Source organism: Chaetodon trifascialis, chromosome 22 (genome assembly GCF_039877785.1).
Source record: "Chaetodon trifascialis isolate fChaTrf1 chromosome 22, fChaTrf1.hap1, whole genome shotgun sequence".
In the NCBI taxonomy this organism is placed as follows: domain Eukaryota; kingdom Metazoa; phylum Chordata; class Actinopteri; order Chaetodontiformes; family Chaetodontidae; genus Chaetodon; species Chaetodon trifascialis.
In genome coordinates this window covers 20,718,526-20,819,912 of record NC_092077.1, presented here as the reverse complement: position 1 = coordinate 20,819,912, position 101,387 = coordinate 20,718,526, and the positions used below count along the sequence as shown (strand labels likewise).

At 48.7% G+C, this 101,387-nt stretch overlaps 6 protein-coding genes and 2 non-coding genes across 11 annotated transcripts; 5 read left to right on the top strand and 3 right to left on the bottom strand.

The window, feature by feature from the left end:
• The first annotated feature begins 3,552 nt into the window (after nt 1-3,552).
• On the top strand, nt 3,553-10,693 carry nup50 (nucleoporin 50). The gene is given in 9 exon segments (XM_070992404.1): nt 3,553-3,693; nt 4,482-4,560; nt 4,664-4,747; nt 4,847-5,048; nt 6,537-6,873; nt 6,875-7,188; nt 7,895-7,979; nt 8,061-8,179; nt 8,893-10,693. Coding segments are annotated over 8 exon segments (1,410 nt in total). The 5' UTR covers nt 3,553-3,693; nt 4,482-4,491; the 3' UTR covers nt 9,093-10,693.
• On the bottom strand, nt 10,060-23,323 carry kiaa0930. Its single transcript, XM_070992405.1, has 10 exons — nt 22,908-23,323; nt 17,275-17,423; nt 15,669-15,773; nt 15,244-15,321; nt 15,051-15,152; nt 14,429-14,569; nt 13,678-13,866; nt 13,146-13,305; nt 12,875-13,030; nt 10,060-12,349 (listed from the first exon to the last, which is right to left on the bottom strand). The coding sequence occupies exons 1-10, from the start codon at nt 23,050-23,052 to the stop codon at nt 12,309-12,311; spliced, it is 1,266 nt and encodes a 421-aa protein (XP_070848506.1). The 5' UTR covers nt 23,053-23,323; the 3' UTR covers nt 10,060-12,308.
• A 1,621-nt stretch (nt 23,324-24,944) lies between these two features.
• On the bottom strand, nt 24,945-32,595 carry fbxo7 (F-box protein 7). 3 transcript variants are annotated; one of them, XM_070992400.1, is made up of 10 exons: nt 32,462-32,595; nt 31,257-31,379; nt 30,491-30,737; nt 29,355-29,591; nt 28,301-28,445; nt 27,990-28,073; nt 27,807-27,902; nt 26,426-26,611; nt 26,290-26,330; nt 24,945-26,116 (listed from the first exon to the last, which is right to left on the bottom strand). In XM_070992400.1, exons 2-10 carry the CDS (start codon nt 31,376-31,378, stop codon nt 25,817-25,819), a joined length of 1,458 nt encoding a protein of 485 aa, XP_070848501.1. In that variant the 5' UTR covers nt 31,379; nt 32,462-32,595; the 3' UTR covers nt 24,945-25,816. The 3 variants fall into 3 exon arrangements, with proteins under 3 accessions (XP_070848501.1, XP_070848503.1, XP_070848502.1); XM_070992402.1 differs by having other exon boundaries at nt 26,435-26,611; XM_070992401.1 differs by lacking the exon at nt 32,462-32,595 and having other exon boundaries at nt 24,946-26,116; nt 31,257-31,448.
• A 515-nt stretch (nt 32,596-33,110) lies between these two features.
• Nucleotides 33,111-36,727, top strand: rtcb (RNA 2',3'-cyclic phosphate and 5'-OH ligase). Its single transcript, XM_070991957.1, has 12 exons — nt 33,111-33,292; nt 33,864-33,942; nt 34,017-34,084; nt 34,184-34,283; nt 34,386-34,542; nt 34,637-34,793; nt 34,972-35,131; nt 35,277-35,452; nt 35,549-35,737; nt 35,827-35,937; nt 36,149-36,268; nt 36,390-36,727. Exons 1-12 carry the CDS (start codon nt 33,200-33,202, stop codon nt 36,495-36,497), a joined length of 1,518 nt encoding a protein of 505 aa, XP_070848058.1. The 5' UTR covers nt 33,111-33,199; the 3' UTR covers nt 36,498-36,727.
• A 156-nt stretch (nt 36,728-36,883) lies between these two features.
• Nucleotides 36,884-47,985, bottom strand: xpot (exportin, tRNA (nuclear export receptor for tRNAs)). 2 transcript variants are annotated; one of them, XM_070992489.1, is made up of 25 exons: nt 47,841-47,985; nt 46,108-46,261; nt 45,926-46,008; nt 45,774-45,830; nt 45,621-45,690; nt 45,173-45,391; nt 44,858-45,042; nt 44,474-44,642; nt 43,928-44,164; nt 43,773-43,811; nt 43,624-43,686; nt 43,424-43,548; nt 43,098-43,242; nt 42,891-43,010; nt 42,714-42,808; nt 42,419-42,488; nt 42,095-42,333; nt 41,716-42,001; nt 41,418-41,607; nt 40,954-41,070; nt 40,728-40,843; nt 40,604-40,651; nt 40,446-40,517; nt 40,261-40,317; nt 36,884-40,176 (listed from the first exon to the last, which is right to left on the bottom strand). In XM_070992489.1, the coding sequence occupies exons 2-25, from the start codon at nt 46,192-46,194 to the stop codon at nt 40,150-40,152; spliced, it is 2,916 nt and encodes a 971-aa protein (XP_070848590.1). In that variant the 5' UTR covers nt 46,195-46,261; nt 47,841-47,985; the 3' UTR covers nt 36,884-40,149. The 2 variants fall into 2 exon arrangements, with proteins under 2 accessions (XP_070848590.1, XP_070848591.1); XM_070992490.1 differs by having other exon boundaries at nt 46,108-46,281; nt 47,841-47,928.
• Nucleotides 47,986-49,233: 1,248 nt separating this feature from the next.
• rpl18a (ribosomal protein L18a) lies at nt 49,234-52,914 on the top strand. The gene is made up of 5 exons (XM_070992124.1): nt 49,234-49,297; nt 50,701-50,880; nt 51,774-51,903; nt 52,394-52,503; nt 52,775-52,914. The coding sequence occupies exons 1-5, from the start codon at nt 49,280-49,282 to the stop codon at nt 52,865-52,867; spliced, it is 531 nt and encodes a 176-aa protein (XP_070848225.1). The 5' UTR covers nt 49,234-49,279; the 3' UTR covers nt 52,868-52,914.
• On the top strand, nt 50,498-50,626 carry LOC139350977 (small nucleolar RNA SNORA68). Its single transcript, XR_011603555.1, has one exon. It is a non-coding gene; the product is annotated as a small nucleolar RNA SNORA68 (small nucleolar RNA).
• Nucleotides 50,974-51,102, top strand: LOC139350978 (small nucleolar RNA SNORA68). Its single transcript, XR_011603556.1, has one exon. It is a non-coding gene; the product is annotated as a small nucleolar RNA SNORA68 (small nucleolar RNA).
• Nucleotides 52,915-101,387: the final 48,473 nt, after the last annotated feature.

Genomic DNA, 101,387 nt, shown 5'->3' with positions numbered 1-101,387 from the left:
GCATTTTGGATCATTAAGAGCATCAGCTCTCTTCCTTTAATTTGTCACTGCGCTAATTGCTGTCCACACAGCCAGTCAATTAATTCAACCTCATTAAAGCTTCATTTGCTGAAGACTAATTGACACATAGATCTGTCTGCTGAGCGGCTAATTAGAGACGAGATGGATGAAACATTGCATGCTTGAAATAAAGTGATGGCAGGATGTTAACGATTTCATCAAATCAAATAATTAATCAAAGGCAGGAATGTGAAGGCAGTGCAGGATGAGAGGATGAGGCTCAGGTTCACTCAACAAACACTCAAACGCACCAAAGTCCATTCAGAAAACAAGAGATTTTAGCAAACAGCAGAAACAGCGTCTGAGGAGATGAACACATGAAACTTTCATTCACTCGTGTTTGTTTAATAACTGGATGAGAGGATGAATTGAAAGCTGCATGGACTGATGAATGAATGAGACATGAATGAATGGATGAATACATTAACTAACATGTAAAAGTAAGTGATTGATTTGGTCGATGAGTAGATGAACAAATGAACGTATGAATAAATATGAATGAATAATAAATGAATTGACCAATAAAAAAAACTAATGGCCGAATGAATAAGTGAATAAATAAGGGCTGAGTGAGTGAATGTCATGAGTGAATGAATGTTTGTAATGAATGAGTGAATGTAATGAGCTGATGGCTGAACGTGTAGACGCAGTGAAGCTCTGTGTCTCACTGTGCAGATGTCCTCGTCCCTGGGCTCTGATTGGGTCCCAGAGTCTTTCTGTGTGTCTCTGTGCGTCTCTGCCTGTCTCTGTGTCTTTCTGTCTGTCTCTGCATGTTTCTTTCTGTCTCTGTGTGTCTCTGTGTGTTTCTTTCTGTCTCTGTGTCTCTCTGTCTCTGTGTGTCTCTGTCTGTCCCTGTCTGTCTCTGCGTCTCTGTCTTCGTCTCACCTCGTTTGCAGTGATCGTTGATGTTCAACATCCCCTCATGGCTGCTGATCAATAACTTATCAGCTGTCTCTGTGGAGACGCCAGCTTTGATTATGCTCACGGCTCTGAAGTTTGGTCCCGTACGTCTCGACCCCGCTGAGCTCCGAGGACCCGGACAGACTCGCTCCCGGCCCCGCTGGCTGCTCCGGGCTTCGGCGGACCCCCGCAGAGAGGGGCCCCATACTGAGCTGAGGGGCCCTCCATCTCATCAACACAGAGTGATTCAGAGTGCACAGCAGGACGGAGCGCCTCCATCAAACCAGAAGACTCTGAAGACGAAGGTCCAAACGCTCGACGTGATGAAGAGAAAACCTGCACATCATACAAAGATCTGTTGTCGGGGATCCGTTCATATTTCTGCTCGCAGGTTTACAGAAACTGTAATTATTAAAGGCTATTAAAGGCATTTACCCAGAGGACGACGAGACGTCCTCAGACAGCGAAGACGTTCAGTTTACTGTGAAGGACAACGTCAGAGACAATCGTCAGAGCAGAACTACGAGACACACACTGAGGATTGAGTTTGAGGATCTTTGTCTGTTTGGTCTGTGACATTCAGGAGTCCCGTCTTCAACGTCCTCCTTTAAAACCAGTCCAGGTTCTGACGTTTACACCAGCTCATGATCGATGTCTGACGGCAGCGTCAACGTGTGCTGTGACGGGACGTTTTTAACGACGACTGGACGTTATTAACCTTGACTGGCCTTCGTTAGCCTGAACAACGTGCTGCCTGTCGGTGTGTTTGCAGTAAACACCTGCAGACGCTGAGGAAGCTGAGGATTTTAAATGCTGGCATTGGACGAATAAGAAAAAGACATTTCTGAGGGATAGCCCTGCAGAATGAAAGTCTGGTCTTAGGTGATCAGATCGCAGGTGGAAACCTGTAAAAGAAGTGTGGACAAGTGTCAGGCTAGCTGTTTCCCTCTGCTTCCAGTCTTTATGCTAAGCTAAGCTAACTGTCGTGACTCCAGAGAGAAACAAACTTTTTCCCTGAACTTCCTGAAGGATGCTGGGAATCTTCCATCGAGCTTCTTTTGGTACTTTGCTCAGAATGAACTCTTTCCTTCACGTCGATATCGCTGCTTCTTCGGTCATATATCAGGAAATAAAACGCTGGATTTGACGGCGGCCTTTAAAGAAAGCTCCCATCAGCCCGTGCGATGTGTTCAAGAACCCCTGCGTCTCTCTGCCTCACATGCTGGCTGGCCTGCTTCTACATTATACAGGTTTTCTCTTTTTTCTCCTGCCAAGTCTTTCCATTTTCTCCTCGCCAGCTGGTCAAGGGTCTCCTGCTGCCGCTAGGGCCCACAGCTCACTTCCTACTTTCTCCAGCACCTGTTCCTATTTGGCAAAGCCGACCAGGATCCTGAAAGCTTGGAGACGAGCCATCTGCTGCCCAGCTCTGCACCATTTTACCCCCGATCCCTCGAGTCTCTGCATGCATCCTGATTTTCTGTCTTTTGCGGCTCTGAATCACGCAGCTCTGCTCGAAGACGGCGCGAGAGCCGAAATGGATTGGCTGCTAAATCCCAGAATCACCGTTTAGCTGAAGGGAAAGGCTGTGCAGGTTAAATCAAAGCAGGACTCGCGTAGCAGAGCTCGTTTACCTCACGCAGGTGGAGTGACTGATAACTGTCGTCTCTCAGCTCAGATCCTGAACCTCATTCTCGCCCTCACACGGCAGCAAAAGCTCATTTCTAGTGTTTCCAAGCTCCTGAGGCTGAGCGACGAGTCGGAGTTCAGGCATCACGCTCCACTTCAAAGACCACACCGTTTGTTCTTGTCTAACATGTTGGTTTGGTGGCACCATGATGAAATCCTGCATCTTTAAAGTGTAACACGCACCTGAAAGCAAACACATCGCCCAAATCTATCACATTTAAAAACACATTTGGAGTAAACTGCATAAAATAAGCCTTTTTGTCATCGTCAGTATCAAAGTAACTTTATTGTTGGCTGAATAAATAACTTCACAGTCTATGTTTTCATGTCCAGAGTATAAATAAAGCATGTTTTTGAGGTTAAATGCATTAAGAGGCCAGCTGATCGCAGGAAGAAGTACTTATGCAAAAGTAGTAGTTCTGTACTTAGTGTTATTTAAAAGGACAAAAGTAAGACAATCAAAATATACATGAAGTATTACACATTAAAGTACTTTGCAGAATGGCCCATTTTAGAAAAATATCAAATTCTACATTTTAGATAAATATTACATTATTGAATTGTAATTATCAATACATTAATATGTGCATTACCTGAATGTTCGAGCTGGTGAAGGTGGAGCTATTACTTGCTATACTGCTGCTTAGAATAATCTATAATAATACATTAGATTTTATGTTTTGTTGATAATAATTAGTGTTAATAATCAATAAAGTAAATTGTCAGTACAATTATCAGTGTTTTACATGGTTGAATATATCCCTCTATCCATCTACGTGTATGAGTGTATAATATATAGAAACGTTTTGTATGTTATGGACTACAGCTCCCATGATGAGGAGCGCTGTCTGCCGCGCATGCGCAAAAAGGTAGTGCGCCCATGCGGATATACCGCTATGTAAAATGGCGGCGTGAGAAAGGCTTGTTCAAAACACAGCGGTCTTACCTGGAAAGGTGGTGAGCTAACGCCTCTGAAACGGTCTGTGTTACGCGGAGCTGTCTGAGAATCATTTAGAGGTAGAGGTTGGAATTTACATTCCAGAAAAGGTACGTAACATGTAACATTAAACTCAGTGTGTATGCGGAGCTAATGTTAGCTTTCAGGCTGTGTTTAACATGACGTTAGCTGTTAGCTGCTACATGTGGGCCCGGCCGGGTTCGCCTTAATGCTGCGAACCTTCGATTAGCTCATCGGCTAACAGCCTGAGGACGGACGCTAGTTACATGAATGAACATATTGGTAGTTTTTTCATTGCCGGCACAGTTAAGAGTTAACTGTCTTACCCGATGAAGTGTTTGATGAAACCTCAGTTATCCCCCGAGCAGAGGAACTGATGTCTGTTAGCCCGGAAAGAAGCGCTAACTAAGTTAAGCTAGGTAGCCGTTACCTAACTGGAATCCCACGCGACAGTTTTGTGTCTCTGAGGGTTTGACTGAGGACAAATCTGAAGCTCATCACCTGAAAAGGTGTTTTAATAAGGTGGATTAATGTTTACACCAATGCTAGCCCTCCAGAATATTCTGACAACACACCGGCGCTGAAGTCAACTGATGCGTTCACAGACGGGAGGTTACCGTCATTTCCATTAATGAGATATTCATTATCTCCATTACCGATCAGTCTGTTATTGATCAGTGTCGACAGGCGTCCTGTGGTCCAAATCTTGAGTTCTGTCTCACAGACCTCAGTGTTATATGATATTTGATTTATTATTTATGGCTTTTCATTGTGTGCTGTGGCTAACCTTCCTGCCTGGTTTGTGATTTATGTAAATTGTCTGTTCTGTCTGTTTTCACTCGTGTTTGTTAACTGTGCCTCTGCTCATTTGTTACAGAGCAGGTGGGATGGCGAAGAGGATCGCGGACAAAGAGCTAACGGACAGGAACTGGGATCAGGAGGAGGAGGGCGAGGAGGTGAGTGACCGATGAACACACCGATGAGACAAACTGAAGATGTGCAGCGTGTCACATTTTGGGTGGTGCTGATGTTTAACCCGCTCGCGCTGTCCTCCATCAGGCCGGGACCTTTTCAGTTGCAAGTGAAGATGTCTTGAAGAACCGGGCGATAAAAAAGGCCAAACGCAGGAACACTGGAGCCGAGGTAAGGCCGCAGATAAATGGCCGCCCCGTGTGTGTGAACGTGGACTGAGAGTGATTCCTGAGGACGTGTGAAGCCTCACGTGTTTGCTCGTTGTTTCAGGGTGAGAGCAGCGGTGCCTTCAAAGGCTTTAAAGGCTTCTCTCTGAGCGCCTCGGCGGCGTCCGCAGGCTCCTCTCCAGGACCGTTCTCTGGATTTGGGAACGGAGGCGGCTTTAAAGGCGTCGGCGGTCTGACCAACGGGAACAGCATCAGTCCATCGTTCGGAGGTTTCTCATCTGCCGCGACGTCCACCGTGACGCCAGGTGAGGACGAGCTGTCGGGCTTCAGCGTGACCACTGAGGACTCAGCATGGACAGAGAGGGACGTGGTCCTGTCTGTGAGAGGTGTCTGTTTGTTAGTCAGCAGGGACAGACAGGCAGACAGACAGAACAGCCACAGACTGAACAGCCACAGACAGACAGACAGAACAGCCACAGACAGAACAGCCACAGACAGAACAGCCACTGACAGAACAGCCACTGACAGAACAGCCACAGACAGAACAGCCACAGACAGACAGACAGACAGAACAGCCACAGACAGACAGAACAGCCACAGACAGAACAGCCACAGACAGACAGACAGACAGAACAGCCACAGACAGACAGAACAGCCACAGACAGACAGAACGACAGACAGACAGACTGACTGACTGTGCTCGTTCATGATGCTGAGATGAAACATGAAGAGATGGAGGAGAAGGTTTCCTCTCAGCCTGGAGGCGTCTGTTGTCTCGTGGTTGTTCATGGAGAGCTTTGGTTGGTCTGTCTGTGGGGATCAGCTGGATCAGCTGTCGTAGCTGCTGCTGGTTGCAGAGTAACAGCGATCTGTGTTTTCTCCTCTCTGGTTCTTTAATGATGGTCTGCTGAGCTGAGGAGCAGCAGGAGGCTCAGACCGATCGGTGCAGTCGAAGTGCTGCAGTCAGTCTGTTTCCTGCTGCGCTTTAGTGGAGGACACCGAACTCTAAGAACGTACTGAGAGGACAATGAGTCCTAATTAACGACGTAAGACAAAGCGTGCTGCGTTCAGGTGTGAACGAAGCCTCCTGACACTGTTTTAGAGTCTCGAACAGAAAATGTTTTGATGGAGCAAAGATTTCTCTTGAAAAAGAGCCTGAGTGTGTTTTGAAGCTGAACTCTGTTTCTGCTGCTGATGCTGAAGATGTTTAATGTCAGGGCTGAAAGCAGAAAGCAGCCGTGTGTCAAGCTTGACGTTCAGGTGCTTTGTTGCCCCCTCCCTCACTGAAGCCCCCCTGTGTCCGTCTGCACTGGACATTTGAACGAGTTGGACTGAAGCTTCGTCTCAGTTGTCCTCAGACGGGGTTGTGGGGACCGTAGCTGTCGTTTTGTCACGTGGCGTCTGATTGGTGCTGCGCCTCCTCCGTCAGCGTGTGGCTGCTGTTAAAGACGAGCGCTCGCAGTGAGCGGCTCCGTCCTCCTCCTCCTCCTCCTCCTCCTCCTCCTCCTCCTCCTCCTCCTCCTCCTCCTCCTCCTCCTCCTCCTCCTCGCCGCTCGCTCGGTGGACTGTTGGTGTGTAATGGAGTTGAAAAGCTGCTCCTTTGTGCGGCTCCTGCTCTGCTGTTGGAGTGTAATGGAGCTGAATTGGGGGGGGGGGGGTGTCTGTGTTTGTCTGCTGCTCTTTCATTCGGTGTTGCTGCAGGGAGGGGGAGGGGCTCCCGCACTCCTCCTCTCAGCTCCTCCGAGCCTCATCTGGCTGCTGTCGCACTAACCTTTCCTCCTTCGTCGTCTCAGGTCTGACGTTCAACGGCCCCGCCTCCGCCAAGCCCCCCGCCGACGTCACGGCCAAGCAGACCAACGGCTCGTCCCCGAGCCCGGCTCAGAGCTCCTGCAGCAGCGGCGGCGTGGGCAGCAAGGAGTACAGCCGGCAGCTCACCGCCCTCAACTGCTCCGTGCGGGACTGGATCACCAAGCACGTGAACGACAACCCGCTGTGCGACCTCAACCCCATCTTCAGGGACTACGAGCGGCACCTGGCCAGCATCGAGCGCCAATACGGCGCCGGGTCTGCCGACGGGGGCTCCGAGGAGAAGAAGCAGGGAGGGCTGCTGCCGACCGCGGCCGCCCCCCCCCCCCCCTGCGTCGTCTTCCTCCTCTGGCAGCAGGAGCGGCTCGGCGGCTCCGGCCGCCACTTTGTTCTCCTTCGGCAAAAATCCCACAGAAGACTCGGGCAAAAGCTCCGCCGCCGCTCCCGTCGGCGTCACGTTTAACTTCGGCAAGAAGGTGGACAGCTCGGTCCTCGGCTCTTTGGGGTCCAAGACGACTCCCCCCAGCTTCTCCTTCTCCTCCAGCGCATCCTCCAGCCAGACCTCCCTGTTTGGAGCTCCCGGGTCTGCTGCGCCACTGTCCTTCAGCGGGACGAAGAGCGAGGACGCCCGGCCCGCAGGTACAGAACGTCACGCCGTCCTAGAGGCGTTATTTCAGATCCGTGTTCCTCAGTGTGAGTCAGAAAGATCTAAAACGACCTCTTCATCAGTGAAGCTCAGTGATGAATCCAGTCAGGTGAGAAGAAGAGTGAACGCGATCCCGGACGAGTCGAAGTGAAGCGTCTAAAGACGTCACTTTGAGCTCGGACTGTTTCACTGCTTCTGAAGCAGAAGAGCAGCGGCTGCTAATGAAAGGCAGCGTTTTTAAACAAACATCTGTCTGCAGAACAGCTGCTGATTCAACTGACCTCAGATCTGTTTGAAGCCGTCACGCTGAGGCTCTGTGATCCTCGGAGGATCCAGGATGTGATCAGGAACATTTGCTCAGAAAGACGGACAAGAACCGTTTTTATTCAGTTTACTGTCGTAGAAGAAAACGTTCACACGGACAGACTTTTGGTGTTTTATCATAAAAAATAACTCAAACGGTTCAATAATCAGAAGTGTCGCAGATCAATGTGTCAATCAGCTGCATCACTGCGCTTAAAGTCTCTGCTTTGGTGTAACTGTTCATTAACGAAGCGTCACTCGTCTTAAATCAGCTGATCTGACCTGCAGCTCATCTGCTCACGCTCATTAACTTCCTGTCTGTCCACCAATCGTCTCGTCACGTGACTCCTGACGGTTCGTCTCGTTTCCTGTTTAAACCTGTTTTTCTTCCTGTAGACGAGAACGGAGACGAGGAGTCGGAGGAGCCGCCCAAACCGGAGGTGAAGGAGGTGAAGGAGGACGACGCCTTCTACTCCAAGAAGTACGTCTGTGCAGCCGGCTCGAGCTGACCTGTGATCAGTTTTATTGACCAGGTGAATCTGAGTGTCTGTCTGTGTCTCAGGTGTAAACTGTTCTACAAGAAGGAGTCGGAGTTCAAGGAGAAAGGAGTCGGAACGCTGCACCTCAAACAGATGGAGGAGGGCAAGACCCAGATGATCATTCGCGCCGACACCAACCTGGGTAACGCGGGGGGGGGGGTGTCAATGAAAACATGTGTTCTGACTCCAGATGCAGCGACAGCAGCTGAGCTCGACAAAATCTACACTGAATATATTTTAGATTTTAATTATGATGTTTAATTTGGATTTGTAACGAGCAGAGAAACAGAGAAGAAGAAGAGGAACCTTCTTTTTCTTCTTCTTCTGCTCAGAGAGCAAACCTGAAGCTCATGAACCATCGAAACACTCGTAAATAGGCAGAGGCAGCAGCTGTCTCCATGTTTGCTCAGACTGAAGGAGGCCGCTGAGCTGTGGTCGCGCGGCGCCGCCTGCTGGTCGCACGGCGCCGCCTGCTGGTCGCTTGCTGCTTCCTGTTTCTCAGAGAGCTCAGTGAACTGATTGTTGGTGTTTCTATGGTTTAAAGCTGTAAAACATTTGAGAAAAAAAATTAAAGAAGCTGAAGTGACAGGAAGTGCCGGCGAGGTCAGGTTTAGAGGCTGTCACTCAAACTGAACTTCCTGTCTCACCTGAGTCTCTCGTGAGGCTCTGAGGAGACAATCAGCTGGTCCGACAGACTCGTCCTGACGATCAGTTCGATGTTTAAAGACATTCTGTGAGTTCATCAGTGAATCGATTAGCAGGGATCAGATCGTTTGATGAAGATGAAGGTGAAGGTTAGCTGTAACTGAGCGAGCTGATGAAGTGTTGACTGACGGCGCCGTCTCTCCTCCACAGGAAACATCCTCCTGAATATCGCCGTGCAGCCGTCCATGCCGTGCTCTCGGGTGGGGAAGAACAACGTGATGGTGGTCTGCGTCCCCAACCCGCCCGTGGACGACAAGAACCCCGGTGGCCCCGTCCCCCTGCTGATCCGGGTCAAGACCGCCGAGGACGCCGACGAGCTCCACAAGACGCTGGAGGAGAGGAAGGGCTGAGGGCGGGGCTTTGAGCGGACTGCGCCCGGCGACGTCACGGCGCCGGGTTTCTCCACACACACACACACTCACCTGAACACACCTGTTCTTAATCCAATCACGTCTCCCTCAGTCTGTCACACGATTGGTCGTCATACTGTGAAATGTTTGTTGATTCTGAATCACATCGTCGTCATCGTCGCTCCTCGCCCGGCTACATTCCTCCGGCTCGACGCCGCTGCTGCTGCTGTTTTCTTAGAAGCTGAGCGACGTTTCGTCGGCGTCACTGTTTGATTTACTGTTTTAATTTGGAAAGCGTGAATCCTGCAGCCGCGGCGCGGACGGCGAGCGCTGCTGACCGGAGTCTATTTATTGTGTGTGCGGGATTCGGACCCTCGACCGGGTGTGAACGTTCCCCTGAAGAGCGGCGTGAAGCAGACCGCGTCCTTCTGTCTGTAAACATGGACTCTGTGGTTTTAAGTGTCCTTTGTGTGGCCTCGGGCTGAGCCTCCAGAGGAGGCGCGTCACCGTCTGACAGCGTTTGTTAAGACTTTAATTGGAGAATAAAAGGAAACAAACCCTCGTCTGTTCTGCTGCGTCTGTTCTGTGTTTGTCTGTCTTTAGACTGTGTCACACAGGTCAAAGGTCAGGACCGGAGATGCTGACGGAGACTCGCAGTACAATCTGAAAACAGGACGAAATGTCCACAAACATTTGATTGACGCGTTCACGTTCGGCTCAGGATGAACTGATGAGCCGCCGTCAGCTCGTCCATGTCTGATCAGAAAGACGTCCCATGAGCCTCGGCTGAGCTCGCCGTTCTTACTGCAGCACAGGTTAACAGGGACACTTTGTCCTCATGGTAGCGCCAGAGGAAAGACGTCCTGAAGGTGGCGCCGGTGGACGGACGAGTCATTTCACAGGAAGCGAAGCCTGAAAAGAGACGAGCTTCGGTTCGATCAGAAAAGAGGAAGAAGCACAGCAGCGTCACTTTTCTGTTAACGTGTATTTCAATAAATAAAAGAAAGCGACAGACGGAAACATGCTGAGTACAAAAAGCTTTACAGAGCAAACTGTCCAAAGGTCAAAGGTCAGCGTGGATACATTCAGCCGGAGATCTACCAACCACATCATCATCATCACCTTCATCGCCGTCTGCACTGAGGAGACAGACGGAGACACTGCGGAGCGACTTCGATCGAGGACGCTTCATCTGAGTGCAAATCGATCACCGATAACGATCAATAACAGCTGACTGTCAGATCTCACATCATGAAGACACGAAACAAACTCAGATCTGTTTTCAGTCGATCTGATTGATCAGCTTCATCTCATCACTTTGGATCAATGACGTGTCTCACAGCTGATCGATCAGAATGATCAATAGGAAACAATAATTAGCTGCAGCTCACTTTGATCCATGAAATAAAGAAATTCAACATCAACGTGACTGTGATCAGTTTGAGTTCAAATCAATAATCGATCCATCTGAGTTTGACTCGTTTTCACGTTTTCTTTCTTCAAAAACAAAGTTGAGAGAAAAAGTCAAATTGTTTCATTCGCTGCTCAAATCTGATTTCTCACGTTCAGAAATCACAACTTTATTCTAAAATCCACATTTTTTTCCCAAAAAACAAAAACAAAACTTCACCAATAAATTCAGAATTTGTTCAGAAGTTTGAAGTTTGTTTGATTCTCTGAGGCCAACAAACAAACAAACCTTCTGTGTTAAACGGAGACTGACGGTCGTCTCTGACGGTCGTCTCTGACGGTCGTCTCTCTGTGGACGCTGTGGCGGCCGTCTGTCGGTCTCCAGACGTCCAGACGTCGGTCCGTGCTGCCGCTGTGGTTCTGATCAGATGACGTGAGCGCTGATCCTCGGCGGCGGGTCTTGGACGGACCGAACGTTTCTCGGTCAGGTTTAAGGCTTCAGGAGCTCACACAGAAACCTGAACATCCAATCAGATCGCTTCCCTCATTTTCAAGTCACTTTCAGTTTGAGTCGCAGTTTTAAAGAAAAGCCGTAAAAAGTCAAAGCTGGATTATTGATTTTCTGTGGTGAGAAGTCGACTCGAGTCCTTCAGACTAAAACCAGGACCTGAACCTCCGACAGGTCCCACTGAACTCACGGTCCGGCAGGCTGGACCTGGACCTGGACCTGGACCTGGACCTGGACCTGGACCTGGACCTGGACTCAGACTGTGGAGACGCTGAACATTTTAAAGCTGTTTTTAGACGAACTCTGTTTTTAACGTTTGTCCTTCAGGCATTCAGCTCGAGTCCTCTGAACCTGGTCTGTGGACAAACTGCAGGTTTGGAGCGTTTCATTAAAGTCAAAGGTGGTCCCTGCGGGGCGGGTGGAAACGTGATGTGAACAAATCAAAGCAAGAATCAGCTGCGTGACCTCTGACCTTTACAACACGTCACGTTTAGACTGACGCTGATAAAGAGGCTGCCAGTCAGCTGATCATCAGTCAGCTGATCACCAGTCAGCTGATCATCAGCTGGGCGACAGGACAGAATCGATTCATCGTTTGACGACAGCGACAGTTTGAATATTTGGAGTTTCAGCAGGTTCAACTTGTTAAATGTTATTTGTTGAAGAAATGAAAGTTGGTTAAAGTAATTAAAGTTTTGGGGTTTAGTGATTCAGAGACTCTGAGGTGATCGATTAATGATTAATAATGATCAATAATCAGTCAATAATGTCTCCATGTGAAACATTTTTCCTCGTTGGTTACCTGTTTCTGTGTCTGGGTAAAGTCGCCGTGAGCTGGTCTGAGTGACGCCGTCTGTGTCCCGCCTCCTCCGGTCAGGTGGTAACAGTGAAAAAGAAAAAGATGGCGGCGAGTCGAACGGGACGTGTGGTTAAAGCAGAAGCTTCGAGGCGTCTCTGTGAGGAAAGCAGCAGATATTTACAAGAAAACGCACATTCTTCACTTCCTCCTTCCCGGTCAGAGTTCAGCCAATGCCTTTTCACACCGAGGTCATGTGATCCCGACGCCGGGCCTGTGTCCGTGGAGACGAGCTCGGACTCAGCGGGAACTGAAAAGAAGAAGAGGCACTTCTCGATTGGCTGGTTTGTCGCTCGCCGCTCTCTGACTCGTCTCCGGCTGAAGCGGGTGTTCGGTTGTGGTCTCGCCGTGGACGGCGGGGGGCGCCGCTGTCGTCTCAGTGGCCTGATGCAGGAGGCACTTGGTAGTGATGCTCTGAGGGGGTTCGCCGCCGCCACCGCAGCTATGTCATCAGGATGGGCTTCTGCCGCACCTCCAGGATGTCTGACAGACACACGAAGAAGAGCCACAGTGACGATGACTGTGTGTGTGTGTGTGTGTGTGTGTGTGTGTGTGTGTGTGTGTGTGTGTGTGTGACCTCTGACCTGTGGTTATGCTGTGTGTGTGACCTCTGACCTGTAGTGATGCGGTGCGTGTGTGTGACCTCTGACCTGTGGTGATGCAGTGCGTGTGTGTGACCTCTGACCTGTGGTGATACTGTGTGTGTGTGTGTGTGTGTGTGACCTCTGACCTGTGGTGATACTGTGTGTGTGTGACCTTTGACCTGTGGTGATGCGGTGCGTGTGTGTGACCTCTGACCTGTGGTGATGCGGTGCGTGTGTGTGACCTCTGACCTGTGGTGATGTGGTGCGTGTGTGACCTCTGACCTGTGGTGATGTGGTGCGTGTGTGTGACCTCTGACCTGTGATGATGCGGTGCGTGCGTGTGACCTCTGACCTGTGGTGATGTGGTGCGTGCGTGTGACCTCTGACCTGTGGTGATGCTGTGTGTGTGCGTGCGACCTCTGACCTGTGGTGATGCGGTGCAGCGGCAGGGTGACGTAGGTCAGGTGGGAGTAGAGCAGGAAGTAGTCTTCGGCTCGGTTGAGTTTGAGCCAGGAGCCGACGAGCGAGCGTCCGGTGCCCGACAGAGAGCGAGAGCGCAGGTTGGAGGTGGAGTGGAGGTCTGAAACAGGTGAGCACACGCTGACGTCACACCTGACTCACCTGGACCTGCAGGCCGCCATGTTCGCTACATCACACCCCCCCCCCCACACCAAAGCAGTGAGACCGGCTCGTACCTTCATCCTCTTCCTCCCTGAAGAACTCCTCGCTGTCGTTGGCCGAGTGAGACTTCTTCATCTCTGCGATTCGGTTTCGAGGAACTTTCCGTCTCAGACTCGGAGAGAAGAAGGAGGGACGGTTCCTCTCGGGAGTGGGGGGGGTGCTGAAGGACGTCACCTGTGAAAAGCACGTATCTCCAGATGTGAGGCTGAACACACACGTGATGTCACAGATCATGATGATCAGCTGTTTTTCTGACTGACACACGGTGAGTCTTTGGTAAACGTGAAGTTTGTTTGTTCCTGCCATGAACGAACGACGGCGGCGTTTCTTTGACTGTGAGGATTCGTCACGACAAACATCTGCAGGCTGATGTTTAAAAGCTGCATCATCCTGAGCTGCTCATCCATTATTGATCCTGACCTGATTTCAGCTCGGAGGCGTTCGCTGGCGGCTCGGAGCTGAACGTTTTATACTAGGACTCCATGAACGCTTTCAGTTATTGTGTATTCAGGTTACAGGGCGTTGGTGTGTGTTTGTTGTCCTCACCCTCTCGTGCATTGGGGACACCTGGTCCTCCTCGGTGCCACAGGGGGAGGTGTCGCCCGTCGGCACCCTGCTGACGGCCATCTCGGCGTGACCTTTGCCCTGCGGACCCTTCATCCTCACAAACTCCATGTTGTTGTATTTGTAGAAGCCGAAAGACATCCGCTGGGCCATCTTAGCAGCCACGCTCACCTGCAGCACACACACACACACACGACGGACGTGCAGTCAAACACACTCTGCGTGCAGCCAGGACAGGTAACAGGAAGTCCTGCATGACATTAGCTTCATGCTAACATTAATAAGACTATATGGTAACAGTATGCTCATGTGTCAAGTGTTACTCTACTAATATATGTATGCTAACATGCTAGTGTTAGCATATGTATGTGAAATAATAAAAATATTTCAGCACAAACTGAAAAGAACTGTAAACAAAAGGAAGCTAACAAACAAACGAAAATGTTTTTTGACCTCCAGGTACCATAATATAAACAGCAGCAGTGTGAAGCTATTGTTAGCATTTCAGCATGGTGCAGTTAACATGTTGACATGCTAATATTTAGCACGTTAGCTTGCCACATAATAACAGATGTAATGAAAAGACACGAATATAATGTCAGATTTAGCTTTAGCTTTAGCAGGATGCTAAACATTATCTGCTAAACATCAGCGTGTTAATCTTCGTGTTAGCATGCTGCTGTTAACATTTAGCTCAAAGCCCTGCCGCGGCGCGCAGGCTGCAGCTGCTCACCCGGTTGTCGTAGACCTTCTTGAGGGCCTCGTAGCGGATGGAGCCCTGGAAGATGACGCCCTGGAAGGTGTTGCTCTTGTCGCTCGCCACCAGCTCCACACACACCATCTCGCCCTCGCCCACCGTCATGTCACTGAACACCTACACGAAGACAACAGCGACATTCACGTGCAAAGACCTTCGCTGTCAAAGCGGCAAAGTGTCCTCGTCTCTGCACGTCTGTGAAGACGGCACTGACTTCTCTGTCTGAGCGGCTGTTTGTCCCTCCAGTCGACCAATAACACGAGGTGTGAATGCAGCTCGTTTTAAAAAAGCATCCAGCTGCACTTTGTTACACCAGCAGCAGCTGATTGGTCCCGGTCGGCGAGCAGACCGGGACCAATCAGCTGCTGACAGGACGCCGTGTTCCCACCAGATCCCCCTCAATGATCACGTTCGATCCCTCCACTGTTTTCACACACTGACGGCAGACATTTCTATCCTCACAGGAAAAACCAGCAGAGGAAGAAGTATTCACATCTTTCACTGAAGTAAAACTTCTGCAGGGTAGAAGTACAAGTGCAGTAAAAGTGCAAAGTAAAAGCACAGAAGTACCACAGTTAAAGTGTGAGCTGTGAGTCACCTCCTCAAAGTTGTCGATCATGAAGAAGATGTTGGGGTAGCTCATCTTGGACTCCTCTCCTTTGCTGTCCATGGCGTGTTTGCTGGGGGACGCGAACACTTCCTGTCAATCAGCGCAGGATGAATGAGTGAGGATCGACGAGCCTGAGAGCGAAGGTGAGCCGCTGACAGGTGACAGGTGTGCGCTGGCCTACCTGACACTTCTTCTTGTGGATGTGGATGTCTCCTGCGTCTGAGCGCGTGCAGACGGCGCACGTCACCACGTAGTCCAGCTGAGGACAGCAGAGTTTCAGGTCAAACAGACGTGTCCTCATCGTGTTTTTGACTGAAGTACTACAGAGAATGAAGTACTTTGCCTTCTCACTACTTTGTTTCTTTACCCAGCAGAACGGCTTCATGCTGAGTCTGACTCTCCGATTCTGCACATCAGACTGCTGATCTAATTATTCTCACTGGAGGTTTGAGATGAAACGTCCTGTAGCGCCACCATGAGGTCATCACATTCATAACGAATCACACTGAGGCTCTGCAGAGGAAGAGGCTCGAGCACGCCGGGCCGATCGTGCACAGTCAGACAGTACCTGTTCATGAGGTGTTGGTGGCTTTGAGAGCGGCTCACCTTCTGCAGGATGAGGTTCAGGTAGACGCTCTCCTCCCAGTCGATGTCCGGGTCTCCGAGGCCGGGCAGCTTCTTGGAGTCTCTCCTGTAAACCTCCACCTCCACCTGAAACACAGCACACACGCTCCATCAGAGGCAGCGACAGGACGGGACCCCGGAGACTTCCTGTCACGTCGGTTTGACCTCAGAGACGTGGAGGACGAGCTGCTGAAGTCGATCCAGAGACAGCAGCTCAGCTCTCCCGCCAACCAAACTCCATTCAATTTAGGCCTAATTTAAAGGACAAACAGTAGTACCACCATCAGTTCTTTGTACAAATATTCAAATATTAGTAATATTTGTTTACTGACGTGTGTTCATCGCACAGCGTCAGACTGACCTCCATGTTTTCAGCAGCTTCACTTCCGCCATGTTTCTGCTCACTTCCTGTTTCGTGGAGCTGGAGGATCTGACTTCCTCTGGACGCGACGCGTTTAAGACGCTCTGTTACTTTACTGCCGTGTGTTGACTCGTCACCCCCCCATGAGGGGTGTTTCCCACTCGCAGTGTAACCATGGCAACCATTCCCATGCTCTAAATGGTTTGTGAGTGATATGAAAGCTGGCGCGCGGAGACCTCGTATCTCCCTGCAGACCGAACTGTCGTCAGGCCTGTTTAAATAAAGATGTGGAGGACTGAACGCGCGGTCGCTGACAGTCGGAGACGAAGCGTCCCATCTGACCAACAGACAACGGAGGACAAAAAGAACCACAGAAGAAGAAGAAGACGCAGCCTGACGTGAATGGATGAAGGAGTGACGATGAAGCTGAGGGTCTGCTGTTTGTTCAACAGGCTTTTTAAAGACTTTGTTCAGCTGCAGACGGAGGAGAAGAAGAAGAAGACGGAGGAGAAGAAGAAGAAGACGGAGGAGAAGAAGTACTCTGAATGTGTACTTTAACACGGACGTGGAGCGGTGACTGTTTGCTTTTACTAGAAAGAGACGTTTTAATGAAGGTTTTCAGTTCCTGTTTCACTTCATCTGTTGGAACACACGTACACACACACGCACACACACACATGCACACACACACACACACACACGCACACTCTCCAGTCTTTGTAACGCAGGCCGTCTGTGACAGAGGACGTAGGACAGACTGCAGGAGGCAGACGGTCCGTCCCTCACAACATGAAATCAGTCAGAGAAGAAGAGCTTCACCTGCTCGTCAGCTCAGCTTTATCAGGTTTCTACACGTTTAGTGACTTTTTAGATTTCAGACTGAAACATTTGAAGGTTTTAATGGTCAGAAAACGATTAAAAACTGAAATCTGAAGCATAAATTTTAACCCGTAGTGGAAAAAAATGATTCCAGGTAACAACAGGAAGTTAAATAAAGACGTTTCCTGGTTTCTGTTTTTCATGTTTTCACTGGTTTTCATTAACGACCTCTTTCTTTTCACCTCTTTATTGATCCTGAGATGTTTGCTCACATGCTGGAGCAGGTCGATGTGCACCGAAGGATCTGAGCCGTGGTGTCAATCTGCTGATCACCTGATCGCTCGCTCGATCGATCGATCACCTGATCGCTGCAGCTGTACCTGTAGAAGGTTAACATGTGCTCGTCACCTTTTTGCCCTCCGTGTTGTCGGCGCTGACGTAGGCGAGCTTCCTGCGGACGTAGAACAGCATGTCGTCCTGACGCGGCGCCCACTTCTCCATGAAGTACGTGGAGAACATCCAGGTCCAGAACACGATGCGGTCATCTTTAAAACAGCCTGCACACGCACGCACACACACACACACACACACACACACACACACACACACACACACACACACACACACACACACACACACACACACACACACACACACACACACACACACAGAAAGGAAAATAAGATGTGAATGGCTGAGGGACAGGAGGAGGAGTTAAAAAGTTAACATGAATCAGCCTCTCGTGAGCTCGTCAGATGGAAACAGGAAGTGAAGCTTCTCTGAAGACGTCACGTGACGCTGTGGTCAGACGGCTTCATCACACAGTAATCTGTCTTCACGGCCGGTAAAACACCTGATCAATGATTCACACACTGCTGGATTATTACATTCACATGCTTTTATTTTGAAAAGCGATCACCAGCACGCTGACGGCGAGTGTTTTGGACGTCGGCGCCCTTCGTCACCTCAGAGGATGACAAAGCCCTCAGCTCATAAAAATAAAGACAAACGGCGACTTCAGGATGTGTGACGAACCTGATCGAAGACAAATTCAACAAAAATCACTGCTGATCCATCGTCTGATTGGCTGCCTGCAGCCTTGATCCTGGCTGTGATTGGTTTGTTTGGACACTCCAATCAGCATCAAGCTGGCCACTTTGAACCTCCTATAAGAAGACGTGTCTTTTCTGTCAGACCTTCATCACCCTCATCACAAAGCAAAGGCAGCCTGAGACTTCCTGCAGCTCTTCACAATAAAAGCCTTCACTCTTCCTGTTCCTCATCATCCCGCTGAGCTTCATCCTGACTGACCGCTGAGCGCTCACATCCTCACGCTGATGGCCTTCATCAGGGTCAGCTGCAGCCTTTCAGCTGAGCGCTGACGAGCTTCAAACGTCTCTGCATTTCTGCTCTGGTTCACCTTCGCTGCGGCTGGACAGACGTTAGGTTGGACGTGACGAGGTGAGTGAAGGACGCGAGCGCTGTGATGGACACAAGAACAGAAACATCTGGTTGATCTCAGGCAGAAATGACATCAGGTTAGTTTAATTTGGAGGATTCGTCTTGTTTGCTTTGACTCTGATCTCTCTGAAACACCTGAGCGGGGACAGAAGGCGTCCTCTCGTCCAGCCTTCACTCAGACCCTGAGACACAGTGACGGTGAGTCCAGAGATCTTTGTGCTTCAATATTTGCTGGTTGTTTCTGTCTCCGCAGGCTAACGGCGCCGCTCGTCGCTCGCTGCTCTCGTCCTGCTCATTCTGTCCTCGCGGTGGTTCACGTGGTCTGACGGCGTCCTTTGAAGACGTCTGGCAGCTCTGCAGCCTCCGACACGTCCATGAAAGTCTGCTCTATTTCTAGCTGCGAGTCGCATTTTAAAAATACATCAGTGTGTCATGAAGACGGCGTGCCATCGCTCGTCATCTGATCAAAGGGAGCTGAATCACCCACAATCCATCTCTGCTGGCACGGACGAGAGAACATCAGCAGCCGCGTCGGCCTGCTGTATTTTTCATGACTTATATAAGAGCTGGTGGAGCTCGCTGACGCTGTCGGAGCTCCAGTGACCTGGATGAAAGGATGAAGTGAAGGAGGGTGGATGGACGGCTGATGGAGGGATGAGCAGACGAGCCGTAAAGGTCTGAGACTCCAACACGAGCTCGATCTGTAACTTTGACCTGCTGAACTAAAACTACTGAGAACCACCAGAGCTCCTCAGAGCCCCTGAAGGACCCTGAACCTCTAAATGATCACAAGAAAAACCTCAAAGACCTTTAGAACCACAGGAACCACCTGCAGCTCTGGTTCCCCACCTGGGGGTCACGACCCCTCGCAGAGGTCGTCTTCAGCGCGCGGCCGGACGAGCTGCAGCTGGACTAAGGGTCTGACCTGGAGACGTCACGGGGTCAAGACGAGCTGTGGATGCGTCCAGCAGAGGACATGAGAGACTGAACATCATACACGTGGATCTCTGTGCTGATTGGCTGCTTTCACAGGCCTGAATGTACAGCGTGAACACACACACACACACACACACACACACACACACACAGAGCACAATGTAAACAGATGGGAGGCGTCCCGCCGTGGTCTCCGTCTGTCTGAGACGTCCTGCAGTCTCACACACTCACACACACACACACACACACACACACACACACACACACACACACACACACACACACACACACACACACACACACACACACACACACACACACACACACACACCCGCATTAAACATTCAGCAGGTTTGTAACGTCGTCTGAGCGGCTCACACACGCACTCGATGAAGAGCAGCTCTCAGCTTCCTTCCTTCCATCGATCTGCGTCTCTGAACCACGAGCTGCTCCGCCTCACACGCCGATGGCAGAGTATTTATAGCCGGCGCGTCGGGAGGTAATTACACCTGAATCATTGATGTCTCGCCTCCCCGCCGCTGACGTCACAGGACGTGTTTGATGGCTCAGAAAGAGGAAACGCTGAGCTGTCAGAGGAATCACCTGCAGCCCAGGTTCACTGTTTGACCTCATGCACTGATCTGTGAGAGCTCGCTGCCAACAGGTGAAGGTGTCAGGACAGGTGAAGGTGGTAGGACAGGTGAAGGTGGTAGGACAGGTGAAGGTGTCAGGACAGGTGAAGGTGTCAGGACAGGTGAAGGTGGTAGGACAGGTGAAGGTGTCAGGACAGGTGAAGGTGGTAGGACAGGTGAAGGTGTCAGGACAGGTGAAGGTGTCAGGACAGGTGAAGGTGGTAGGACAGGTGAAGGTGTCAGGACAGGTGAAGGTGTCAGGACAGGTGAAGGTGGTAGGACAGGTGAAGGTGTCAGGACAGGTGAAGGTCTGTTTCAGATCTGTTTTGTGAATTCCTGCAGATGTCCCACTTTAAAAGTCCTCCAGAGACAGACACCAGGCTGCTGGAAGGCTTTTATTGTGAAACACTGGACTGTTTCCTCCACACCGCGATGCGTTCAAGTGTCCCAGCTTCCTCTTAAAGCACATGGATTTGATGCCGTGTGGAGAGAGACAGCTGAGCAGAGACAGGTTTCAGTCAGTGACACACTGAGCTCGTAATCGATCAATAACCCAGAACGCCGTCTGAGAAACAGCAACGATTTAGTCGAAGAAGTCGAATCACGGCTGTCGTCCGGATCGACACTTCGATCCTTGTTTGGCCGCAAAACAAACGATCTGTTACTGATTCGTTCAACAGCACTGAAGCTTCAACAGGAAAATCTGATCTGCAGTCAGATTTCCAACCCAGCGGCGCACAGATGAAGATCAGCTGATGCTCCAGTTTGACTATCAGCAGGAACAAACGTGCTGGTGCGTTCAGGGACCTCTGCACTGTGTGAGAACCACCGTCTACTTTCTGCTCACCTCTTTCTTTCTTTCTTTCTTTCTTTCTTTCTTTCTTTCTTTCTTTCTTTCTGCTGGGCGACACAAACAGGCAGCAAGTCTTTAAAACTGGTTTTGTGACGTTAACTCAAACATGAATCTCTCCAACTTCATGGGGTCAAAGGTCAACTACATGAATGTCAACACCTCACCGGAGCATTGTAACCAATGAATATCATCTGTTCATTGAACTGTGTACACGCTCATTTCCTTTGAAGAGGATGGGAACGATCAATAGCAAAGAGCAAAGAGATGCTACAACAGCTCAGCATCCTCATCCTCATCCTCATCCTCATCGGAGCCCCACAGGGTTGTGTCCTGAGCCCCTTCTTGTTTACCCTCCACCAACGACTGTCAGCCCCTCACCCGTCATCACACACCTCAAATACTGGGAGGACACTGCAGTACTCGCTCTCTTCAATGCTAACGCCTCGGCTGCAAGCTGCCATGACTCCACGTCTGTCTGCGCACATGAAGTTAGAGAACGTGCTGCTTGTCTCTGCATGATGAAGCTTCATGTGAACTGACGCTAACATCTGGCATCAATACAAAGAAGACAGACGCACGAAACGACCGCAGTGAGACGGAAGTGAGACAAATGTGCAGGACAGACCTGAGTCACTGTGGACGCCCTCAGACCAGACTCACTCAGCAGCTGGTAGAGGACCATCAAGGACGGACGACAGAGAATAAAGAATCAATAAAGAAGCAGCAGCCAGACAAGACAGAGCACCTGAGAGGACAGCATGGACATGGACATGGACATGGACATGGACACGGACACGGACATGGACACGGACAGAGACGCAGCTGCTCGTCCCGCTTCAAATGTAAAGCTGACATCACTCTCCTGCCGCTGTGAGGTCGCCACAGACTTTCAGCTTCAGCCACAGACGTCGTGAACGTCCTGAAACTGACCAATCAGCAGCCGGCGTGCCTCTGCTCTTCACTGACATGAAGAAGAGGAGCGACACACAGAAGCACGTGTGCTGCGATGAAGTCATGAGTCGTGAACAGAGCGCCATCTCCATCAGAACAAAAGAGCCACCACGCACACACACACACACACACGAACGAACAGACACACACACACACACACACAGAGACGAACGAACACACACACACGTACGAACAGACACAGACACACATACACACACACACGTGCACACACACACACGTGTCGATCCAGCAGATTTGATTGATCTGATCAGCAGGCGTCGATGAGATCAATGATCAGAGTGAATTGATCCAGTTTCAGCTCTGAAATAAACTTCATGACGTCGTTTGAAAAAATTTAATATCAAACTGTTTTTTTCACACAAACACATGAAGAGTTTATAAAATCTGATGTTTAAACTTCAGCAGTTTAAATAAGTTCAGCTGAAACTGATCAGTCCATTGATCGATGATCGTCATGTTGTTTTAATGGTTTCATTGATCTCTGCTGTGGAGTCATGTGATGTCTGATTGGCTGCTTTTCCTCTCAATCATCTCAGTGTGTGTGTCATCCTGAGGAGCTGTGGACCAAACAAACATGTGAAGGCGTCACTTTGGGCTCATGTCACCACATTTCTCTCTGTTTCCAACAATCGATCGATGGAGGAAATGATCAGCTGATTGATCCAGAATGAAAACAATCATTAGTTGCAGTCCTTTATAAAGCAGCTGAGGTCAGAGAAAACAGTCTGAATACTTTTACTTTCAGTACTTCAGGTGCATTTTCCTCATTAAACTGACGTACTTTTACTTTCAATGCAGGACTTGTACTAGTGCCAGAGCATTTTTACAGTGTGGTGTTAGTAGTTTTACTGCAGTAAAGTACCAGAATACTGCCTCAATCAGTGGCTCTAAAGGACCAAACAGGCCGTCATCACGTCAGGTGACACTGAGCTTCACTGCTGCAGGTACAAACTGTTCAGTCCAATCAGCACAAACCAGGTGACACAGAGCGGATCTGGATCAGTGCGGCCCCTCTTTGCCAGGCCGGTGACCGCAGGCCCGGCACTGAGGTCCCGATCCTGACGCGTCCATGAAGCCAGAAAGCAGAAATGAAAGAGCTGAGCTGAACGGGAGCGAGCAGACAGCGGCGGGGGAGCAGCACGCGGCTCGGCACTGACTGGGCCCCGGAGCAGAAAGGACGGACTCACCCAGCCCGCTGATCTCCTGGCGGATGTTCAGTCGGTTCCTCTCGTCGGCGATGGCCTTCAGCATCTGCTGCAGAGAGCCGTCCAGCTCTCCGTTCTCCTCCTCCGCTGGCCCGACAGCCTTACACAAACCGGGGAAGGACGCCATCTCCGAGCTGGGATCATGACAGTCCGGGCTAACAGCTACCGACGGCACCGGTTCACGGCAGCTAACGGACGGCTAAAGGGAGCGCGGAGCAGGGAGGGAGGGGGGACACCCGAATCCAATCCCGAATCAGACCTTTAGTGTGCCTCTGCAGACCTGCGGGGGCCGGAGCGGGTCTGCTCTGCTGTGGTAGCCCAGGAAGGAGCAGCGAGGTCGGCTGCTGAGGGAGACTCTGATCCTTCTGTTGTGCGGATCAGCTGGAAACACCCCTCACACTTCCTGTAACAACACGAGGCATTTAAAGAGACAGAGCACCAAATGACGGGGCCGGAGCACAGACACACACAGGTGACACACACAGGTGACCCAGAGCACAGACACACACAGCGACACACACAGGTGACACACAGGTGAACCAGAGCACAGACACACACAGGTGAACCAGAGCACAGACACACACAGGGACACACACAGGTGAACCAGAGCACAGACAGGTGACTGTTTGTTTTTGTTTTCCTGGCGGCTGAAATGAGCCTCCATACTTGCTGTTACTTTATGGCCAGGTCTGTGTTGGAGCATTTGGGTTGAAGACTGTGACAGTAGTAGTATTAGTACCAGTAGAACTTCAGTACTGATATATTTATTTTTCAATATAATACTTAGTGAGAAATAATTGTATTTGTTTAAAAAACAAAACAAAAAAAACAAAACAAAAACATAATTCATCCAGTGTTTCTTTATACAGTAAGATGGAGCTGAGTCCGTTAGCCTACTCCGGTGCTTCGCTGGTCATGAATCAAGCGCACCCCTGTTCGAGTAGCGGCTAGGCGGTCGGAATAAGTCAGAGAGTCCCCGCCCGCCCGCCCGGCGGAGTGAAGAGGGAATAAATGTCAGAAAACAGGGACCAGAGTTTGAACAGTGACACCTGCTCACCTGCTCCTTGACTGAAGTCTCTTCACCACACTGCCTTTAGTGTCACTGTCCAGTTTAACAAGTTAGCACCTGGCTAAGCAGCTAGCTAACGACGGTGAAAGCTAACTGACGCTCGTTAAACTTCCTCCCGAAGTCTTAAAGTTAGTTAACGTCGCTTAAATAAACTTTACATCGCGGAGGGTCACAGAAGAGCCGCTGAGGGGGACGTTTTTACCGTATTTGCTGGTCTGGTGCTTTGTTTACGTGCTCTCTGTTAATCCTTCGGCAGCTGAAATGTGAGACGGTCAGATTTTACGACAGGAACGAACGGAGACAGACGTGATGGTCTGGTGACTTCCGGGATCATCATCGAAAATAAATGGAATAAAAGTTCACTTTAGGTTGTGATAAAAGCGTAGAGGGGACACATGAGGAAGACTCAGCCCACAGTCTGAACGGGGACACAACTCTGCCTAACGCCGCTGTTGATCCGCGTCAGACTCCGCCCAGGCGAGACCTCGTTGCTGGTGAAACGGGCGTTAAACGAGTGCACCCTTTGTCTAGAGACAAAGGATGACGTCATTGTCTCACGAGCTCCTGGCCGCAGGCGTTTGACGGACACAAAACGTATTTTTAGGTTTTTTCTTCGCGATAACTTTTCAGTCTCCTCGCGCTGAACAGACAACATGAAATAAATGAATAATGACGTCATACTTAACCGTCATACTAAACCGTTTTCAAAGGATTTCATGTGAGATTAAGTTTTACGGCCGAGAAACCCTCAAAATACATAAAATAACGCAACATTTGACTCTGATTTTGCAACCTTTTCGCTTAAAATACATTTTTATCGCGTCTGACTCAGTTATCTGATGATGAATCCACAATTTGTACCTTCATTTTTATGAAAATATGGGTTAACTATAATGTTGAATTATGACATATCAAACATTAATTTAAAATAAGGTCAGTCAAAAAACTTTCACTTGTCCAAAGATAAGTTGTATTTATCAGTTTTTACCATTGAAGTCAGAATAATGACACAGGAAGTCAAAATTGTCTTTTTAGTGTCACATGATTTTGATATATTAGCTTAAAATCATAAAAATCTGAGGGTAAAGCCCTGAATCTGCACCTCGACTGATGAAAACTTTACCTGTCATGGTTTGTACCTGTTAGAAAATCTTTACTGCTTAAAAAAGTGACAAAAAGCTAAATTATGACTTCAAAAGTCAAAATCACTATTAAAGCATAAAAAAGCAAACTAAACCAAAACGAACACATGCAGACAGACAGAAGACAGACGTGATGGACGACAGACGTCCCAGCAGTTCAGATCATTTCTGCTGGTAAAGCTGAAGACATGGAGTCTGTCTCCGTCCTTCACACAATCATGAGTCTTTATTTAAGACAAAAGCTAAAGTTTGACTTTTTAAAGACACAGTTATGACAGAAAGTGAAAAGGATGAAATACTGAGTCCAAACTCTGACTTACTGTTCTTTTTGGCCTACACAGGCTTCTGTAGCCAGCGCTCACACTGATTCAAACTGCTGATGACTGCGATGGACACAGACGGAGGGTCAGCAGCGACCTTTGCTGCGTTTATTTTGTTAAATGTGTTAATTTAACGTGTGAGCAGGTTAAAGTCTGATTTAACAAACCAGCTGAGAGTTCAGGACCGCTCTGACCTGAAGATGAAACATTAAAGCAGGAAACTCAAACGCACCGTCCACCATAAAACCACCTCACACTGATCCACAGTGAACTTTGACCTCCGTCTCTCCACCAATCAACTCTCCTGTTGTTCACGCTTGTTTTATTACTGCAGAAGAAGAAAAGAAGAGCAAACTGCGATCAGATGAAACCTCGCCGGACGTCCACAGATCGGCGTCCCGTCGGTCCCGCTCTGCGCAGGTCGTTCAGAGGTCGGCCATCTTGATTCCGAGGCGGGTGGATGGGGTCGTGGCGAGGGCGGGGGAGGAGGCCGCGGGGGAGGTTTGGTCTCTGGTCGTACTCCCCCCCGATGATGCCGGGCAGCGGCGGGAAGGTGGGCAGGGGGGCGGGGTTGAAGATGTCCCGGGGGTAGAAAGGAGGGACGGGGATGCCGCGAGCAGCTCGCTGAGCGCAGCGACGCTTATAGAGCTGTTTGTAAAGCTGAGGAGAGAAAGCATGACATGATGTTTCACATGTTCAGACAAACAGAATGTTTCAATGTTCACGTCAAAGCTGCTCAGAGAAGACAAGGCAGAAGGTCAAAGGTCACTTCTGACAGACTTCCTGTGAGGATGCAATGCAGTGACTTCATCTTGTAGTTAATATCTGCTCACCTCCCTCCAGTCCGTGTGTCTGAGTCCGCCGGGATCCGAACCTGAACCACAACACAGAGGACTTCATCAACATCTCAGCCACAAACACCAGCAGGGGTCAAACTGGGAGCTTCCCGCTCTGACTGGACCTGCTCACCTGTCTCACCTCTGAAGTCTCTGCGGTACAGGTGTCTCCACAGCGTGGAGTCCGCCGCCGCCAAGTTCAGGTGTCTGCAGACTGAAGACACTCTGACCACCGAGCAGACGTCCAGCAGTCTGAGGACTCTGAGGAGGAGCTCATAAGGAAGAGCAGCCAGACCGAACGCCGCCGGCAGAGCCATGGCTGCAAAGACCACAGACGTCACATCACCTGAGGACACGTCTACCTGAGCTCTGGATCTCATGTCAAACTGTCTGTTAATCAGCATCAGTGGGAATATTTCAGACTCACTCAGTTTAGCTTCAAGTCACACTTAGCTTCACGCTAACGTCAGTGTTCAGGACGGACTTAGCTTCACGCTAACGTCAGTGTTCAGGACGGACTTAGCTTCATGCTAATGTCAGTGTTCAGAATGGACTTAGCTTCATGCTAGCGTCAGTGTTCAGGTCACACTTAGCTTCATGCTAACGTCAGTGTTCAGGTCGGACTTAGCTTCATGCTAACGTCAGTGTTCAGAATGGACTTAGCTTCATGCTAACGTCAATGTTCAGGTCAGGCTTAGCTTCACACTAACGTCAGTGTTCAGAACGGACTTAGCTTCATGCTAGCGTCAGTGTTCAGGTCACACTTAGCTTCATGCTATCGTCAGTGTTCAGGTCGGACTTAGCTTCATGCTAACGTCAGTGTTCAGAATGAACTTAGCTTCATGCTAACGTCAGTGTTCAGGACGGACTTAGCTTCATGCTAACATCAGTGTTCAGGTCGGACTTAGCTTCATGTTAACGTCAGTGTTCAGGTCACACTTAGCTTAACGCTAACGTCAGTGTTCAGGTCACACTTAGCTTAACGCTAACGTCAGTGTTCAGGACGGACTTAGCTTCACGCTAACGTCAGTGTTCAGAATGGACTTAGCTTCACGCTAACGTCAGTGTTCAGGTTGGACTTAGCTTCATGCTAACCTCAGTGTTCAGGACGGGCTTAGCTTCATGCTAGCGTCAGTGTTCAGGTCACACTTAGCTTCATGCTAACGTCAGTGTTCAGGTTACACTTAGCTTCATGCTAACGTCAGTGTTCAGGCCACACTTAGCTTCATGCTAATGTCAGTGTTCAGCTCATACTTAGCTTCACGCTAACGTCAGTGTTCAGGTTACACTTAGCTTCATGCTAATGTCAGTGTTCAGCTCATACTTAGCTTCACGCTAACGTCAGTGTTCAGCTCATACTTAGCGTCATGCTAACGTCAGTGTTCAGGTCATGGTAAATGATTCTTGTCTTTTCTCTTAGACCTTCAATTAAATATCAAACTGAATGTGTCCCGTTTCCTTCTGAAGCTGCGGTCCAGTTTGAAGCCAACGCTGAACTTTAGGTGAGTCTTTACCTTCTCTGGCTGCGGCGATCAGCGGGTAGGCCAGCTGGTCTTTGAAGACCCGGGACAGTTTCTTCAGGTCTCTGAAAGCCGCCGCAGCACTTTGTCCTGAACGCAACACAGACAAGACGTTTAATCGGTTACTCGTGGACGCTCACGCTTGTTTGACGTCAAACGGACCAATCAGAGCTCTACCTGGCCATGCGGAGGTCACGTAGGCGGAGGCGTCCAGGCACAGTTTGCGGACCAGGTCGACCGTTTGCTCCACGTTCAGAGTCACTGCAGACAGAAGGAACGGGCTCACGTTTACGGCCGACAGTCTGGAGGTCTGGATCAAGTCCAGCCGGTGTTCAGATCCTTTCCCCCAGCAAGTACCACTATAAATACTCCAAAACAGTATGAAGTACTGCTTCCACAGTACTGAATGCACGTCGTTTCTTTGCATCAGTGCCGTTCTCTCATTGTTAATGTGCATATTTTGGTTCCATCAGCAATGACAGACTCACCGTTGATGACGAGCACGGCGCCCATCGACACAGCCGCCACCACGGCCCGGCCGCCGTCGCACAGAGGATGAGAGTACTGCAGCCTGTAGACCCCAGGTACTGACCTCCAGCCTCCAGGCATGAGGGCGGCCTGCAGCTCGCAGCCCTGAACACACACAGCGCATGATACACACAGTGCACACAGTATGCACACAGTACACACACAGTACACACACAGTACACACACAGTACACACACAGCGCATGATGCACACAGTATACACACAGTACACACACAGTACACACACAGTACACACACAGCGCATGATACACACAGTGCACACAGTATGCACACAGTACACAGAGTACACACACAGTACACACACAGTGCACACACAGCGCATGATGCACACAGTACACAGAGTACACACATAGTACACACACAGTACACAGAGTACACACACAGTACACAGAGTACACACACAGTACACACACAGCGCATGATACACACAGTACACACAGTACACACACAGTACACAGAGTACACACACAGTACACACACAGTACACAGAGTACACACACAGTACACACACAGTACACAGAGTACACACACAGTACACACACAGTACACACACAGTACACAGAGTACACACAGTACACACAGCGTATGATGCACACAGTACACAGAGTACACACACAGTACACACACAGTACACAGAGTACACACACAGTACACAGAGTACACACATAGTACACACACAGTACACAGAGTACACACACAGTACACAGAGTACACACACAGTACACACACAGCCCGTGATACACTCAGTACACAGAGTACACACACAGTACACACAGAGTACACACACAGTACACAGAGTACACACAGAGTACACACACAGTACACACACAGTACACACACAGTACACACACAGCGCATGATACACACAGTACACAGAGTACACACACAGTACACAGAGTACACACACAGTACACACAGTGCCTTCCTCCTCTCCCTGCATGGTTTCAGGTCACACCGTCCCTCAGTCAGACCCCCCCCCCACTCACTCACTCACCTGAGGGACAAAGCCAGTCTCCAGCATCAGCAGGTGTCCGGCCACCATGACGGCGTCGCTGGGACTCGCCGTTTCAGCCGAGCGGTAGAGGAGCTCCAGAGAGGGAGGAGCCTGACCCTCCTCCGCCTCGCTGCACAGCATCGGCTCCCAGCCGGAGGACGAGGGTTCGGGGTCCAGCGTGTCGGCCGTCTCCTCGGACTCCGTCGGCACCGCAGAGACTCCGCCGCCGCCGCCGGGCTGTTCATCACAGAGACGATCAAAGACAAGAAGAGTGTGAGAAACAGAACCGTCGTCCTCCAGCAGCTGGACTGGACGACGGCACAGAGGACACCAGGTGTGTGTGATATATCCTCCTCCTCCTCCTCCTCCTTCTTCTTCTTCTTCTTGTCCTCCTCTCTCTTCTTCTCTGTGTTTATTGACGGCTGCTAGCTGACAGGAGCAGAGCACAGCGCCACCTGCTGTCATGGTTTACTTGCTGAGTCAGCCAAAGTAGTTCAGGTTGGTGTCATCGTCTCTGATCAGGTTACACTTTCATTCCGAGAGTAATACATCATAAAATCAATGATCAGCCTGATGATCGATCGGCCTGAACAGAGTCCAGCTCTGCGGTGTCAGCGGTGGTTCGTGACGCGGTGAGTTCAGTCATGACTCAGCAGAAACACGCTGAGCTTCAGTGGCGGCTGCTGACGATGACGAGACGATTATTTTCAGCTGAAGGCGTCAGATTGAATTTCAGAGTCCGAACACGTTCAAGAACTCGTCTCAGTTTCAGCGACGAATACTTTCACTCTGATCCTTAATGTGTTCATCACACCACACACAACCAGTGACTGACTGCACACACTGCATTCTGGGTAATGCTAAGATAGCCGCCTTTAGCAGTGAGTCAGACACGAGCTCTGACTCACCTCTGACCAAATGCTACTGTTTTATTTTCTGCAGTATTTGTATTTTCAACATGTTTGATATTGAAGATCTGAGGTTGAAGAATCAGTCACAGCTTCTAAATTACTCCTCAAAACACTTTTACTCGTGTCAGAGTACTTCTACACTGTGTATTACTGCATTCACTGACAGTCAGGAAACCATGTGAGGGTTTTAATCACATGGTTCACATGGTTCCATGATTCGCTCACCTGGATGGACGTCATGGCAGCAGCCTGTCGGGTCTGTTGGTTCTCTGTGCTGCTGGTCCGGGTGTTGGCGGAGGAGGCGGAGGAGGAGGCGGAGGCGGAGGCGGAGGCGGAGGCGGCAGTGGCTGCAGGTTCAGGCAGGACGACGCAGATCAAGTCTCCGGAGACGACGCCGCAGGCTGACAGCGTCTGACCGGTGTCTGACAGAAGCTCTGAGCCGTTCAGAGACAAACTGAACTGTGTCTCTGCTCTGAGACACAAACACAAAGTGTCATTTAATAACATTAAATAAGAAAAGAAACACACATGAATGTGTCCTTACACAGCAGAAGACAGAAAGAAAGCAAAGAAACACAAAACATCATGCTGACATGTTCGCTGAGGACAGCGTCTTACTACATTAAAAAAGGTAGAAGAAGAAACTGATGTCAGCGTTCTTCTTCTGCCCCTTTCTGTTCATGGTCATTATTTAAAGTGTGGAGGATTTAGTGGCATCTAGTGGTGACTCTGCAGATTACAACCAGCTAAAAACCTGAAGGTCTCTCTGTGCAGTCGGTGTCTGGTTTGTCCGCTCTGGGCTCCTGTAGAAACATGGCGGCCTCATGAGGAACTTATTCTAAGGTAATTACTGTCATCAGGTGATTGAACATGAATGAAAACAGATCTGTGATCATTACATCACAGTTCTGCCGATGTCCTCTGAGTCCTCCACACTGGACCTTTAAGAAGAGACTGTCTTTGGGTCCTTGTCCCACAGCTGGTGTCTCACCCGAGTCCATGCAAAGGCAAAACTGTCTCCTTGATGTGGTCAGCGAGCTCCTTCAGACTGGGCTCTTCTCCCAGCACCTCCACCCTGCTGGTCTGCCGGTTGAGCCGAACCCGGAGCTTCATGCTGGAGACGACAAATGAACGTGGACAGACTTCAGAAGAACATCGGCCATCTTTTCCTCAAATGTCAAAGCTTGTTGTTTGTTTTTTGCAGGCGAACACAAAACCTGACTGAGATTTCACTAAAACGTGGTGGAAAGTTGATGGAGTTTGGGAGACAGGTGTAGGTGTCGAGTACCTTTGGACATTTCTGTGGACTCTGGTGTCCACACACTCAGAATAATCATCTGGTTTTATGAACTGACTCAGAAACATGTTAATGCACATCATTAAAATGATGGAGTTTGGTGGACAGATGTTCATTTCTACCACAGAACATGTCTGAACATTGGTGCATCCTCTTCTGCGCAGACAGCAGTGTCCACATACTTTTGGCCATTTGGCACACCTGATGTTCTACCTTCATCTGTTTTTGCACGCAGGACTGACTTCAGTCTTTTAGCTGGAGGCTCAAATAAAGAGCGCAGGCGTCTCTAAAATGTGGCTAAAAGTCAATGGAGTTTGGTGGAAGACGTCCATTTCTGAAGCAGAGCAGCTTTGAAGATTTGACTGTTTTTCTCCTGAATTATTTTCAGTGAAAACAATCTGCTGACTGACTCTCACTGAGCTGATGGGACATGAAAAACTCACTACTTCACCGTCTTTTTGGATAAAATGCTAAAAGTACAAAGTTCCCTCAGAAAAGTCCGCTTTCAGTTTTCTGATGAGTCATGGACGCTGCTGTGGATTTCTGCAGCTTTGAGTTCGTCTGAGTTCAGTTAACAGCTCATATGTTCTGTTATACATCGTAAAATCCACATTCAGACATCTTTAATTCAACGTTCATCCACGTTTCCAAGACAAAATTCACACAAGACAAAACCACCAACGCATGAGCTGAATGGCATAAACACAGCAGGAGAAGCAGACTGAAGAAATCTGACTTATTTCAGAGGAAATGAGCCGTTTCGTTTTCGTTTCTTGAACATTCACGTTAGCTAACGTTTAAATGAAGCTGCTGCGTAACAGTGAAGCTGAACTTCTGCGTTAACGGTTCGACTTGTTTAAAGACGTTTGGAGCAGAAAGACAAACAGAAACAAACTTACATGAGGAATTAAATCACCGTCTATTACCAATTACACCCAGGCCGTTTGATAATCCTCTGAAACATCACAGACTCTGAACATAAACACTAAGCAGCAGCATCGACGTGACCTGTCCAACACGCACGGCGAAACACACCAGTTCCGGTCTGCAAAATTTATATTTTCAAAATAAACCTTTCGTCTGTTTTAAAACGAGCCAATGAGAAACCTCATAAGAATACGTCTTTCATAAACGGCTTAAAAGCTGTCTAGAAATATGACGATATCAAACCACACACACACACACACACACACACACACACACACACACACACACACACACACACACACACACACACACACACACAGATTCTAAAAGCGGTGGACAAAAAATCTTTGTTTTGAAGGCCACTCGTCAAACATCCGGCTCCACTCAGCCCTGCTAAATAATATGACTACAACTACGGCAAGCATTAAGTTTAGAGTTAAATAACACTCCCACTTATGAAAACAGGTTGAATTCAGCAAACTTTTGGACAGTTTAGATTGTGTGCAGTTGTAGATAAACAGTCACACAGTCGATAATGAATTTTCCCGTCGAATTATTATTATTAATGCGTCACGCCTAATTATTAACCGCGTTTTGCTGTCAAAATGCGTGCGGGCTTCCGTAGTTACTGACTGCTCTTACTTTGCATCAGGCAGCCGGTGAAACGCAGCAGTAAATTCCTTAAAGTTAAACCTTTTCTAGTCAGAATAATGAGTCGAAGTTACAACGATGAGCTGCAGTACCTGGATAAGATCGGCACCAACTGCTGGAGGATCAAAAAGGGTTTTGTTCCCAACATGCAGGTGAGACTCTGGATTCACTTTTGATGTGAACGTGGCTAGCTGGTTAGCTTCCAGAGCCGCAGTTACACACAGTCAGTCCGCACATGTTGGCGGACCTGAACAGGCAGACTGCAGACTCCATTCAGAAAACATGACAATAATACATGACGTGTGTCAAGACGAGAATCGATAAGTGATCCTGGAAATCAACCACACACCGAAGCTGAAAGCTGCTGACGGAGCTCTGCGGTGCTGCTGTTAGCTCCAGAAAGTGAGCCGAATGACAGGGAGGATCCTTCTCATGTAAACAGTGTAGAATAAGTCAGACTACAGTCTACAGTTTGGATAAACAGACATTTTAAACCACAAAGACGTATTTTTCTAATTGAAATCAGCACGATGACTGAGACTGGATGTTGTTTTGAAGCACATGAGGGATCCCGTTTGATTTATTGTTTACAAAAACATGAAAATACTTTCTACATGGACTGACCGTGAACTCACCACCTCATCTTATTTTCCGTGTATTGATTGATTTTGTGGACGCTTCAGTTTGATCAGAGTGAACATGAAACGGTGTCTTCCTCGTCAGGTTGAAGGAAACTTCTACGTGAACGACTCGCTGGAGAAGCTGATGTTCGAGGAGCTTCGTAACGCCTGTCGAGGAGGAGGTCAGCTGCTGCTCACCTGTTCGAGCTGCTCGCTCCACCTTCAGGTGTGACTTCAGCTTTTCGTGTGCTTTCAGGTGTCGGCGGATTCCTTCCGGCCATGAAGCAGATCGGGAACGTGGCGGCGCTGCCGGGCATCGTGCACGTGAGTGACAGATTGAGGGCTCTTTGCGGGCTCTCGTGGGGATCTGATCGTGGAAACGCGACGAGGGCTTGAAGCCGTGCTTGTTCTGATTGTCCACAGAGGTCCATCGGTCTCCCAGACGTTCACTCCGGATATGGATTTGCCATCGGAAACATGGCGGCCTTCGACATGAACGACCCGGACGCCGTGGTGTCTCCAGGTTCTGTCTTCAGTTCTGATGCTCGTCTTTGAGGTGGAACGTCTCTGTGGGCTTCTTTTGTCCACCCGATGACTCAGCGGCCATCTTTCATTTGTCCTGCAGGCGGTGTCGGCTTTGACATAAACTGCGGCGTCCGTCTGCTGAGGACCAACCTGGACGAGGGAGACGTGCAGCCGGTGAAGGAGCAGCTGGCCCAGTCGCTGTTCGACCACATCCCAGTGGGAGTGGGATCCAAGGGGGTCATCCCCATGGGGGCCAAGTAAGGAGGGGTCCCTCTGGACTGAGCTCGGACGGCAGCACAGACCTGGTCCACCTGTTTACCTGTGCTAACCGTGCTACCTGTGTGTGCTCAGGGACCTGGAGGAGGCTCTGGAGATGGGGGTGGACTGGTCTCTGAGGGAGGGCTACGCCTGGGCCGAGGACAAGGAGCACTGCGAGGAGTACGGCAGGATGCTGCAGGCCGACCCCAACAAGGTGTCGTCCAAGGCCAAGAAGAGGGGCCTCCCGCAGGTATCCCATCAGCCCCGGGGCTCACCGTGAAACGCTGAGTCACTGTGACTCTGATGTCTGTGGATGCTGACGAGGCAAACTCTGTGTGTGTGTGTGTGTGTGTGTGTGTGTGTGTGTGTGTGTGTGTGTCTGTGTGTGTGTCTGTGTGTGTGTGTGTGTGTGTGTGTGTGTGTTGAAGCTGGGGACTCTGGGAGCAGGAAACCACTACGCTGAGATCCAGGTGGTGGATGAGATCTACAACGACTACGCCGCCAAGAAGATGGGCATCGATCACAAAGGTCAGGTGTGTGTGATGATCCACAGCGGCAGCAGAGGCCTCGGACACCAGGTGGCCACAGGTAGGAGGGACAGCCGCACACACCTGAGACGTCAGTCCAGCTGGTCTTTGACTGGTTTCACTGACAGTCTGTTTCTAATAAATGAATGAAATAGTTTCAGTCGCTTTGATCCAGACGTGATAAAATGTCCTGAACGCCGTCGCAGACGCGCTGGTTGCCATGGAGAAAGCGATGAAGAGAGATAAGATCACGGTGAACGACCGTCAGCTGGCCTGCGCTCGCATCACGTCGCAGGAGGGACAGGACTACCTGAAGGGGATGGCCGCGGCGGGAAACTACGCCTGGGTCAACCGCTCGTCCATGACCTTCCTCACCCGGCAGGTAAACACACCTGGAGCCTCAGAGCACCTCTGAGCATCATCTGTTGATGAAAACTGATCCAGGAACAGATCTTCAGTCTGAAAACTTGCTTTTCAGGCCTTTTCCAAAGTGTTCGGCACGACGCCGGACGACCTGGACATGCACGTCATCTACGACGTTTCCCACAACATCGCCAAGGTCGAGGAGCACGTGGTGGACGGGAAGCAGAGGACGCTGCTGGTCCACCGCAAAGGGTCCACCCGAGCTTTCCCCCCACACCACCCCCTCATCCCCGTGGACTACCAGGTACAGAACCTGTCCCGCCGTTCGGTTTGTGTCTTCAGACTTTAAACTGCTGCTGCAGGTCTGACTCGTTCTTCTTCATGTGTTTCCAGCTCACAGGTCAGCCGGTGCTGATCGGAGGGACGATGGGGACCTGCAGCTACGTCCTCACAGGGACGGAACAGGGCATGACGGAGACGTTCGGCACCACCTGTCACGGAGCGGTACGAGTCTGTCGGTTCACGTCCTATTTAAAGTAACGGACGAACATAAGTAAAGACTACTTCCTGGACGTTGTCCTCGTGTCCTGTAAGACGCTCGTGTTTCCTGTAAATCTGACGAGGGACAAACGAATGTGGACGTTTGTCTCATCACGTGATTATAATAATGATGAGTGCTTGTTTTCTGACCGCTTCCTCCCGTCTCCTGTCTCAGGGTCGCGCTCTGTCCCGGGCAAAGTCCCGCAGGAACCTGGACTTCCAGGACGTCCTGGACAAACTGGCCGACATGGGCATCGCCATCCGAGTGGCTTCGCCCAAACTGGTCATGGAGGAGGTGAAATCTTTTTGGTCCATCTTGAAATGACGCGGCACCAAACGCCTTCCGTACATAGACGATGAAGAAATGTTGTTGGTTTGAACTTCAGTCCGTGTTTTTCTGTTTTTTTTGTCTTCAGGCTCCTGAATCGTACAAAAACGTGACGGACGTCGTCAACACGTGTCACGACGCTGGAATCAGTAAGAAGGCGATCAAACTGAGGCCGATCGCGGTGATCAAAGGCTGAAGCTGCACCAGCTCGCACTCAGACAGTTTACGCTTCATTTTCAGCTTCTTTGTTGTGGTGTGAAATGACTTTATGTTGGACGAACTGGAGACAAAGTGAACAAAATCAGAGTGAAAGTTTAATTTCTGACCTGAGAAAACTTTATTTTTTTGTGTTCGAGCCAAATCTGATGAAATAAAAGTGACGTGTTCAAAGTGAAAGTCGTCACTGAAAGCGCGACTCAAAGCTTCAGTTCAGTGTTTGAATTAATGAACGCACCTTCATCCTCACCTCCACCTCCACCTCCACCTCCACCTCCACCCTCACCTCCACCCTCACCTCCACCCTCTCGCTGACCTGCGCTCAGGTGTTTCCTGCTGGACAAACAAAGCTGAAGTTTGATTGGTGAGGATTCGTAAACACTTTATTGGTTCTAACAGAGGTTTTATCACCATATCAAAAGAAATCAACACATTTCACCATCAGTGGACAAAAGCTTCGTTTGGCAAGTTTTTCCTGGACATGAACAAACCTGCTCTTCCCTCGTCTGCTGCAGGTGAATGCAGCCAATAAGAACGGCCGTAATAACCTGAATATTCATCAGGCACATCTGGTGGAGCCGCTGTTCAGGAGGTCCCTTTAAAACAGCTGATTCTGCTTTAGCGGTTGACTGAAGGGACGGCTCGGCTGGAAACAGACGTGAGGGTCCGTTCAGGTGGACGAGGCTCAGAGACGTCTCTGCAGGTGACCCAGCTGCACACCCTGAACGTGTTTTAGTGTTCGGCATCAAACGGACTTCAGAAGCAACAGTTCAGCGTTTGAAGGCAGGAACTAATCCAAGCTCTGCGTTAGCCTGAAGCTACGAGCAGGTCAGAAAACACTCAGCAGCTTCGGGAAATGACTGACAGCTCAGACACAGGTCCAGGGTGCTTTAGCCTAGCGTAGCTGCTAACCAGTGCAGCCACCAAACAGCACACACCTCCACAGTATCTGCTTGATGTTTATTTTTTTGAGATGTTGTTGTTTTAGTAGCCGTTAGCATTGAAGCTACTTGTTGACCAACAACCACAGAACAAACTCTTGCATGTGTCTTCTTCCATTAGCTTGTTAGCTAATGACACAACATGAAACTGAAAACCGGTTCTGAGTTACCAGGTTTATTTTTCTCTTTGATGTCGCTAAGCTAACAGTTTCCCTCACTTCAGGTACAGGGATCCCTTTAGCCTAGCTTAGCACAGAGTCGTTGATACTCGCCAACATGCATGTCAAAAACTTTCAGTTTACAGAAACAGAAAATAAACCTGCTGGAGACAAAAGTCTCACCCAAATGTCCCTTTGTGAGCAAGTATTCTTATGTCAGACTAGTTTTGAGGTCAGGATTAAAGATCAGATGAAATATTTTGCATGTAAACTAATTTTACTCGTCAAATATCAAGTTAAAGTTGTGGCTTAAAGTTGCGGCTCAGTAATTAAAAAAAGTCCATGTCCATCCTGACGAGCTGAATTTTAAGAAACAGTTTATTACGAAATTATCTGAAGGATAAATTTGGTGATATTTTCTTTAAATCCCACATACACAAACAATGAACTGATGCTTCGATCAAATAGTCAAAACGTGGATTCATCCGCCGCTGAAAATAGTCCCCAACCAATGCTGTTACAGGAACTGACTTGAACAAAGCAGATATTTAAGAGCTGCTCTTCACCTTCTCGTGGGATTTGTTGACGGTCAGAAACACGCGGAGGAACACCTGACTGATGCTTTGAACTAACTTTATTTATACGCCTGCATGACGACCTTTAATCCAACGCAGCACTTTCAGGCACTTTCTCTGGAGGAAACAAGAATTTTAAAGCAGATGAACGAAACGAGCAGGAAGCCCAAAACATCCCGGGGGGGGGGGGGGGTTGGGGGCAAAGTAACACGATATCCAGAGGTTTAAAGAACAGAAGCATCTGAACAGTCAGCGGTTTTTCACATCGGTCAAACTGGTCCGACGGATGTCCTCGTCCAGCTCTGATTGGTTCTTTTCTGTTGGAAAGCTCCTTCACAGTAAAGCGTTGCATAATCAATAAGTTGATCACCCTGAATTGTCACAAATGCTTGAATATAAAATCCATCCAGCTGCTTCTGTACATGAACATTAATGAGCTGTACATGAGAGAGTCCTGTCAATGACTTCATTCTACGGAAGCTCAACAGCGCCAAGAAAAAAAGAGATTAAATATTAGAAAAAAAAAATACTAATAAATCAGATTTATGATAAAACAAAATCAGTTTTTAGTCAGAAGTTTACAGGACAAAATTCCACGTTTAACCTTCGACTTATGTCACAATGAGATTTTCAATCCAAGTCAGTCAACATTTTGAGATACCAAATCAAAATAATGAGATTTACTGATTAATTCAACAGTAGACATATTAGTTCAAGTCACAGTGATGAGACACGAAGTCAAAAATAACACTACTCATCGTCAGTAACAGCAGCTTCAGATTTAGGTTTTCAGTAAAAGTCACAAGACTTCAAATTTATGAGATTTACTGAGTCAAAAATGTAATAAATAAAATCAGGATAAATTAAAAAAAAATAAACTCACAGCAAGTTATTGTGACAGGAACTAAAACTTATGACTTTAGTCAAAATGAGATTTACAAGTTCAAAATGCAAAAGTCTGAAATGAAATTATGGGATGTACAGTTTCACAAAGTTTAATTTTTGAAGTCACGATTATGAAATCTGTAAATTCAAAATCAACAAGTCGACAATATAAATTAAAATCTGATAAACGAGAATACGACCAAGGAAAACAATGACATTTGAAGTAAGAAATGTTAAAACTGCCACAGCGTTGACTTCGTGCCTCATCGCTGACATTCTAGAGTTTAATCATTTCTAACTTTCAATCCTTTTTTCCCAGTTTTGGTACTGATGAGCTTCCGTATTCAGGTTCCAGATGGGCATGAAGATTAAAAAAAAAAAAAAAAAAAAAACTAAACCCAGGAACTTTATTTACATTTTCTAACATCTCATTCTTGTATTTACACTTTGTTCCTCTATTTTCGGGTCATTTCCATCTGAAGTTCAAACATTTCCAGGAAACTAAAATATTCGTCGGATTATAATCCATAAACAGCACGAGGAGCCGATTAACTGAAAGTTGAGTGTTTAAATGAGATCGAGGAGAATCGAGTGTGTGGGCTCAAAGAACTGAACGGTTCACCTCAAACTGGAAATCAACCTTCATCCAATCAACACTTCCAAAAACAAAAGCCACGTTCTGGTGAGAATGATGAGCTCAGCCCTGATTGGTCCGTCCTGTGGCGGCAGCGACCAAACGAGCTGAAGTCTGACTGAAGCTACGCTGTGAATATTTACCGGGTGTTTGCAGACAGCTCGTCGCTCCTCCGAAAGCCCTTTTCCACACCACGTTCCTCAAAGCGCTCCAGTCGAGCTCCTTGTCCTCTCGAGTCCACAAGGACAGCTCGTCCCGGCGGTGGCCGGAGGGATTTGTCCGTCCACCGACCTCGCGTCCACGTCGACGGACTGGGCGTAGTCATGTTCGCTCTGTAAGTGCAGAAGCAGCTCCTATGCTAAGGTCCTTTTTTGTCGTTTGGCGTGTCGGCCGCTTCCTGTGAAGTGTTTGAGTCCTCGTGAACTTCCAGTTTCATGTCCTACAGTTTGGCCCGCTGAAAGAACGCCTGCGGACGAGAAGCGGAGAGCGGTCAGCTGATCAGCGAGCCACGCCCAGCCGGCCTCGTTATAGGAAGTGCACCTGAACCTACCTTAATGTAGTTCTTCAGGACTTTGACGTCCGGCTGCTGAATCACTTGACAAAGTTCCTGTAAGATCAAGTTCAAAAGGTGAGAGGCTGTCTCAGAAAAAGACGAGAGACGGACGAGAGACAGGAAGCGAAAGCTGCGTCAGGATTAAGAGTGTCACTGAAAGGACGCGCTGAAGGACGGCGTACCTGTGAGATCTCAGGTGACACCTGAAGGGAGGGCAGATACTCCTGCTGCAAGAACTGGATGAACTCGGGCCCCTGAAAGAGCAGATGAGACAAATATGGACAGCGAACAACAGAAAACACTCGTCTGACCATCAAACGTGGAGGACGTCTCTTCTCACCCTTTTGAGATGAATCATTTTCAGCGTGAGCGAACACTCCGACAGCGTCTGCAAGACAAAGAGTTCAGGTCATCAGCTGCTAAAACCTCACGTTTGTTGGCCAGTCTCTGGTGCAGACACGTACCAGGACTGTCTGAGCGTCTGAGAGGTCAAAGGTCGGCTTGAGAGGAGCCAGGAAACACGCGGGGACGATGTGTTTGTAGATGAAGTCTGGGAAACCCACCATGCCGTCTTTACCTCCTGCAGGTCGGAGCAGAAGACACAGAACATGAAGGACCAGAGAGACGCTGGCCGGGACAAACAGCAGTGATCTGAGAGGACAGTAAGTGGACATTCTTCCTGTTTCTCACCCCACAGCTCCACCAGCTTGGAGAGGATGATGAAGCAGGTTTTCTGAGCGATGGGGTCGGGGAAGTCCACGGCGCCCTGGATGATGGTGAACACGACGCGCTCGATGTTTTCTGGCCCTGAAGACAAAAACGCAACATCAGCGCCAACGACAGACTGCAGAGGAAAGTCTGACTGTGGTTTGACCAGAGGGAAGCAGCTCGAACAGGCCGCAGCCTCACTGAGCTCAGGAGAACCAGACTCCATTTAAAAATCTGCAGAATTAAAAAGTTACCAAATACAAGCTGCTTAGCTTAGCTTAGCATAAAGACTGGAAGCGGGGGGAAACAGCTAGCCGGGCTGACCTGCCAGCAGCTCCTGACCACTGATCAACATGTAAACGTCAGCACCTTCCTCCACAAACAAGCAGCTGTTAGCATGTGGTGCGTTGATGTGAGTGCGAACGCTCGCCTCCTCTGTGACTCACCCTGATTGGCCATCACCTCGTTCATTCCGCTTCCTGTGACGGTCTGGATGAAGGTGAAGTAGCTCCTCCTCAGCATCTGCTTCTCCAGAGCGGCCGCCTGGTCGTTGTCTTCCGCCGGCCGGCCCAACACCTCGAAGATGGCGAGCACCAGCGGCATGAAGACCTGCTGCAGGAAGGGAGACACCTGCCGCTGCCATGGCAACGGGGAGGAAGCCGGTTATTCAGGCTGGTCATCGGTTTACTCACTTCAGCGGTAACTGAGCTGCAGGTTTCGGCCCGTCGGGGTCTTCCCGCCTACCTTGAACTTGGCGGTCATCTGGCTGATGAGCGGGATGAACTCCTGCAGGTCTTTGGCCTCGCAGTCCTTCAGCATGTGCTCGGAGGCGGCGGGGATGAAGGGCAGCACCTCCTCCTCCAGGCAGATGATCATTCGGTGCAGGAAGGAGCGCACGGAGCTGCGCAGCACCCCCCGCTGGACGGGGCAGCTCAGCGCGGGCAGGAAGGTCTGCATGCAGTCCCTGTAGACCTCCGTGCAGCCGCACTGCTTCACCGTCTGCTTGTTGCTGAACGCTTTGCTGGTGCGACTGAGAGCAGAGAGATGAAGACGTCAGCTGTCCCGCATTACATCGTTAACAGCAGCTGACACTTAAACAGGTGAGGCTCGGTCTGGATCTCACCTGGCGAACCCGACAGCGTGGCTCAGACAGTCGGCGAGGGCGGCCTGTCGCTCCTCCTCCGTCTCCTGCAGCAGTTTGGCGAGCAGCAGGCGGAAAGCGTCCATGAGCGGCAGCAGCAGGCTCCTCATCAGAGCCTGCTTCCTCTCCACGGGACTCTCTCCGTTCACGATCAGGACGCCCGCCGTCTCAAACATGAACAGCTGGTCGTCGCTGGTCAGCATTGCCGGGAAGCCATTTTCCTGGACGGAGGACACCGCATCGACGTTGAGGACGGACGAGGCGATGACATGATGCTATGATGGACAGATCAGGTGTTGTACTTACAGGTGGAGCCAGTTCCAGCAGGTCCTGGATCCTGGTCAGGATGTCCTCGATGAAAGCGTTCATGTGTTTACTGTCAACAGAGAGCAGAACCAATGAAACGCCTGAATCCTACAACATCCCTCCCACCTTACTGACACTGTGGAGTCTGAATGAATCTGACGGCACAGAGACGGCTTCACGTCTCGGCGCTCATCTCATCTGGAGTTCGCTGCAGCTGCTGTCACATTGTGTTCTGTGAGGTGTTTCTGTTATTTTGTCCACCAGCCTCAGATGAGGATGATGAAGCTGGACTCACTGCAAAGACTTGACGAATCTGGAGAAGAGGTAGGCCACTCTGCTGCGCACCTTCGGGCTGTTGTGTCTCAGTCCTCTTTGGTCCAGAAACGCCATCTGAGGGCGGACAGGACGGCGGTCAGCGCGGCGCGCTCACAGGTAACATGTGACACCTGAACGCTTCTGAAACATCACTCACCAGGACGTTGGGGATGTGCTGCGGCTCCACCACGAAGAACTTGTCGTATCGAACGACCGTCTCGAAAAACTCCAGAGACACTGAGCTGTGCTGGTAACTGCTCACGCTGCAGGACACCAGCTGAGGGACAGAGAGGACAGACAGCGAGCGTCAGTCACCGTGTCCTCACAGCAGACACACAACAGACGGCAGCCTCACGTCACCCACCGTCCTCATCATGTCCTGCAGGGCGCTCGCCTTCGTCGCGTCTCCGGAGAAATGAGCGCCGTGAGATGCGGGCAGGGCCTCGCCGAGCATGTACAGCAGCCTGATGGCCACCTCCACCTCCATGAACGGAGCCGTCTGCCAGTTCCTGCAACACAACAAGCACAAGACGGTGAGCTTCAGAGGACGCAAGGACACCACACAGACACGTCTGTCCCACGCGTTCACACCTCAGACCGACTTTCTACTCACTGTCATCGCTACGTTCAACACAAACAGGAGAACCCAGACAGACCTGCTCAGTCTGCACAAACAAAGCGCTCTCTTACTGCATGGTGTTGGTGAAGACTCGTCTCACGGCCTCCAGCAGCAGCTCAGGAGACACCTGAGCCAGACGGTCCAGCAGCATCTTCAGCTGCTTCCTGTACTCCACGAACATGGCCTCGTCCTCGCCCTGACAAACAGACCGGAGGTCAGCTTCACGCTCTGAGCGAGCACGCGGCCGCCAGCCGTCAGTCAGCGCACTCACCTCGTTCTCAAAGTTGTACTCGTCGTCGTACGTCAGCTTCTTCATGACGGCGAGCATGACGGCCTGCGGTGAGGAGGAGGGAGCTTTTACTTGTTCAGCCCTCAAACAGACGATCATTGATGAAGAGCATCGTCGGGATAAAGACTCACCTCTACGTTGGTCTTCTGCTGGTCTGTGAGCTGAGGAAGCTGCAAAAACAGGAAGTGAACATGAGCGTCTGTCAGTCGACGGATCGCCGGCTCGTCTCACATCGTTTTTCTTAGTGAAAACATTTTATTGGTCCAGGTGAAGCTGGCGGCCTCACCTGTTTGAGGACATGCAGGTACTCGTAGCAGAAGCCGACGATGTTGGCCGAGATGTCGTCGTCCTCGTGCACCAGCAGCTGAAGCAGCAGCGGCACTTTGGCCTCCACGGCCTGCAGCGTCTCGGCCGCCGCCTTCACGTTGCCGGACTTGGCCAGTTTGGTCCAGCTGAGAACCAGACTCTGACCCATCCCGTTCACCAGCCGCGAGAACTTGGCCAGGAAGTCCACGTCCTCCTCCTGACAAGACAGGAAGAGGGAATCAAACACGCTGTGTCCAGGAAGCGCCAGCGTTCAGCGGGGTGCGTTCACAACCTCTGCTCCACATTCACAAACACTTTACAAACAGACTTCACAGAAGAAACTGATCAGAACAGAAATGACGAGGAAAACGATTTGTATTTTCTGCTCATGCTTCACACTTGCAGCTGCTGCCATCTTATTTTTGTGCAGTCGAGGTCAAAGTCGGGTCATACTCTCATTGATCTGAATGTCAGAGAACTTTTTAACATCACGTGACGCGTGCAGCTGTGACGGGCGGAGGCCGACCTGCTCCACGTTGAAGAAGCCAGCAGACTGCAGCACTTGGCACAGACTCTCCACCAGCTTGGTTTTGTCCACGGGGTCCATCCCTTTGTTGACGATCTCGAACAGGCAGTCGCAGGCCTCCTCGCGGAGCTCCTCCACAGACATCTGGCTCAGCAGCAGGTTCACGAAGCTGAAAGCCAGAGTCTGAACATCAGAGCTGCAACGACTCGCAAGAACACGTCAACATGACAGAAGGAAGAAACATGAGAGAAGCCCAAACAGCAGAGCTTAGCGTGCAGTCACATGACGTTCCCCGTGTGACCTCGACGCTCTGCACTCTGATCAGGTCTGCGCGGTGCAGAGGCAGACCTGGGATCAGTGTGAATGAAGAGGACTCTGACTGACCGGTCGTTGGCGATGAGGTTGAGGTCGATCCAGGACACGTACGCTCCCACCACCTCCAGGCACTGACAGGTGAGCTCCGGGTGGGACTGCTGGTAGGTCTGCAGGATCTGGAACCAGGACTCCACCAGGTGGGGGATGCACTGCTCCCGCATGCTGTCTTTGATCAGAGTGTTTCGACGCGTCTCCTGGAGGACACGTTCAGGACAATTAGCCGGAGACTCTGAGCTCAGGCTGCAAAACGTCTGATCCAGAATCAGATTGTGACGTTTGAAGAACAGGATGAAGCATGAACACAACGACGCGTTGTGACGTTACCTCGGGCGAGTGGAGGATGTCTCTGTCCACCACCTCGGCGTCGATGGCCATGAGCGTCCTCAAGTAGATGTCGACGCCGTGAGGGTTCAGGCCCACCAGAGACAGGATGTCGAAGACGAACTTGGGCCACAGAGTCAGATACTCCATGATGAAGGTGAGGGCGAACACCTGAGCCGCTTTGTTCCTGATGAACGGCTTCTCAGGATGAGCGTTCATCAGCTGAGGGATGAAGAACACGTCAGCAGGAGCGTCTCAGGGACGGCGACACATTAAACATCATCACAGAAAAGAAACCTTTTATTTTCCATGTGTACACGCAGACAGACAGACAGAACAACACGTCTCTGAACTCAAGAGTAGAAGAAAGTACTGCAAGATGGAAATGCTGAAGTAAAGTAAAGTACTTCTAACCGCAGCACAGGCCACAGGTAGAAGTAGGCGGGCCCACCTGACACTGGAGCCACTTCATCAGAGTCTCCCTGATGAGCTGCTGCTGAACTGCACTCAGACCAGCGTGTCTGCAACACAAAGAGCAGCGCAGGTTGAGCTGCTGGATCATCATCACTCATGAGACACTGAGACAGACGCTCGTCCTCCTCACCTGAACTTGATCTGATGTTCCAACACTTGGAAGCAGAAGAACTTCACGTGATCGTCGCTGAAACAACACAAGAAACACGTTTCAACACCTCTGACACTCTGAGGATCAGACGAGGGTCGCGGCAGCAGGAAGTGACACGGTCTGACGCTCACCTGTAGACGCCTTTAGCGAGAGCCTCAGCGCAGACCTCCCAGCCGTCCTGAGACTCCTTCAGCTGCTCGAAGTACGCCATGGCCTGGACAAAGACACGCCGACGCCACACACTCACGTCAAACCAGCAGGTTTGCTTAAACTTACAGTGCTGACTGATCTTGTTCGATCATGGCCGACTTACCCTCTGCCTGTAGCGGGCGTCGGCGTTCGGGTTGAGCCCCAGCAGGGCCTGCTCGTCCATGACTGCAGCGACAGACTGGCAGGCCATTCGTGGGTTAGCTTTCCTCCAAGGCAGGTTCACTCCTCTCTGCTGCTGTCGGGCAGATTTCTCTCATCTGGCAAAAGGAAAGAAAAGCTGCGGTAATCAAACAAAGAGCGCTGAGCTGCGCTCGCTCTGCTGCAGGACAACACGCGTCCAAACGCCAACCCGCTGCATCACACCGCCGTTGTTCTGTTTGTCCACTCTCTGCCTTCACAAAGGGACACAGCCCAGCCCAAATAATCAACATGCAGGTAAATCAACATCTCTGACTATCAACAGGTCTGTAATCTCCTTCTGAGGAGCTGATCTCCACTCAGCAGAAGTCCAGCAGGAACACATGAAGAAAATAAGTCACTCAGCAACTTTCATCCACATTTAGGACGAGTTCAAGCTTTTCTTTTCAGTTTCCAGACGATCTGCAGAAGGAAAGCTTGTTTCCAGCCACTGAACACGAGTTCACTGAGGTGACCTTTCACCTGAGGTGTGCGCACGGCGGACGTCATGTGATCAGATCACGTTCTAACGTCAGTCAGGATGGAGAGTTTCTCTGAAGTCCTCAAAGATGGAGGGATGAGAACATGTTTTAAGCCAGCGCTCCCCTGCAGGTAACCACCAGCCACCTCTGCAGAGGAAACTGAGCTGGAAATATTCTTCATCATTCAGTGGACCGAATATATGTTCATCCAGAGTCTTTGTGGATTGTGCTTTTTCACAGATTTATCTTTCAGAGAGAGTGAAGCTCTGCTGAGTGATGATCCTCCATGAGAGCCTCAAACTGGGGCGAAATCAAACCAAAGCACATCACTGCTGAAGGAAGACCCACATGAGCACTCAGCCGCTGTCTGATGGCTCTGAGAAATCAACACATGAACAGTCAAATGACAGGGCTGGGTTACCTGTGCGTCACACAAGGCCACATCCAGGTGAGCTGCCAGAAAGGACACGAGTGAGTCAGCTCTGGTTTGTGTTCATGGATGCCAACAAAGCCTCAAATATGACGAATCCGCACTGACAGCTGATGTGCAGCTTTGAACTGAACCGATGGAGGACGGAGAGGGTGAACAATACAGCTGACAGCTCAGCCATCATCCGCCAGCCGACATGATGCAACGCAGCGTCAACACTTTGAGCCACGATGTCCCGTTTACGGCTTTACCGCCACAAATAAAACACCTCCGCTGGACATTTAAGCGCTTTAAACGGCGACAAAACGGAACATGTTGTGGATGAAGGTGCGACCTGACAGCCGGGACACTGCTCAAAAAGTTGACACTGCGGTGCTACAAGCTAACAACTTCACACAGACACAACATAGCGGACTGCTGCTAACTCAAGCTAGCGTTAGCCGACTAGCTTCGGAGCTCGCCTGCTCTAAGTTAGTAATCGTGACCGTGTGGCAGTTAACAAAACCCCGGTCACCGCCGGGAAGCTTTCATTCACAGCGTTACTGGCCGTGTTTGAGATGAGAGCAGCTTTATCGTGTTTTTTGTTCTTGTTTATCACGGCTCGGTAACGTTACCTGCTGATGTCTCGCTCGCCTCCTTCAATCACATCATCGCTGTGAAAATCTCACGATGACAAACTCCGCTAACGTTAGCCGCTCTTATCAAGCTAAGTACAGTAAAACAGACGGCACGTTCTGGAAAGCTCACCTTAAAGAAAACTTAATTCATCGGGTGTTTTTCTTCTCCCGTCCAGTCATCGCGGAGCCGTTAAGAATTCACCAGAAATCAAGCTGCATGTCGGCTACACTCACCGACACACGACAGAAGCGGCGGTGCGGCGTGTCCACTCAGTGAGCATCCGGGTCACAGCCGCAGGAAGCGATTCATTAATAACGTCGGCGAAAAGTCTAGATATTCATGAGAAATTTATAAAATGAATATTAATATATACATACAATAACTATTTTTTGAGGTGCGACCACAGTTATATTATATGTGATATATGGAGAGGTACTTGTGCTGGACTTGTCTTCATGCGGACAGATGTTTGCTGTTTGCTAACGTTAGCTATGTTAGCTTACCTTCAAGAGACTGAAGCTAGTTTCCGATTCGTAAAGGGACAACTATTTCTGTGATCTGAGCGATGCTTCTCCACAAAGTTATGAAAAATGGACTAGAAATCAAAGTAAAAACCTTGTCTGGAATTAAAACCCTTATTCAAATTACTGAAACTTTTATTCTTTGTTAAAGCAGGAAAAAATTGATGTTTCTACATAGTTTACTGATGCCAAAACCCACATGTATCACACCACACATGCAGTTTTTAAATGTTAATGTAAATGTAAATGTAAAGCAATGTTAGCTCGATACCACTCAAATATATCTGCAAGGCTACAGCCACTGGCCAATTAGCTTAGCTTAGCATAAAGACTGGAAAATACCTGGTCTGTCCTATGAAGGGAACACAATTCAGCTGCCAGCACATCCAAACCTCACTGACTGAAACGTCACATCAAGGTGTGATTCCATAGAGGATGGTGTGATTTTTAACATATTACTATTATTATAATCATTGTTGTTGCTGCTGCTGTTGTTTCGGGTTAGGGGGTTAGGAAGTATTTTATTCTACGTTATGTCTGTTTTATTTCAATGGTCTGATTTTTTTTTTTTTTCCATTGTAGTCCTGATGCTTTAATCCTGCTCCAACCATGTTAAGCACTTGGTAACTTTGTTTTGAAAAGTGCTGTATAAGTTAAGTTTGTTATTATTATTATTATTATTATTATTATTATTATTATTATTATTATTATTATTATTTTCCACACAGAGGATGAATATGTGGAAAGCCTTCACCCTCAGGGCTCAGAATGGATCATGACGGGATAAACTAACTTTAAAACGGTTTTCATTTAGTTGTATGGTATTTGTATTGTGTCAGTGTTGATGTTTTGTGCGGTGTTTTGCTGCAGAATTTTTCTCTTACAAACATAAAACTTTGATTTAACGGTCGCCTCACGAACATGAAACCATCTTCGGTGCCTCGTCGGCACGGTAGACCCGCCTCCTGCCAGTCCTCCGTCCATTTGACATCCGGAAGCTCCGCCCTACTGCTTCCTCTTTTACTGTGGCAGTGAGCGAGAGACACCATGAAGGCGTCCGGCACAGTACGTAAAACTCTTTATTTACCGATATATGCGTACAACATACGGAATATATCACCCGATGTAGCATCATAACGTTATGATCGTCTGATTTATGCGTTTATGTCTCCAAAAACTCCCTGTTTAAGTTATAAATTGAGTCTTTTTCGTCCCGATGCGTTTTGCGGCTACAACATGGCGCCCGCGGTACCATGTGGACGACCGTGGCTTGAAATGGGACCGTGTGTGTTACACAGTTTTAGCCATATTTTAAATGATAAACATTCACTAACAGCAGAGGAGAAGCAGCAACAGCTCCTGAAACATCTTTATTTGATTAGTTATTGAGATATATTGTCCGCTTAACGTCCCGCACGAGCGGCTTTTAGTCAGTTCATTAAGCTAACTCAGCTCGTATGGAGGCTAACGTTAGCCGCTAATAGTGTGGTGCTGAAGTGTGTTTACCGGTGCGCTCGACGTGGATTTTATCACGGGACGTGTAGCTGTTACTGAGCAGCTTCTTTAATCTCAGTGAGGTCTGTAAGCTGTTGGCTGTTTGAAGCCTCCGCGCCGTGCAGGCTTACAGTTAGGCTCGTTGGCAGGTTCGTTTTCTGGCGATGCTAATTACTGCAGAACACCTAACCTGCTAACAGGCTTCCACATGTTTGCTGCTCACACACTGTTTTTGATGGCTTTAATTCACAGTGTTGTTGGTGTGTGTAGTGATCAAGCAGAGCTCTCCTTTGACTGTCAACACTGGAGCTTTTCCATAGACGTGATCCCTGTGACTGAGACCAGAAATCACACCGATAACTGTAACTGTTATATGAATGAAGCAGAGTCAACTGTTTCATTAGAAACAGGATGTGCAGATGCTGTGCTCTAACCTGCACACCTGAAACTGTAATAAGACTTTGACAGGGTCTGCAGGCCTGCGCTGGGCTCATGCAGCTCTGTTAACACTCAGTCGACTGAAAATGTTGAAGAAAAGGCTGAAAACAAAAAGAAAGGTGGTCAAAGTCTTCAAACGGAGCAGCTGCTCAACTGCAGTTAAAACTGAAGTTTAAGGGAGAGTGCATGAATTTGACATTTGACCAGATTTTACACTCAACAGAATATATTTACAACACCTGAAGCCTAACAACAGAAGGACGTAACACAGTGGACGTGCCAGTACTTTCGTCCTCACAGGACGTCACCGTCCGTCCTCTTTGTCTTCACTCGTCTGCACCCAAACCCAAAGGCCATGCCGCTCAGTGGTATGATTTTGTCTGGTGTGCACACAGAAACGGACCCTTGTCGCCTTTCTCTGAGCTGCCGTGCCTTTGAAAGTGAATTCAGGGGTCAACAATCACGTCTTTAAATGCCTTGGTGTGTTTCATGTGATGCTCGTGTGTCCTAACAGATGACACTTTGTCTCATTGCAGCTTAGGGAGTATAAAGTCGTTGGGCGTCTGCTGCCCTCCGCCAAGAACCCGACCCCCCCTCTGTACCGGATGAGGATCTTCGCCCCCAACCACGTCGTGGCCAAGTCCCGCTTTTGGTACTTCGTCTCCCAGCTGAGGAAGATGAAGAAGGCCTCTGGAGAGACAGTCTACTGTGGCCTGGTATGTTTCTGAACCACACAGATGTCCGTCCTGCGTCCTCTGGTGTCAGTCCACACACAAATTTAAAGCTCCTCAGCTCGTTGTCTTCACTCGTCTGCACCCAAACCCAAAGGCCGTATCGCTCAGTGGTATGATTTTGTCTGGTGTGCACACAGAAACGGACCCTTGTCGCCTTTCTCTGAGCTGCCGTGCCTTTGAAAGTGAATTCAGGGGTCAACATTGAAACATCACCTGTTTAAATAATGAAGAATAAAGGTTTTAACTGACCGTGAAGTCAGTTTTCTGACAGCAGAGACGAGCGACGTGCATCAGTCACACCTGAAGTCACTGTCGGCGGTGATGGCGTCTCATGGACGTCCGTCTTTACACGTCCGTCTTTACATGTCACTGGGCCTCGAGGGGGAATCTGGTGGCACAGATTTCCCTGAATGTTAATCGTTCACACATGAGCGGTGCAGGAAATGTTCCTGAACACTTCAGGGATGAGCTGCGTGTGAAAGAAAGAGCAGAGCACCTGCACTTTAAACACAGCGACCTTCAGAAACGACCCGTCAGACTGGACTCGTCTGTTCGTCCTCTTTCAGGACGTCACTGCCTTCCAAAATGTCATTTCACAGCTTTCAAACCTTGATTTGTGACATAGAAAATGTGCTGAATGACCTGTTCGTCCTCAGCGTCAGCTGTGTTGATCTGGACATCTGGACGATGTCTCCTCGGTGTGTTTGTGTGACATCAGACATGTGACATCAGACAGATTCACTTCTGTCATGAATCTGACGTCTGTCAGCAGAAACTCACCAGAGGAGTCTGATAAAGACTGAATATCCTGAGTGTTTGTAAGAATATCTGCATCGTTTGAGTAAAACTGACGTCCTGCTGCTGAACTCCTTCAGGTCCACGAGAAGACCCCCCAGAAGGTGAAGAACTTTGGCATCTGGCTGCGTTACGACTCCCGCAGCGGCACCCACAACATGTACAGAGAGTACAGAGACCTGACCACCTCTGGAGCCGTCACTCAGTGCTGTGAGTGCGCGCACACACACACACACACACACACACACACACACGCACACGCACACGCGCAGACACACACCACCTGCAGTGATGAACAGGTGGAGTTAGCCACAATGTCCAGTGTGACTGATTGAACAAGCAGCTGTGATTCGCTGTAACTGGATTCATTAAAGGCTCAGTTGTCGTTAGCTTTGTTGCTTCTTAGCTTTGTTAGCTTTGTCATTGTGGGCCTGTTAGCATGTGGACGTTAGCATCGCAGCTGCCACAGATCAGCGATAAAAACACACCACGCTGATTATAAATATAAACGTTTCAAAGTTTAGATCCTCCTGCAGGTTTTTGTTGGTCTGTGCTCGTTATGGAGGATCGGCTCATTGAAACTCTGTTGATGAAACGTGACTTTACCTCAGACAGCGTCCGTCAGTCACCTCTTTCAACACGTGCCTGTGTTCAAGCTGCTGTGTCGATAAAGTTGTGTCTCCTGTCTTTCGTCCATCAGATCGTGACATGGGAGCTCGCCATCGTGCTCGCGCCCACTCCATCCAGATCATGAAGGTTCAGGTCATCGCCGCCAACAAGTGTCGCAGACCTGCCATAAAGCAGTTCCACGTGAGTCTTCAGACGCCGTTCGATGTGTTCTGACCGGCCGGCGCCGCCTGCCGGTCGTGGCCGTGGTCGCGGGTCTCTCTCTGGGCTGCCTCCATGTTTGTCAGCTCCAGATCAAAAACCCGCCAGACAAAAAGCCAGATTCCTCTTCCAGATTTCCAGCTTCCATCTTCAAACCTGGCGGTTCTGAAACTGGCGACAGATTGACTGACCTCACTGCTCGTTCACCGCTCGCTTGTCTCAAACTGAACGTTTCCTCTCGTTCCTCCTGCAGGACTCCAAGATCAAGTTCCCTCTGCCTCACCGGGTCCTGCGCCGCCAGCACAAGCCCCGCTTCACCACCAAGAGACCAAACACCTTCTACTAAAGCAGTTTTCATTTTGTGCGGGAAAAATAAAAATACTCAATCTGAAACGAGCCGTTCCATCATTTTATCTTCATTTAGAAGAAATCAGCTGCTGCTCTAAAGCACATCTCAGCTCAGTTTATGAGAAACATCAGACGCCATCAGGCGAGCAGGTTCAGAGTCTGAGACGTTCGAGAAGGCAGAAAGCAAAGATGAAAGTTATGAACCTGCTGGATGGAAACAAAAACATCTAATTTTATCTTCAGGCAGAAAAAGTCTTTTCCAGATGGAATAAAATAATTCAGAGATGAAACGTCGAACAAATGAGTTCAGATTGATTTTAGTGGCTGACAGCTGAGAGAAAGTCGACCAGCAAAACCAGGTCTGGACTGTCCTCTGGACTGTCCTCTGGACTGTCCTCTGATGGGTTTATGGACTTGGTCTGCCCTGCTGTTGTGAGGCTCGGCGTGACCTTTGACCCCGCTGCAGAGAGGTGCGGTGAAGCTGGTTCCACATGTGTCCACACGATGGCAGCGTTCTCTAAGACGAAGCTGAAGCTGCTCCACCAGACTGTTCAAACTGAGCGTTTTAAGGTGTTTCCAGTGACCTGCAGCCACGTTAGAAACACTCACACCAAGGTGAGTTCAACTGAACTCAACATGACTTCATGTTTCTCAGCTCAAATACTGACTTCACGTCTCTAACCAAGAAATCTTCTTCTGGGGCACAAATATTGATGAGATCATTCAGTCATTTCGTCTTCAGCTTTCAGGAAGTTGATCTGAAGCTGGAAGACGTTTCTTTCCCTCCGTGAATGTTAAACGTGCCTCAGGTTCCCTGCAGGTCGAGAAGATCCTCAAAACATCTCAACACCTAGCGTCCAGTATGAGCAGGATAGCTAGTGTTAGCATGCTAACACGCTAAGCTAGGATGGTGAACACTATACCTGCTAAACATCAGCATGTTAGCGTGTGTTAGCAGCTGCAGTATTTCATTAGAGTTCGTCAGTTTGTGGAGGAGCTTTGGTGCCACAGATCAGAGAGAACAACACAAAGAAATCTGATCCTCGACATATTTGACTAAATGTTAAACAAGTCTGTTTAAATCCAACTGCTGCTTCTCAATTATGGGCACCATGAAATGATAAAAGCTGCGAATGAATCCTTCAGTGACCAAACATCTGAGCTCGCTTCATTTGTCCGTTGATTTTCAAACGGTCCAATCACAGCAGCAGTTGAAGTCCAGTCATCCATTAATGGATCCACCGAAAATCCACCAGGAACGTTTTTGTTAATGAATGAAACCGTTTCATTTCAAATGATTCGACCGTTGTAAAATGAATACTTAGCTGCAGGGCTAGTTAGCATAGTTAGCATTTAGCTCCACATGTCAGAGCTGCTAGCATGGTGGCACACGGCTGTTAAAACAGAGTCAGTGCTGCTCCAACCTGTTTTAAAGATGGCGTCTAAATGGAGACAGGTGAGCTGCGCTCCGCTCAGGTGTGCCGGCCTGCTCAGGTGTGCTAGCGTGTGTTTAACCTGCCGTCTGCAGCTAAGACGCTGTTTGTGCGATTATCAGACGGCATGCTGGGAGCAGGCTGGAGGTGGAGGTGCTGTTCGGGGGAGTCGGCTGGGTGTGTGCGACGCAGACGGAGCAGTGGGTGGCTGCAGAAAGACCTCACTCAGTGATGGAAAACATTCTTTTCAATGAGTCACAGTCATAAACATGTAAAATCATTACAAATCCAGCAAAAAGGCCGAGTCCGAGCTGACTTCACCCGGCGGTATGTGGAGCTCCCTCCAAAGCAAACAGCAGAAAAATGGGACTCAAACTGGTGATTCTGATGGTTAATTAAATTCTAATATACAGCCGCATGTTTATGAGTGGGATCCAACTGTTGGTGCTCGCTGAGCAGCAACATTTTCCATTATTTGTGAGCAGCTCTTTAAGAGCACTTCTGACAGGAAACAGGTTATAGCTTGAGAAATCAGCTCCATACAAAGAGGCTCAGTATAGACGGCACTTTTTTATTGTGGGAATTAAAAGGCTGTTCAGAAATACGTGGAGGCGTTCTGGACTGCACGAAAGCGAAGCTCTTCCCAGAGGAGCTCATTGTGAGCGCGCCTTCGCCAGAAAGTCAGCGGCTGTTCAATAAAACTGGCCGACGTAAATGTTTGAAATACTGTCGACTTCCTTCGTGAAACATGAGGTACCACACACACACACACACACACACACACACACACACACACACACACACACACACACACACACACACACGGTGTGTTCAAAGTGCCTTTGAAGATGTCTGGTTAAAGCAGCGCTGATCGTCTCCTGCTGGGAAACAATAAAGTTTTCTTCAATCCTTAATTCCACGTTTTAAACTGCTTGTTGTCGTACATGTACAAGTACTACACTCAAGTACAATTCTGATGTACTCAGTGTTTATTTATTCAAATATTAACGTACATTGAGCTGCGACAGTAACAGTGATGTCATCGTAATGACGATCAGAAAGGATCTGACGCAGTAGCTTTATGATGACGGGGACAGAGCAGAGGACGGATGGGACGTCAGGACTTGAGCTGAGGAGAGTCCAGCTGTGAGATGACCGACGCTCTGTGAACTCAGCGTCCGCCTCCCTGTGACGTAAACGTCTCGTTCAGGGTTCACAGAAAGCTGTTTCCAGGCTGAGCTGCTCTCTGGTCAGCTGTTACTCCATCAGGACGCGCTGTGGTCGCAGTAATGCAGTAATTCTGCCACCACAACGTCTGCTCTCATAGTAACTTTTCCCTTCTTCAAAACAATTATCCTCTCCACCTTCCACCTCCTCCGCATCCATCCGCACGCTCCGTCCTGCTCTCTACCTGCCAGCTGCTTCCTGAAGCCCTGACACTGAGAGTCTTTATGCCCTGTGGATTTTGTGGTGGAGGCTTTGCCACTCGGTGCCCACAGAGAGTTCTTGGACGGCCGGGGATCCACGAAGCCTTCGGCCCAGGCCGCAGAACAGTAAACCTGGCAGAGGCCGAGACCAGACTGTGGTCAGGTCCAACCCTCAGAGCTGGAGTCAGGACTCCCCCCATGTGAAGGAAGTAAACAGAGCTACGAGAAAGCCCCCCCCGCACAAAGACCCTGATGACTGAAGCATCATTTATTTAAGACCTTAAAGCTCAATGAACCCACATCCCACCGTCACCAACACCTTCCATCAACCAGTCACATCTCAAATGATGAGGAGGCTCCGAGCTTAGTTTCTTCGTCACGATGAGTCTCGTATCGCACAAGAATGAGGGTCAACCGAGATGACGTGGTTGGACCTGTCACTTAAAATCAGCAGTAAGCTCTTTAGCAGAGGTCTGAAACTGCTCCTCATCATCGCCGCTAGCTGTTAAATCATCTTCGTAACGCTCCAGCTGGAGGTCAGGATTTTCCCGGACGTTTCCTTCCAGAGAAAAAAGACAGAGCATGTTTCAAACACAGAGTACCTTTCTTCAGCGAGGACCAAAAGCCAGCTCAGCTATCGGCAGCATGGCAGTCCACAACCTGCTGACTCAGACTCAGCGCCTTTGATTGACTGGCTTCAAGTGTGCCCAGTTTTCTCCGGGAGGAGAGCGAAGCACGGACAAACCAGGACTGAACCCAGACCACGTCTACATTCTGCTGCAGAGGAATGTGCTAAAAGCTCCGTCCACGGCAGCCAAACACTTTCCTTCGCATTAATGTTTCTCAGAACCTCCCACGAATCTTCGGACCTGCAGGAGCCAAGACGACATGTAATCACAAAGATCAACAAACCCTTAACAGCTTTTACAGAGGATCACCATGACCAGCTGTAAGCCAGTTTTCTAAAAGGTGGAAACACACACACGCACACACACACACACACACACACACACACACACACGCACACGCACACACACGCATGCACGCACACACGCACACACACACACAGTGAGAGGTTTTGTGGCAGCAGTCAGGAAACAAAGCTTTCTGAAGAACTGAACTGTTTGCAGCAGAAGAAGTTTGTGTTAAAGCGCAACATTCAGTCAGAATTGTGACATCTGGTGGTCACCGCTCGGTACTGCGGCCGCATCAAAGACAGCGTCGATAACGTTAATGCATTAGTTCAAAGAAATGAGAAAAAAAACACAAACAAACACAAGATAACGAGTCTGCAGCTACGCTAGCAGCTCTGTGAGGCTGAACTGGTTTGAGCTAAACGCTAACATCAGCATGCTAACATGCTAACAATGATGCTATGCAGGTATAAAGCCTATCAGACAAAAACATGTCCCAAACATGGAGGATGAAAGGATCTGTCTTCCATGTCCAAAGTGTCCTGATGGCCTTTTCCATTTCTGTCGTCACGTTTAACTACGTTTTTCAAAGTTTCAAAATAAAGTCAGCAAATAAATGTAGAAGTACAAAGTAGCAGACCATGGAAAACTCAAGTAAAGTACAAATACCTCAGAGGTGTTCTGAAGTGCAGTACTTGAGTAAACGCTCTGCAGCAGCTGATGTAAAAATCAGCCTGCAGGTCTGAACCAACACGAAGGATTCGTCGTCTTCACTTCCTGTTTCAGTCCAGTCAGCTGGTCGTATCCGCTCAGACTCTCCTCGCTGCCTGAAGCTGCTTCTTCTTTGGTGGCCTGGAAACGTCGGTGTTGTTGTTCAGGTCTGCCGGACGCTCGCTCTTCAAACAGCGTCCGGTTGTTTCTGGACAGACGTCAGCTGGACGCGTCCCGCTCTGTTAGCGTCGGGGTTCGTGTTAATCAAGGCGTTCTCGTTACAGCGGAGGATGTTGCTTTAGAGACGGAAACCGTTAAGTGCAGCTCGTTAATCCCATTAACATGCGTGAACCTGTGTGTTTGTTCTGCTACTTGGTCTGAATTATTCAATTTGTCTGTTTTGGAAGTGATGTTTGGACAGCTAATCTGTGGAGGACATTGTCCATGAAGAGACGAAAGACAGAGCTGCTGTCGGACAGAGCTCAGAGAAAATAAACCACATCGTGGAGACAGAAAGAAGCTGAATGAAGTTCATGAAACAAACCGTCCTTCACTCAGAGAGACCAGCGTAAGGAAGACGACCCGGAGTGGACAAACAGGACAGCTGCTAGCCAGCATGCAGGACTTAGTGGCCTCTAGTGGTGAGACTACAGATCACAGCCAACTGAACAGCCCTCGCCTCAAAAGTCCAAAGTGTCTCCCTGGAGTCAGTGTTTGGTTTGTCCTCTCTGTGGGGAGACGCTGCCAACAGGCCACGATCGTGTGGACACGTCAGTCTCTCTGTTGATAAAAGACAGTTTGTCTTTGGGGATTAAAATAATAAATAATCAACAGAAATATCAAATATTGATGAGTGTGCAAACTCCTGAATCACGTTCAGCCTCTGAATGTCCAACAGTTTAAGCTTAAAGACAAACTGTGGACGTTAAACGAATGAAGACGCTCATATTTCAGATCTGTGATCCATTTTGCTTTTTCTACACGTTGAACCCTTCAGCTGCATCCTGAGCTTCATCATCATCGTCACGGTTTCATTTTTCTTTTCTCCAGACTGAACTGAGACGACAGAAAACAGCTTCACACCTTTTCATCGAGTCCACACCGAGTGTCTGCAGACAGCGGAGGACGTGGACGCCTCTGCTTCCTGTCTCTGCTCAATGGACACACTGTTCCTCTGAAAATAAAGGACGAGAGGTGACAGACTGTCCACCCTTCACTTCATCATCGTCTCCACGCTGGAGCACATGCAGGTGATGAAGGCCGCTGAGCGCTGAAGCTGCAGCGCGTTAGCATCTCTGCGCCGTCGTGTTAGCAGTGGATGCTAATGCTAAAGACCCACTGATGGTGACAACACCAAGCCCAGCCCGACAGACTGACTGAGCTGGGCTGGGCTTTTATGTCCCCGCTGATCCTGGACATGTGGTCCTGCTGGTCCTTCAGGGACCTCCACGTCCTCCCTTTGGGTTCCGGTCTGGCTGAATAATGATGGACGCCGTTTATCCTGCGGTGATGCTGTGAAACACATCCAGGCTTCTGACTGGAGGAGCTTTGTGAGTCTGAGAACGAGAAAATCATCTGAGGAAAGTAAAAGTGGAAATAATTACGCAGCAGTGTGAGTTTTCTCACGCCTGCAGGCCGCACACGACTCCGGACGGAAAGCACCTCCGAGCCGCCGCAGGCGTCCGTCCCAAACAGGAAACACTGTGAGCATCTGTTATAGAGTCGCTCTGCGTCTGGATGCTTGACGGACAGCCGAGCAGACTCCCAGAAAGCCTGTTTGTAAAGACTTTTAATGTGCAGCAGAGGGAGCGGGATTGAGTGTCCATGAATATTCACGCTCTCCTGAGGAGGAATCCAACGAGCCTGTCGCCTCACAGCGAGGCGTCTGCCAAAGCGACGCGCAGGCTGAGGTCATATTCACGTCCTCAGAGGATGAACCCTCTCCTCATGAGGCGTCCTCCGGCGCCACCTGAGGACTAAACATCAGATCTGTCGTGTTCTACCAGTCAGATGTGTCTCTGTCTCTGAGTGTGTCTCTGTCCTCTGACCAGCAGGAATCTGTTTTCGACGCCTCGTCGGTCTTTGGATCAGGATCTTAATCTCTGCTCTTCTGTCTTCGTGCTGTTCTTTCGTACTCGGCGTCCCGTGTTGACGTGTTGTCAGAAGTCAGCGGAGTCTCAGCATCCTGGAGCCGGACTCCGAGACTCTCCCTGCTCACAATCAAAACAAGGAAGAGGAGCTTTCAGCGCGGAGCTCCACACCCAGCGAGAGTAACCCGAGCCGGGTGGATCACACACGGCGTCCTGGAGCCTGGAGCTCGGCCAGAGGAGCGGAGCTTCGTTACAGCTCCGCAGAGAAACAAAGGTTTACGGGCCGAGACCAACCGGTTCAACTCTGATCCAGCTGCTGGATTCAGTCGAGCCGACTCCAGTTTCAGATCTGATCTAGATTCATATCAGACCCCCGTTTTAATCCAAACCAAAGAGCAAATCTGTCAGCGGACGTTTGATCACAGAGCAGGAGAGCATCTTTTTCATTCACCTTAAAGTTTTTCCAACAAGCAAACAGATGTTTTACATCTCCAGTTTTACCCACAATCCTCCTGTTTCTTGTCCTCGGTCTGTTTTATATTTAGAATGAATGTAAATAAAGAGTTTTTCACATCTGCGTTTATTTCTCTGGATATCGTCGTCTTTCTTTCTGCACCTCGAGGCTCGCGGCTCAGTCTGATCTGGACCTCCAGGTCTCCTCCAGTTCACTGCTGTTTAATCAGCTTCCACGTCAACTGGTGGCCCTTTAAGGAAGACGTCCGTCTATCTATCCGTCCGTCCATCCGTCCGTCCTCCACTTTGATCAGCCTGAAACAGCTGCTGGATCACTGTGATGAAATGTGCTTCAGACGTTCATGTTCGCCTGAGGACGAACTGAAATAACTTTATTGATCCTCTGACTGATCATCTCACGCCATCGTCACTTTTCTAACCTGCTAAACATTAGCATGTTAGCTTGGTGGCTTTAGCGTTTAGCTCTCTCTGTGATGCTAATTAACAAATAACAACCCAACAATTAGACCGTAAAACAAAAATGATTCAGAATGAAAGTTGTTTGTTTAAAAGTCACGAACATAAATGAGGGACTACTTCCTGCTCTCAGGTAGGCATTTCAAAATAAGACACAAGTGTTTAGCTGAATAATTCCCAGATCAGAGCGAGGAGAGGAGTCAGGACGGCTGGAGGAGACGTCTCCAGTCTGAGGGGACAGTTGCTGCTCCGTCCTCACCTTAAATCTGAGGGAGGTCAAAGCCTCTGAGGTCATTGGTTAAATATGTGAAGTTAAAGCATCGACGGAGGGAGGAGGCGATGGCCGAGAGCGATACCGTATCAGCGCAGCCCAGAATAGAAAGATGGGACTGCAGGACGAGGATGTTTTGGGTGGACGTCTCTCACTGATGGAGCTGCTATCAGAAATCAGTTTGTCCGTGTGGTTTCTGGTAAAAACTGGATGTATTTTCAGCCTCAGAGACAAGAAGACAGAAGAGACGCTTATCTGAGGACACATCACACGATTTAAGGACTAATTATTGCTCTGATTTCAGCTGCAGACTCAACATGTGAGCTCATTTCTAAAATAAGATCTGCCTCTCCTGATGATGATGATTGTTCTTCATCTGACAGCTTCAGTCACTTTAATGATTCAGATTTTTACACGAACACATGACGAGTCTGAAGCAGCTGACGTTTGCTCAGAAGTCAAAGAAAGGACCTGAAAACCTCCTCTTGAATACTTGAAGTAACTCACTGTCATGTCTTCTGCTGCCGTTCACGTTCTCATCAAGTGAAAGCAGTTCAGAGGATTTAAATGAGTTTTCTTGGATCAGTATCTGAATCTCACGCTGCAGACCCACAGACGACCTCGGCTCGTGACCTCTGACCCCTCCTCGGGCGGCGGCTGTGGACCTGATGTACGTGCCTCTCACAGTGTTTCCAGCTGGGTGTGTGATCTCAGCTGTCATCACACTCCTGGACCAATATAAATACACTCCTTATCACCTCATCAACCAATCAAGTCAGACCTCTCACCATGATGTCATACCCAGAGAGGGGTATTAATAAAGTTATTCAAACCTGGACTCTGTATACGTCCTGACAGGAAGTCTATCTGCACTCACCTACTAAACGGCAGACTTACGTAACTTGTTCCACACGTCAGTGAAGGTGGACAGGTGCTAACAGGAAGTGAAGCTGACAGGAAGCAGACGTCAGCGCTGTGTGTTCAGACCCATTTGGACCAAACCTGGTTCAGTTTTTCAGCCATTCAAAGCAAAAACATCTAAAGATGAACTGAACTGTTTAAAGATTCATGGTTTCACAGTTTGAAACCGAGCGACAACATGAAGGTTTCATCTTTATTTCAGTGACTCTGTGAGGAAACAAGCCCCTTCAGGTTCTTCCTGTGTTTTAAAATATAATGATTCCACATGGAAATGCATTATAATGATGCACCGACAGGACAGAATATGTAAAGCAAAATTCAGTTCTGCTGGAAAACAGGAAAAGACGACATTTAACACTGAAAGGGGCTGACGTGGTCGCACTTCCTGTACGGCAGGTGAAGCAGAATTAGAACAAAGAGAAGCTGAATGTTTAGCTGAGCTGAAAACACTGAGCAGTTCGAGTGCGAGCGCGGCCTGAAGTCCAGGATTCAGCTGAAGTTCGAGCACTGAAAGCAGCTGAAGTGGAGGTGATGAAGGAAAGCTGACCTGTGAGCAGCTGCAGAAAATGTAGTTTTATTGGCTGGATGCCGCTCGCTGATCACAGATCAGGAAACAAACAGCGCCATCATGCTTTGAGTGCAGCTCGCCTCCACAGCACGGCGTCCGGCGGCGTGACGTCTGCAGAGGATCCCCCTCTGCTCTGGACCTTATGAAAGAACAAGTGTTTCATGTGGAAATTGTTATTCTAACCACATACATAAGTGTTTCAGGGCTGTTATGGAAAAGTAATTGGCGCAATTACAGAGGGGGACATGTGTCAGAGGGTCGGGGGCTTTCCCAGCACACAAAGTTTCCTCTGCAGAGATCTGCTGCAGCAACATGGAAACAACATCTGCCTTCGCATGGAGGCAAAGTGCCACCAGCAGCTGGAGAACACAGAGCTGGATAACGTGCTGCTGGCCGGACTGGAGGCCTGAACGTGGGGTGACGAGAACCGGTCGAGTCTGAAGGCTCCTGGATGGTCTGAAGGACGTGGACACAAGCTTTCTGAGCACGAAGGTGCTTTAAAAGACAGACGTAGAGGGCGGAGATCAGCCAGAGGCCTACAGAGATCTGAGAGACCTTTAACCTTCAGTATGTTGGTGTGACAGCAGTATTTTTATTATCTGGTTTTCAGTTGCACTTCTGGATTATTCTGCTTTAAAAGTCAGATGTTTTTCTTGATTTAAGCTTTTCAGCCTCACAGATGTGTCATCCAGACTGAAAAGCCCTCAGGTTATCTGACAGCAGAGCTGAGGCCACAGCCTAAATGAATTTCAGTTTCATTTACAGAAATAAAGACTTCCGGCCTTCGTGGCACAAATACAAGCTGCATTATCTGCAGCTCCAGGATCAGTCCTGTGAACCAGCATCATCTTTGCAGGCTTGTGTGTTTTGTTGGAGGTCTGTCCTCACCTCTGATTGGTTTTCCAGACTCCTCTCCCTCACACATGTTGTGGGTATATGGCTCATGAGCTGACCTTTGACCCTGCTGTAGTCTAAAAATAAACCCGACAGACCAAATAAACATCTGTGCTGCAGGTCCGGATTTGGCACTTCTGACCGTGTGAATGTCACCGGTGGGAAGCGAGATGATGGAACCGTTCCTGATGGGAACAAACACGCCAACACCTCTGTGTCTTTGTAGTCACGGTGGTCGTCATGGCGATATGACTGCATTCACAACAACTGTGAGAAAACAACACAGTGTCGTCTGCAAAAAGTTGAACCATCGAGCACAATGATGCGGTGACCAATCGGATCCACGCGCAGTCCTGACCTGATGGCGCTGTTCATCCTGAGGAGAACATGAACGTCAGGCTGCTCGTCAGCTGGTCACATGACTTCATTCATGACATCGCAGACCCAGATCAGGCTGTGATTGGTCCGTTGTGTGCAGGTGAGGAAGCGAGCAGCACTATGATTGTGTTCCAGGTGGGACGGTATGAACAGGTGGGACGTTTCAGCGCCGGCTGCCTTCAGGTGTGAACGATCACAGCAGCTTCAACACGTCGTCCAAACGTCTTCTGATCGAGCTGCTCGTCTGCTCAGCAGGTTAATGGCGAACAGTCTGTCGGCCAATCATCACTCAGGATTGTTCGCATTTAATTCAGCATCGACATTCAGGAGCAGCAGCTGCTTTAGAAACGAGCCTTCTGTATCAACGCTCTGTCTGATGGTTGTTGGATTATTATAACGATGTAAGAACTTATTTTATGAAGCTCTTCAAGTATTAATCTGCTGAAAATCTCCTGATTGCTGGTTTTCACCGAGGTGGGAAAATGAGCTCCACAGCAGCGTAAATACGACTGAAACAAGGAGTTATTCTGTGCAGAAGAAAGGCTCCATAGAGCGGTTTACACCTGAACCACCACATGTGGCTCCTCTCTCTGGATCCACATATTGGCTTTGATTACTGTAATTGGTTCTGAGGCCCAACAGAGACCAGCAGGACCAGTAAAAAGTACCCCCTCACTAAAGCCATTAACCCTGTCATAACGAGCGGGGGGGGGGGGGGGGGGGGGGTGGGCGGTAAAGTGGCTCCCAATTAGCTGGATGAAGAAAAGCCGAGTGGCCTCTTACCTCCATGTTAAAGGAAATAAAAGTGGAGAGGACGAGGCACAAAAGAGTGTCTGTAACAGGAAACTGAGCGCTGCCGGCGGCCAATGAAAACACTTTGCCTCATGTCCAAATCAGAACCACATGCAGGTGGAAAAAGCGGAGAGAGCCGTAATAATCAGGAGGTTCTACTTCCTGTCTGCTGATTGGGGGGCGGCCACTGGGAATAGAAGCAGCTGGGGGTCTGACAGCCAATCAGCACGCTGGTAGAACCAAGCCAATCAAATTAGTGTGTACAGTAGCTTGGTGTGGGAAGTCGGAGGAAAACATGGATTTTGGGGCTGAAATGTCATTTTTTTGTTAGATAAAGAAAAACAAACAGACTGGAGATCAACCCCCGTTAAAGTTTTTATTCACAGTTCTATATTTAAAGGCATCCTGCAGAGTTTTTCACCTCGATGGAGGGATGGAGCTGCTTCTCCAGAGATGTGCAGCAGTAACGCTCCAGCTAATGCGGCAGCTTGACTTCCAGACTTTTATTTTTAACGTGGCACTAAAACACATTTAGAGTTTGAAAATTGGCATATTTGGCGCCACCAAGTGGTCACATGAAACAGGCCATTGTGAACCAGAGTTCACTGACTCTGGAAGACGCAACAACACCTTCAGGTCCAACATGTGGCGCTTTGAGCGGAGTTCCTGCTGCAGCGCTGGTCCGGGGTCAGTCTGGAGGTGATGTCAAGCTAAATTTAGCTGCAGGCAGATTAATGAGCTCCTCGTGAGGCATTTCCCCTCTAAAAATACTCGTCCAGGTGGAGTCTGCGATGAGCCGTGTCTCACAGGAAGACAGATGTGTCTGTATCTGAGGAAGAGGAGGTCAGGTTCAGCCGGCTGAGCTCACTTAAAAAAACCTGTTTAAACCTGGAGCTCCATTAAGAAAAGCAGCGGCTGAGGGACAGCGTCTGGTCCACCACCAGCTCCTGGACCGTCGACCTCAGGACGAGCCGGAGGGAAAACCCATCCATCATCACACACCTTCGTCCTGCTGCTTCACAGCTGCTGCACACACCAACATGACACACAAGCTTGCAAACTGTCGGGTAGCTCAGTCGCTGCCTTGACAATAAGTTTCTGTGTAGACGTAAGAAATGATCGTATGTGTACGTGACAGCAGATGCTAACACAGCTAACACGCAGCTTCCTCTGTGACACACCTGGCAGTTTACCTGCACATCATTCACTTTGAATGCATCTTTCTTCATCATCGGCTCAAGTTTCTGATAAAAGAAACACGTTAATATGAACACAACAGAAAAGCACCTCTTCTTCTATGGTATCTGACTCGCAGCATCGATGTCACTCGGCAGCCAGACGTTGAAATTATATCTGAAATGTTCATAAATTACAGGAAGAAGTTCTCAGTCGTTCAGGTTATGAGAAGCTTTGTTTTCAGCTGGATTTCTGTCAAACATTTGCATTTCATATTTGCACAATTCACCTGTCGTCTAACGTCTTTGAGTTTATTCTTTTTAAAATGTGCTTCATGTAAATTTAATCCTCCGTGGATCACTGACGGTCGGTGCCCATTCATCATAAATATACTGATGAAAATCCTGGTGAGAATGAGTTTCCCATGAACGGCCTCTTGGTTTACATGATAAAACTCAGCGTGTCTGACAGAGCGGGACGCTCTGTGTTCGGGGATGAAGACGAGGAGACTGATGTGAAAAGCAGCGACGTGGGCAGATTTAGACGACTCCGTCTCGCTGCGGGTCAAAATTAAAGAGGTGTCACAGTTCATCAGCCCAGTCTGGGAAGTGTCACCTCACACTCACTTATTGGCTGCAGTGACAGTAAAGACGCTCACGTCCCTGATCTGGCTACCTGTCCAAGTATTCCACATATTCATGATGTTAGCTCAGAGAGGGAAGCGAGCGCAGGATGGCTCCCGGCTGTCTGCAGGGGCTCAGACTAACTTCTGGGAAATGAGGTATTCAGAGGAGGTCGGGATTAAAGAACAGACAATCGATAAGTCACCTGGGAGGCCGCAGAGGACGTCCAGCAGTCGATCGTCTTACATGAGCTGCGACAGATGAAGAGCAGAGAAATGACAGAGGGGATCTTTCATTTTCAAAAATGAACATTTAAGAGCCACAATGTGTGACATGTTGGAAAGTCAGACAAGAGAAGGATTTCAGTTTCATGTCTCAGTACAGAGATCAGTATCAGGATGTGTTAGCACAAAGACTGAAGGCGGGAGGAAACCGTTAGCTTAGCTCCATCAGAGAGGACAAATACATCGACTGCAGTCTGAGTTACGTGATGTTTCTCATCGAATTAACAAGTAAAATCATAGAAAACTGTTGGTGTATTTCTAGTAATATAAATACGCCAATCAACTGAAGAGATTACACAGATGAAGTGTTTACAGAGATAGTTCCAAGACATGCTAATTAGCTTAGCATAACTGGGAGAAAGTGGAAACTGATAGCTGCTGTAGCCACAAAACACAGCTAGCACACAGCTAGCATAACTCGCATTCACAGGCCTACTTTACGTAAACAGTACCTATAAACAGGTAGAATACACAACGTTAGCTGTTAGCTGTATGTAGCTAGCTGTTATTATGTTGGAGCGACAAACAGTTAGCATATCAAACATCAGTCTCCTTCAGTACAACCATCAGTGTTGTGGTCTGGATCTTGTTTGCACTGCTTTGTCTCTCGCCCTGCCTGTGTTCGTCCTCCTCCCTGTTTCTCCCTCCTCTCGCTCTCCTCCTCTGCAGCGCTGGAGGGAGGCGGGGTCGATCACCTGGCCGCTTTGGAGACACACCTGAGCGGCATCAGCTCATCAGCCGCTGGCTACTTCAGCCGGCTCCTCCACCTGCTCAGGTCCGGAGGATTTCCTTGGTCTGCTCTCACGTGTCTGCTAGCCTTCCTCGCTTCCAGCTCCAGTGTTTCTCCAGTTTCTTAGTTATTACTGATAGAACCGTTTTTCTCCCTGCAAAGGTGATTTTTTTGTCCTTAGAGAATTTCTAGTTTTTCCCATTATTGGTGATTCTGTGTTTTTCCTTCGGCTTGCAGTATTGCATTTTTAGTTAAGTCTGTTGAAGCCTACTTTGGCTTTTTCCCACATTGGGGAGATTTTCATCGCTCTTTTCTTTGAACTTTGTGCTCAATAATAAACTTCATTGCTCGGTCTCTGCTTCCTGGGTCCTCGCCGTAACAGTCAGGCCAGTTTCTGGACAGAAGACTTCATGTTTTTAAATCCACTGACGGCCTCTAAAACTAGTGAAATCCTCAGTGTGTTGTAGTATTGTGGGTGTATTTTTGTAGTAAATAAAACTTTGATTCTGGTTTATTGCAGATTGTCTGATGTGTTTCTTTCTGCTTCTTTAACACCAGTGAAGTCTGTTTCCTCTGCTTCAGGCAACATAGCAGCTCATCAGAGTGACTGACAGGTGTTAGGGTGAAAAGTTGACTGTCAGTCAGAGAAGAGGGCAAAACGGGGGCGGGGGGGGGGGGGGGGGGTCTGATTTTAACTCAAACAGCTTGTTAGCCGCTGTTAGCATCACTTTAGCATCTCAAACTGAAAGAGCCGCTGCTGATGGACAGATACTCTCCGTCCCCACAGGATGAACCCCCCCCGACGGCTTGGTGGTCTGACTTTTCCTTCTTTTTAGCTAAAGCTCTCAACTGTCTGGTGGATTTTCATGAATTTTGGGTTCCTGGCCTCCAGAGGATGAATGAGTCCAGACCAGCAAATGCTAGCCTGCTAACATGCTAAACTAAGATGGTGAATTTCATACATTAGCATGTTAGCATGTTGACATTGGCATTAAGCCTTCACGGCTGTGATGTTTCTGTGAAGTCAGACCAACGTCGTGGAGTCAAAACGACGATATTAGAACTGTAAAGCAGCTATAAAGTCACATGCAAGTACCTTAAAATCAGACTGGAGTGCAGTACTTGAGCACATGTCATAACGAGGCTGAGGTCCAGCGCCTCGCATCCAGGGTCGTGCTGAAGGGAAGCTTCAGGCCCATCACTCAGCAGCCGCCTGCCTGACTCGCTCTTCTCGGGTCGCTGCAGCCTGAAACAGTAACTGAAACCAGCCTGGAAGAAGAAGCTGAGCATGTACGGTTGAAGTGCTGTCATGAAATCTGAGCTCTTAATTTTAACAGTACAGAGCAATAAAGTGGACCATTAATACGGCCCCCGCCCTCCACTTCACCACCACCACCACCTCCCTGTCTTTTCTTCTTCTCTGGCCCGTGCAGCCGGCGATGGTTTTTCCAGCGTTAAACGCCGGCCAGCAGCACCTTTGATCCTGCTCATCTGCGCGTGTCTCGGTCTGCCCACACTTTTCCCCTGCAGCCGTCCAACCGGCCGTCTCGAACGGCTCCGTGGAGAGCGTTCAATGACTGAACCCAGATGAGGTGAGGGACTCCTCCAAGCCGCCCCGGGGCTCCAGCATTCATCCCAAATGCTTTTATCAGCTGCTAAATGGGACTCGTCCGCGGAGCCAAATGACCTAATATATATGATGGCGTTTTCCTCCTGCTGTAATACATCAGCGCGGGCTGATGGAGAGGCTCTGTTTACAGTACGACTGCTCTCAGCTGCCTCTCAGGGATGAAAAACGCACTGTGAGATTTTATTGGTCCTGCTGGAGAAATTGTCTTTTCCATTGGCCGCTGGCTGCAGAGATCAGAGGCTGCTCTCACAAAGATCTCTCAGAGTGGAAGCAGCCTCAGCTCCTCTGGCAGATAAGCCAAACGCAGGCCTGGCTATCTTCAGCACCTCAGGCCCGTTTGCTCCAGCGATGAAACGTCTCAACAAAGAGGGTTTTCTGTTTTCTGTTTCTCAAACTAAAGCGTAAGTTCAGTATTGGTGCCTAAACTCAAATACTGAGACACATTTAACAGTTTGAGCCTCCCTTTCATGCTGTCCAATCACAAGAGACGTGCCTTTAATCAACGATTCAACGTTGTTTTGTGATCACTGATTGGTCCAGACCTGATGAGGACGTTTGAGTGATGACAGCCTCTGATTTACAGCTCAGACCAGGACAAAATAAAGTAAAAATGTCTTAAAACCCAGCTGTCAGATGTCCATTGAACCCCCTTCGTGCTCCTCAGAGGATGAATCCGTCCTCTGTAACGACCTCAGGACAAACGCCGCTGTCCCAGCTCGTCGTCATATTGTTTGCTCTGTGCTCAACACTCATCATCCTGCAGATTTTAAGGCTTCTCCAGCACAGTGAAGTCTGAGTGGAACAAAGCAGCCGAGGCTGAAGTGACAGAAGCCTCATTGTGGAAATGAAACCATGAGTTCATGAAGACTGGCAGCATCGAGTCCTTTATCTCAGAGAAAACTGAACCGGGATCAAACCAGTTTCACGCTTCCCTCCTTTCCAGCGTTCCCAGCCTTTCCATTCACTTCCAAATGTCACTTGGCTATTAGCAGCAGAACTGAAGGGCTCTGTGTTCACGTCTCTGGATCCCGAAGACCAATGCCGGCGTCCTGAGCCCGCGTACAAACAGCTGCTGCTCGTTTTCAGTCCGCTCACGACAGATTGAACTCACGTCTGTGTGACCCAGATGACTTCAGAGGATCTGAGTCTGAGCAGCTGGACGACGTAAAAACGCTTTGGCGCTGCATCAGGACGATGCTGATCGCCCGATTGATTACCTGATCTGTTCAGACGTGGGAGGCTGAACAGCAGCAGCATCAGAGGACACAACAAGCCAAATATGGACTCTCAGGTGGTTCAGAGTCTCAGGCTGGACCAATCAGAGCAGAGCAGGAAATCTGGTCTGCGTGCGCTTTAAGAACGCTGAAGGTGCAGTTTGTTCCTCTAACAGGTGCAACACGATCAGCCTGAGAGCGAAGCCAATCAGCAGGCCGACGTGCTTCTGAGGTGATGATGTGATGATGATGATGATGATGATGATGATGATGATGATGATGAGCCGTCCGCCCGGAGGCTCCTCCGATGTCTGACCAACCGGGCTGAAAAATCAGCTGTTTTTATCCAGTGATGAGGAACGATTGTGTCGTAGAGTAAACGATCAGACGGTTGTGTTTCATGCACAGCTGACTCCTCACAGGATGAATCAGGGAAATGGGTCATGATTAATAGTTAGTAATGAACTGAATGTAAGTCAAGCTCTTATGTCAGTTTCCTTGCAGAATATATAGAAACATGGACAGAGGCTCCGTCCAGGCTGCAGCGTTTGTCCTCACCTCCTGTCTGTCCTCTCAAAGTTCAGTCTCTCTTCTTGCGTCTGTAGAAAAACATCTGAATGTTTCTCAGAGCGCGGCTCAGCTCGAGGCCTCGCTCTCGTCCCTGCGCTGTCTCATCTGCAGCAGCGAGACGTTTCCAACCAGCCCTGAATGTTTTGTAATGTGACCTCTGACGATTGTGTATTTGTAGGTTTTACTTGACCAGCTGTTGAGTGAAATCTTCAACATCTCATTTCCTGCAGCATGCGTTCATTTTCCACATGAAGTGTGTTTCTGAGAGGCCTTCATGTTCCACCAATCAGAGATGACAGCTGGCTCGGTCCTCACCCGCCGACTCGCACCGCTAATGGAGGCCACAAAGAGTCCACAATGAAAAGGGAGCAGTGTTTGGTCGCTCTGACTGCAGAGAGCGAAGGTCCGCACACAAACAAACCATTTGGATTCATTTAGATTCACCAGCTCCGAAGGAGATCCGACTAAATCCTGAAGAGAGGAAGGAAACACGGCGGGACCAACAGGGTCGAGGTGAAAGGAGGTTTATGAACGAGTCACTGAAGGGATGAATAGGAATATTTTCCTGAGCTGGCCCTTAATTGAAAACACAGGAGCAGAAAGCTGCTAAAGAGCAGACTCAAAGGTTTTTAGAGCGTCGCACTGGATGACATCATGTGGAGAGGTGAGGCCTCAGGTGGGCCACCAGAAGGTCTGTACGAGCAGGAGGCAGGACCCAGGTCCTGTACTGCAGGCAGAGTACTAATACCACGCAGGCAAATACTCCACTGTGAGTAAAAGTCCTCAAATGTGCTTAAAGTCAGAAAAGTCAAAGTACCCAAAGCAGGAAAAGTTCCCTTCACATTTGGGAAAACAAGACCAGCACGTCTTAGGGTCATGGTCAGGGTCAGAGGTTAGAGATTAGAGGTTAGAGATTAGAGGTTTGGGTAAAATCTGATCAGGTTCAAGAGCTCATCACGTCTCAGAGAGAAACAGCCTTGAAGATTTGCTCTTTGCTTTGTGACCTTTAAATCATTACAGCTGTTAAACAAACGTCTCCTCGTATTAAACAGCAGGCAGAAGTCACGGACCACCATGCTGTTAATTACCCAACAGGAGACGAAGACCACGTCAATTCAGACGCGTTGAAGTCACTTCTCAACAGGTAGCTGCTGGCGCTGATGGTCACTGACGACCAGGACGCTGCCGCCGTGCGAGCACATCTCACATCGAAAACTCTCGTGTTGGTCGTTTGCTGAGTGGCTGACAGCATGTGAACGAGTGCGGCGGTGACTTCCTGTTTTAATGAGCGGCAGGCGAACGGCGTCCGTCAGCAGACCAGGAGCTGCTATCGGCCCGCCACGAGGCATTTATTTATCAGGGAAGTCTGCAGCCACTGCGCGCTAACTCCACCCCGAGGGGCCGTTTGTGACCTTGATGAAGATGCGGTGTGAAAAGTTGTTTGTGTGAGTCAACAACAGAGGGGGCTGCTGGGAAATCCTGCCATTCCTGAGGGCGTTCAGGGGCTTTGTGTCAACGGCTGTGTTCACTCGTTTGCACAGTTTGATCAGTGGAGTTATTGAAGTTTACGTTCACGGTGACAGAGTAACACATCCTGTACTGCAGTGAAAGTACTATTAAAAAAAGTACTATTTACTGAAAGTAAATACCACAGTGTACAAAAGAAGCAGGAACATCAAATGTTTTTACATGAAAAATATACTACTATTGGAAAATGTACTACAGCACTGGAGTAAATGTACTTTGTTACATTGCTGGTTGTAAGTGAAGTTGGGAAAAGAAAACGCTGACTCTGCGTCACATCGCGGTGACGGTTTGACGCTCTGAGATCAAAGGTCGCTCCTTCCTGGACTCCACGCTGAGGTGGAGCTGCAGGTGATCGGGTGGAGTCCGTCAGTCCGTCTTATCGGCTGTTTGTTGTCGGAGGCTCGGCCGCAGGACCTGGTGCACCTGCGGCCGCTCAGCCCGCAGCCTGTTATTGGGCTTAAGACCCGTGGGAGACGAGCGGTGGCCGAGCCGGTCCCACCCAGCCTTCCCACCGGGCTGCGCTGATCCAGATGTCAGCGCATACCAGCACTACAACAAAGAGGCCAGGATTTAGCTTCAATCCCCCGACCTGTTGACAGTAGCTGCCAGTGCTACTGTGGGAATGAGCTCTGTTATGGTGAGACCCCTCAGCCCATGAGGCCCCTTCAGACTCCGCCGGCCGCCAGCTGATGTGGACTCACTAGAAATTTAGAGTTGTTTCACTCTAAGAGCAGAAAGACGTCAGCTAAAGTGATTTATTAGGAAGCAGCGGTGAGGGACGCTCTGATTGGCTTTCTGGGACTGATTCGACTGATACAGTACTGATCAATTAGTTCCTTAATGACACGTCCCACATAGAGACTTTACAGAGCCGAAGTCCTGAAAGATGATCTGATTTTTGAATTTGTCATGCTAGCAGCGAGTCTCTGTGGTCCGTCTGTCCATCACCGTCGTCCAGAGTGAGACATCTCGCCAACTGTTGGTTCAGATGTTCATGTTCACCTCAAGATGAACTGTGATAACTTTATTGATCCTCTGACCGTTCAGCGCCACCATCAGGTCAACATGTCAGTGTGTCCAACACTTTGGTTCACGATGAACTGCAGACATTTCCCATCAGCCTCTGCTGCACCTTGTGTTTATGATTAATTAGCAAATGTTAGCTAACATGCTAACATGCTGCGAACCCTGAGCTCATTTAGGATCCAGATCAGTTTTTGGGTCATGAATATCTCCAGCTGCAGCCTGATTGGTCGGATCGTCCTCTGTGACAGCACTGATGTGATGTTTGAGTGTGTGTGTTGATGTGTGTGTGTGTGTGTTCCTGCAGGTGTGCATGGCTGGTCGCAGTGTGTATGTTTATGTATAGGGGTGGAGGTGCTATGGGAAGGTTTCTGGGTTGATCTGTCCAATCTGTGATACACTGACTTACTGTCCTGGGAAGGGAACTCCAGGCACCGATCAGCCGGCTTTAGGGCTTAGTTCCTCTAATGTGCTCCAGACTTCAGAGCCGGCCTCCCCCTTTTGAGGCCGAGAGAGGCCTGAAAACGCCCCGTCAGCACATCCAGCGCCTGGCTGCTGTCCAGCTGCTCCGCTCTCTCCACCTCAGGTTATTTTCACAAGAGTCCGATCCTCCAGAGCAGTGTCCTCTGCAGCTGCTGACAGGTGGGTGAGACCAGTCCGTCCGTCCGCTCACGCCGGACTCTAATCAAAACACAGAGATATCAGTATCACCGAGGACGAGGCTGATTACTTTAACGACTTCTCGTCTCTGCTGGCTCCAACGCTGAGTTTCAGAGTTCATCCTTGACCACTGAAACAGCACTGAAAGCACACCGTGTCCAGTCAAGGTCACTGAGAAGCTGTTCTGGAACAGTTCAGCGTAGCACATGATCATCCTCTGAATAAACAAGATCCAAAAGCGGAACTTGGACTTCTCTGAGCCGCGATTCCCTGAAGCTCGAAGATCCTGAGAAGCTCACAGTGTTTCAAACAGCTGACAGAAGAACAAGAAGCGCACGTCCTTCAGCGTCACGAGGTCTGAGACACGCTGAGGTCTGAGACGCTGAGGTCTGAGACACGCTGAGGTCTGAGACACGCTGAGGTCTGAGACGCTGAGGTCTGAGACATGCTGAGGTCTGAGACATGCTGAGGTCTGAGACGCTGAGGTCTGAGACACGCTGAGGTCTGAGACATGCTGAGGTCTGAGACACGCTGAAGTATGAGACACGCTGAGGTCTGAGACACGCTGAAGTATGAGACACGCTGAGGTCTGAGACATGCTGAAGTATGAGACACGCTGAAGTATGAGACACGCTGAGACAGCTATGAGACACGCTGAGGTCTGAGACATGCTGAAGTATGAGACACGCTGAGGTCTGAGACATGCTGAAGTAAGAGACACGCGCTGAGGTCTGAGACCCGCTCAGCTGAAGTATGAGACACGCTGAGGTCTCTGAGACGTGAAGTACCACCTGAAGAAGCTGAGAACTGAAGTATGAGACACGCTGAGGTCTGAGACATGCTGAAGTATGAGACACGCTGAAGTATGAGACACGCTGAGGTCTGAGACACGCTGAGGTCTGTGATGTCCAGCGTTGCACTGGCAGTCTCCCGTCACACTGTCTGACGTGTCACGTCCACTTCTGGGATGTCGCTCTGTGTTTTTGGAGGAGCTGAAACTTGTGGACGACAGTGAGGAGACAGGCGTCCTCTGCACTGATTCACTGTGAGTTCAGACACAATGAGGACAGTTCAAGCTTTTGTGTCTGATCCCTTCATGTGATCGATGCTTCCTCCTCAGCTCAAACAATCAGCTGATGTTCAGAACAAAGTGAAAGTTGTCAGTTCGTGTGTCTGAACTCATCAAAGATCCTCTGAGTGAAGACGCTCCTGACGTACAAATGTTTCAGACTTTATGTCCTCATGAAGCTTCAGTGCTTCTCGTTTTTGTGGTTCACTCCACAGCTGAATACTTTAAAAAGTACTCGTCCAAAGTACCACAGATGTGCTGTAAATATTCATGTTTGTGATGTGACTCCTGACTCTTCCTCCTTCTTCCTCATCAGCCCAAACTAACCTCACACAAAGGAAACAGAATCATGCTTTGTTCTGTTTCCCTCCACACCTGAACGTCATCGGCCTCGTCGGCCCCGCCCCGCTCACAGCCAATCAGCTGCTTCCCTGTTCATCACCCCACCTCTCCACCTGCGCCTCGTCCTCTCGTCAGTCCAGTTTTCAGTTCAGTCTTTGTCTCCTGCTCTTTGTGAAGACCTGATGGTTCTTTAAGGTAAAGATGAAAGATGGCGCCACTGAAGTCGTTTTTAAAGTGCTCTGGTTTGGTTCAGAGCTGCAGCTGCTTAAACTCACAAACATAAAACCTGGAAACGAAGTTCCTTTCAACATGACACCTCACAGCTTCGAGGTAAAAGTACACACTGTTAGTATTACTCACAGCTAACGATACGAACGCTTGCTGAACGTCCTGATGAAGAGTGAAACGCAGGAAGTCCTCCAGCCCGTCCGGCCGCTGCCCGCCTGCCGCTGAGCTCCAGCACTGATGACTTTAACATTAATTAAGACTCGTGTGGCGTCAGGACGGAGGACGGAGGACGTTTGCCCTTTTCAAGCAGCGGCAGCTCGATGCTGACAGACACGTTATGATCTGTACGCAGGAGGCCGGCGGGGTGACATTTACGATGACCTGATGATGTTCGTGCGAAGGCGGCGGCCGCTCGTCTCACCGAGCCACCAAAACAACCAGAGCGATGAATCATCAGTCAGAAATAACTCCGACTGACTGTCCGGGAACTCTCTGCCACCATCGGCTGCAGCATGACACGCATCAAACGTCCATTAATACTCATGTGATCGCTGCGTTTTAATTAACATTTAAAACTCTAACAGAGGTGTTTTCACTATTTGTTCCCTAAAGGCCACCTCACACACCTCCATTAAAATCCCTTTAATGAATTCATATCTATTTGTTTAACTGTTAATTAACCCTGAAATGAAATAGAAACTCAAGTACAAGTACCTGAAAATCATACTGAAGCGCAGTACCTGTGTAGATGCACCGATGAGCTGCTTCCACCTGAATCACTGGTTTCCGACCTTTTTGTTATCTGAGCCTTTAAAATGACCTAATTTTTAGGTTTTTTAACGATGCGATTCGACTTCTTTAGTGGTAAAAACATATCAGACACAAATTATCATTCAAAGCAGAGTATTTTTGAAAGGGGGCCTTCACTGTGTTCCCTGATCCATTTGTGATCCTCAGATTAATCAGATCAAGCCCAGGTTGGACCGGTGAGGTGCAGCGTCTCGGCGTCCGTCCACAGCTCGTTGCAGCTCTGCAGCTAACAGTGTTAGCGCTCTGACGGCGTCATCATCCGTCACACCGAGTCGCGCTCCTCCAGTGATCCACCCGTCAGGAGTCCACGCTGTAAAACTGGGTTGTGTTTGCCCTGAGTAAATTATACATGTGCAGTGTTCATGCTGTGGTTAACCAGCAATGTAAAATCATTTTCTACCCAAAACCACGGTGTGTCTGTGCCTCCGCAGTCCATCTCCCAGACTCTGCCCTCACACTGTAAAAATGCAGCCCATCGCTTTCTGAGCGCCGCAGCTCTTTTTCGGGTATTTGATGCTCAGGAATGCCTGTCAGCTTCTCAGATTTGCATAAGTGAGCAGCCAGCTGACTGGCAGAGGCCAGCGGCCTCTCAACATCAGGTTTGGCTGAACAGCTTGTGGCTTCAATACAGATATTCAATTAGAAACTAGAGGTAATGCAGGATTTGAGGTCTGAGGAGTCGCTGCTTCACCGTGCTCCCATTAAAACCAGTTTACAGTCACTACAGTGTCACAGAATCCATTTTTTATGTGAAATCAATTTTCCTTTTGCTCAAAGTTGCTCTACACATCGTCCAAACAATAAATTCTGACATGAAATGAAAAAAGAAAAAAGTGCTGTGCATAAATTTTGCAGAGGAATCATCCAAGTCCAAGACGAAATCGTACACTTTCATCTATTATTTTGTTTTCTTTTCATAAAACTGCTCAGTAATGAGTTCCCAAAGCTCTAATTTGCTTGTTGGGCTCCTGAACAAAGAAAAAACTTTTTTGTGATCATTAACTTTGAGAAACTTCGACTCTAACTCCGCTGGCTTTCACTAAACTCGTCAGTCCTGCTTCTAAAGACCTGTTAGCTAACTCTGCCGGGACGGACCGTCGCTCTGATGAAACTTGGTTCTGAAACCCAGATAGTCGCCCAGTCCTCCTCTGATTGGCTGGTGTCCATCGTTTGGTTCGGGTCAGGTTTGGGTGGTTGGTCACATGTCAGAGTCAGAGCCAATCAGAGGCAGTGCAGGGGCAGGTGAATACAGAACGATGGCAAGGTGCTAATTTAAGTAGCTGCTAGCTGAAAGTCCTTCATGCTTTAAGTGTCCGGTTGGAGGGTCTGAATCCTCCACAGTCGACCCAATAAAGTACTGAAGTCCTAATGAGCCCATGGATGAACGGAGCAAACACGTTGTTGTGACGTCCTGTAGAGCTTTCGAGCTTTAGCTTCAGTGAACAGAGACTCTGACAATTTCCTTTTTAAAGTTTATCTCATTTTCCAACATTGTGGTTTCCAACATGTTTGTGAAATAAGCAGCGACGTCAGAGTTTTGTGCCTCTCAGCTCTTTAAATGGAGCCAATCTGGACTTCGTGTTGAGGATCTGAGGCCCAAAGGAAACCCGGAGGGCAGCTGATCTGGCCCTGGACCACAGGCTGAGATGTCCTTAACCTATCAGAGTGATGAACACTTGGACCGCTCACCTAGGAGCTGCCCTGTTTATTGGTTTTGGAGAACCACCCCGGAGTCCCTTGAAGCGGTTCCAGGTGCTTCGATCGGGTCTGACGGCGAACCAGAGCTGAGCCCAGCGACTGAGAGGAGCTTTAGGAGAAACTGATGACGCAGCTGAGGCTGTGCTAACGCTTTAAGAAGGAAGGATTTTAAGACGAGGACAGATTTTCATGCTGAAACACGTCCGGCTCTCTGCCCTGAACACACAGGTTCCCATCATGCATTAGTCACAGGTGTGGTCCGGAGTCACGGATCTGGTGACTTTACATTCAGCAAACCAACAAAGACTCGACCGTGACTTCAACTGCGGTGACTCGTGACTTTGGCCTTTTACTTGAAAGGACTCGATCTCCTCAAGTCCAGAGATTAAAACCAGCTCTTCATTCGACAAACTGTGAATGAATCGATCGGCACTGAACTGTTGGGTCAGAGGCAAAGCTGCTGCTCCTTATCCCATCAGAGCATTTCACTTACGCTTTGACTGAGTCACCTCTTACTGGGTAATATTCATGTCCTGTGTAAAAATACTCAGAGGAAATATAAATATATATATACAAGAATACAAGATACAAGAAAATATATGAACGTGTGAATTAACGGCACAAAAAAGTCCTTCAGTTTGTCATTTAAAGAACCAAAAGCCAACTTTAATGAGCACAGTGCCTCGAGCTGTCAGGTGAGGGAACGCTGTCAGCTCAGGAATATCTCTGCCGTCGACCCAGCGTGACATAAGCGTGAAGGAAGTGTGGCGTAAACACGATGCAAGCGTGGCGTAAACGTAACATTAACGTGGCGTAAATGTGGTCTAAACGGAACGTAAACGTGATGTAAACGTGGCGTAAACGTGGCGTGAAGTCAGAGCAGGTGTTTGAATGACGTGACAGCTGTTAAACGTTTCTGACGAGGGCTCGTATCACGCGGTCAGACATCAAACACGTTTAAACGACAGTCGTCCTTCAAGCTGCTGAAAGTAAATCAGGTTCAGATCGGAGCGGCGACGCTGTCGGTGAAACGTTATCAGAAGCAACAGGACGGCGGCCAAACTACAGAAGCAGATCCAGGTTGTAAAAGGCAGAAGTTTGCTTGAGTTGGGTGCTGGAAGGTTTGGACCTGAACACAAACAGCATTCTTCCTCTTCGCTGTAAACTCCCTCCAGGAGGAGTTCTGGGGGGTTTCCCATTTTAAGCATTCAGATGATTAATCGTGAGCAGCACAAAAGAGCGAAGTCCTCCAAGCCGGCGGTTTGAGCTCCGGCATCAATACCTCTTTGATTCAGACAGTGGCTCTTTATGGGAGAGCAACTAACAGCACTCACATCAGCAGATACTGTTCCTCAATAAAGGAAATGTTTGCCTTGGCCTCGCTGGGAAAGGCTGACTCCCTCTTCCTCCTCTGACAACCTCCCAGGGAAGGTCCAAGTTTACATGACACAAGAAGAGATCTCGCTCCAGTCCTGCCGGCGCGTTCAAAGAAGCCGGAGAGCCGCTTCATAAACCGGATACAGAGAAATGTTCCTCTGTGGAAGGAAAAGGAGGCTTCAAAGAGCGATTTATACGCCGAGTATTATAAACGGTGGAGAAGTGACCACACGCAGCAGAGCGCTGACCCCAGAACTGCTGAACAAACAGTCAGTGCAGCGAGAAAGCAAAGAATTACTTAATTCTCCACTTAAAACATAAACCGTGAAATGGATTATTACACACAAAGAAGAGCTAAATTACACAGGTATCAGGTCACAGCGGCTCGGCCATCCCGGCTGATTACTCAGAGCTGCAGCCGGCTGACAGCTCACACTGCGCTCCATCTGTTGACTCTGTATACGGTTCTCTGTAATGGTTCCCATGCAGGTTGGACTCAAAGACGCACTTGTGGAGGAATCAGAAAGCCGGTTCCTCAAATTCCCAAAAAGTGTTGTTCAACAACACTTTGTGGCCTTATCTGAGATCTGGAGGGTGAACTCTGCAGGGCTGAAGGTAATTTAGCAGAAAGGAAAAACATTGGCTGAAGCTATTCCACCATAATCCAATTTCATGTTCGTGGCGCTGCGGCCAAGAAGAGTTCTCCTCCACAGCTTCACCTTTCCATACGTTTCCCCCGAAGCTGCTCCACCGCCTGGATGCTAAGACATGAAATAAAATGAGACGCATCACCACGCTGTGTTAGTGACACGCACAGTTTGATGGGACAGGTTTAAAGGTTGTGAATCTATTTTTATTGTTTGCTTTGTTTTTCAGATTTAGTTAAAACCAAAAGACTTTCTGTCTTCATTCAGCCCTCAAAACCAAAACGAGTTCATGAAACCAGTTTCTGTGTTTGACGTGAGCTGCTGAAAACAGACTAACAGCACAAAAGACATGAAAAAAACGTTAAAGTCAGTGCGTCACTGTTAACGTAGCTCAAAATAAGCCAACGCTGACTTTCAGTCTCACTCATGGACAGTCGTCCTCTGGGTCACTGTCCTGGTTTGTTTGACCGTCCATCCACCTCCACCGTCCTCCATGTGTGGACTCTCTTGCTCTTTAAACGACGTCACGTCGACGTCTGTGGTGGTTTAACGGCACAAGTTGGACAATTAGCTTCACCTGCTGTTAATAAACTAAACTTTTAATATTCACACCTGGAGCAGATGGAAACACGCAGAAATTTGCATTTTCGAGACGTTTTCTGAATTCTGTTGGACCAAAAAGATCAAAGTCGTCTCACGGTGTTTGTCCGCTGCAGCGGCGTCAGCTCTCAGCTCGGCTTCACGTCCTTCGGTCCACGTTTCCAAACGTTAACACGTGAAGAAAGCAGCACGCCGTCATCATCAGCTGCTCTTTGTCTTTGTTTCAGCCGCTTCACGTCCACTGACGCCCTCTGCTGTTTGACATTAACATTAAACATTAAAGAAAATCAGAAAATAGGCCGACTGTAACGTGAGTCGTCCTGAGGAGGCCTGGACGCCACAGGGGGCGTCTTCAGTCTCACGCAGACCCTCCGAACCGCCCTCGATGACCCTTTCCCCTGGATCTCACCTGGCGTCTGTCCCTGAGCTCCTCGTCCTGACGTCCCACTGATCTCAGCCAGCTGACTGTTTGAAGGCCGCGGAGGAAACAGGAAACACAAACACTGAAACTGAATCTGAGCGCGCTTGGCTCGCCGTCACATGACCTACTTTTACATTTTCCCTGGCAGCAGCTTATCTGCTGGTGAGGCATGAAGAGGCGTCGACGGCCGGCCGAACAAAAGACACACCTGCAGACGTGGCTGCCGTCCAGCGATTGGACGGCTGGGTGTGACCTCCACCAAAGAAACACAAACTTTGAAGCGAGCCGAGCCGTGAGAGAAGACGACAGCCGGAGCAGAGAGAACTGATCTCAGACCTGTTTCACACCAGAGCGCAGCGTGTCGCCCTGAACGCCGTTCACACGATCCACCGAGCTGAGCGCGTCCGTCACGCATCAGCTGACGCGTCTCATTTTAGAATCATAGAAAAGAAAAATATGGTCAACACAGAAGAAACTTCCAGAAACTTTGTCTCCATCAGTTTGACTCATGAAACACATGAAAAACATGAAAATAGGATCCATGATCAGACGATATTTGACCAGAGTTCCTCCTGTTTGTCCGGGACGTTAAAGTCTTCCAGGACATGTGGACACTGACTGGAAACTCTCGATGTCTCTTTGATTGACTGAAGACGAAGCGTCAAACTGAGACCAGCGAATGATTCAACACCATTATTGTGTTTGTGTCTTTCTTCAGACCTTCATGTGGAAACCATTCGAGCAGTTTGTCTCTGCTTGCTTTGGATTTCCCTCTTGTGGACGTAACGTCATTGACAGTTAAGACACGTCCGTCCAGCGTGTCCTCAGTCAGTCACAGTCCAGTCGTAGGTCAATCTCATTCTTATGGTTGAACGTTTTCACAGCAGCTGGTTTGACCGCTTCGTGTGTGTGAGCTCAGTTTTTGTGTTTCTCAGCGTTTGTGGTGATAAAACTGGATATTTGAAAGCAGAACAGGATCAGTGACGTGTTTCTGAGGCTGGACCTCGCAGAGCGAAACCACGTGAAGCCTCAGCGTACCTGAGGTTTGCACAGATGTTATTCTGTCAATCAACCTCATGTTCGTTAATCCACAGGCTTACGTCACCTCCCATGTTTGCAGATTGACGGTACACACACACACACACACACACACACGCACACACACGCCGCTGGGCGCTGGATGAGCGCTGAACGCCTGCTCTGATGACTCGGGATGTGATTCAGAGATTGTGAGTGCGTCTTGGCCGTCTGAGCCGCTCTGTGAGGCTGCATGCATCAATGTGTTTACTGTTCTCCCATGTCGCTCTGGAGCGGCGAGGCCACCAGCGACCCGCCAGTTTACTGACATCACCGGCTAAATAATACCACTTATGAGAATACAAGCCCCGCCCTGAAGCTGGAGCCGGCTTCCCTGAGCTTAATTTAGCTCTGAATCACTGCAGCCATTATGAAAAGCTCTCAAAAGTGTATTCATGGCTCGCTGGCCTCCAGCGTCTTACCTCCTTTTTCCACAGGACTCCTCGCTGCTCTCACCCTGCCGAGTCCACACGCCGTTACCAGGACGGAGGCGCCGCGTCGCGCACAGCAGCTTAACTTCACGTCAAGTACTCGCACTTCACTTTTCACGCTCCGCCGGCCGAAGACGCTCACGGACCCTCCAGGTGAGACGAAGGACAGAGACAGGAAAATGTGTCTCCGAGTGGAAAGAGACTGTACAGATCAAAATGTCCACTTCATGGTCTTCATCAGCAAATAAAACACACACACACACACACACACACACACACACACACACACACACACACACACACACACACACACACACACACACAAACACACACACACAGTGTTAGGTTCAGTTGTTGGCGTCCATGTTTGTAGTTTCAGTGAGTTGTGCTCAAATGAAAAAATAAATAGTTTTGATTGAGTTATTTTGTATTTTTCCTGTTAAATAATGTTTTATCTTTTATTCACCTCAAACATTTATTGATTTCTTTATTGATTTATTTATCTAAATCACGTGAGCAGACTCTTGATTGGCCTGTTCGTCGTTTGTGCTTTATTAGATCATGGATCTGCTCAGGTTGAGTCTTTCCTCTGAAGCTCTGAACAAACTATTCGTTCTGCTCTCTGTTCACTTTTGTTCACTTTAGGTCCCTGAAGTGTCCGAATGAAGCCTGTAGAAACCTGAACGCAGCATCGTGGCGTCACCAACGTGTTTCCAGAGATTTCGTAAAGATGGACTCGTCTTACTGCAGTTAGTTATTAGAGATGGACGGCGTCTGACTGAGGGAGCCGGCGTTGATTCAGCGATCACACACAGTGACGGTGACTCAGGCTGACTTTGAACATGACGTCGCCCTCGGAGACGGACCACACAGGCTGAGAGACGTTTAGAGAGAGCACAGAAGAAGAACGTCGGACATCTTTCATCCACTGATGGAAAAGCAGAGCAGTCAGAGGAAGAGGATGAACGAGTATGAAGGAGCCTCCCAGAGGATGAGTGTGTGCGTGTGTGTGTGTGTGTGTGTGTGTGTGTGTGTGTGTGTGTGTGTGTGTGTGTGTGTGTGTGTGTGCGTGCCTGTGTGTGTGTGTGAGTCAGTCAGGATGTCTCAGACTCATCAGGTTAGTCCTTCAGGGTCTTGCTCAGCGTCGTGTGATTAAATGGCCTCTCTGAGCTGCTGTGACTGATGTGCTGCGTTCGAGTGCAGAGCCCCTGAACGCCTCCTCGCCCTGACTGACGCTGAGAGAAAAGGCGCTCTGTGCTTTCAGACGGTCCTTTAAAGCCTCATCTTTGAAGCAGATGTGACCCTCAGACTGTTCACCTGAACGTCTCGGGGGAACATTCAGGTGGAAAAGAACATTCTTGGAAATCACAAACTGAAAAGGTGCGAGAGCAGGAGGCGCTGCAGAGGCATTGTGGGTAATCCGGGTTTATTTAGACTGGGTTTGTAGGCCATTACAGACCAGCAGAGCCTGCTGGAGGGTTCCATCCCGGACCATCAGACGGCAGAGCTGGGATTCATCAATCAGTTTCGATCAGTGTCAGATCGATTTGATTGATCTGCATCAGAGAATATTTCAAGTTCCAACAGTGAAAGTACTCATTTAGCAGAATATCTGATTTGTTTGTGTTGAGATCCGTCAAAGCCTCGAGGAGAGTTTAATGAGTCCTCTCTCTTTAAATGAGCGTCGCTCACTTAACGCATGAACTACAGAAAATCAAAGCGGGATTGGATCCTGGAAATATTTGGAATAAGTGAGAACGTGGAGGGAAAGCTGATGTGAGATGTGGCAGCTGCAGCCTGTGTGTCGTCTTTGAAGTCGTGGAAATAATACTCGGCGGTGCATTTACATCTTCCACGGCCCGTCGATTGTTTGTCTTTTCATCGCATTAATCCAGAGCCTTTCTTCATCTCTGATCCTTACAACAACACCGGCTCTGAGAACTAATAAATGGAAGGGTTTGATTTCCGTCGGAGCTGCCAAACACCACAGGCTCACCTTCACGGTGCGGGGGTCAGCACGGAGCGCTCGGGCCCCTGAAGGCTGAGGGGCCGGGCCGGGGGCCGGGGGAATGTTTTCCCACTGGGCGTTCCCTTATTGATCTTATATATCGGCGCTGGGCGGAGAACCAGGACAGATAAGCACAGGGCGAGTGTTATAACACGGATCACGTCAAAGCAGCTCGTCTGTCTTTCATTTCTAAACCTCGAGCCGGGATCGACTGACGGTGGGAAACTCGACTTTTAACCCTCTGCAGTCCCAGCAGCAGCTTCTTTTCACAGTATTCATCAAATCTCATCGTGCATCATAGCAGAAATAAAAGTGTTCGGACCTTGAAACGTGCTAACGGTCACATGCTAAATATGCTTAACATTAGACAGCGCACTTTGTGATTTCAGTCAAATCAACAATCATCTCCTGTTTGAACGACTTTACTGTCTGTTAGACTCAAAATGATGTTCAAGATGTTCAAAATGATCTTAGCATTCAGGCATCGCCTCTGTTGCTGCCCTCTTAGCTTAGCTCCGAGCCTAGCATAGCCTGCTAGCTTAGCCTCTAATCACCCACAGCTAACGCATCCTTGCTAACGTTGGTTTGTGTTAACTGTACTAACTCTGTCCCAGCAGTTTATCCTGCTAACCTTCGTTATCACAGTAGCTTCAGGCCTGTTAGCGGTAGCATTAGCATTGGCTGAAGACGCAGTTTGAAGCTCTGGTTGTCGCCTCTCCTGACGACAAACTGGTGTTTAAACGTTCACGCTGTCATTTTATCATCGCGTTCGTCGATTCTGTACAGATATCATCTGTTTCCTGTCTCCTTTGAGCTTTCTTCAGCTGTTGTCTGTCATTAAAGGCTTTTTGGGGGATTTTTCTGGATCTGAGCGAGGGTCTGAGGACAGTGGGTGTTATTGGCTGTGCCGATTTTGAAGCCCCTTGAGGCAAATTTGTGGTTCATGATATTGGCTGAATAAATAACACTGACTTGATTAGTGGTAAACATCTGAGAGCAGTCAAGCTGTCACTCCATTTTTCATCCACCCATCAAAATTACAGCTTCACACGGTCAGTCGAGTCTCTCTGAAATGATTAAGTTTCCAAAGCCTTCCCGAACGTTGACGTCAGCAGCGACCATGAGAACGGCGAGAGGCTCGATGGACGGCCGGTCCGTCAAACGTTTCCTCACGACTGAGCCGAGGGTCTCTGAGATGTTCATCTGTATTCATGAAGCGGTATTTCAGTCCGAGGCCAAACGTGTGATTTGCTTTAAAGCAGAGACAATACGCCTCCGTCCGTCTTCTCAGAAACGTTCCCACGCGTCACGACGGTTAAAACGTCGACGAGGTTTCATGAACAGCTGCAGAGAAGTCAGAAAAACAAACGCTCATTACCGAACGGCTTTGCTATCTTTCTCGAGGAGCTTTGTCCTCAGACAGGTGGAGCGTTATCTAACTCCATCTTCTTGAATTCCTTCCTGCGGGCCTGTTTGTCTTTCCTTGAAGCTGCTTTGTTTTTTCCAGAGGAACATCAACACTGGCTCGCACTCTGCCATCACGACTGTTGCATAACGCCGATGTGTGAAAGAGCCGTGAGAACAGACGCTGCGACACGAGCGAAGGAACAAAAATATAAATCACATCATTTATTTCAGTGTTTATCATCCCGGCTGACAACTCATCAACAGCATCGCTGTCGATGGTTCTCATGTTGTCCAGATGACAAAAATATGTCGGTCTAAAGCCTCCGGCTGGCCGAGGCGACAGACTCTCAGTTACAGACGAAGGTGGAAAAAATACAACACGATTGTTTAAAGAAGCGTAAAGACGAGATGTTGACCAACAGACGGTCAGTGGGGGAAGCTAACGTAGCTTAGCTGTGTGACACCGTCCACTTTGACTGAAGGATCAGGAGGACTTCACACCAGAAAGTCAACTTCCTGTACTGACCAGGCTAACAAGCATGCTAACAGTTATCAAGGAAGCAGCTAGCTATTTAGGGAAATGACCCTGAGAACAGAACAATTAAAATGCTTTATTTTGGTTGTAATGCTCTTCATCAATCACTGATTATTGCACCGTCCAGCGAGCGCACTCAGTGACACAAATCAAACACACCCAGGATATGTGTGACCAACTGGTGCGTGCGTTTGGCTAAATGCTAAATGCTAAAGTGTTCAAGTTGGATCCTCCAGTCGTGATTTCTACGTAGCGTCCTGCTTCAGTGAGGACTGTGAGGACTGGTTATACTGGGACAGAGAGCCTGAGAGGACTGGTACTCATTTCTTTTTCCACGCTGTCATGTGATTGGACGAGACAGTATTTTTGTGTCACCTCTTCAGTCTGAATGCTCGAAGCTGCAGATCTTCCAGCGTTAACATCAACACGGCGCTCAGACATGAGAAGAATGAAAAACACCTCCACCTTTCCACCACCTCACCTCTGTGGACTCCTCTGTTTGTCTCGAATCGTCTGAAGGTTCTTCGGTTTACGTGACTCACCGCTTTAAAGACGAGGGAACGGAAAGTTTCACAGCCGAGGAATGAGGCCAGACTTAATGTTTGATTTGTCTTTTCTCAGACACGTGAAACTCGAGCAGAGGAGGAACAGAACATTTACTCTGATACGACTCTGACGTCTGATTGGTTGTATTGAAGATCTCCATCTATGCAGACGACAGAACTGTATTCTGCCATATTGACGCAACACTAGGGGGCGCCATCATGAAACCAAAACGAACAAAAAATACACCTTCTCTGGTTACTGAACACAAGTGATTCCTTCCTTCCTTCCTTCCTTCCTTCCTTCCTTCCTTTTTCTGAATCTGAATCATTTCCCAGTGAACTCTTCCGTCTGTCATCACTGTGAGTACTTCAGTGCATTTTCCTGCTAATTCTTTAATCAAAGAAAGCAGTACTTCTACTCGTTGTGGAGTATTTTCCTCGCAGTGTTTCAGCGGCTCCTCTGCACTGAATCTCCTTCCACATCTGTTAAAAACTGATAAACAAAAGCTCCAAACGTCTCCTGTCTGAAGAATTTTCCGGTTGTTCCGGGCGTCCTGAGCTGCTTTCCATGAATCCATTTATTTGGAAAAGACACATCAGGAAGTGAGAGTCCAAACAAAGGCCAGTGATTGTAAATCTAAATGTGGATCCATCCTGCAGGTCTGTGGGCTACCTGCCCCATCCGTCCAGACGGAGGCACGGGTGGAGGTTTGTGTCAGGCGGAGGTCTATTTAAGGTCAAAAACAGACTCTTCAAAGCTCTCAGACTCACAGGACGACCAGCCAGTGTTTATTGTACCACCCAGGAGACACACACACACACACACACACACACACACACACACACACACACACACACACACACACACACACACACACACACACACACACACTGCAGCCCAGTGGTGGAAGAAGTACTGATATTTTACTGAAGTAAGAGCATGAATACCAGCGTGTAGAAGTACAAGAGGAGAGGAGTATCACTGGATTGAAGTGTGCGGCTTTTATTTAGTACTAATACTCTGAATCTGTAAAGTAACTAGTAACTAAATGAAATAATAACTGCAATTAATAAATATTCAATAAATAAATGTAGTGAAGTAAAAAGTGCAGTATTTCCCTCTGAAATGTAGCAGAGTAGCAGTATAATTTGGCATAAAAAGACCAAAGTAAAGTTCAAGGAAAGTTAGTCGGTGGACCCTGAGTTCAGATCTTTTTGTCAGATTTGTTGGAGGACATTCAGTAAAAGGTTTGGACAGACACTCGACGTCTCCAGAGGACGACTTCGCTGATCTTTATGGACGCTTCGATCGATTTAACAAACACTTTCCTGCTGCGTGTTGGAACGTGTTCCGTTACTCAAGTACTGTACTTCTGTACTTCTACTCCCCCTCCGTTACTTTAAGTACTTTTACTTCTGTTGGGTTTGGAGTGCAGTTCTTCCAGTGTGGTGTCAGTACTTTTACTTCGGTGAGGGTCTCAGTCCTGGTTCCGCCTCGGGCTGCGTTGAGGCGATGCAGGAGCTCTGATGACGTAATGACCTTTTCGTCGCTGACGTCGCCGCAGACGGAAACACAGCTGAGCGGCGTCTCTCTCATTTGCTTTTGGCGACCATTGGCCTTCTGCTGAGTGACACCGTGAGACGCCCGAACGCAACACGAAACCACAGTGACGAATTCAGAAACGACACGATGACAGCAGTCTGATATCTGAGGTTTATTCAAAGAGCTGCTGTGTTTGTCGCAGGTGAAGCAGATCTTAACGTTCCGCAGGCCGTTCGTGTTTATCCAGCGATGTTATGGAGTCTGTGTTTCTCTTTATTTACATGTGACGAGTCGAGGATGGAAAAGTTTCACCTGCTGTTTCCAGACGCCGAGCCCGAGCTCGGCCTCTTCCTGCTCATTCGGCTGCTTTTACACTTTGTTTCTGATCAAAATCACTTTGTGACATCAATCATGAAATTCAGGTCAGCCTGGAAACTCACCAGCCTTAACGTCTGCTTCAGCATCTGTCTCCTCTCTTGTTGCATTCTGGGAAATCCCTGCATGTTTTCAACCTTTTTGTCCCTCATCACACTCCGTCTGCGTTCCCGTAACCTCCCTCGCCTCGTTAAACACTTCACACATCTCACCGACACACATTCCTTCACACTGTGTCTATTTTTAGGCTTTTCACCTGGTGAGACGTCCAGTTAAAGGGTCGCCCCCCTGCCCCCCCGCCCCCCCGCTGTCCAGATGTGTTTCCCATCCAGAGGACAAACAGACGACCACAGCCGCTCGTGTTTTCTGTTGAAGGAAACTGTCTTCAGCTCACAGGCGGTTTGTTTAAGCAGAGCCATGAAAACACACATCAGACGGTCTGAAGACGTTTGTCTTTACCTGTCTGTCCACCTGGAGGTCACCTGTGTGTCTGATCGTTGTGTCAAGGTCATGTGACAGATCCAAAGACACCCATTGGTGGCTTTTCAGTAGCTTTACAAACAAAGCTAACATTAGCATTTCCACTTCAGCGTGTGCTTCCAGGTGTTTCCAGGTGCGTAAAGCCTTCATCATCATCATCATCATCATCATCATCATCATCATCATCATCAGATTGTATAGCATGTTAACATCTGAATTGTAATGATGATGATGATGATGATGATGATGATGATGATGATGATGATGATGATGATGTGGTTTCAGGTCTCTGGATGAAGTTTGGTTTGTGTGTTTGCTCAGAAACAGACTGATGAAGAGATCAACACGTAATCTAATCTAATCTAATCTAATCTAATCTAATCTAATCTAATCTAATCTAATCTAATCTAATCTAATCTAATTTGATCTAATCTGATCTAATCTGATCTAATCTGATCTAATCTGATCTAATCTGATCTAATCTGATCTAATCTAATCTCTGCGTCTAAAGCCTGAAAGAGGTTGAAAATGGTTGCAGTGTTTGGACCACAGCATCGTTTCCTGTGCGGGGACAGAATCACTTCACCGTCATTGTCTCAGGTTGACTTTGTCTCTTGTCTCCGCCCGGCCGGACGAGCGCAGGCTGCTTCCTGGTGGAAGTAGTTCCTCGGTGGAGGAAGAGGAAGCGTGGCAGCAGCAGCTCTGCTGGTATTGTTCGCTGTGCCTCGTCGTCTCATCTGAGCTCAGTCCTCTTTTGAAACCACAGTCTAAACACACTTAGCCGGCGGCCGGCCACAAAAGGCCGCTGTTCACCTCGGCCTGACCGCCGCGAACCCGCCGTGTTTAGAAAATAACCCTGCGGTCCAAAACTCACAGCCGCTACACCGCGGAAGTACATCCCAATTTCCCTCAGACGCGTCCTCCGTTCGGCCGACGAAGACAATAGGCAGAAAATCATGGACGGGCCGAGATGTGACGCGGATCGTTCGGGCCGAGGTCTCACTCTGATCATTATTCCTGCGCTCAGCGTCACTGTTCATGGAGCTGTCAGAGGAGGCCGAGGTGTGGCCGCCAGCCTTTCCAAATAATTAGCCTTCACAACAGAGAGGGTATTGTGTCGGCCTCTGGCCTCAGAATACACGCTGAAGTACACGCTGAAGTACTCTGAGCACGGTGACCGCATGCGTCTGATGACCACAGTAGTATTTATACTGCAGTACACGAGAAACCTGAACTCTGAAACTTCAAACTGATTCTCTCATGAACAGAAGCTGCAGATTTCAATTCCTGCTGCACGTTTCTGTCTCTGATGGGAAAACCTGAACCAAAATACAGAAATAAGGAGCAGCGAGAAGGAGCGACGGCAGAAAATACTCTAAGTACAAGTACTTCAAATTTGTAAATGTACTGACATATATTCCACCACCATTCAAAATGAGCTGATAAATATAGAAACTACGACACTCTTTAATGTGAGAAGCTTCCTGATTGGACTGTCAGCTGCTTCCTGTTGTCCCCTCCTGATGCTGTGATTGGTCAGTTGGACTGATGAACTTGTTCACAGGTTGTCACCTGTGTGACGTTCACTGACCCTTTATCTGCTGTTTTTCCCGGCGCTGAACTCATGAGATCCTTCCTGAAGCCACTGAAGAAATAATGAAACGAACATGATGTCTGAAAGTGACGCAGCAGCTGTTCTCAGGTCAGCGCTGTGATATGAGAGCAGACGGTCTGACCTCGTTCATCCTCCACCCAGACCAGTTTCCAGCAGGAAACACCTGTGCCCGGTCCACCGGCCTCAGAGACAAAGACCAGACCTGAACTCTGAGTCACCGGCAGGATTTTATTTAGACGAGTCGCTGAGCTGCAGACTTTTTAACAAACTGGGTTAGAAGAAAAGACAGAAAGAAAGTCAGAGAATCACACCTGCACATCTGCTCACCTGCACATCTGTTCACCTGCACATCTGCTCACCTGCACATCTGTTCACCTGCACATCTGCTCACCTGCACATCTGTTCACCTGCACATCTGCTCACCTGCTCACCTGCAAGACGGGCAGTGTGACATGAAAACAGAATCCAAGTGAATAAAAAGACATGAAAGAGAGGCAACTGAAATATGAAATCAAAAGATTGAAGCCTGAAAAACATGTTAAAGTCATGTAACAGCCAGTGAACCTTTCAAAATAAAAGCTGCGCGAAACATTTCAGGTGACGTCACAGTTTGGTTTTGACAGTTTGACTAAAAAAATCATTTCACACGGAGATCGAACCTGTGAGACTGGGCTGTTTGTGTGTGTGTGTGTGTGTGTGTGTGTGTGTGTGTGTGTGTGTGTGTGCTTTAAACTGCGTGCCCTGTGTGTGGTCACCCCCTCCCCAACCCTCGCCGTCACCGTGGAGACGGACAGGTCCTCTGCGCTGTATTTATCCAGGTTCAGGTGGAGAAAAAAACTGCACTTTCAAAATAATCAACCTCCAAATATTTGTTCAAGTTAGAGCAACAAAATCAGTCAGCACACACACTGACACACACACCTGTGACACACACATGCACAAGTTTACTGAAGTACTGCACATTGGTCCTTCCTCCATCGGGGGGCGGTGTGTCGAGGTGAGGCTGAGCGTTCTCGGCCTTCAGATGAAATTACATAATTCTTGGAAAGTTTTGTTCAGTGGTGGTGGAAAAATTAATTGAGGCTCCCTCGGCGTGCAGTTATTTTAAGGCCGGCTCGATCAGAGCAGAAGGTTTTCTGTGAGCGATACAAACTCTGCAGCCTCCTCATCACACACTGACTGCATTTTTCCTCTGGACGCTGAATATACTGAACTGTTCTGGAGGAAATGCTTCAAAAATATTTTCAAGGATTCTTTTCAAGGCTCCAGATCTGTGAAATAAAATACGTGAGGTCTCGTCTGCCAGACTGTTAGATTTTACGGCCGACTGGAAGCCGTTCAGGATAAAATACACCCAGTCTGTCCTCAGCTAACGGTCCGAAATGAACCGGGGGAGTAAATAAAATCCTACGTACGCTCTGAAGGTGGAGGTGGACCACTCACTTACTTTACAGCACATCAACCAGCCGTAACAGGCCGGGCTTCACTCTGCAAGTCAGTGACACGAAAGTCTTCAAACATCATTTCTGACAGTTGAGACAGCAGAAACACACCGATCACTTCCTGTTTCACCTCCTTTACTTCCAGAGGAGACGCGTTCAGGCTGACGCGTTCAGGCGACACTCAGACTTCAGGCTTTCAACGTAAGAAGAGGCAGAAACAGATACATAAACAACATTAACATCACACAAAATAACAAGTCTGATTACAAAGATATGAACTTTATACAACAACAACAACATTAGAACAACAACACAAAGTAACAAACAACATTAGTGTTACACAGTACAGCTATAAAACACAAAAACAACGGGACATAAACGTTAACGTTACAACAACACAACATCAAAACAAAAAACAATGTTAATGTTACGTGACATCACAACAACACACAACACAATGTAACACAAACATGAACTTTATTCAAAAACAAAATGACAACAAAACACAAAAACAAAGTAACGAAACATGAACAGCATTTCAAGAATGCTTCCAGAAAGTGGCCACAGAACAACAACAACAACAACAACAACAACAGATAAGCTGAACAAGAAAACGTCCGTCATGAGTCACAGTCGTTCCTCTCGTTCTCTGATAATAATCTTAGACTGACAGCTTCAGGTCGGAGGTCGTGCTCTGGCGCCTCCTTCAGGACAAACCTTTGCACTCTCTCTGATGCTGTGGACGCTCTGATGGTTGAAGCCTTCGGCTCTGCTCTGGTGCCTCGTGCACTCGTCGCTGACGTAAACGTAAAAGTGCTGCAGAAGTTTGAATCTTCCAGAAATCAAACGTCGCAAACTTTCAGCTCAAAGCAACGTTTGTCTGAAAGAATCAACATCAACCTGAAGAAACCCTCGATGGTGAAACTGCTGTTGACTCAGTATCACAAACCTGAGCAGAGCATCAATCACCTGGACACCTGACCGCCTCCTCTTCCTCCTCCTGCAGACTCACAGGAGGTCAGCGAGGAGGCACAGACTAATGGCAGAGGTGTGGGCAGACGGCGGTGACAGAACAGACCTCCTCCATCAAGACCAGGACCCCCCCTCTGTGAAACAGGAGCTGGAGGGGGAACCCCATGAGGAAGCCGGACTCTTCCATGCCTCCTCCTCCTCTTCCTCCTCTGCCTCTGAGCTGGCAGAGGCCATTCATCATCCTGATTGTGGAGGTTGTTACAGAGAGAGGCCGCCTGTCCCTGAGCTTTATTTAAACACAACCTAGAACACAGCAACACTGCCAAAAACCCTTTCTGGGTCCACAGTGCTGCCATCAGCGGAAACAAAAATACTCCAGCAAACAACGTTTGAGCTGTTTGAGTGAATGAAAACACCGAAGACATCAAAGCTGAAGTCAAAAACAAGTAATAAATTCATAAAATCAATCTTTAAACTAACAGGTCAGCTGTGAACAGCAGCAAGAAGAAGTTTAATATGGTCACTTCACTCCAAGTGCGATGAACGATAAAGATCTGCTCTTTCAGTGTTTTAAATGAACAAAATTCAACATCCAGAGCTGAACATCAACAACGCTGGAGGACAGGAACACTGGAACACTGGAGGACATGAACACTGGAGGACATTAACACTGGAGGACATTAACACTGGAACACTGGAGGACATGAACACTGGAACACTGGAGGACATGAACATTGGAGGACATTAACACTGGAGGACATTAACCTGGAACACTGGAGGACATGAACACTGGAACACTGGAGGACATGAACACTGGAACACTGGAGGACATTAACACTGGAGGACATTAACACTGGAACACTGGAGGACATTAACACTGGAGGACATTAATACTGGAACACTGGAGGACATGAACACTGGAACACTGGAGGACATTAACACTGGAACGCTGGAGGACATTAACCTGGAACGTTGGAGGACATTAACCTGGAACGCTGGAGGACATTAACACTGGAACGTTGGAGGACATTAACCTGGAACGCTGGAGGACATGAACACTGGAACACTGGAGGACATTAACCTGGAACACTGGAGGACATGAACACTGGAGGACATGAACACTGGAACACTGGAGGACATGAACACTGGAGGACATTAACCTGGAACACTGGAGGACTTGAACACTGGAGGACATGAACACTGGAACACTGGAGGACATGAACACTGGAGGACATTAACCTGGAACACTGGAGGACTTGAACACTGGAGGACATGAACACTGGAACACTGGAGGACTTGAACACTGGAGGACATTAACCTGGAACACTGGAGGACATGAACACTGGAGGACATGAACACTGGAACACTGGAGGACATGAACACTGGAGGACATTAACCTGGAATACTGGAGGACTTGAACACTGGAGGACATTAACACTGGAACACTGGAGGACATTAACCTGGAACACTGGAGGACATGAACACTGGAACACTGGAGGACATGAACACTGGAACACTGGAGGACATTAACCTGGAACACTGGAGGACTTGAACACTGGAGGACATGAACACTGGAACACTGGAGGACATTAACACTGGAGGACATTAACACTGGAACACTGGAGGACATTAACACTGGAGGACATTAATACTGGAACACTGGAGGACATGAACACTGGAACACTGGAGGACATTAACACTGGAACGCTGGAGGACATTAACCTGGAACGTTGGAGGACATTAACCTGGAACGCTGGAGGACATTAACACTGGAACGTTGGAGGACATTAACCTGGAACGCTGGAGGACATGAACACTGGAACACTGGAGGACATTAACCTGGAACACTGGAGGACATGAACACTGGAGGACATGAACACTGGAACACTGGAGGACATGAACACTGGAGGACATTAACCTGGAACACTGGAGGACTTGAACACTGGAGGACTTGAACACTGGAGGACATGAACACTGGAACACTGGAGGACATGAACACTGGAGGACATTAACCTGGAACACTGGAGGACTTGAACACTGGAGGACATGAACACTGGAACACTGGAGGACTTGAACACTGGAGGACATTAACCTGGAACACTGGAGGACATGAACACTGGAGGACATGAACACTGGAACACTGGAGGACATGAACACTGGAGGACATTAACCTGGAATACTGGAGGACTTGAACACTGGAGGACATTAACACTGGAACACTGGAGGACATTAACCTGGAACACTGGAGGACATGAACACTGGAACACTGGAGGACATGAACACTGGAACACTGGAGGACATTAACCTGGAACACTGGAGGACTTGAACACTGGAGGACATGAACACTGGAACACTGGAGGACATTAACCTGGAACACTGGAGGGCTTGAACACTGGAGGACATGAACACTGGAGGTCGACGTGTCTGATATCTGAGGTGACTTTAACTCTTCAGTGGAACAAAATGTCATTGAAATGAATCCAGTCCGGAGGTTTGTGCGATATCCAGCTCTCACAACATGTGGAGCGTCTGAAACGCTGCGGGCCGACTTGTGCAAAGAAGCATTTACAGAATCCAAATCGCAGTAATTGACATGTTTTGAGATAAGTGAACCTGAGGAATGCATCGACTGACACGGTGATACAGCTACACATGTAGGCAGACGTTGTAAATCAGACCACAGATCAGCCTGCAGCAGCAGCACAAACACAAACAAACTCTCCTCTGTTGCTACACTGACTTCACGTCAGCGAATGTGTTCCAGCTGAGCGCCGTTCACTCCCGAACTTCTGTTGTGAAACAAACATCCATTTGATCAGGTCGAGCCACTGCGGTGTCACTGACAGACACCCAAAACACGCATTACAGCATGCAGGGGGAATTCTGGGCCGGGATTGGTTGGCGGGGGCGGACAGGTATGAGCCGTGTGATGCGTTGAGACCACACAGCGCCGCCGCGCTCGCGCTGCACGTCGCTGAAGTTTCCTCTTGTAAATATTTAGTGCTGTCGGTGTCTGCGTCTGCAGCTGGTGTGTGTGTGTACGTGCACACACACCAAAGCCTCCAGGCCAACTTTAATTACAGCGTTACCAGTAAAGAGGATTTCTTTCATGTGGTGCATACCTGTCTGCAGGTATTTCTGCAGGGGGGGGGGCTCATCTTTATGAGCCTCCTTCAGGCTGACAGAGCATGTTCAGTGTGCAGCCTCTTGCTCTGCAGCCGGCCCAGAATGTATTGTGTGTAAACCACATGACCCAAATACTGAGCAGAGGTTCGTCCTCCTGTAGCTTGTCTTCCAGTGGAGTCCGTCCGCCGGTGGTCCACGAAGCTGCTGGTATTTCATTCAAGCATCACGTGTGTCTGCAGCAGCCGAAGGAAGACCCTCATCCACCTGCTGGACTCACCAGGGTTTTCCTCGATTTTGATTGGCCGGCCGTCCCTCGTGGTCATCTCATGCTGGACGTGATTCGACTGGACTCGTGTGAGAAATGTGGTCACGATGAGCCCAAAGTGACGCCTTCACCATGTTTGTTTGGTCCAAAGCTCCACATGATTACAAACACACTCAGATCATTGAGCAGCCAATCAGACGTGTGAGAAGATCAAACATCAATGACTCCACAGCAGAGATCAATGAAACCATGAAAACAACAGATGATCGATCATTGATTAATGGACTGATCGGTTTCAGCTGAACTTGTATAAACTGTTGGAGTTTAATTTAAAACATCAGATTGTATGAACTCTTGACGTGTTTGAGTACTCAGGTGAGGACGTACCTCAACAGCTCCTGAGTAAATGTACTCATTACATTCGATCCCTGCTCAGCTTGTAATGGAGGAATCTGCAGGTTTGGACTCATGTGACACAGACGCTGTTTGTCTGTCCAGACGGTCAAAACTGAGATTTATTGTTGTGGTTCGGACTGATGGAGAACCACGACTCGTCGCTCAACACGTCATCGTGGTGACGATCGATCAGTGTGACGTCACTCTGAATGCCTGTCGACTAAACAGGTGAATTCACCTGTGTCACAACCTGGCTCAAAAGCATGTGACAAAGAGGGAGACCACTCAGAGTCTTTCAATAATAATAAAGGAGGGAGTGAGTGAGATGATTAGGCAGGGCTGCTTTATAGCTTCCTGGGCTCCACCTGCTCAGGTGTGTTGCATCTGATGAGCTCACAACTCCACCCACCTATTGTCAGAAAGACAAAGCACAGCCAGCAGGGAGAAGGCATCCCAAAGCCATCACTGTGGCCGTCACACCTGAAACTGGAGGAGGAGACGATAACGCTCTGTTTCACTGCTGCATTAGGTTGGACATGTTAATGTGGAGGTCTATGGGGACAACCGTTGACACCGTCCTGAGGTCAGAGGTCAGAGCGTAGAGCGAGTCGAACCACCCGCAGACGCGGTCAAACACCTCCGATCACGTCCAATCACTGCACATGGGGGATAACGTGTGATAAAGATATCTGATGCCCAGCTCCCATCATGCTCCTCTGCTGACGTCCAGCTGTTTGAACGCTTACATTCAGCGTCCTGCCATAAAAAGCAGTTTGTCGTATTAACGCCGAGGCTTCTCCTCTCGCCGTCTGTCAGTCCTATAAGTGATGAATTATGGAGGATAAGTGGAGGAAGACAGTGACTGACCACAGGCACACCGCCGCAGACCAAAATGACAGAGGTCATAAAAGCCTCCATGTCAGGAAATAAAAGCTGCTGCTGCCAGCGCTGCCTTTAACACACAGTCAATTACTGAGCTCTTTATGTGTTTTTCCAGCTCCAGCCTCACTTTGCTGAGGTCTCACGGCTTTTACTGCTGTCACGTTAGTGCAGAGGAACAATAGATGCTGCTGTTTAGAGCAGGAATAGCTGCTGGATGCTAAACTGAAAGCAGGAGGCGAATGATGTCAGCGGAGTCCTGATGACGCCGTCCATGAGCGCGTCCGTGCAGAGTCCTCGTCACCCGGCAACAGCTGTTTTTAACGCTGAGTCAGAAGGTCTCCGTCCGTCAGAAGTGACCCCAGACGGCGACACATCACATGACACACAGATGTAATGCACCAATAACCTTACCTCAAGGGATTATGGGAAAATGTACAGAGTGTGTCACTAAGGCGTCAGACTTCTTCTTCAGACGTCTGGTTTTTATGGAGCTCAGCGGACGTCGAGTTTCAAAGAAAGCAGGAACTGAAGTTTCAGGTCATTGTTTCTACCCGGGTCAGTTAGGGCGGTGCACACAGAGCGAGCAGCCGTGTTTGTACTGAGGTGTCTTCATTCCTTCATGTATTAATGTCTTATTTGTCCTCTCAACAGCTGGAGGAAGGTCCAATGTTTACCTCCGAGATGCAGCAGAGAAGTTTGTACTCCAGTAAATGTATTAAGTTTCTCTCTGTCACTGATTTCTGCATAAATCTGCCAATTATGAGGGAAGTTTGTAAAGACGTGATGTCAGATCAGTACACAGAGTACACAGAAACCTCAGCAATATGGAAGCCCAGAAAGGCCATTTTATTTGACAGTTAGCTCAGGATCAGCTGATTGTCTTTTATCTGGAGGTGATGATGTTTTCAGAAGATATTCCTGCTGCTATCCTGACATAAATGACCTGATAATGGGATGAAATAAAGCTGTTTTTAGCTTCACAGAGGTCCTTTTTCATATTTTTCTCCGTTTAAACGAGACATAAATCCTCCCTCGGTGTGGACGTGGGTCCTGCGGTTGAGTCCAGGCTTTAATCTGCTGTCGTGCCGTTTGATTGGCTCTCAGGTGCATCTTGCAGTGAGTGTGTGTGTTCGCAGAGTAAAGAGCAGAAGTGTGTTTGGCTTTGACGGATGCTGGCGTGGCCTCTGTGGCCTGTTGGACTGACTGAGCGTCTCTGTGAGGAGAAACCACCCACACTTCAGCGATGCCCAGCAGAGCCAACAGAAACTCCTCTTAGCACTTACTTAATGCGTCTGGATGGTCTGTTTAAAAGCGCTGAAGCTCTGCAGGAGGAGAGTATCAAGCTCTTCATGGAGAAAAATCTATTTATATAGTGGCTGCGAAGGCTAAGATGTCGTGCGTTTTGTCCCGCTGAACAGTGTGACATCTTAGCACTAATTAAAAATCACGCTTGAAGGGCGAAAACACAAAAACATCCGTCCATTTTCTGCCTCTCCTCAGCAGTGATTTCCAGCTCCTCCTGGGGGACCCCGAGCTGTTCCCCGGCCCGACGCGATGTATAATCTGTGCAGTGTTCTGGCTTTACCACAGGGTCTCCCTGCTCATGGGGGGTTGTTGGTGTAGACCTGATCTGTAAGGAAAAAGCTGTGAGATAACTTGGTGCTATATAAATACATTGAATTGAATCCTGCTGTTGGATGCGTTTGGAAAACCTCCACAGGAAGGTGCCCAGGAGGACCCTGATCAGGCACCTGAACCACGTCACCTGGCTCCTTTGGATGGAGAGCGGCTCTACTCCTCACTCCATCTCTAAGACTGAGCTCAACCATCCGCTGGAGAAAACTCATGTTGACCACTTGACCGAAGTGTTTTGGTCTCTACCCGAACCTCATGGGTTGGTAAACTGAGAGCTTTGCCTTCTGGCTCAGTTCGCTCACCACTACAACAGCAGCACCTCACGCTCCGTCATTTGTCCTCCAGATCTCAAGATGCTTGAACTGCTTCATTTGTGGCAGCAACTCACAGCCAACTCAGATGGACCAGTCCTCCATTTCCCCCGTCCACCGTGGCCTCATCCCTGCAGCTGCGAACTTGAATCCCAACCACCTCATACCTGGATGCAAGCTGGCCCGGTGTGTGCTGAAGGTCACGGTCTGTTGAAGTCAAAGCACCACGTCATCTGATCTGTGTGGTATCTGACCACCACCTTGTCTTCTAATTTGCTTTGCCAAACATGTTTTGAAGGATATTTGCTGCCTGGAATTCATTCGCTTGTTTTTCAGGACTTTCTCACTGAAGTCAGGAGAAGGACACGGTCACGGTGGACGGTCGGACTTTCAAAGCTCATGTCCTGATGAATTCTGATCATGCTGGAGGATTCAGCTGCTCACGTGTCCAGTACAACACAGGAAGTCGTTTGTCCTTCATGTCCTGAGGTGGAAAGATGAGGTGTGGAGGTCGGGTGGTGAACGGGTGTGTCTCACATCCCGTCTCAATCCAAGAGTTAATTTTAGCTTTTTTAAAGCCATAACCACAATGTGTCTCTAACTTTAACCACACTGTAGTTGCCAAACAGAGACACTGTGAAAAATAACTCATTTTATTGAACATCAGCATTGAACGTAATCCAGCGTTTAACCGAATCGTCCAACACCAACATTACATCTGGCAGTTTGATGCTGGAGGCTGGAGGTGGCGTCCTGCTTCCAGCCTCGTTTCAGGTTCAGGATAGTGAACATTTGGAGGACTTTGGGGAAAGATGGGGGTTTTTTAATATCTAACCAAGAGCATCAGGTCATAAATCAGATCATGACATAAACTTAACCAACCATAAGACTCTGAATTCCTCAAGATAATCACAACCACAGTTCACCATAGTCACCAGGAGCAGCGTCCCAGTATGAGGTGGTAACAGCACAGTATGCAGTATTTGGGCCACATTGAAGCCAAAAATGACAGATTTCAAGATTAAAGTTCTAGTATTTTGGGAAAAAAAAAAAAAAGTCAGTAAGTTTCCCAAATAAAGTTGGAACATTTCCAGAATCATTCAGTGTTAAAAGAACAAAGTCCAGACTTTAATGTGCCTTCAGTCTTGAAACGTTATGACTTTTTCTCACGAATTCTTGAAATCAGTGTCCTCAATGTGCTGTTCCATCCTCTCAAACAAGGACCAGGATTAACATCAGCGTCAACAGGGATTAAATGAGTGTGTTCACCTTGATTATTATTACAGAGGAGCCTCCAGTCAAATCAAGCTTTAATGCTTACTGGTATAATAAGACTGGTTTGTTGTGGAGCTCCAGGCTTCATAAAACTCTGTGAAATGAAACAGGAGTCTGGTGTGTGCGCTGGACTCCACGACTTCTTACCGTAAAGGTCAAAGGTCACCTTCACAGAGCAGGGTGTGGCAGCAACGAGGCTCATATAAAACCTCGAACGCTTCATGAAGCTTTTCACTTTCC

Excerpts from the sequence above, each read along its gene's own strand:
- kiaa0930 (XM_070992405.1), bottom strand. The coding sequence starts at position 23,052 with ATGGCGTCCTTCCCCGGTTTGTGTAAGGCTGTCGGGCCAGCGGAGGAG. Across the intron at positions 15,153-15,243 it reads TCCACAAGAAGAAGTGTCAG|GAAGTGTTCGCGTCCCCCAG; the intron begins GTAGGCCAGCGC and ends GCTGATTGACAG. Across the intron at positions 13,867-14,428 it reads AGAAGGTCTACGACAACCGG|GTGAGCGTGGCTGCTAAGAT; the intron begins GTGAGCAGCTGC and ends TGTGTGCTGCAG.
- fbxo7 (XM_070992400.1), bottom strand. The coding sequence starts at position 31,378 with ATGAAGCTCCGGGTTCGGCTCAACCGGCAGACCAGCAGGGTGGAGGTG. Across the intron at positions 27,903-27,989 it reads CGTGACCTCCGCATGGCCAG|GACAAAGTGCTGCGGCGGCT; the intron begins GTAGAGCTCTGA and ends TGTTGCGTTCAG. Across the intron at positions 26,117-26,289 it reads GACACACGGACTGGAGGGAG|CTTTACAAACAGCTCTATAA; the intron begins GTGAGCAGATAT and ends TTCTCTCCTCAG.
- rtcb (XM_070991957.1), top strand. The coding sequence starts at position 33,200 with ATGAGTCGAAGTTACAACGATGAGCTGCAGTACCTGGATAAGATCGGC. Across the intron at positions 33,943-34,016 it reads TAACGCCTGTCGAGGAGGAG|GTGTCGGCGGATTCCTTCCG; the intron begins GTCAGCTGCTGC and ends GTGTGCTTTCAG. Across the intron at positions 35,132-35,276 it reads CGGACACCAGGTGGCCACAG|ACGCGCTGGTTGCCATGGAG; the intron begins GTAGGAGGGACA and ends ACGCCGTCGCAG.
- xpot (XM_070992489.1), bottom strand. The coding sequence starts at position 46,194 with ATGGCCTGCCAGTCTGTCGCTGCAGTCATGGACGAGCAGGCCCTGCTG. Across the intron at positions 43,243-43,423 it reads GTCTTCACCAACACCATGCA|GAACTGGCAGACGGCTCCGT; the intron begins GTAAGAGAGCGC and ends GTTGTGTTGCAG. Across the intron at positions 40,518-40,603 it reads AAATGATTCATCTCAAAAGG|GGGCCCGAGTTCATCCAGTT; the intron begins GTGAGAAGAGAC and ends CTGCTCTTTCAG.
- rpl18a (XM_070992124.1), top strand. Across the intron at positions 50,881-51,773 it reads AGACAGTCTACTGTGGCCTG|GTCCACGAGAAGACCCCCCA; the intron begins GTATGTTTCTGA and ends GAACTCCTTCAG. Across the intron at positions 51,904-52,393 it reads TGGAGCCGTCACTCAGTGCT|ATCGTGACATGGGAGCTCGC; the intron begins GTGAGTGCGCGC and ends TTCGTCCATCAG.